Below are 144,179 nucleotides of genomic sequence, written 5' to 3'. Positions count from 1 at the left end.
ATTGTTGAATATGGACAATGGACCATGGTTGCTAAGCAAGGGTCACCCGACAACGGTTGCTAGGCAACAGACCAATGGAACACTGTCACCTAGCAACGGGCCATTGTTAGGTATTTGGACAATGGACCATTGTTGATTCACAATGGACCATTGTTGAATATGGACAATGGACCATGGTTGCTAAGCAAGGGTCACCCGAAAACGGTTGCTAGGCAATGGAAAAAGGAACACTGTCGCCTAGCAACGGGCCATTGCTAGGTATTTGGACAATGGACCATTGTTGATTCACAATGGACCATTGTTGAATATGGACAATGGACCATGGTTGCTAAGCAAGGGTCACCCGACAACGGTTGCTAGGCAACGGACCAATGGAACACTGTCGCCTAGCAACGGGCCATTGTTAGGTATTTGGACAATGGACCATTATTGATTTACAATGGACCATTGTTGAATATGGACAAAGGACCATGGTTGCTAAGCAAGGGTCACCCGACAACGGTTGCTAGGCAACGGACCAATGGAACACTGTCACCTAGCAACGGGCCGTTGTTAGGTATTTGGACAATGGACCATTGTTGATTCACAATGGACCATTGTTGAATATGGACAATGGACCATGGTTGCCAAGCAAGGGTCACCCGACAGCGGTTGCTAGGCAACGGACCAATGGAACACTGTCGCCTAGCAACGGGCCGTTGTTAGGTATTTGGACAATGGACCATTGTTGATTCGCAATGGACCATTGTTGAATATGGACAATGGACCATGGTTGCTAAGCAAGGGTCACCCGACAACGGTTGCTAGGTAACGGACCAATGGAACACTGTCACCTAGCAACAGGCCGTTGTTAGGTATTTGGACAATGGACCATTGTTGAATATGGACAAAGGACCATGGTTGCTAAGCAAGGGTCATCCGACAACGGTTGCTAGGCAACGGGCCGATGGAACACTGTCACCTAGCAACGGACCGTTGATAGGTATTTGGACAATGGACTATTGTTGATTCACAATGGACCATTGTTGAATATGGACAATGGACCATGGTTGCTAAGCAAGGGTCACCCGACAACGGTTGCTAGGCAACGGACCAATGGAACACTTTCGCCTTAGCAACGGGCCGTTGATAGGTATTTGGACAATGGACCATTGTTGAATATGGACAATGGACCATGGTTGCTAAGCAAGGGTCACCCGACAATGGTTGCTAGGCAACGGACCAATGGAACACTGTCGCCTAGCAACGGGCCATTGTTAGGTATTTGGACAGTGGACCATTGTTGATTCACAATGGACCATTGTTGAATATGGACAATGGACCATGGTTGCTAAGCAAGGGTCACCCGACAACGGTTGCTAGGCAACGGACCAATGGAACACTGTCACCTAGCAACGGGCCGTTGTTAGGTATTTGGACAATGGACCATTGTTGATTCACAATGGACCATTGTTGAATATGGACAATGGACCATGGTTGCTAAGTAAGGGTCACCCGACAACGGTTGCAAGGCAACGGACCAATGGAACACTGTCGCCTAGCAACGGGCCATTGTTAGGTATTTGGACAATGGACCATTGTTGATTCACAATGGACCATTGTTGAATATGGACAATGGACCATGGTTGCTAAGCAAGGGTCACCCGACAACGGTTGCTAGGCAACGGACCAATGGAACACTGTCGCCTAGCAACGGGCCGTTGTTAGGTATTTGGACAATGGACCATTGTTGATTCACAATGGACCATTGTTGAATATGGACAATGGACCATGGTTGCTAAGCAAGGGTCACCTGACAACGGTTGCTAGGCAACGGACCAATGGAACACTGTCACCTAGCAACGAGCCACTGTTAGGTATTTGGACAATGGACCATTGTTGAATATGGATGATGGACCATGGTTGCTAAGCAAGGGTCACCCGACAACGGTTGCTAGACAATGGACCAATGGGACACTGTCGCCTAGCAACGGGCCGTAGTTAGGTATTTGGACAATGGACCATTGTTGATTCACAATGGACCATTTTTGAATATGGACAATGGACCATGGTTGCTAAGTAAGGGTCACCCGACAACGGTTGCTAGGCAACGGACCAATGGAACACTGTGGCCTAGCAACGGGCCGTTGTTAGGTATTTGGACAATGGACTATTGTTGATTCACAATGGACCATTGTTGAATATGGACAATGGACCATGGTTGCTAAGCAAGGGTCACCCGACAACGGTTGCTAGGCAATGGGCCGATGGAGCACTGTCGCCTAGCAACGGGCCGTTGTTAGGTATTTGGACAATGGACCATTGTTGATTCACAATGGACCATTGTTGAATATGGACAATGGACCATGGTTGCTAAGCAAGGGTCACCCGACAACGGTTGCTAGGCAACTGACAATTGGAACACTGTCGCCTAGTAACGGGCCATTGTTAGGTATTTGGACAATGGACCATTGTTGATTCACAATGGACCATTGTTGAATATGGACAATGGACCATGGTTGCTAAGCAAGGGTCACCCGACAACGGTTGCTAGGCAACGTACCAATGGAACACAGTCGCCTAGCAACGGGCCATTGTTAGGTATTTGGACAATGGATCATTGTTGATTCACAATGGACCATTGTTGAATATGGACAAAGGACCATGGTTGCTAAGCAAGGGTCATCCGACAACGGTTGCTAGGCAACGTACCGATGGAACACTGTCGCCTAGCAGTGGGCCGTTGATAGGTATTTGGACAATGGACCATTGTTGATTCACAAAGGACCAATGTTGAATATGGACAATGGACCATGGTTGCTAAGCAAGGGTCACCTGACAACGGTTGCTAGGCAACGGACCAATGGAAAACTGTCGCCTAGTAACAGGCCATTGTTAGGTATTTGGACAATGGACCATTGTTGATTCACAATGGATTATTGTTGAATATGGACAATGGACCATGGTTGCTAAGCAAGGGTCACCCGACAACGGTTGCTAGGTAACGGACCAATGGAACACTGTCACCTAGCAACAGGCCGTTGTTAGGTATTTGGACAATGGACCATTGTTGAATATGGACAAAGGACCATGGTTGCTAAGCAAGGGTCATCCGACAACGGTTGCTAGGCAACGGGCCGATGGAACACTGTCACCTAGCAACGGACCGTTGATAGGTATTTGGACAATGGACTATTGTTGATTCACAATGGACCATTGTTGAATATGGACAATGGACCATGGTTGCTAAGCAAGGGTCACCCGACAACGGTTGCTAGGCAACGGACCAATGGAAAACTGTCGCCTAGTAACAGGCCATTGTTAGGTATTTGGACAATGGACCATTGTTGATTCACAATGGATTATTGTTGAATATGGACAATGGACCATGGTTGCTAAGCAAGGGTCACCCGACAACGGTTGCTAGGTAACGGACCAATGGAACACTGTCACCTAGCAACAGGCCGTTGTTAGGTATTTGGACAATGGACCATTGTTGAATATGGACAAAGGACCATGGTTGCTAAGCAAGGGTCATCCGACAACGGTTGCTAGGCAACGGGCCGATGGAACACTGTCACCTAGCAACGGACCGTTGATAGGTATTTGGACAATGGACTATTGTTGATTCACAATGGACCATTGTTGAATATGGACAATGGACCATGGTTGCTAAGCAAGGGTCACCCGACAACGGTTGCTAGGCAACGGACCAATGGAACACTTTCGCCTTAGCAACGGGCCGTTGATAGGTATTTGGACAATGGACCATTGTTGAATATGGACAATGGACCATGGTTGCTAAGCAAGGGTCACCCGACAATGGTTGCTAGGCAACGGACCAATGGAACACTGTCGCCTAGCAACGGGCCATTGTTAGGTATTTGGACAGTGGACCATTGTTGATTCACAATGGACCATTGTTGAATATGGACAATGGACCATGGTTGCTAAGCAAGGGTCACCCGACAACGGTTGCTAGGCAAAGGACCAATGGAACACTGTCACCTAGCAACGGGCCGTAGTTAGGCTTTTGGACAATGGACCATTGTTGATTCACAATGGACCATTGTTGAATATGGACAATGGACCATGGTTGCTAAGCAAGGGTCACCCGACAACGGTTGCTAGGCAACAGACCAATGGAACACTGTCACCTAGCAACGGGCCATTGTTAGGTATTTGGACAATGGACCATTGTTGATTCACAATGGACCATTGTTGAATATGGACAATGGACCATGGTTGCTAAGCAAGGGTCACCCGAAAACGGTTGCTAGGCAATGGAAAAAGGAACACTGTCGCCTAGCAACGGGCCATTGCTAGGTATTTGGACAATGGACCATTGTTGATTCACAATGGACCATTGTTGAATATGGACAATGGACCATGGTTGCTAAGCAAGGGTCACCCGACAATGGTTGCTAGGCAACGGACCAATGGAACACTGTCGCCTAGCAACGGGCCATTGTTAGGTATTTGGACAATGGACCATTATTGATTTACAATGGACCATTGTTGAATATGGACAAAGGACCATGGTTGCTAAGCAAGGGTCACCCGACAACGGTTGCTAGGCAACGGACCAATGGAACACTGTCACCTAGCAACGGGCCATTGTTAGGTATTTGGACAATGGACCATTGTTGATTCACAATGGACCATTGTTGAATATGGACAATGGACCATGGTTGCCAAGCAAGGGTCACCCGACAGCGGTTGCTAGGCAACGGACCAATGGAACACTGTCGCCTAGCAACGGGCCGTTGTTAGGTATTTGGACAATGGACCATTGTTGATTCGCAATGGACCATTGTTGAATATGGACAATGGACCATGGTTGCTAAGCAAGGGTCACCCGACAACGGTTGCTAGGTAACGGACCAATGGAACACTGTCACCTAGCAACAGGCCGTTGTTAGGTATTTGGACAATGGACCATTGTTGAATATGGACAAAGGACCATGGTTGCTAAGCAAGGGTCATCCGACAACGGTTGCTAGGCAACGGGCCGATGGAACACTGTCACCTAGCAACGGACCGTTGATAGGTATTTGGACAATGGACTATTGTTGATTCACAATGGACCATTGTTGAATATGGACAATGGACCATGGTTGCTAAGCAAGGGTCACCCGACAACGGTTGCTAGGCAACGGACCAATGGAACACTTTCGCCTTAGCAACGGGCCGTTGATAGGTATTTGGACAATGGACCATTGTTGAATATGGACAATGGACCATGGTTGCTAAGCAAGGGTCACCCGACAATGGTTGCTAGGCAACGGACCAATTGAACACTGTCGCCTAGCAACGGGCCATTGTTAGGTATTTGGACAATGGACCATTGTTGATTCACAATGGACCATTGTTGAATATGGACAATGGACCATGGTTGCTAAGCAAGGGTCACCTGACAACGGTTGCTAGGCAACGGACCAATGGAACACTGTCACCTAGCAACGAGCCACTGTTAGGTATTTGGACAATGGACCATTGTTGAATATGGATGATGGACCATGGTTGCTAAGCAAGGGTCACCCGACAACGGTTGCTAGACAATGGACCAATGGGACACTGTCGCCTAGCAACGGGCCGTAGTTAGGTATTTGGACAATGGACCATTGTTGATTCACAATGGACCATTGTTGAATATGGACAATGGACCATGGTTGCTAAGTAAGGGTCACCCGACAACGGTTGCTAGGCAACGGACCAATGGAACACTGTGGCCTAGCAACGGGCCGTTGTTAGGTATTTGGACAATGGACTATTGTTGATTCACAATGGACCATTGTTGAATATGGACAATGGACCATGGTTGCTAAGCAAGGGTCACCCGACAACGGTTGCTAGGCAACGGACCAATGGAAAACTGTCGCCTAGTAACAGGCCATTGTTAGGTATTTGGACAATGGACCATTGTTGATTCACAATGGATTATTGTTGAATATGGACAATGGACCATGGTTGCTAAGCAAGGGTCACCCGACAACGGTTGCTAGGCAACGGACAATTGGAACACTGTCGCCTAGTAACGGGCCATTGTTAGGTATTTGGACAATGGACCATTGTTGATTCACAATGGACCATTGTTGAATATGGACAATGGACCATGGTTGCTAAGCAAGGGTCACCCGACAACGGTTGCTAGGCAACGTACCAATGGAACACAGTCGCCTAGCAACGGGCCATTGTTAGGTATTTGGACAATGGATCATTGTTGATTCACAATGGACCATTGTTGAATATGGACAAAGGACCATGGTTGCTAAGCAAGGGTCATCCGACAACGGTTGCTAGGCAACGTACCGATGGAACACTGTCGCCTAGCAATGGGCCGTTGATAGGTATTTGGACAATGGACCATTGTTGATTCACAAAGGACCAATGTTGAATATGGACAATGGACCATGGTTGCTAAGCAAGGGTCACCTGACAACGGTTGCTAGGCAACGGACCAATGGAAAACTGTCGCCTAGCAACGGGCCATTGTTAGGTATTTGGACAATGGACTATTGTTGATTCACAATGGACCATTGTTGAATATGGACAATGGACCATGGTTGCTAAGCAAGGGTCACCCGACAACGGTTGCTAGGCAACGGACCAATGGAAAACTGTCGCCTAGTAACAGGCCATTGTTAGGTATTTGGACAATGGACCATTGTTGATTCACAATGGATTATTGTTGAATATGGACAATGGACCATGGTTGCTAAGCAAGGGTCACCCGACAACGGTTGCTAGGTAACGGACCAATGGAACACTGTCACCTAGCAACAGGCCGTTGTTAGGTATTTGGACAATGGACCATTGTTGAATATGGACAAAGGACCATGGTTGCTAAGCAAGGGTCATCCGACAACGGTTGCTAGGCAACGGGCCGATGGAACACTGTCACCTAGCAACGGACCGTTGATAGGTATTTGGACAATGGACTATTGTTGATTCACAATGGACCATTGTTGAATATGGACAATGGACCATGGTTGCTAAGCAAGGGTCACCCGACAACGGTTGCTAGGCAACGGACCAATGGAACACTTTCGCCTTAGCAACGGGCCGTTGATAGGTATTTGGACAATGGACCATTGTTGAATATGGACAATGGACCATGGTTGCTAAGCAAGGGTCACCCGACAATGGTTGCTAGGCAACGGACCAATGGAACACTGTCGCCTAGCAACGGGCCATTGTTAGGTATTTGGACAGTGGACCATTGTTGATTCACAATGGACCATTGTTGAATATGGACAATGGACCATGGTTGCTAAGCAAGGGTCACCCGACAACGGTTGCTAGGCAACGGACCAATGGAACACTGTCACCTAGCAACGGGCCGTTGTTAGGTATTTGGACAATGGACCATTGTTGATTCACAATGGACCATTGTTGAATATGGACAATGGACCATGGTTGCTAAGTAAGGGTCACCCGACAACGGTTGCAAGGCAACGGACCAATGGAACACTGTCGCCTAGCAACGGGCCATTGTTAGGTATTTGGACAATGGACCATTGTTGATTCACAATGGACCATTGTTGAATATGGACAATGGACCATGGTTGCTAAGCAAGGGTCACCCGACAACGGTTGCTAGGCAACGGACCAATGGAACACTGTCGCCTAGCAACGGGCCGTTGTTAGGTATTTGGACAATGGACCATTGTTGATTCACAATGGACCATTGTTGAATATGGACAATGGACCATGGTTGCTAAGCAAGGGTCACCTGACAACGGTTGCTAGGCAACGGACCAATGGAACACTGTCACCTAGCAACGAGCCACTGTTAGGTATTTGGACAATGGACCATTGTTGAATATGGATGATGGACCATGGTTGCTAAGCAAGGGTCACCCGACAACGGTTGCTAGACAATGGACCAATGGGACACTGTCGCCTAGCAACGGGCCGTAGTTAGGTATTTGGACAATGGACCATTGTTGATTCACAATGGACCATTGTTGAATATGGACAATGGACCATGGTTGCTAAGTAAGGGTCACCCGACAACGGTTGCTAGGCAACGGACCAATGGAACACTGTGGCCTAGCAACGGGCCGTTGTTAGGTATTTGGACAATGGACTATTGTTGATTCACAATGGACCATTGTTGAATATGGACAATGGACCATGGTTGCTAAGCAAGGGTCACCCGACAACGGTTGCTAGGCAACGGACCAATGGAAAACTGTCGCCTAGTAACAGGCCATTGTTAGGTATTTGGACAATGGACCATTGTTGATTCACAATGGATTATTGTTGAATATGGACAATGGACCATGGTTGCTAAGCAAGGGTCACCCGACAACGGTTGCTAGGCAACGGGCCGATGGAGCACTGTCGCCTAGCAACGGGCCGTTGTTAGGTATTTGGACAATGGACCATTGTTGATTCACAATGGACCATTGTTGAATATGGACAATGGACCATGGTTGCTAAGCAAGGGTCACCCGACAACGGTTGCTAGGCAACGGACAATTGGAACACTGTCGCCTAGTAACGGGCCATTGTTAGGTATTTGGACAATGGACCATTGTTGATTCACAATGGACCATTGTTGAATATGGACAATGGACCATGGTTGCTAAGCAAGGGTCACCCGACAACGGTTGCTAGGCAACGTACCAATGGAACACAGTCGCCTAGCAACGGGTTATTGTTAGGTATTTGGACAATGGATCATTGTTGATTCACAATGGACCATTGTTGAATATGGACAAAGGACCATGGTTGCTAAGCAAGGGTCATCCGACAACGGTTGCTAGGCAACGTACCGATGGAACACTGTCGCCTAGCAATGGGCCGTTGATAGGTATTTGGACAATGGACCATTGTTGATTCACAAAGGACCAATGTTGAATATGGACAATGGACCATGGTTGCTAAGCAAGGGTCACCTGACAACGGTTGCTAGGCAACGGACCAATGGAAAACTGTCGCCTAGCAACGGGCCATTGTTAGGTATTTGGACAATGGACTATTGTTGATTCACAATGGACCATTGTTGAATATGGACAATGGACCATGGTTGCTAAGCAAGGGTCACCCGACAACGGTTGCTAGGCAACGGACCAATGGAAAACTGTCGCCTAGTAACAGGCCATTGTTAGGTATTTGGACAATGGACCATTGTTGATTCACAATGGATTATTGTTGAACATGGACAATGGACCATGGTTGCTAAGCAAGGGTCACCCGACAACGGTTGCTAGGCAACAGACCAATTGAACACTGTCACCTAGCAACGGGCCATTGTTAGGTATTTGGACAATGGAACATTGTTGATTCACAATGGACCATTGTTGAATATGGACAATGGACCATGGTTGCTAAGCAAGGGTCACCCGACAACGGTTGCTAGACAATGGACCAATGGGACACTGTCGCCTAGCAACGGGCCATAGTTAGGCTTTTGGACAATGGACCATTGTTGATTCACAATGGACCATTGTTGAATATGGACAATGGACCATGGTTGCTAAGCAAGGGTCACCCGACAACGGTTGCTAGGCAACGGACCAATGGAACACTGTCACCTAGCAACGGGCCATTGTTAGGTATTTGGACAATGGACCATTGTTGATTCACAATGGACCATTGTTGAATATGGACAATGGACCATGGTTGCTAAGCAAGGGTCACCCGAAAACGGTTGCTAGGCAATGGAAAAAGGAACACTGTCGCCTAGCAACGGGCCATTGTTAGGTATTTGGACAATGGACCATTGTTGATTCACAATGAACCATTGTTGAATATGGACAATGGACCATGGTTGCTAAGCAAGGGTCACCCGACAACGGTTGTTAGGCAACGGACCAATGGAACACTGTCGCCTAGCAACGGGCCATTGTTAGGTATTTGGACAATGGACCATTGTTGATTCACAATGGACCATTGTTGAATATGGACAATGGACCATGGTTGCTAAGCAAGGGTCACCTGACAACGGTTGCTAGGCAACGGACCAATGGAACACTGTCACCTAGCAACGAGCCACTGTTAGGTATTTGGACAATGGACCATTGTTGAATATGGATGATGGACCATGGTTGCTAAGCAAGGGTCACCCGACAACGGTTGCTAGACAATGGACCAATGGGACACTGTCGCCTAGCAACGGGCCGTAGTTAGGTATTTGGACAATGGACCATTGTTGATTCACAATGGACCATTGTTGAATATGGACAATGGACCATGGTTGCTAAGTAAGGGTCACCCGACAACGGTTGCTAGGCAACGGACCAATGGAACACTGTGGCCTAGCAACGGGCCGTTGTTAGGTATTTGGACAATGGACTATTGTTGATTCACAATGGACCATTGTTGAATATGGACAATGGACCATGGTTGCTAAGCAAGGGTCACCCGACAACGGTTGCTAGGCAACGGACCAATGGAAAACTGTCGCCTAGTAACAGGCCATTGTTAGGTATTTGGACAATGGACCATTGTTGATTCACAATGGATTATTGTTGAATATGGACAATGGACCATGGTTGCTAAGCAAGGGTCACCCGACAACGGTTGCTAGGCAACGGACAATTGGAACACTGTCGCCTAGTAACGGGCCATTGTTAGGTATTTGGACAATGGACCATTGTTGATTCACAATGGACCATTGTTGAATATGGACAATGGACCATGGTTGCTAAGCAAGGGTCACCCGACAACGGTTGCTAGGCAACGTACCAATGGAACACAGTCGCCTAGCAACGGGCCATTGTTAGGTATTTGGACAATGGATCATTGTTGATTCACAATGGACCATTGTTGAATATGGACAAAGGACCATGGTTGCTAAGCAAGGGTCATCCGACAACGGTTGCTAGGCAACGTACCGATGGAACACTGTCGCCTAGCAATGGGCCGTTGTTAGGTATTTGGACAATGGACCATTGTTGATTCACAAAGGACCAATGTTGAATATGGACAATGGACCATGGTTGCTAAGCAAGGGTCACCTGACAACGGTTGCTAGGCAACGGACCAATGGAAAACTGTCGCCTAGCAACGGGCCATTGTTAGGTATTTGGACAATGGACTATTGTTGATTCACAATGGACCATTGTTGAATATGGACAATGGACCATGGTTGCTAAGCAAGGGTCACCCGACAACGGTTGCTAGGCAACGGACCAATGGAAAACTGTCGCCTAGTAACAGGCCATTGTTAGGTATTTGGACAATGGACCATTGTTGATTCACAATGGATTATTGTTGAATATGGACAATGGACCATGGTTGCTAAGCAAGGGTCACCCGACAACGGTTGCTAGGTAACGGACCAATGGAACACTGTCAACTAGCAACAGGCCGTTGTTAGGTATTTGGACAATGGACCATTGTTGAATATGGACAAAGGACCATGGTTGCTAAGCAAGGGTCATCCGACAACGGTTGCTAGGCAACGGGCCGATGGAACACTGTCACCTAGCAACGGACCGTTGATAGGTATTTGGACAATGGACTATTGTTGATTCACAATGGACCATTGTTGAATATGGACAATGGACCATGGTTGCTAAGCAAGGGTCACCCGACAACGGTTGCTAGGCAACGGACCAATGGAACACTTTCGCCTTAGCAACGGGCCGTTGATAGGTATTTGGACAATGGACCATTGTTGAATATGGACAATGGACCATGGTTGCTAAGCAAGGGTCACCCGACAATGGTTGCTAGGCAACGGACCAATGGAACACTGTCGCCTAGCAACGGGCCATTGTTAGGTATTTGGACAGTGGACCATTGTTGATTCACAATGGACCATTGTTGAATATGGACAATGGACCATGGTTGCTAAGCAAGGGTCACCCGACAACGGTTGCTAGGCAACGGACCAATGGAACACTGTCACCTAGCAACGGGCCGTTGTTAGGTATTTGGACAATGGACCATTGTTGATTCACAATGGACCATTGTTGAATATGGACAATGGACCATGGTTGCTAAGTAAGGGTCACCCGACAACGGTTGCAAGGCAACGGACCAATGGAACACTGTCGCCTAGCAACGGGCCATTGTTAGGTATTTGGACAATGGACCATTGTTGATTCACAATGGACCATTGTTGAATATGGACAATGGACCATGGTTGCTAAGCAAGGGTCACCCGACAACGGTTGCTAGGCAACGGACCAATGGAACACTGTCGCCTAGCAACGGGCCGTTGTTAGGTATTTGGACAATGGACCATTGTTGATTCACAATGGACCATTGTTGAATATGGACAATGGACCATGGTTGCTAAGCAAGGGTCACCTGACAACGGTTGCTAGGCAACGGACCAATGGAACACTGTCACCTAGCAACGAGCCACTGTTAGGTATTTGGACAATGGACCATTGTTGAATATGGATGATGGACCATGGTTGCTAAGCAAGGGTCACCCGACAACGGTTGCTAGACAATGGACCAATGGGACACTGTCGCCTAGCAACGGGCCGTAGTTAGGTATTTGGACAATGGACCATTGTTGATTCACAATGGACCATTGTTGAATATGGACAATGGACCATGGTTGCTAAGTAAGGGTCACCCGACAACGGTTGCTAGGCAACGGACCAATGGAACACTGTGGCCTAGCAACGGGCCGTTGTTAGGTATTTGGACAATGGACTATTGTTGATTCACAATGGACCATTGTTGAATATGGACAATGGACCATGGTTGCTAAGCAAGGGTCACCCGACAACGGTTGCTAGGCAACGGACCAATGGAAAACTGTCGCCTAGTAACAGGCCATTGTTAGGTATTTGGACAATGGACCATTGTTGATTCACAATGGATTATTGTTGAATATGGACAATGGACCATGGTTGCTAAGCAAGGGTCACCCGACAACGGTTGCTAGGCAACGGGCCGATGGAGCACTGTCGCCTAGCAACGGGCCGTTGTTAGGTATTTGGACAATGGACCATTGTTGATTCACAATGGACCATTGTTGAATATGGACAATGGACCATGGTTGCTAAGCAAGGGTCACCCGACAACGGTTGCTAGGCAACGGACAATTGGAACACTGTCGCCTAGTAACGGGCCATTGTTAGGTATTTGGACAATGGACCATTGTTGATTCACAATGGACCATTGTTGAATATGGACAATGGACCATGGTTGCTAAGCAAGGGTCACCCGACAACGGTTGCTAGGCAACGTACCAATGGAACACAGTCGCCTAGCAACGGGTTATTGTTAGGTATTTGGACAATGGATCATTGTTGATTCACAATGGACCATTGTTGAATATGGACAAAGGACCATGGTTGCTAAGCAAGGGTCATCCGACAACGGTTGCTAGGCAACGTACCGATGGAACACTGTCGCCTAGCAATGGGCCGTTGATAGGTATTTGGACAATGGACCATTGTTGATTCACAAAGGACCAATGTTGAATATGGACAATGGACCATGGTTGCTAAGCAAGGGTCACCTGACAACGGTTGCTAGGCAACGGACCAATGGAAAACTGTCGCCTAGCAACGGGCCATTGTTAGGTATTTGGACAATGGACTATTGTTGATTCACAATGGACCATTGTTGAATATGGACAATGGACCATGGTTGCTAAGCAAGGGTCACCCGACAACGGTTGCTAGGCAACGGACCAATGGAAAACTGTCGCCTAGTAACAGGCCATTGTTAGGTATTTGGACAATGGACCATTGTTGATTCACAATGGATTATTGTTGAATATGGACAATGGACCATGGTTGCTAAGCAAGGGTCACCCGACAACGGTTGCTAGGCAACAGACCAATTGAACACTGTCACCTAGCAACGGGCCATTGTTAGGTATTTGGACAATGGAACATTGTTGATTCACAATGGACCATTGTTGAATATGGACAATGGACCATGGTTGCTAAGCAAGGGTCACCCGACAACGGTTGCTAGACAATGGACCAATGGGACACTGTCGCCTAGCAACGGGCCGTAGTTAGGCTTTTGGACAATGGACCATTGTTGATTCACAATGGACCATTGTTGAATATGGACAATGGACCATGGTTGCTAAGCAAGGGTCACCCGACAACGGTTGCTAGGCAACGGACCAATGGCACACTGTCACCTAGCAACGGGCCATTGTTAGGTATTTGGACAATGGACCATTGTTGATTCACAATGGACCATTGTTGAATATGGACAATGGACCATGGTTGCTAAGCAAGGGTCACCCGAAAACGGTTGCTAGGCAATGGAAAAAGGAACACTGTCGCCTAGCAACGGGCCATTGTTAGGTATTTGGACAATGGACCATTGTTGATTCACAATGAACCATTGTTGAATATGGACAATGGACCATGGTTGCTAAGCAAGGGTCACCCGACAACGGTTGTTAGGCAACGGACCAATGGAACACTGTCGCCTAGCAACGGGCCATTGTTAGGTATTTGGACAATGGACCATTATTGATTTACAATGGACCATTGTTGAATATGGACAAAGGACCATGGTTGCTAAGCAAGGGTCACCCGACAACGGTTGCTAGGCAACGGACCAATGGAACACTGTCACCTAGCAACGGGCCATTGTTAGGTATTTGGACAATGGACCATTGTTGATTCACAATGGACCATTGTTGAATATGGACAATGGACCATGGTTGCCAAGCAAGGGTCACCCGACAGCGGTTGCTAGGCAACGGACCAATGGAACACTGTCGCCTAGCAACGGGCCGTTGTTAGGTATTTGGACAATGGACCATTGTTGATTCGCAATGGACCATTGTTGAATATGGACAATGGACCATGGTTGCTAAGCAAGGGTCACCCAACAACGGTTGCTAGGTAACGGACCAATGGAACACTGTCACCTAGCAACAGGCCGTTGTTAGGTATTTGGACAATGGACCATTGTTGATTCACAATGGACCATTGTTGAATGTGGACAATGGACCATGGTTGCTAAGCAAGGGTCACCCGACAACGGTTGCTAGGCAACGGACCAATGGAACACTGTCGCCTGGCAACGGGCCGTTGTTAGGTATTTGGACAATGGACCCTTGTTGATTCACAATGGACCATTGTTGAATATGGACAATGGACCATGGTTGCTAAGCAAGGGTCACCCGACAACGGTTGCTAGGCAATGGACCAATGGAACACTATCGCCTAGCAACGGGCCGTTGTTAGGTATTTGGACAATGGACCATTGTTGATTCAAAATGGACCATTGTTGAATATGGACAAAGGACCATGGTTGCTAAGCAAGGGTCATCCGACAACGGTTGCTAGGCAACGGGCCGATGGAACACTGTCACCTAGCAACGGACCGTTGATAGGTATTTGGACAATGGACTATTGTTGATTCACAATGGACCATTGTTGAATATGGACAATGGACCATGGTTGCTAAGCAAGGGTCACCCGACAACAGTTGCTAGACAACGGACCAATGTCACACTGTCGCCTAGCAACGGGCCATTGTTAGGTATTTGGACAATGGACCATTGTTGATTCACAATGGACCATTGTTGAATATGGACAATGGACCATGGTTGCTAAGCAAGGGTCACCCGACAACGGTTGCTAGGCAACGGACCAATGGAACACTGTCGCCTAGCAACAGGCCATTGTTAGGTATTTGGACAATGGACCATTGTTGATTCACAATGGACCATTGTTGAATATGGACAATGGACCATGGTTGCTAAGCAAGGGTCACCCGACAACGGTTGCTAGGCAACGGACCAATGGAACACTGTCGCCTTAGCAACGGGCCGTTGATAGGTATTTGGACAATGGACCATTGTTGAATATGGACAATGGACCATGGTTGCTAAGCAAGGGTCACCCGACTACGGTTGCTAGGCAACGGACAATTGGAACACTGTCGCCTAGTAACGGGCCATTGTTAGGTATTTGGACAATGGACCATTGTTGATTCACAATGGACCATTGTTGAATATGGACAATGGACCATGGTTGCTAAGCAAGGGTCACCCGACAACGGTTGCTAGGCAACGTACCAATGGAACACAGTCGCCTAGCAACGGGCCATTGTTAGGTATTTGGACAATGGATCATTGTTGATTCACAATGGACCATTGTTGAATATGGACAAAGGACCATGGTTGCTAAGCAAGGGTCATCCGACAACGGTTGCTAGGCAACGTACCGATGGAACACTGTCGCCTAGCAATGGGCCGTTGATAGGTATTTGGACAATGGACCATTGTTGATTCACAAAGGACCAATGTTGAATATGGACAATGGACCATGGTTGCTAAGCAAGGGTCACCCGACAACGGTTGCTAGGCAACGGACCAATGGAAAACTGTCGCCTAGTAACAGGCCATTGTTAGGTATTTGGACAATGGACCATTGTTGATTCACAATGGACCATTGTTGAATATGGACAATGGACCATGGTTGCTAAGCAAGGGTCACCCGCCAACGGTTGCTAGGCAACAGACCAATTGAACACTGTCACCTAGCAACGGGCCATTGTTAGGTATTTGGACAATGGAACATTGTTGATTCACAATGGACCATTGTTGAATATGGACAATGGACCATGGTTGCTAAGCAAGGGTCACCCGACAACGGTTGCTAGACAATGGACCAATGGGACACTGTCGCCTAGCAACGGGCCGTAGTTAGGCTTTTGGACAATGGACCATTGTTGATTCACAATGGACCATTGTTGAATATGGACAATGGACCATGGTTGCTAAGCAAGGGTCACCCGACAACGGTTTCTAGGCAACGGACCAATGGAACACTGTCACCTAGCAACGGGCCATTGTTAGGTATTTGGACAATGGACCATTGTTGATTCACAATGGACCATTGTTGAATATGGACAATGGACCATGGTTGCTAAGCAAGGGTCACCCGAAAACGGTTGCTAGGCAATGGAAAAAGGAACACTGTCGCCTAGCAACGGGCCATTGCTAGGTATTTGGACAATGGACCATTGTTGATTCACAATGAACCATTGTTGAATATGGACAATGGACCATGGTTGCTAAGCAAGGGTCACCCGACAACGGTTGTTAGGCAACGGACCAATGGAACACTGTCGCCTAGCAACGGGCCATTGTTAGGTATTTGGACAATGGACCATTATTGATTTACAATGGACCATTGTTGAATATGGACAAAGGACCATGGTTGCTAAGCAAGGGTCACCCGACAACGGTTGCTAGGCAACGGACCAATGGAACACTGTCACCTAGCAACGGGCCATTGTTAGGTATTTGGACAATGGACCATTGTTGATTCGCAATGGACCATTGTTGAATATGGACAATGGACCATGGTTGCCAAGCAAGGGTCACCCGACAGCGGTTGCTAGGCAACGGACCAATGGAACACTGTCGCCTAGCAACGGGCCGTTGTTAGGTATTTGGACAATGGACCATTGTTGATTCGCAATGGACCATTGTTGAATATGGACCATGGTTGCTAAGCAAGGGTCACCCGACAACGGTTGCTAGGTAACGGACCAATGGAACACTGTCACCTAGCAACAGGCCGTTGTTAGGTATTTGGACAATGGACCATTGTTGATTCACAATGGACCATTGTTGAATGTGGACAATGGACCATGGTTGCTAAGCAAGGGTCACCCGACAACGGTTGCTAGGCAACGGACCAATGGAACACTGTCGCCTGGCAACGGGCCGTTGTTAGGTATTTGGACAATGGACCCTTGTTGATTCACAATGGACCATTGTTGAATATGGACAATGGACCATGGTTGCTAAGCAAGGGTCACCCGACAACGGTTGCTAGGCAACGGACCAATGGAACACTATCGCCTAGCAACGGGCCGTTGTTAGGTATTTGGACAATGGACCATTGTTGATTCACAATGGACCATTGTTGAATATGGACAAAGGACCATGGTTGCTAAGCAAGGGTCATCCGACAACGGTTGCTAGGCAACGGGCCGATGGAACACTGTCACCTAGCAACGGACCGTTGATAGGTATTTGGACAATGGACTATTGTTGATTCACAATGGACCATTGTTGAATATGGACAATGGACCATGGTTGCTAAGCAAGGGTCACCCGACAACAGTTGCTAGACAACGGACCAATGGAACACTGTCGCCTAGCAACGGGCCATTGTTAGGTATTTGGACAATGGACCATTGTTGATTCACAATGGACCATTGTTGAATATGGACAATGGACCATGGTTGCTAAGCAAGGGTCACCCGACAACGGTTGCTAGGCAACGGACCAATGGAACACTGTCGCCTAGCAACAGGCCATTGTTAGGTATTTGGACAATGGACCATTGTTGATTCACAATGGACCATTGTTGAATATGGACAATGGACCATGGTTGCTAAGCAAGGGTCACCCGACAACGGTTGCTAGGCAACGGACCAATGGAACACTGTCGCCTTAGCAACGGGCCGTTGATAGGTATTTGGACAATGGACCATTGTTGAATATGGACAATGGACCATGGTTGCTAAGCAAGGGTCACCCGACAATGGTTGCTAGGCAACGGACCAATGGAACACTGTCGCCTAGCAACGGGCCGTTGTTAGGTATTTGGACAATGGACCATTGTTGATTCACAATGGACCATTGTTGAATATGGACAATGGACCATGGTTGCTAAGCAAGGGTCACCCGACAACGGTTGCTAGGCAACGGACCAATGGAACACTGTCGCCTTGCAACGGGCCGTTGTTAGGTATTTGGACAATGGACCATTGTTGATTCACAATGGACCATTGTTGAATATGGACAATGGACCATGGTTGCTAAGCAAGGGTCACCTGACAACGGTTGCTAGGCAACGGACCAATGGAACACTGTCACCTAGCAACGAGCCACTGTTAGGTATTTGGACAATGGACCATTGTTGAATATGGATGATGGACCATGGTTGCTAAGCAAGGGTCACCCGACAACGGTTGCTAGACAATGGACCAATGGGACACTGTCGCCTAGCAACGGGCCGTAGTTAGGTATTTGGACAATGGACCATTGTTGATTCACAATGGACCATTGTTGAATATGGACAATGGACCATGGTTGCTAAGTAAGGGTCACCCGACAACGGTTGCTAGGCAACGGACCAATGGAACACTGTGGCCTAGCAACGGGCCGTTGTTAGGTATTTGGACAATGGACCATTGTTGATTCACAATGGACCATTGTTGAATATGGACAATGGACCATGGTTGCTAAGCAAGGGTCACCCGACAACGGTTGCTAGGCAACGGACCAATGGAACACTGTCGCCTAGCAACGGGCCATTGTTAGGTATTTGGACAATGGACCATTTTTGAATATGGATGATGGACCATGGTTGCTAAGCAAGGGTCACCCGAAAACGGTTGCTAGGCAATGGAAAATGGAACACTGTCGCCTAGCAACGGGCCATTGCTAGGTATTTGGACAATGGACCATTGTTGATTCACAATGGACCATTGTTGAATATGGACAATGGACCATGGTTGCTAAGCAAGGGTCACCCGACAACGGTTGCTAGGCAACGGACCAATGGAACACTGTCGCCTAGCAACGGGCCATTGTTAGGTATTTGGACAATGGACCATTGTTGATTCACAATGGACCATTGTTGAATATGGACAATGGACCATGGTTGCTAAACAAGGGTCACCCGACAATGGTTGCTAGGCAACGGACCAATGGAACACTGTCGCCTAGCAACGGGCCATTGTTAGGTATTTGGACAATGGACCATTGTTGATTCACAATGGACCATTGTTAAATATGGGCAATGGACCATGGTTGCTAAGCAAGGGTCACCCGACAACGGTTGCTAGGCAACGGACCAATGGAATACTGTCGCCTAGCAACGGGCCGTTGTTAGGTATTTGGACAATGGACCATTATTGATTTACAATGGACCATTGTTGAATATGGACAACGGACCATGGTTGCTAAGCAAGGGTCACCCGACAACGGTTGCTAGGCAACGGAATATAGAACACTGTCGCCTTGCAACGGGCCATGGTTAGGTATTTGGACAATGGACCATTGTTGATTCACAATGGACCATTGTTGAATTCGGACAACGGACCATGGTTACAAAGCAAAGGTCACCCTTTACATTTTGAAGGAGTAGTCCCCGTTATGAATACATCCTGCTCTCTAATTCATATCACTCCCTCCTGGGATGCGTTGATCATCATATATGTAATATGTGTTTATTACAGCATTTATATAGGGTTGTCTGTAGGCTAGGTGGACACGTCATATATAATAGGATATAATTGGTTTCTATCTGGTGTTGCCACGTATATGAGATAGATATATACATTGTGGGGTCTATGAACAGGTATTAACATGCCTTTTGAGGGTACACATAGGAGGCATTTGTCAATGGCTGCTATTAAAGGATTATATACTTACCTTTTTCCTCTGGTATGTACTTGAAGTTTGCATGTAGTTTATCTCTCTATCAATTAATCATTGTGGAATAGAGACGGTATATACTTACCCTGTTTTAGATATTTATAGCACCCAACCTATATTTCAGTCTATAGGTATATGTGTAAACACTAGAGATGAGCGAACACTAAAATGTTCGAGGTTCGAAATTCGATTCGAACAGCCGCTCACTGTTCGAGTGTTCGAATGGGTTTCGAACCCCATTATAGTCTATGGGGAACATAAACTCGTTAAGGGGGAAACCCAAATTCGTGTCTGGAGGGTCACCAAGTCCACTATGACACCCCAGGAAATGATACCAACACCCTGGAATGACACTGGGACAGCAGGGGAAGCATGTCTGGGGGCATAAAAGTCACTTTATTTCATGGAAATCCCTGTCAGTTTGCGATTTTCGCAAGCTAACTTTTCCCCATAGAAATGCATTGGCCAGTGCTGATTGGCCAGAGTACGGAACTCGACCAATCAGCGCTGGCTCTGCTGGAGGAGGCGGAGTCTAAGATCGCTCCACACCAGTCTCCATTCAGGTCCGACCTTAGACTCCGCCTCCTCCGGCAGAGCCAGCGCTGATTGGCCGAAGGCTGGCCAATGCATTCCTATGCGAATGCAGAGACTTAGCAGTGCTGAGTCAGTTTTGCTCAACTACACATCTGATGCACACTCGGCACTGCTACATCAGATGGAGCAATCTGATGTAGCAGAGCCGAGGGTGCACTAGAACCCCTGTGCAAACTCAGTTCACGCTAATAGAATGCATTGGCCAGCGCTGATTGGCCAATGCATTCTATTAGCCCGATGAAGTAGAGCTGAATGTGTGTGCTAAGCACCCACATTCAGTACTGCTTCATCACGCCAATACAATGCATTAGCCAGTGCTGATTGGCCAGAGTACGGAACTCGACCAATCAGCGCTGGCTCTGCTGGAGGAGGCGGAGTCTAAGATCGCTCCACACCAGTCTCCATTCAGGTCCGACCTTAGACTCCGCCTCCTCCAGCAGAGACAGCGCTGATTGGCCGAATTCCGTACTCTGGCCAATCAGCTCTGGCTAATGCATTGTATTGGCGTGATGAAGCAGTGCTGAATGTGTGTGCTTAGCACACACATTCAGCTCTACTTCACCGGGCTAATAGAATGCATTGGCCAATCAGCGCTGGCCAATGCATTCTATTAGCTTGATGAAGCAGAGTGTGCACAAGGGTTCAAGCGCACCCTCGGCTCTGATGTAGCAGAGCCGAGGGTGCACAAGGGTTCAAGCGCACCCTCAGCTCTGATGTAGCAGAGCCGAGGCTGCACAAGGGTTCAAGCGCACCCTCGGCTCTGATGTAGCAGAGCCGAGGGTGCACAAGGGTTCAAGTGCACCCTTGGCTCTGCTACATCAGAGCCGAGGGTGCGCTTGAACCCTTGTGCAGCCTCGGCTCTGCTACATCAGAGCCGAGGGTGCGCTTGAACCCTTGTGCACCCTCGGCTCTGCTACATCAGAGCCGAGGGTGCGCTTGAACCCTTGTGCACACTCTGCTTCATCAAGCTAATAGAATGCATTGGCCAGCGCTGATTGGCCAATGCATTCTATTAGCCAGAGTACGGAATTCGGCCAATCAGCGCTGGCTCTGCTGGAGGAGGCGGAGTCTAAGGTCGGACCTGAATGGAGACTGGTGTGGAGCGATCTTAGACTCCGCCTCCTCCAGCAGAGCCAGCGCTGATTGGTCGAGTTCCGTACTCTGGCCAATCAGCGCTGGCCAATGCATTCCTATGGGAAAAAGTTTATCTCACAAAAATCACAATTACACACCCGATAGAGCCCCAAAAAGTTATTTTTAATAACATTCCCCCTTAAATAAAGGTTATCCCTAGCTATCCCTGCCTGTACAGCTATCCCTGTCTCATAGTCACAAAGTTCACATTCTCATATGACCCGGATTTGAAATCCACTATTCGTCTAAAATGGAGGTCACCTGATTTCGGCAGCCAATGACTTTTTCCAATTTTTTTCAATGCCCCCGGTGTCGTAGTTCCTGTCCCACCTCCCCTGCGCTGTTATTGGTGCAAAAAAGGCGCCAGGGAAGGTGGGAGGGGAATCGAATTTTGGCGCACTTTACCATGCGGTGTTCGATTCGATTCAAACATGGCGAACACCCTGATATCCGATCGAACATGTGTTCGATAGAACACTGTTCGCTCATCTCTAGTAAACACTCAACCTTCCATTGAGAAAGGCCCAGTCCTGATGGTGAGGTTTAAGTGCTTTCAATAACAGACAACCCTTTTTAGTCTTCTCACACTGTGTGTCGATATTCAGAGTGTATAAGCATTTGGAAGGCCATTATATAAATACCTACCTTGATCAGCGGTCAGAAAGCTGGATTTAAAGTGCACATGGGTTGGTTGACCTTGCGGTATTTTAGATGTGCGCATACAGTAAATCAGCATTCGTTGCTGCTACGGCCAATAATTGGTAAGGAATGTACAGTCTTTAATCTAATGAGGGAGGTATATTTAGGAGGCGTGAGCGTTCAGTGTTTTGTAGGGCTCCGCTTCTGTCAAATACGTATCTGAATCTTAAGGCATCTATTGGTCCATTTGCCTGTTAGTAAACATGGGTAGAGGCGTCTAAGAAGCTTATTGGACACTCATGTTCATGTAGACATGGTGGGACAGTGAATTAGCCACAGTGATTGGAGATGATGTCGGTGGTGGGCGGAACTCAATCTACGCATTTCCAGGGGAGTGACTGAGAGCGCATCATTATTGGTGCTGACGTAGGGATGTGGGAGGAGTCTCCTTCTTAAATAGTGGTTCGTGGAGCACAGACGCTACCGCCGGCATCAGAGTGGTCAGATGCCGTCACGCTGTCACTCTGCAGTGTTAAGGGATGGGTTGTTCTCCTATATTTAAGATAGATTATCGGCCCCTGATGAATCTGATTGAAGAAACGTGTTGGGCAGAATTTTTGTAGGTTCATGTTTAGCTGAGATATCTCCATGCCCTATTGTAACCTTTCAGCTTTAGCTTTTTTTTGTGGCCAATTGAAGTTTACTGGGTTCACCAGACGTCTTGGCGTGGCATTAGGCCAGTAGCCTCGGGTGAGGTGACCTGTGTATCGTTCATCCATCTTGGCTTACAAATTATTACGCTGATTGGTTGTGGCATGTCTCATATGGTGAGGGAGGCAGGTTACTAGCTTGAGGGAATAGTAGGCTACCCTTTGCCCCTCGACAGTTAAGCAGAATTTTTGCCCCCACCTGGAGACAAATCCTATAGCTGATTATAGAATGGCACAAAGGTCTCACAAAATTCTTTTAGGTGACACTCCATTGGGACCCAATTTTTATATTCACACTTTTTAAAGGAATTAATAAAAGTGAAGTTTTAGAAAAAAAATTTTCTAGTATTCTCAAGTCAGTGAAATATATAAGTGATAGGATGCCTTTAATGCTCCATATCCTTGCCTCCTACAATTGACTACTTATTTGATTTAACCCTTTCCCTGCTGAGGACGTCAGCTCTACGTCCTCACAGGGTGGCACTTCAGTAGCGGAGGACGTAGCTAATACGCCCTCTCTACTAATGCCGATATCTCTGGACTGCCTGAACATATCTTGATGCTTTAAAATTCATTTTAAAGATGAGAATCTCATCTTTAAAATGATAGCAAGGACTTCAAGATATAATTTATAGTTTTAGAGCAATTCACTGTTGAAAATGCTATTTGGCATTGAGATCCAACTGAAGATCTCAATTCCCGACTGCATTTCAACAGTGAATCGCTCCAAAAGTTTTATCATCATGTGCTTGGTATCTTTTTAAAGATGAGATTCTCCTCTTTAAAGGGATTCTACCATTAAAACCTCTTTTTTTGTGGATAAGATGTCGGAATAGCCTTTAGAAAGGCTATTCGTCTCTTACCTTTAGATGTGATCTCCACCGCGCCATTCCTTAGATATACCGGTTTTTACCGGTATGTAAATTAGTTCTCTGGCAGCGATGGGGGCGGGCCCCAGTGCTGGAAATGCGATGGGGGCATCCCCACTGCTGCTCGAGAACACGATCCTGCGACGCCTCTATCTTCGGCTGGATCCTCCCCTTCTCTGTCGTCTTTCTTCAGCGTCACCTCCGACGCCTGCGCAGTTGGCTCTGCCAGTGAGACACTAGTAGAGCCGACTGCGCATGCCGGCCGGTGGCCATTTTTGGGAGGCCGCTCTTGCAGTTCAATATAGGAGAATATAGGAGCGGCCTCCCAAAAATAGCCGCCGGCCGGCATTCGCACTCGGCTCTGCTGGTGTCTCAGCTGCTGGTGTCTTCACTGGCAGAGACAACTGCGCAGGCATCGGAGGTGACGCAGGAGGAAGACGACAGAGAAGGGGAGGATCCAGCCGAAGATAGAGGCGTCGCAGGCGAGTCCATAAGGTTTTCTAGATGATCCTTCTTTTAGGGTTTAATATATGGTTGAATTGAGTTAAATCACTACCTGTAGTATGAGAGCTAAAGCATTATGGGAGTTGTAGGTTGTTTCCAACATAGAGGTTGTAGTTCCGCCTTTGTTTTTGTCACGTGCATTGGGTTGGATAGTTGTTCTGGATCCAAACAAGTGCGGGTCTCAATTTCACATTTGGGTAAGCTAATAATATGATGTATACATCTGCTTTACATATAATACATTTATGATTGTCAGTTTTTAATTCCTGTTGATGTATTCGGTCCGTAGTTATGTTGATTTATTATATTGGAAAAATGGTGTATTGTGTATTTTTTGATCAATATGTGTTTATATATATATATATATATATATATATATATATATATATATATATATGACGGGTTAATTAAAATGGGTGGAGTGAAGGGACCGGTGTTTCCTTTATAAATTAATTGATGTTAGTATGTTGTCATGCCGTGAGGAAGGTGCGTCTGCACCGAAACGCGTAGGTGCCTTAGGACTTTATTCCACTGTTTTTTAACAGTTGCTATGCACCTCTTTTTAATGGATAGTTAATAAATGTCAAAGTTTTTATATTTAAAAACTCCAGACCTTGGATATTCTTGTCTCTTCTCTGGTTGAAGCCGAATTTTACAGTTCCTTGTTGTAAAACAGTTTGTGGTTAGGCACATTTTCCATATTGCTGATGGCCATTATTAAGGTTTTGTACTGCTTTACTTCTATTTATGTACATGCTTATGTACATATTGATATGCTACTACCATAGACCTTGGATTGAATTTTCTATCTCACGACCTCCTCTCCATTTGTCCCCTTGGGCGGATTGGAAGACACAACTTTCTCTTCTGTTACTGACCTTTTCTTAGCCTTTGAAACCCTCCTTTTCCCCCTTCTCTTCCCATCACTTTCCTCTACAGCTTTTTCTCTCTGTCCCCCTTTTTTTTCCTCTTCTTTTTACCACTTTTGTTGTTCAATATGACCCAGACCCATACGTCCATCAATGGCAGCACCAAGATTGCAGATTGAGCTCTTTGTGGAATCCCTCAACGTGAGGGGACTTTCACAGTTCTGAACAACATTCAACCATTTTTAATCTGCTTAAAGGTATACATTTGCATGGAGTCTTCTTGCAGGCAACTCACCTTTGCTCTTGAAAATCATTTAAACTCACCAATATGTGAGTTCCCTCATGCTTACCACAGTCACTCACCTGACCTGAAGCGCAGAGGGACTAGCATACTGATTTCTCATTCCCTGAGCTGTGAGCGTCTGGGGACTCACACTGATGGAGAGGGCAGATTGATCATGTTGAAGGGAAGTATCGCTTCCCAGTCATATAGTTTTGCCTCTTTCAACTCGTGACGGGTCTACTCGCTCAGCTCCTATTTAGAGGTGGTGGATGACTTTGCAGAATGTGTCTTGGTGGTGGGAGATGATTTCAACATGGCCCTAGTCCCTATGCTTGCCACCTCCTTTGGCACATCCTGCATCTCTCACACGGGCCTCAGAAGTGACCTATACTCACATTAGCTTATTGATGTCTGGCATCTCCTCCACCAATCAAATCAGGATTACCGTAATTTTTCTTGTCTGTTTACGATCTCTTCATCCGACGCCAACATCTACACTCTCCAGTATCAGCAGATAGTGATTTTATCACTTTCTTGGATTATGCTGTCATTACAGTTGTCCCTTGCATCCCCAATACCTTTCCAAAGACAATGGAAACTGAATGCTTCCCTACTGGATGACACAAGTGTCCTCACCAATGTCAAATCAACCCTTGCAGATTATTTTACCAGGGAAGGGAGCAGTAATCTTGACTCTCCTATGATATAGAAAGTACACAAATGTGTGACCTTATACAGCACAGTGCTCGCATGAAGAAAGAATGATCGCCGGACACAGATCTAAATGCTAGAACTACTCAAGAAGCGGCAGGCTGGCCTTGCCACCCACGCCTAGTTCCTTCAAGCTCAGGAAAGTGCTGCACTCCCTACTGCCGGAAGGACTTTTATGAGTTTGGTTATTAGTGTAACAGTTCGCTAGCGAGAGTTGTTCTTACGCGAAAGGCCTCTACATACGTTACCCTATTCCAGACTACCCACCAATCAAAAGTACAACTCCCCTTTTCATGTTTCTGTGAAGTTTTGAAACTAGTATGCCTCCTTATATTTGGTAGATGGGAATAACCCAGAGATGCGTAGCTTCCTTTTCCGCATCTGAATCTACTTAGTGTTATCCAGTCTCCCTTTTTAAATCCAATAATTTTTATTAATACATTTTTCTGTACATAAATTCAAACAAATCGACAAAACAACAACAACAACAACACAACAACAATTCAAAGTAAATATGGAGACACAATCCGATATATAAAGGGGGAAGTCCATTAGGACCCCCACTAAATCTCCCAAACTTCCTTTCGATTCATAGCAAATAATAGCATTCAAGGGATCGGGAAACAGATACAGTAGAAGTTAGAGATCTATCCCTAATCGGAGACGGGGAGGGAAGACCAGGTGTATCCAACCATACCCCCAAATTTTTTCAAATTTACTTTGGGCCTTTCTTTTTGTATATACACCCCTCTCCAGTCTAATGGTATTATTAACTCTATATATCAATTCCAGAAGGAGGGCTCGGGTCCAACCAATGGTAAGCAATCAATTTTCTTGCCTGGTACAGTACCCTAGACAACCCTATAAATTCCGGGCTTTCCGGGTCCACACCCTCCCCCAATGACCTAGGAGGCAAACTAACGGTGAGCACAGAAGGGCAATAGAATATACCCGGCCAAGCAAGGACAGCACCTGATTCCAGTAACTGGTTAACTCCCGACACTCCCACATCATATGCAGGAAATGTGTGGGTTCTATACTACAGCAGGGGTCTTTGGCATCAGAACGGATATGCATACAGAACAGTCTTTGTGGAGTCCTAAAGACTCTATGCAAGAGATAAATATGACACAATCTCTGCGCTTCAGTAGGAGACAGTATAGGGGTCAGGGCTAACACTTCTCCCCACTTTTCATTATCCAGTCTACCTAAACTGTCTGAAAATGATCTTCAGATACTGGAGACTCCTATGTCTGAGGAAAAACTTACTGATGGCTTTCCACTCTGAATTTACCCCCCCCACCCACCCCCACGCCATGACGTCGGGATCAACACTTTGCCGTGACTCCCTTTGTGATCAGATTACAGTGATATCTAAATCTGGTAAGGACTCATTGCTGTGTTCCAGCTATTGTCCAATTTCACTCCGTAAAGGGGTATTCCCACATCGCATACTCACCAGTCTTCGTTGCTGTAAAATCTTCTGTCTTCCTGCTTTGTTGTGTCATTGGTGGGCGGGGTTACATATGCAAAGCCAGCGGCGAGATGCCGCTGGCCCTGCGTGCACACTCATAGATGGTGAGACCAGTCTAGCCTTCACAATGCCAATACAGACCCGGCATCCGCTGGAGAGGCGGATGCCGGGGAGGGTTAGACGCTGGCACAGTTACCTGCAACATCACTATGCTCCTGCTCTGCATGAAGCCAGCAGCGGCAGGAGCAATGCTGCTATTCCGGGGGGGGGGGATTACAGCGGATGCCGGGTCTGTATTGGCGGCCCCTTCTCCCCAAAGGGTAAACTACCCCCCCTTCCAGGCTCGCTCCCGTGCACTTAGCCCCTCCTCTCTCCCCCTCAGAGCAGCAGATACATCACTTGTCAAGGGATGTGTCAAAAAAAAATGAATAAAGTAAGATGGTGGACAAATAAAGCAGTTTTGCTGAAGCAATGTATTTAGGAAAAGTCTTACATTCACATTAACAAGCAGTATAGATAGGATCCTGTGATGGGACAACCCCTTTAAGGCGAAGGCCACACTTTGTGAAAACTCAGCATTTTTTGTTGCACATTTTGCTGCAGTTTTTTCAGCCAAATCCAAGAATGGCTAAAAATGGAATGGGAAATATATAAGAAGTTCTCATACTTCTATCTTCTGCTAAATCAACTCCTGGCTTTGGCTCAAAAAATCTCACCAAAATCTGCAACAAAAAAAGCTGCATTTCCGCAACGTGAGGCCCCAGCCTAAAGGAGATTTCTGTACAAAAAACTATTTTTCAAAAAAGGTCAGTTATTGCTATTAATAGGTTAATACGTGCAACCAAATACGTTTAGTTGTGTTTTGAGTGATTTCCAGGGTTCTCTGTGATGCTACTGACATCTTCTGCATTTGTTTACACCAGCGGTTCTCAACCTGTGGGTCGCGACCCCGGCGGGGGTCGAACGACCAAAACACAGGGGTCGCCTGCAGCTGATGATGTCATGATCATGTGATCGGACTCTGTGGGCGGAGCTATTCAGTACAGTGCTGAGTTACACAGGAAGAGCAAGCTGCAGTGAGTGGAGACTGGAAGGTAGGATGGAGAGAAGAGACAGCACGTGCAAGAAAGAGGGGGGGGAGGGTGTGCAGGCTGTGTGTGAGCAATAGGTGGGGGGGTCAGCAGATTTTGTGGAAGAGAGCTTTTGTGATTAATCACTATGTTTAAAGGGGCTCTATCAGCAAAATCATGCTGATAGAGCCCCACATATGCGTGCATAGCCTTTAAAAAGGCTATTCAGGCACCGTAAATGTTATATTAAACTCCTCCCTCCGTTTTAAAATAAAACCCTAAAAAAGAATGTGATCTACTTACAGATCGTGCACGCTGGGCGGGCATTCAGGGTGCACCGTCTTCTTCCTCCGATGTTCTCCTGTACCGTCCTCCTCCGGCGCTCGTGAACTGACACTGATATAAAAAAATGTCCTGGGCGCATGCGCAGTGGCATGCGGCTTCTACTACGGCTACTGCGCAGGCGCCCAGGCCATTTTTTTTTATCAGTGTCAGTCCGCAAGCGCCGGAGGAGGACGGGACCAGAGGAAGAGGAGGGGAAGAAGAAGACGGCGCACCCTGAATGCCCGCCCAGCATGCACGATGCGTAAGTAGATCACATTCTTTTTTAGGTTATTATTTTAAAACGGGGGGGGTAGTTTAATATAACATTTACGGTGCCTGAATAGCCTTTTTAAAGGCTATTCACGCATATGTGGGGCTCTAGCAGCATGATTTTGCTGATAGAGCCCCTTTAAATTATGTTTGATTTGTAGCAATGAGAATACATAATGCATATTCACACGGGCACATAGGGGGAAGATTATGGCGCGAAATCCACGTCATAATCAGCCCCCTCTCAATGGAGGTCTATTTAGACTGCCGAGCTTGTTTTTTTGCGTGAGCGGCATGCTGCCGCTCACGGAAAAAAAAAAAGGAGGCTGCCCTTCAGGCAGATTTTGCGGCTCGGTGAGCCGTGGCTTCTGCTTGGCGGCAGCAACCTCCGGAGTCGGCCCATTAATTTGAGCCGACTCCGGGGGGGAAGCCGTGACAGTCGTGGCAAGCGTGTTTTGACCCGAGAGTGATGCGGCTCCCCGCGTCACTCTCAGTGCCTAAATCTGCTATACCACCCCCTGTGTGAACTAGCCCTTACAGTTATGAAGTAGCCACCAAAATTATTTTTTGGTTTGGGGTCACCGCAACATGAGGAACTGTATTGCGGGGTCACGGCATTAGAAAGGTTGAGAACCACTGGTTTAGAGGAAATGGTAAGTACACTGACGTAATGGGTCAGGATATGCATTGGACGGTGGACCCATTACATCAGCAGAAAGGTAAAAAATGTAATATATGTAGGGCACATGACCTCCATATATTACAAAGTATAGAATGTATTAAAAATGGATATATTGCAAAGTTGGAGGGAATGGCATGGGGGAACTTATCTACAAAATATTACATTATCCTGGGCAACCCGTTTAAGGCCCGATTCAGATCTGCATTCGATATTCCGTTCAGGGACTATCTTAAGGCTGTATTTTGTTTTGCTCATTTTGTACCTGAGGTGAAGGTTTACTTAGTTTCCTGGGTTTTTTTTTCTAAATAAACTTGTTTGCTGCATATTCTGTGTCCCTGTCTTTGACTGTTTGGGTCCGCACCATTGCTTCTACCGAGCTACCTTCCACACAGGATGTATAATTTGTTCATGTTTGTTTTTGTTTATTTATTTTTATTTTAAATATAGGGAAATGGGGATCAATTCAATTTTATTTTTTTATATTTTTTTAAACTTTTTTTTAAATTTTTTGTTATTGTATTAGCCCCCCCTAGGGGGTTTGACCCTGGAATCCTTTGATTTCAAGTTCCATGGACTGCAATTCAATTGTATTGCAAAGTCTATTGGAGATTTGTTACACAGCTATTGACGCTGGTCCTAGACTATAATAGTTATAATGCAATGACAGGTTTGGGAGACTTCACTAGGCTCCTGGCTGTCAAAGAAACAGAACAGCTCCCACTAACTTGTGCATGGGAGGTGTCCTGCACCAAAGAAGGTATGGGGCATGTGAAGACCAGCACTTTGGGGCAAAATTTAACTTTGGAGGGGCATCCTTAGCAGCAATGCCCACAATCAGAGTGAACTCTAGGTCTCCACTATATAATTCAGCTGCACCGGGTAGCTAGGGCAGCCGCCATCTTTAAAGACCCGGCATCTGCCATAATAGTCTGACGGATGTTGAGAAGGAGTTAAACATTTGAAAGAGTTATATGTCACTTGCCCTAATGTTAAAATGGAAGTAAACATTTATTTTTTTTAAAAAATCAATACAGCAGATGAAGAGAATACATTTTTAATATACTTCAGTAAAATGCCCATATCTTTAAAGTAGCTGTGTCATTAAAGGGGTATTCCCATCTATATAATTATTTTTAAATTTGTAGATAATTAAAAGTTAAACATTTTTGCAAATATAAGTAATTAAAAAAACTGCAGAGTTTTAAAGATTTTCTCTAACTTTCTTAGTGGTGGCAGTCTGTTATCTTGATCGGTTGCCATGGATACGACCACTAATGCAGAAACTTTCTATGGTCTGGGACTTGTCAGGAACACAGCTATGATTTTCTTATTGTACCTGGGTTATCAGGCAGGGACACTACATGTATCAGAAGATATCCCGGCCACAATAAGGAAATCATGGCTGATTTTCTGACCTTAGAAAGTTTCTGCATTAGTGGTCGTATCCATGGCAACCGATCAAGCTAACAGACTGTCACCACTAAGAAAGTTAGAGAAAATCTTTAAAACTCTGCAGAATTTCTAATTACTTATATTTGCAAAAATGTTTAACTTTTAATTATCTACAAATTTAAAAATAATTATGTAGATGGGAATACCCCTTTAAGGAAACAGGGGTGTCAGATCACTAGGGTGTCCGACCGCCAGGGGACCAAAAGTCCCCCTAAATTCTCTTTGTGAATGTAACACCAGTGGGTTGCATGACTGCACCCATGACAGTGAATGAAGTAAGAGGATATACAGCGAGGTCCAAGTCTATGAACAGCTGGGGAGCCACATAACTGTGTCCAAGAGCCATTGGTTGAAGAACACTGCTGTGCCGCAACTCTTGTGAAAATCTTAAGTACAACAAAGAATGCTGGGTAATTTGTGTCTATAAGAGTTTGCATTCAGCCCTAGACCTAAAACAGACTGTACTGTATGTCAGTATAAGGTATCTAAAGCAATCTACTTTCAGTTATCCAGCTTAACTCCACAAGCTGGCAGGACATGCTTCCAGTTTTTGGAACAGTTGGAGAGCTTCTGGTTGAAGATCACTGCAGGATTGATGGCAGAAAAGTCCACATCTAGTCTGCTCTTATATTATTTCCTTTTTATTTGCATCTTTGCTCAGACGTGTTTATCCCAACATGTTTGAATTTACTTACTGTTGGTTTTCCAAGAATCTACTATTTTTTTTTCAGCGTTTTGCTGGCAGGATATTCATAATAGCACAGTGTATACATCTGTCCAGTCAAGTGAAGAAAATCAAGACACAGGCTTTTGCCAAAAACAATGCCAGACACTATTTTATAAGAAAAAATATCTTTATATATATATGTATAATAAAAGTGACTTCCATAGGAAATAACACACTGGGACTTAGGGTTCGATGTTGTTACAATAGGAATACAATAGCCATACATAGTATATACATACCAATCAGAAGCTGAGAATCTGACTCCAGGCACAATTGTTATTTCTGGTGTCAAACAGAATACAACTTAAACTAAAATGGCCTGTTGTAGATATTTTAGGCTTGTGGCTGGATCTACTGAGAAGGCATCTCAATAACATCAGTGCAGAGCAATATGGTGTCTATCATTTCAGCACTGAAGGAAGTATGCTTGGCAGAAAATAAATAAGAAGAAAGAAATAGGGCAAGGAGGTAGCACAGTTATTCTACAAAATTCATTTTTTCTTTTGTAAAATGTAAAGGAGGTTTTCACTGGAAGGAAAGCAAACACGGAGTGTTATTAAACAGTGCATTTCCAACTGGAGACAAACACTCTCGTTCACAGTGTTGGAACAAACAGTAGTTACGGCAAAGCTTGGTCACATAAAGGTTTGTTAAGGTCATGCTTGTACAAAGAGTCCACATCAAAGCTGTGCCACAATAGAAAGAGAGACATTATCAAATACAGTCTCTTAGAAAGTGAAGTACCGGGCAAACCATTCCTGGCGTTGTGGATCTGGTGATGCCACTGGTGAAGTCTCAGTCTGGGGAGGGCTAAATCCCAGAGAGAAAAAGAAACACATTACAAGGGACACAGAAGAAAATAAAAGACATCACACACAGCTGCAGGAACGCAAACATAGCAGTAGTCAGAAAACACAAAGCATCTGTTTAGAAGCAAAGCCATAATCAATACCGGTTCTTGTCCTTGTCCCTGTGTGACTTATCTGCACATCCACTACATTGTAATCCCCCAGCAGCACAAGCTACCAATAGCTGGGGAAGCATGGAGACTTTATCTTATATGCCTTCGGTCTGGTTTACCCCCTCTTCTAGCCTCCTTTTTTAATTTACTACTTTAAAGAAGTATTATGACCAGGGTCATATCCCACGGAAATATGCTAAACAAGCACCATATACTTCTCATCTGCTAAGCACAAAACACAATAAATGTGCAGACCAGGGCCACTCTGTTCACTGATATTCCCCAGCAGTGTCATGCATTATTTAGAACACAACTGAAACAACAGATAGGATTGAAATACAGCTCAATAGAAGGGCTCAATTGCATGTCTAAATATTATGTCAGGTTACATTTAATGGACGAGGGAAAGGAATTTTATTGTTGGTGCTGGGCTTACAAAGTTGCAAAAAAGTGCCACACAAGGTGTCATTGTATAAAAGAAGCACACAGGGACAATCAGTTACAGGGACATATATATTTATATATATGGACATGCAAAACTGTAAACAGATATACATGCTTACCACAGTATGCCCTAAATACAATAAATACGCATGCCCTAGTCAATTCAACGTCAAGTATTTTCTTATTTAGATGCCTTAATATGTAAATATTCACATTCACCACTAGAGGGCAGAAAAAGATTTAGTAGCTGTATGTAACACTATAATTTAGCATTGGAGCCATAGAAAATACTGGAAAAGCTGTTATTTTAGGAAGAGAAGATTACACAATAGTTCTAAATAACAGTAGTTGAGTTATTTTAGCCTAATCCAACTCCACTCTGCCTATTTTAGTAAGAAAATACTTAACACTGAATGTACTGCATAACAACAGATAGATATCAACATATGTACATGCATCAGACTTAAAAGTACATAATGAAAACTGATGCCCATTGAATTTATAGCAAATAATTACATTACATGCACAAAAAGGAGCTCTAGAAAGAGGTTGCAAATGCCATAATAAATGAAAAAAAGAATTCAAGGCTATGTCAGTACTTCGGCACTATCATGACCAGCGGCAATTGGACTGGCGAGGCAGTGCTCACCTCAAAAAGGTCTTGGCCTCTTTGGGTGGTACGGGCTGTGGGAGAGGCTTGCTGCTGTTGAACTCAATATCGTGGATGGGTGAATTTGGAATGGGTTCCAGGCGGGTGGGATGTCCATTTCCTATTCCACTATTCTCCACAGCACTTAGGTTAGGGACACTCACAAACCTGTTTGTGGATTTATCGTTCTTCTTCTTTTGCTGTTTTTTTTTATTTTTTTTTAGAAATAACACAAGTGAGCACAGTATAAAATAACAATTCTCTCCCTGCAGGTGTATATGTATCCTGGCAAATAGCTAAATATCATAGGATTTGCAGGAAGAAAATGACAATATATCTAAATTAATCAATTTATCATCTATTTATTAATCAGATCTAAACACTTCACTTACAATTAGGAGAAACACTTCAGCCAGTGGCATACGTAGTTACATAGTACTGTATGTACATAGCTATAGGGGAGGCAGCAGATGGTATGCTAAATTAGTTCTAGCATCCTGTATCTGGATTGCCAGGTCAACTCTCACAGAAATCCACACTTATTCATGCACCCTGGTTTTGTGAATAGATAATTTTATGGTGCGGGGTATTCTTGTGTGGAGCAACTCTTCACTAGTTTACTTGGTTGGTCAACCAGCAATCAATAAGTAAATGTGGTCTCCATGTGGAGGTGGAGGATGAGGGAAATAGAAGAATTGAATTATAAAATGTCTATCACTCTCATTTGCCTAGAGAACTACTAGCCATGAGCAGGTCTATTACCAGCATGCAACAAGTGCAGTTATAATGCATCTAGACCTGTTTTACCTCATATCACCCACAGTGCCGGAGGCACTCACATGGCATCAATGTGCTTTCACATGTCCCCAACTGTGCCATTTATTAACTGGATGCTTAACTAATAGAGATGAGCGAACACTAAAATGTCCGAGGTTCAAAATCCGATTCGAACAGCCGCACACTGTTTGACTGTTCAAACGGGTTTCAAACCCCATTATAGTCTATGGGGGGAAATGCTCGTTTCAGGGGTACGCAAAATTCGATAAAATTATACTTACCAAGTCCACGAGTGACGGTCGGGCTGGATTCTCCTTGAAGTCTTCTCCCAGTGCAGCGTCCCCGCATCTTCTTCCGGCTGGAATTCACTCTGCTTAGGCATCGGGGCCTAGGCAGCGCCGACTGCGCATGTCCGCGCATGCGCAGTCGGCGCTGCCTAGGCCCCGATGCCTAAGCAGAGTGAATTCCAGCCGGAAGAAGATGCGGGGACGCTCTGCCCAACCCGACGCCTGAGCAGAGCTGACTGCGCATGCGAGGGCATGCCCGCGCATGCGCAGTCGGCTCTGCCTAGGCCGGATGCTTAGGCAGAGTGAATTCCAGCCGGAAGACGCCGCTGGGACGCTGCACGGAGAAGACTTCTAAAGGTAAGAGAAGAACCAGCGTTGATTGGCAGAATGTATAGCAACGCTGGTTCTGCATCGAACCTTAAATTTCGAACAGCTAGTAGTGTTCGATCGAGTACGAGTATTTCGAATACCGTAGTGTTCAATCGAACACCTACTCGATCGAACACTACTCGCTCATCTCTGTTAACTAATAGAAGTAGTGGATATAGCTTCATAGAAATGTCATATTGCAGGTTGTTTACTATGGTAGAGTCTAGTTCTGGGGTTGCAAGAGTAAAAAACTGTAGAAGCAGAACCATTCTGAAATATAGAAAGACAATACTCCCATAAACTTCAGAGCTATTCATATTTTGGGCTAAGAGACTGGATTAGTGGTTCCTTTAGAGTCTCGATTACCTTTGGCAGCAAAGTAGCACAACAACAGAGCTATTCTTGCTGTCAAAATGCAACCCTATAAAAAAAATAAGTCAACGGGGTCCATCAGTCACCATTTGGATCCATCCTACAAAACACCTATTCAATCAAATGGTCAAGTCTCCATGTCCACTTTGACCTTTTCTAGTCTCATTTAGTACCTGATAATACCCCAGGAAAAGTGAAATACAGTACAGACCAAAAGTTTGGACACACCTTCTCATTCATTCAAAGAGTTTTCTGTAATTTCATGACTATGAAAATTATAGACTCAAACTGAAGGCATCAAAACTATGAGGTAACACATGTGGAATTATATACTTAACAAAAACGTGTGAAACAACTGAAAATTTGTCTTATATTCTAGGTTCTTCAAAGTAGCCACCTTTTGCTTTGATTACTGCTTTGCACACTCTTGGCATTCTCCTGATGAGCTTCAAGAGGTAGTCACCGTAAATGGTCTTCCAACAGTCTTGAAGGAGTTCCCAGAGATGCTTAGCACTTGTTGGCCCTTTTGCCTTCACTCTGCGGTCCAGCTCACCCCTAACCATCTCGATTGGGTTCAGGTCTGGTGACTGTGGAGGCCAGGTCATCTGGCGTAGCACCCCATCACTCTCCTTCTTGGTCAAATAGCCCTTACACAGCCTGGCCAAAGCACAGATTTCCACTGGTCTAATGTACATGCCTTGTGTTCTTTAGCCCAAACAAGTCTCTTCTGCTTTTTGCCTGTTCTTAGCAGTGCTTTTCTACCGTGTTTCCCCGAAAATAAGACAGTGTCTTATATTAAATTGTCGCCCTAAATATAGGACCTGTCTTATTTTCGGGGGATGTCTTATTACAACCAGCAGTCATGCCGGCACTTCCTTAGTGGAGCGTCAGCATGACTGCCGGTTGTAGGTAGTGTAGTGTAGGGGAAGGGGGAGAAGGTATCATACTTACCTTTCCCGTCTTCCTAGATGGTGCTGCTGTTCGTCCCGGCAGTGGTGGGCGAGGCTTAGCGGAGCTTTCGTGGGCGGGGATTAGCATTCCCCACTTCACTGACACAGCAGCCGTGCTCTGTGCTCCGTGTGCACAGGAAAGCCGGCTGCTGTCTCTTCTGTATGCTGCCTCTGGGATGAGCTGGGAGAGCTCATCCTACAGCAGCACGGACAGCAAAGGCAGCAGCCGGCTTTGCTGTGCACACGGAGCACAGAGCATGGCTGCTGTGTCAGTGAAGTGGGGAACGCTAAGCCCCGCCCACGAAAGCTCTGCTAAGCCCCGCCCCTGAATCCCCACTAAGCCCCGCCCACCACTGCCGGGCATGCCTTATTTTCGGGGGGTGCCTTATATTAGGCAATTCAACAGAAACCCCCGCATGCCTTACTTTCGGGGTGTCCTACTTTCGGGGAAACACGGTAGCAGCTATTTTACCATGAAGGCCTGCTGCACAAAGTCTCCACTTAACAGTTGTTGTAGAGATGTGTCTGCTGCTAGACCTCTGTGTGGCATTGACCTGGTCTATAATCTGAGCTGCTGTTAACCTGCGATTTCTGAGGCTGGTGACTCGGATGAACTTATCCTCCGCAGCAGAGGTGACTCTTGGTCTTCCTTTCCTGGGGCGGTCCTCATGTGAGCCAGTTTCTTTGTAGCGCTTGATGGTTTTTGCAACTGCCCTTGGGGACACTTTCAAATTTTTACAATTTTTTTGGACTGATTGGCCTTCATTTCTTAAAGGGGCTCTATCACTAGGAAAAGTCATTTTTAACTAATCACACCTTTGCATAGCCTTTAGAAAGTCTATTTCACACCTACCTATAGTATGTACATTGCCTCACTGGTTTCTGAATAAGTCCGTTTATATTCATATGCTAATTAGACTAGTGCACGATAGAAGGTGCACACCTCTCCTATTGTCTTCTATGGGAGACGGCTCCTGCTGCTGCTGATGACTCGCTTCCTGTTTGCTTCACACACATAGAAGATAATGGGAGAGAGGAGGCTGCTGGGAACTTCCTGTACTGGCTGGAGGCTCATTAGCATATGAATAAAAACGGACTTATTCAGAGACCACTGAAGCAATCTACATACAAAAGGTAAGTGTGGAATAGCCTTTCTAAAGCCTATGCAAGCATGTGTTTAGATAAAAATGACTTTTCCCAGTGATAGAGCCCCTTTTTTTTCTTGCCATAATACAAATTCTAACAGTCTATTCAGTAGGACTATCAGCTGTGTATCCACCTGACTTCTGCACAACACAACTGATGGTCCCAACCCCATTTATAAGGCAAGAAATACCACTTATTAAACCGACAGGGCACACCAGTGAAGTGAAAACCATTTCTGGTGACTACCTCTTGAAGCGCATCAAGAGAATGCCAAGAGTGTGCAAAGCAGTAACAAAGCAAAAGGTGGCTACTTTGAAGAACCTAGAATATAAGACATATTTTCAGTTGTTTCACACTTTTTTGTTAAGTATATAATTCCACATGTGTTAATTCATAGTTTTGATGCCTTCAGTGTGAATCTACAATTTTCATAGTCATGAAAATACAGAAAACTCTTGGAATGAGAAGGTGTGTCCAAACTTTTGGTCTGTACTGTACATGACGACTGGTTCACTTTAAGATTCCTTATGCCATTTCCTTGTCCAATTAAAAGAAGGTGTAGTAGATCTATGTACTTTACAACAGAACTAATTCAAGTCCTATACAATATCCATTGTAATACATACCTTTACTAGAGGATTGATAACACCAACATTGGGACTTGCATTAAATACTTTGTTAAAGTTGGTCTCTCGGTTCACTAGTTCCAGTTGGTAGAACTTCTTGTCTTCCTGCAAAAATGAAAGTGTCATTCTGACTGCGCTTCTTTTAGGCAGTTTTACACGTTCAGATAATTGCTTTCAAACACATCAAGTATTAATATTTTAAGCACAAATTGTTGGTTTGTAAATGCTGCGGCGTTTAATAATGTATTAGAAGAGCTATTATTTATGAGGCTCCAGTTATTTAAAGATCACTGAATTGTTAATGACAATGGTTCTTGGTGGTAAACACTTCAAATTGAGGGAAGAAAAGCCCAGAAAAATGTCTCACAATCAGTTTCTTGATAAGCTGGTCCCGTTCTGCAACCATGTCCTTTAGTTCAGAGATCACCTGCAGGTCTTCTGGTCTTGACTCTCTGTTCTGGTATTTTTCCTCCATATCCGTTAACCTTTAATACACAATACAACCTGCTGACTCCATAGTTTAACATGACTTTGATAACAAAGAGAACAAGAACGAGGGCTGAAAAATGTATGCACACATTTTACTGTAGGAGATTCTGTAAAGAATGAATGTTTACTTCCATCTTGGTTCCCAGAATCAGCATTACAGTATTATGCCAGGCAGTACAGTTAGCACAGCTTCAAGCGTAAACTAAAGACACATCTTTTCAGACAGGCCTATCACAAGTCCTAATGTAAACCCTTCCGTACCGTAATTAGAATCCCTAAAATTAACCCTCCTCTGTTCCTGTTCCCTGATTACCCCACATGATATGATGCCATCTCATGCTAACTTTATATATCCAAGCACCATCCACATGTTAAAGGACACGACTGGTGATGGCTCATAAAGTTTTGTGTCTGCGTAATGACAGTAACCAATATTACAAAATTGTCTGACCACTGTATAAGCAATGCCGCCCCTGCTACCTCTTGTGTCACCCCCTCTACCTCATAGATTGTAAGCTCTTGCGAGCAGGGCCCTCAGTCCCATTGTGTGAAGTGACTATTTCTTTGTAATGTATCTTTTGTCTGTACTTGAACCCTACAAATTGTACAGCGCTCCGGAATATGTTGGTGCTATATAAATAAAATGTATTATTATTATTATTGTTATGACAAGCCCAGGAATAAGTATAAAGATGTAGGAGAGTTAACTCTGCAATCAGTTAAACTTCTGCATCTTAATATCTTATCACAGAAACCTACAAAAAACAACAAAAACCTATGAAAAGTAACTGGAAAAACATTTTTCAATGACTTTTAATTCGTCTTTGATGTCTTGTGTGATAAGCTCTCAAGCTACATAAGTTTAACCAATTGCTGAAGTTCAGGTTAATTCTGTCACATCTGTAATTATGCCATCTTCACCCAGTAAACTATAAGTGTCCCTATCTAGTAGTCCAAAAAGTTGGGATGTATGGTACACTTCTACTGTAGATCCTTCAATCATTGGGGAACATGTAAGTAAGGCTTTGCGGCTAGGATGGGCTCTTATAACTTTTCCTCTGGTGGGAAATAGTAGTACTACTAGTAGTGAATCCACCATTGCTAATGTCAGTTCAAAAGATGTCCACAAAAATGTCTTATATCTTGATCACTACTTTATGTCACATTCACAAACATACATAGGAATGATATCCTCCGCTCTCCTTCATAAGCTATGCCTTCTCTAAGCTGCTACTTTAAATGGCCAATGTCAATTTTCCTCTGAGAGCAATAAATATGACAGGCCTTCCATCATTTTAGAAATAACAACTAAATCAATAGTCTTCTGGAAGGCAAGAAAATCAAGAACGAAGATATGCAACAAAAAGATGCCATCTCCTCTGATGGTTGATAGCCTGCTCAGAAGCGCCAGCAGCTTTTCTAATTGCTTGAACATCAGCCAGATTTTTGTGCACAGACATAAAGATTAAGAGACACATTCTATAAAAAAGTGGAATTAATGTTCTAAATTGTGTTGCTTCAGCTATAACTTTGGCTGCTGCATATTTTCATATATATGTGTATGGACCTAACCAAGTAAAACTGGAACATTTGCCTACAGAATACATAGCTACAAATATGTCAACTGGATCACTGTCACATTCACAATTAGATGTACGAGTGACATCATCAGATCGCTTTCATAATGGAATTAAGGTCTTGAATTGTGTTGCTTAAGCTTTAACTTTGCCTGCTGCATATTTTATTACATGCGTATGGACCTAACCAAGTATGACTTTAGGTTTTAATATTGAAGCACCCTGAACATCTGCCTACTAAGTAGCTCCAATGAGAGGAGAATGGTCACAAGGTCACTCTCAAGGATATCTGTGTACAGAATAGCTAGTAAATAGTCATCTTTCACTTTTTTGGTCTTGTCTGAATGTCTGTGGTTCATTCACAACCACATTTATTATGAATTTACAGCTAGAATTGGTTAAAGAGGACCTTTCATGTCCTTGGGCACCTGTTGTTTTATATACCACTAGAAAGGTAACGACCAATATCTCTTCACTGTCAGAAGGGTGTTCCTGATGGTCTAGCTGGGCTGTGTGGAACGCCCCTCCTGACAGTACTGTCCAAAGCTCTGTACTGTCAGAGGGGACGTTCCTTACTGCCCAGTAATGACGCTGAGCGGTGAGGAATGCCCCCCCTTCCCTCCTGACAATACTCGCCCATAGACTAGTAGTGCGGGGGGGGGGGGGGGCGCTCCTCACCACTCAGCATCATCGCTGGGCGGTAAGGAATGCGCCCTCTGACAGTGCAGGGCTATGGCCAATACTATCAGGAGCGGTGTTTCTCACAGCCCAGCTAGACTGTTAGGAACACCCTTCTGTTGGTGAAGAGATATCAGTAAGAGCACCGATGTCTCTTGCACCGTAGCACATAATGGGAAAGCCAACAATGCGCTGAATTCAGCGTACTGTCGGCTTTCTAACGGTATATAAAACCGCAGGTGACAAGAGGCAGGTATGACGGTAGGTTGTGATTTGACATTTGCGGTGGTGTCTAGCTGTGTGTTCCCTCCAAACTGGCTGATACCAATGAGATACTCCTTGTGGCGAAAGATATAGCTTTCCATATGCTACTGTGAAATTTGGATTGTGAAGAAGGTGGATTGACTATGAAGTCTATCTGATGTTTGGGAATTATTCAAAAGGTTATCAGCTCCATTATCAGTTATACATGGCAGCCCCAACTTTTGGCAGGATTATTTTTGAAAAGTGAGCAACAGGGGAGAACAATTATTTTGCTTCTGGAGACTTTTCAATATAGTAAAATCCTTCAATGTTACACCACAGTTTATCACTATAAACCATCAGTATTTGGTAGCTAATGTCAGACTTCTGCATTCTTCATTGTAACTAGCAACATGGCCAAGGTATTATCTAAGCATTCATTGTAGCTGTCTGCGCAGACACAGATTAGTTGTTGAACTTCAGCACAGCAAGATTGGTTAGCATTGGTTAGTATTTAAGTGTGAAAAGGTTAGTTGTAAAAAAGAATAGCTGTGCTAATGTCAATTTCTAAAAGTTTATCTTAGTTGAGTTGAACTTACGAAACTTGCAATGCAGAATTTTTTTCCATGAGCATTGCTTGTGTCTTTGCAAATTCTGTCATTAATACTTGTTTCTCTGTGATGTGCGCAGTAGTTAAGTCATTGATGTCCTCCTCGTGTTTCTTGTTTAAGTCTTGCTCATGTATCCTTTTTTCAAAGAAAGTCAACATGTGTATGCTTAAGTATCTCTGAAAAGCATTTTACTGAACGGTTATGCATTTTTTATTAAAGCTTTAGATGAAATATAAACCACTGTTTCTGCTCCATGAGGTACGTGAACCTACATTTAATGGAGTGGTATATGCCAAATAAAGCAGTTTTGTGTATTCTTTTACATTAGTTAGAACAAATCATCCCTAAAACTGCATTCAATGAAAAAAAATATATATACATATTTATGATGGTTGAATGTAGAAAAGGGCTTTTTAAACATTTTCTACTGAGCCTCACCATTGGTTTAAGCCCACAGAAAAATGATGTGGTTCAGCCTAGCAGTGCCGTATCAACTAGGGGGTGGCTCAACATGGATGCATGTCTTATGGGTTAGAACGATCATAGCTATACCACATTTATATAGTTTTTGTTACAGTATGCTTCTAAATAACTATAAACCTTTAAAAAAAAAAAAGAAAGGAAATTTAACCTATAACCTTTTTATGTTTCTGTATATGGAGGTATGAAAGTAGTATTTTTTTCCTGGATATGTACTTTATTTTGATGTTATTTTGGAGAATATATTGTAACGCCAGTAGTCAGCACCCACTCTTTTCCAGCACACACAGCCGTGACCTTACCTCTAGTTCACACTTTCCGGTTACTGCTTCTTCATGTTGTTGCACCTGGTCCTGTCCATAGGGCATGTGCGCCCTTCCTCACTGCAACTTAAAGGTCTAACATTGACGCCTGTGTGCCTTTCTCAGCCAGTCCCAGGCATCCCAGCCTATTTATATCTGGGGTGCCCTTATCATGGTGTCATGGTCAATAGCACTACTAGTTTCTGCAAGGGCTACTTCTGGCTTGTCTAGCATTTTCAGTGTAGCTATATGTTGACTTTTGGCTTAGTCCATGACCCTGTAACTGTCTGCTCATCCTTATCTGACTGAAATCTTTTACCAACTTTGGCTTCTCTTAATCCCCGCTTCACATCTCCGCATGGGTTTCCGTTCCGTTCAGGGAGTCCACTTGGGGACCCTACGAAAGGAAACCTATTCTGCATTAAAAAAAAGCGGTTGCTTTAGGAAATCGGCAGACCCCATAGACTATAATGGGGTCCATGTGGTTTCTGCTTGGTTTACACACGAGAAATGCGGAGAGAAAAGTCCTGCTTGCAGGACTTTTCTCTCCACATTTTTCATGCTGAGAGGGAAACGGAATGGCCTGAACGCAGACGTGAACTAGGCCTTACACACAATCTAACTGTTCATCCAGATATGCCTGATAATTACTTTCAACCTTGGCTTGTTCTGACTCCATGGACTGAACTCCTTGGCCTGAACCTTTCAACGTTCTGTTTGTCCCTTCGGTGCTGTGTACCGGACTCTGTTTAGTCTCTGGTCTGCTGCCACCTATTCAGAGACCATTCTAAGGAGTAGCAGCCTAGTAGTTACCTGGGGCTTGAACAAGCAAACATCAGATTGCTTATACATATACAATGCGTGTGGGGAAGATAAACTGGTCACAGGCTATATTTGTGTTGGGACCCCCAAACATTTGCTGTAACCTGTGACTAAACCACCTGCAAGGGTTTAAGTAGTCTGCATTGTTGTTCTTTAAGAAGCCCAAACACATGAGATGTATGTCAGCCAAAAACTGATTTTGTCAGGTTCAGTCGACCACCTAATGTGTATAAATTTCCCTTGACTGCATAAGCTGCAGATGTCATGGGAGATACAGATTGGCAAATTGGATTTCAACTGCTCAGCCCTTTTGTTCATGGTGAAATAAGTCAATGCAGACCTGTCACACCCAGTATATATTGAAATTGGGTGAAATCACTTTTGGTAAAGGGTGCTTGAACACGGAGTAACGCTCCGCTCATTCAGACACGTAAACACGTGTCAGAGTGACCGCTGTACAACAGAATCTTACGCGTGCTACACTTTGAAATCAATGAGTTTAAAAGCCTCCCATTGATTTCAATGAGTAGCGTGCGTAAGACCGACACCCATTGAAATCAAGGGGATTCTGTTTTCCAGCGGTCACTCTGACACGTGCATGCACCCTAAAAGACGTGTTTGGTCAACATATATATCATGGCAGGTTTCATCTAAGATCTTAAATAGGAGAGCCCTCAATTAACTCTTAAAAAGAAAATCTGAAAATGTTTTTCTTTTGAGGACACCAGGCCATATACTGTACCTTATTTGCTGATTTGCTTCACTGCGTATTCGAAGGATCTCTTTTCCCTTAAATTCCAGTTCTTTAGTCAGGGTGTTAATGCTCTCATGTAGTATCAAGAGCTCCTTATTTAGATTAGAAACATGTTGCTCCTGATGCTTAAGCTGTTTCTCAAGTTCTGCTATTCGTCCCATATACTCAGTCTCCTATAAATAAAAGACTGTGCTGTAAGAAACCTTTTTTTTACTCTTTTCTTCTGTTCCTTTACAATTTGCAAGTGTGAGGTCTCCACATGCCAGTGGTCAGATTATTCAATGAACACAGAAAATAGCATAGCATACTGATTATATTTAATAACACTAATAGATATGATGTATTATTAGAAGCTAGTGTGAACATAGCCTTATTCTGAATATACCCCAAACTAGATTTAATATATCCTTCTGGAATATTACTTTCTGATACCTGACGCCTGCTGTATTCTTTATGTCGCTCAAGTTCTGTCGCAGCAGTTTCCATTTCCTGCTGGTGATGATTTCTCAGCTGGTCAATAGCTGCTGCATGCTGGTGATTCAGTTCAGAACGCAAGGATGCTGTAAAGCAAACAACAGATACACCCTTAGATTCGCTAAATTCTTAGATCATATCAGAATTCTCAAAGTACTAAGGAGAACAATATTCATGTACGACCTCTTTAAGCACAAATATTAAATTCTCATTATCTTTGCCCCTTTGCTTGGTTATGGGTTGGAGGATGATTCAATGCTCTCTGAGGGGGAAGGGGGGGATGAAGAGTTCTGTCGCTCCTCTATGGTCAGGACAATCAGTTCAATAATTACAGCTTGCTAATAAAGGCTCAGACAATGTCAATATCTCTCTACGTAAACACAAGGATAACATCGAATTATCAGCAAGTCCATTCTGGTTTTTTGTGTCTCTACAACCCTATACAATGTAATATACATTTACTATGCATATTATTTGATCTATATTTACATTAGATTTCTAGTAATCATAACAAAAAGTGTTGAGCAAATAGTATTCGTCGAATACCTCGCCGGCATAGGAATATGTGTAATCGGCCGAACACCAAGGGGTTAAACACATCGAATCTTGGAAGCATTTAACCCCTTGGTGTTCGGCCAATTACATGCATTCCTATGCCGGAAGAGGTATTCAATGAATACTATTCGTTCAACACTAATAGATAATATCTCATTGTAAAGGCAATGTATATTGAGGTACTTCATAGTTTCCTGTCCATCAAACAGTCAAAGCCCATCCATCAGCATGCTGAAGAATACAGGAAGTGAAAAGAAGAGAAAGGAGGCAAATCTGAGGAAAGAGTGAGATGGGAAACCCCTTTAAGTGTTAAATATACAATGTGTGATTGTAAGGTGGTGAAACCAACCCCCTAGGCTCACTTGTGCAGCTTTCTACTTGATAGGGCAACCCCTAATGGGTATGTCACAATCCAGGATAGGTACTTTATTAATCCAGATAGGTATTTCTATAGTAGCACATGTAGTTACACTATTATATAATAATGTGGTAATTAAATAGTTAAATAGAAGCTGTATGTTACATGGCACAGATGTTTGGCTAAGACTGCCGTTGTTACATTGTATAGCTAATGGTGAATACTGTTTGTTGCTTATATTTGAAAGCTGCATTGTGCTGCCACTTCTTCCCCAGGTGTTTTGGAGAGTTGGAACCTTTGTGATGCTGGGAGCAGTGGCGTAACTACCACCATAGCAGCAGAGGCAGCTGCCACAGGACCCGGGACATTAGGGGCCCGGTGACAGCTGCTACTGCTGCTATCATTATTCTCGGAGGTCTTTTCGGACCCCGAGTATAATGATCGGGGCCCCCTGTTGGTGGAATACTTTCCACCAACAGGGGGCCCTGAAGCTGCAGCAACGGCTGACACACAGGAGCTGCAGGTCTGGCTCCTCTCAGTGCTTCAGGACGCTCCCCCTCTCTCCCCCCTCCCTTTCTCTGCCTGTCCTCTGCCCACCAATGAGAGGGCTGAGGAGAGCCAAGGAGGTGGGGCTTATCCCTGCCGAGCTCCTGCTGAGCTGCACACAAGATGACAAGAAGAAGAAGCTGCTCCAGGTAAATGAAACTAAAGATACACAGGTACACAGGACATACTGGGGTTACTATACTTATTAATATCAGGTACACAGGTACATACTGGGGTTACTATACTTATTAATATCAGGCATTTGGGGTGATTACTTTTGTTTTAGTAACTCCATGTGGCTCATATTAATAGCAGTTAACCCTATCATGTCCCTCACATTAACCCCTGTGTGCCTCACCATAAGAGTTACTAATATGTGAGCCATATGGGGGTAATAATAATGAAGATACTTTATTATTACCTCCATTTCTCTTACATATCAGTAACTCTTATGTGAGGTACACAGGGGTTAATGTGAGGGACATGATGGGGTTAACTGCTATTAATATGAGGTACATGGAGTTACTAAATTGTAATGCACATGACCAGATTTTTTATCCACAATTGTCCTGGTATAGCGGTCAGTGGGTGACGTGACAGTATTTAGTCCTGTAGGGGCCACTATTGGACATAATACTTAGTGCAGTGGCCACTATGGAGCATAATACTGTGTGAAGGGGCCACTATGGGGCATAATACTGTGTGCAGGGTGCAGTATTGGTCATAATAGAGTGCGCAGGAATGCGTAGGAGGGACTCGGCCGAGATCTTTGGTGTCGGGGGGGGGGGGGGGGCATGTCAAAAGTTCGCCACGGGGCCCCGCCATTCCTAGTTACGCCACTGGCTGGGAGTTATACCCTAGGTGCACTTTGGCTAAACATGCTTCACGGCATGATTTTGCATAGTTGAGACTTTACGCTGGGTCTTTTGCAGTGGTGCAGCTGCTGTATATATAGGAGTGCTTACAGTCCATTTTGGCTTTTCGATTCTTGGCAATATGACATTTACATCTTTCCTTGCTGTCATATGAAGTGTCAAACCTGAGAAAGTCAAATATCGACCTCTGTAAATGTTGCCTCTGATACTGTTTCTACACCTGTCTATCCACCATGGACCTTCCTAAACAACCCTGCTTGTGTAGCTGGTGCAGATATTCCTATTCTTGAAATAAGGGTCATTTGATCATAAAAAGAAAGGACAGTTGTTCACAACAGTGTCACTGTTGTCTTACTGACAAGTGTTGGGTTAAAATCAGTTTTCAACAGAGAGAGAGTGTGTTTTTGAGCCTATACTGAACACAACTACATCACTGTAACCCCAGGACAAGACGGCCATCTGGGTGTATTACATGATCATAAAAAGAAGCCTCTAAACTTTGTCGCATATGAATACTGTGCTGTAGAAAAATATACATACTCACCTAGCATAGCTTTGCCCTCATCTTCCAGCTCAAAGCGAAGGGTCTGAAGCTCCTGTTCCATCTCCAATCGCAGCATATCCATGACCTGTTTGTGAGAATCTTTTACAGACTGTATCTCTTCGGAGTATTTCTGATGTAAACGATCTTCCAGATCCTGTGAAGCAGAATAAAGATATACAGTAGAAAAAAATAGCCCGTTCGCATCTTGAGCTGAAAGATAAATTGCACATAAAGAGACAAGAAAATTGGACAAATCAACTTAAAGAGAAGAACAGAGTGCTTTACTGCTAAGAAAGCAATCTTCTACTGAAACCATGTATCTTGTCAACGAACACTGAACGTGAGTTTCAAGTAAAATTGGAAATGTTTAACAAAAGTGAATCTACTTTTAAAATGACATCATTGTAGCAGACACCAAATGACATGGACATAAAAGCTGGCACTGCGACGCCATTGCTTACATGTTTATGCTTCTATGCTATGTCAGGCCTGATAAGTCAAATTGCTCATATATCCAAATGGCAAATGAAATTTTAGATCAATCATTCTAGTTTTTACCTGCACTTTATTACTCAGCTACGAGCTAAGTTTTAACATACTTGTTATCCATAATAATATAGAATTATAGTAACCACTAGACTAAAGGAAGACTCTGTGACAGAATAATACCATATGTGTACAGTAAAATACTTCCATGGTGTGTGCAGTGAAAGTGGAATTAAAGGATTAGGCTGAATAGCAAATGAATACAAATGAAGGCGGAGGAAATAGTTGGAAGTGCCACTTGCTTTCTGTTCTTGATCCTTTGCCTCCTCCATGCTTTGGAACGCTAACAAGTGGGCTTCCTGCAGGGATTTCTGCCTCTGTTGATGTTCCTCCTCCAACTCCTGGAGCTCTCGGGTTAGACGCTGTCGCTCCTGACCGAACTGCGACTGCAGCTGCTGCAAAGCATTCTGGGACTGGCACAGCTGCATCTCAAGGTTCTGTTTCAGCAAGGAGATCTAGAAAACAGCAGAAAGATATTCAGACAAAAAATATATCAGTAAGACAGAACAAGTGGAGAAAAATATGCCATATTGCAGCTGTACATTTACATGTAAATGGGCATTACTTTTTCTCTTCAGAGCCCATCTTCTGTCAGCAACCAGTGGATTAACTATATTAAAATCCAAAATAATACGTTCATTGCTGCTATTTTTACAGAAGTAAAAGAGCTATTTAAGTCATGGCTATTAAAATCAACATTTTACTGCTGAACCAGCTATTCATCTGGGTAGTGTGCTGAAGTGTTGAGCTTTGCTTAATTCATCTTTTTCATATCAGTTATGTTAATAATCCATGGTGAAGAGTTTAAAAAATATCCACTTTATTCTTTATGTCATATATGTGAAAAACAGCTCAAGGAGCTCTCACCAGACCCGCAGCTATTGTTAGAATAAAGAGGCTCATGGACTTTTTAAAGTGCACTTCTTCTTGGGCTATCTTTAAAGAGGACCTTTCACCAGCTCCACCAATTCGAGTTCTTCATCTGTTATGTTAGGTTCACACCTGCGTTCAAGTTTCTGTCCATGGGGTCTGCTTGGGGACCCCATGATTGGAAACCTAATCTGCTTAAAAAAGTGGTTACCTGGAGAAACCCATAGACTATATGATGGTCTATATGATGGCCTATATGGGATCTGCTGGGTTTCCACCCGAAAAAGGCGGAAAAATGTGGAAAAATGTCCTTTTCTCTCTGCATTTTTTAAGCGGATTCGGAGAGAGAAACCCCGAACGTACATCAGGCGCAGGTGTAAACCGGCACTTAGTCAAGCATCTGTTAATAGTTGCTGCTCCACAGATTCCAGCACAGTTGGATATTTTCAAGGAATTACTGACTAGTGTCTCTCATGAGTAATATTCTGTAGATCGGAGTGCACAGCCAGTGGCCTGCCTGAGTGCAACATGCAGCCCACAATGCCATTGTGTGCAGTCCCCAAGCATCTAGTCACAGACATGCTTGTGACTGGTAGATGCTCACATGTATTCTACATATGAAAAAGAAGTGTGGCAGTAAGTGACGGCTGGGTTGATATTTCTGCTTTTATTGTTAAGGCCTAGATATGCACCTTCATATAAATAGCAGATTGAAATTAGCAGAACTATCAATGATTAATAATGTTAATAATGATAATATCTAGTCTTGTTGATCGGTGATATCACTAGTTCAGAAGGACCAAAAGTAGAAAGCTGCTAAAATAATATTTACAAAGTTGCCGATAGCATTCAAAAATATTTCCATTAAAGGGGTTGGCCACTATCAGGCCAATAGTGAGAGACAAATGTTATAATTTGAATATTATAAAATACTGTACAATTTTCCAATATACTTTCTGTATCAATTTCTCACATTTTTCTAGATCTTTGCTTGCGGTCATTCGTTTTGGTTACTTCCAGTGGATAAAAATCAGTCTGTAATCATATAACGAACAGTCCAGGGTCATGTGATATACAGTCCATGGTCATGTGATGAACAGTCCATGGTCATGTGATGAACACACAAGTGCACAGCTCATTACCAGACAGATGTCTGATTACTGTTCTGTGACTATAAAGAGCTGTGCACCTGTGTATACATCACATGACAATGGACTGTATATCACATGATCATGGACTGTTCATCACATGATCATGGACTGTTCATCACATGACCACAAACTGATTAATATCCACTGGAAATGAATAACAGCAAACAGAGATCTAGAAAACCATTAGGAATTGTTACAGAAAGCATATTGCAACATTATAGAACTTTTTATTATACAAGGAATAACATTTTTCTTTCAATATTGATCTGAAAGTGGCCACACCCTTTAATGTTTCTGGAGACTCATGATAAAGGAGATATATGAAGTAAAGAAATACATTTTGGGGTGGACATTTTCTGTGCTTTCCATTAAACGGAGTCTACCACCACCAAAATCACTTCTGTCAAGTGCAGTCTTGCTGCAGGGAACATCAATTTTTAATATTTGTGCAAATTTGCTGTTTGATGCCACACCTACAAGAGCGTCCAGTCTGTTTATGTTTGTCACCCCCAACAAGGATTGATTGGTCCAAATATGTGGCGAAAACAGGCCAAAATGGCCACACGCACCAGCTCATTTGCTGCATATGGATATAGGGTTAACTTTTTTCAGAAGCAAAATTACAGTTTGACATAAAAAAGTATGTTCACTTTGTCACTAAATGTCTCTACAACATCATATAAGTGGGTCATAAATGATTTTAGTGGGGTAAAATCTTTTGAAAGGAATTTTCCAATCAAAGAAAGTTATCTCCTATCCATAGCTTGTGGTTTGGTTCGATTCAACTGCTCAGATCCCACTGATCAGGAAACATTGGGACATTTTTCTGTATGCTCTGCTACATTCATTTTAGTGGGTGTGCTGGAGATAGCCAAAGGCTGTACTTCATTATGTCCAGGACTCCCACTGGAATTAATGGAGGTGTGTGAGCATTGCCCAAACCACCACTCAATTCATAAAAAATCTCTTGATTAATGGAGGTCTGATTGACTGAACTCCTACTGTAAGTTACCCCCTATCCTATAAATAGGGTATCATGTACTTTAATGGGGAAACCCCCGAGTCAGTATCTTCTTATCTAGGAAGTACTTATAGAATCCAACAAAGGTGCAGATAAGATAAAGTTGGTGCTTTTTGACTGTTAAACAAAACAAGTAATAATTTGCAAGGTTGCTTCATATTTAGTAATAATCCAGACATCTAAGCTTTTCCCTCTAAAATAGCATTTAATACGATAAAACGGTGTGATAGAAAATATATTGCAATAAGAATTGCAAAGAGAATAGACTGGTACAAATGAGCATTTGAGAGATGGCTATTCGTCAATGCCAGCCCTCCACCGGCTGCCAACAGTACAGAACAAGTTTGTCACAAGAAATGAATTCCCATGAAAAAGCAAGTATTTTCCCTAGACAGCATATTTCATCTTCCATCAGCTAAAATGGTTGCAAGTCTTTACATAAGGGGATCGAGCATAACAAACATGGCAGCATATAAAAAAAAAACTCTCGCTTAATAGAATTTAATTGCTTGTCCTGCTAGTCTGAACATCTTTTAGTGATACAATTATAAAATCTCTCCTGTCAATTCTGTCTGCTTTGTTTGTTCTTTATTGGATTAGACAACATGACAGAAAATACAGTAATTGCTGACTCCATCTCCTGCTCCCACCAATGTTTCGGATGATGAGGTCAAAATGACCTTAGGCTTCTCCAGTTATTTGCTTTCTTGTGTCTCATTACATCAGATTCTCTCACTGTACCAGTCTTCTCCTGCTTTATTGTATGGGTTTGTCCCCATAATATTACCAAACACTTTTCATATATATATTGTACAGTTTTTACAAAGCACATGCATTTACTGTAGCAGACACTACTATATATCATGCTTGAAAGGTATTTGCTTTGACTCTGAAAGCCACACACTGGTCCTACAGGATCTTCACTTGTATCATTAACGCTATGAACAATTTCTAAGTTACTACGTTATAGGAGAATCCATATCATGCTTTCTGGCAAGCCCTGAACACAGCCAGCCACCAGCCTTCTACAACATCACAAAGCAATGGCTGAACTTACAACTGCCAAAGCAGAATAATGGGACTGTGACGTCGTCTACTGTATACTGCTGTACGATCAATAGGTTCCTCTGCTGCTGATCCACTTCCATTGAGATTGATTTCCAATAGTTCAATGGATACGGATTAAGGACAGTGCTGTGCATTTAGACAGTAAACCTTCAGTAAGCAACTAGATGACAGCAAGCAATCTGGACGTAAGCTGCAGTGCCAATGATAATGCAAGCATGCCTCATGTCAATGCAGTATACGGAACTGACTTACATTACTGATGGATTTATGTAAAGCTTCACCCAGAGAGTGCCGCTATGAAAAGAAGATCACAAAAATAAAGGAAAACATTCTGGAGAACGCTAAAGAAAAGAAAGGGGACACATACAGGCAACAGAGAAAACAGTATTTATGCACAGAAAACACGTATGACATATGTTTAGTACATAAAAGATGTGTAGTTGGTGATTATTATTACAATGTAGTGACGCCACTAAAATCAGCTAAACGCACAAAGTCATCTGTCATAAAAGGCTGAACAAAAACCTTTTATGGCTTTGGATCTTAGACATATAACATAACAGGGTATGTTTTCATTTGGCAGATTTGTAGTGGAAATTTCTGCAACTGAAGAGCTTTTCCATACATTTGTATATACGTAGTTTTACGGCATGTGCAAGTCTTCCTGCAAACAACTGACATAAATAGAACAGCATCAGAACTACCTGCAACTAATCTAATACCCATATTTCTATAATTGCCCCATTCATGTGGATGGGGCTTGCAGACATCTTGCTTGCTATTATAACAAACACATTCAGATGAATGGAATTGGCTTTCAGTCGCATAAATTTCTGTAACTATACCACATGTGAATATACCCATCAGAGACAATCCAGTTAAAAATTGTTCCTGCTCTTGGCAAACAGCTAATTTTACCAGGGGAAGCTGCAGTCAGTTAGGTATTACATGGATATTTAGCCGCTATGCTGTTTATATGCCTAAACAGGTCATATAGAAAAGGGTTATACACATAAAAGAACACCTTTAGACCGGTTGTAGACGACCGTGCGCTTTTCCGCGGCCACGAATTAAAGGCACTGGTGGCACATGGGGGACATGCATATGTCTCTTGTGTGCCGCCCCGTTCATCGGCCGTATTTCCACAGCCCTTTTCATTAAATGAATTTGAGTCATGGAAGCACGGGCTTCAAAAAAACTACAGGAATAGGACCTGTTCTAGATTTTGCTGCCTGGATATGTGACCATGTAATTCATGGTGATGTGTACAGGCCCATAGAAATGAATGGGTCAGTGTGCTAGCCAAGAAACACACACACTGATCACGGCCATGGTCGTCTACAAGGGGCCTAAGGGTCAGTGCACAAAGAGTGTTTTGGCGCTGCTTTTGACGCTGATTTTCCTCCGTGTGAATGCACCCTAAGGGTCCATTCACATGGAGTATTTTGGCGATGATTCTGGCGCAAAATCAGCATCAGAATCAGCGTGGAAAAAAAAAGCCTCCCATTGCCAAAATACTCCATGTGAATGGACTCTAAGGTTGAAGCTGCACACAGCAAAGAGTCTCCCAGGAAAATTCTGCAGCACACTATTCTGAAAGCTGTTAAAGCTATGGTGGTGTTTGCTGCAGTTCATCTGCAGGTTCCCCTGATATAGTGTTCAACATATGCATTGCTAATGATTGACATACTGGAGGTGTAAAACTCATAAAATCTGCAGCACAAGACACTTTACATTGCAAGTTTAAGTCACAGCATGTAGATGTGTTTTATTTCATCTGATCCACTATGGTGCTAATATATATTACAGCGAGCTCATGGCAGCTAACCAATATGGCCTCAGACTTACTGTGAGACTGGAGCCATTGAGTACAAGTGATGGTGTTTTCTAACATAGAAATAATATGGTTATTATATAGTCTAGCATAATAAATTAAGCAATAACAATAATGGGATTCAAAACATAAAATTGTTTAATAATTTTTCTATAATAGAAATAATTAAGATAAAATAAATTGTCCTGGTCAATAGTAATAAAAGTTTGCATGTGCCCCTATGTTAATTGCTATCCGCTAGCTGAGAGTGCCCGCCTAGCTGGCACATGGATCAGTGGGAATCCAACATTCAGCAGCCTCGCAATGAGTTGTCCAAAGGGGTCATGGCACTTCAGGCTCTATATTGTTTACTAGGAACAGCTTTATATTTTTAATAGTAATCGTGCCTGGTATTGCAGCCCACCGCAGCTCAGTCCTATTCTAGTGCATGGGACAGTGGTGCAATACAAAGTATAGCCACTACCATCTAAAGTACAGAGCTGTACGGTGGCTCAGTGGTTAGCACTGCAGCCTGGCAGTTCTGGAGTCCTGGTTTTGAATCCAACCAAGGACAACATCTGCAAGTAATTTGCATGTTCTCCCTGTGTTTGTGTGGGTTTCCTCCCATACTCCAAAGACATACTGATAGGTAATGTAGATTGTGAGCCCTATATGGGACAGTGTCTGATAATATCTGTAAAAAAGCTGCGGAATATGTTGACGCTATACAAGGATGCTAAATAAATACTTTATAAGCAAAGAAGAAGATGTGGCTTCAGTCAGCTGATCAGTGGGGGTGCTAGAAGGCAGACCATGATAATCTATCTACCATACTGTTGGCCTAGTCAAAGAATAGACCATCAATACTGTAGTCTTGGAAAATCTCTTAAATATTATTAATGGAATTCTAAATGTTTTCTATGAATATTCAGGCTCAATGATTATAGTGCAGATAACGGACATGGGTCAGATGACTGTATAGTCATGTACGGTAGGTGGATCCAGTCCATATGGAAGAGAGATATACCATATGTAAGCAATCAATATCTCCGTTGCAATCATCAAATTCAACACAAATTACACACCAAATTTCAAGCTCAGCACAATTCCAGTATCTTATTTTATAAAACCGAATTAAACCTTGGTTCGCTTTGAACACCCCTGTTTTCCCTGCCAATGAGCTAAATGATGGAAATCCCTCTGCTGGGACCCTGGGCTATCACGTTATTGCTAGGCTAATTTGCCATGAAGTATTCATTCTGCTACAGGGAAAATGAAGCCTTTCACGGTACCCACTGAAATCTATAGACCATAGTTGTAATGCAAAATTCATTAGGTTGTTTAGATCAAGAGCTGCTGTTTGTAACAGTTCTCTGTTGGGTGTAATATAGGGAATATTCTAAGCAGGGGTTTCCCTTTTATCATCTTCATTTACCCCTTTAAGCACATATGATGAAAAGCAGATGCCGATGCACCCCAATTCATAATACTCTTTTTTCTTCATTTATCACAATTCAATTATATGCGAAACCAGCTATTTTATCTATAAAATCTCTTGTCATTAACATAAAAGCCCTTTTCATTAATACATGATGGTGAGATACATCTCTTTAATGATTTCCTAAAGAGGTTAACTGGTAAAGATTTGTAATTCCGGAGAAGAAATGTACGAGCAGAAAGTAATAAAGGATTTCATTATCTTCCTAATAAAGCTAGTGATCACACCGTATGTTGTGCATGGAAAAAAATAAAAGGAAAAAAGAGTTGCTGTAAAAATAAAATGACATCATTTCTAGTTGATGCCATTGGGGAAAAGCATTAAATGTTGAAAAGTGTAGTTCAAAGTGAGGATATAGAGGTACAGTAAAGACCCAATGCACTTCTATGGGTATCGTATTAATATACCATACCTTCCAAGACTCTATGCTGCTGTTTGCTGTAAGTAAATCTTATATATTCATAACTGTATGACATGTCAAACTTTCTCATAAGAAATACAGATATAAAAAACAACATTTTATAAAAAAACACCCATTTATTTAGTTGAATTAGAAGTTTACTTGTCCTACAGTGGTTATGTTCCCTAAATGACCACTGCAGACACTTACTGGATTCAGTAATACTTGCAGTGATCAATCACAAGTGTATAGCAAATGACCACTGTAGGAAAGTCGACAAAACCCATCAGGGTCCACTGGAGCACTGGCATAGGAGTGACAGGCAATTTATGTTTCTTTCTTTAGTTTTCCTTAACCACCAGTTCTTTTTTTTAATTTGTATTTTTCAATGATACTAAAGTACCAAATAATACTGATAACAACTTATGTGCTGATAGTATAATAAAGTACCAAACTGTACGCACTGAAAAACATTTGAAAAAATTATTTGTGTTGTCCTGTGAGAAAAAACTGCATTTTTAGTCATTGTTCTTGTGCTTCATTCAAATTTTTAAAGTGGGGTACATCTATCATTTTGGATTTTTTTAAATTCCATTTTTGCATGGTAGCGAGGTGACAAAAACAGCATTTTTTTTAATGTCATTAATTTCAGGAATCATTTATGTGATATTTTAGTAGTTTAGACCTTTGCAGACATGGCAATACCAATTATGGTTAGTTGTTTTATTGTTCATATTGTTGTATGGTAAATGGGAAAGAGGGTTCAAATTATTAATAATTTATTAATAATCGTGTTGTTTTTTGCTTTATACTTTATGAAACTTTTTTTTTTAACTTTTTTTCACTTGATCTCTTCACTGTAATACTTATGTATTGTAGTTTATTGCATCCATGTTTGGATTAGCCCACAAGGAAGCAGGTTAAACCCCTAGTGGTACCCTGATCCAAGGGGGGGCTACTGGGCAAGAGTGTAAGAATGGTGCATGGCACAATACAGTCACTGAACTACAGCACTACAAACAGCCTGTGAGTCCATAGTCCATATAATAAACTGGGTAGAATATTTAACTACCTACCCAGTTTATAATATATAGATGTGTTAGGTGGCTGAAATGACAACTAGGACCACTATCCTAACTCCTATCTCTTTACTGTAATTCAGGGCCTGCATCACCATTCACCAGAGCTAAGGAGGCCCTGATCTAAGGTAAGGGCTAATATTGAAAAAAAATGGGAGGCAGGTAATATTTGCATTAGCTGAATAGTGGACATCCACAATAAATTGGGGCATAAATACCGTAGTGGAAGAAATGTCTTATCAAGAAAGGAGCATGTCTTGAGACTTCTTGCACAAATAAATTACAAAAGATTTTTGTATTTGTTGATATAAACTAAGCCAAAAATAGATGATCTAAACAGTCTATTGTTACACCCAATTTGTCATCCAGCATCAACCATTTTGATAGATATAACACATTTTAAAACGGAATAGTCTAGGTTTACACTCTTTATCTATTAGGCTGGAGCACCACGATGAGGAAACGCAGCTTTTTTTTGTTGAAGATTTTGCTGCATTTTTTTTTGCTAAAGCCAGGAGTGAATTGAGCAGAAGGGAGAAGTATAAGTGTTTTCTGTATATTTCCCATTCCTTTTGTAGCCATTCTTGGCTATGGCTCAACAAAAACGCAGCAAAATCTGCAACAAAAAAAAGCTGCATTTCTGTAACGTGGGGCCTCAGCCTTAAAGGGGCTCTATCATTGGGAAAAGTCATTTTTTAACTAAGCACATACATGCATAGCCTTTAGAAAGGTAATTCCACACCTACCTTTTGTATGTAAATTGCCTCAGTTGTTTTTGAATGAACCCGTTTTTATTCATATGCTAATTAGCCTCCAGCCAGCACAGGAAGTTCTCAGCAGTCTCCTCTCTGCTATTCTCTCCTATCTGTGTGTGCAAACAGGAAGCCATCAGCAGCAGCAGCAGTCTGTGCTGTACACATGCATAGGAAAGAATAGCAGAGGGTGCACGACTTCCAGGTTGCACCAAGAGGCTAATTAGCATATGAATAAAAACGGGCTTATTCAAAAACCACTGAGGTGATTTACGTACAAAAGGTAGGTATGGAAGAGCCTTTCTAAAGGCTATGCAAGGATGTGATTAGTTAAAAATTACTTTTCCCAATGATAGAGCCCCTTTAAGTTCCTTGCAGATGACCACAGGCAAGATCAAAGTGCTATATGTGTTTGTCCCAGATAGCACACTGACCCATTCATTTTTATGGGCTCATGCACACGATTGTGATTTCCATGGATCAGTGTGCAGTCCGTGAGTCTGCGCCGCAATATATAGAGCAGATCCTATTCTGTTCAGTGTTTGCGACACGGCCTCGCCCTTAGAAGCATATGGGAGACTAAAAACCACATACAGCACACAGATGTACTCCATGTGTCATCAGCGCACTGTACAATTTGCGGACAAGCTAGTCTCCTGTAGGTTTATTTTTTGCGGATTTGCAAACTAGGAACACACACTCATGACACACTATCCGTTTTTGTGGACATATGGCACTGATGCTGAAGACACACTGATCACAAGATACACAAAAAGGAACACTGATTGCCACAAATGTCTTCAATGGCAACCCCCTTTTAAGTTTTGAGTCTTTTTGAGGAAACGTGGTAATGGGTTTGAAGTTGCCTTTTACCTTATTAGAGGACTACAACAAACTTTTTCCTAATCATAAATTTTCTTTCAGCTAAAATTTCTCGGTCCAGGATAAGTGGGCACCACAGTATGTCTGAGGGCGGGTTCATACCTGCACCTGATCTCCGCTTTGCAGGTTTCTGTCTTCTGCCCGAGAAACAGGACAGGAGACGGAAACCGGCAGTCAGTTTTCAAACCCTTTCATTTGAATGGGTTTGCAAAGTATCCACTCATGAGCGCTGGTGAGTGTCTTCTGCCTCTCCACGGAAAAACCATTTGTTTTAACCGGACATAAGATCGGACATGCAGGACCAGATGCTCACGGGCAGACACTGACTGCCGGGTTTCCTTCTCCTGTCCAGTTTCTCGGGCAGAAGACAGAAACCCACAAAGCGGAGACAGGGCCCAGATGTGAACCTGCCCTGATGGTGACCACTTGATTGCTTGGCAAGGTTTTTCTCAAGGCTTTCCTTGACAGGAACCCTCCTTTATTAGAAAATCCCTAATATATTCTTGCCATCCTGGGAGCAATACCCTAAACAGAGCATTGAGTTTTCAGGTAAATGTCAGCAGAATACAGGCTGAAGTTTACATCAGTCCAGTCTAATCTATCTATCTATCTATCTATCTATCTATCTATCTATCTATCTATCTATCTACCTATCTATCTATCTATCCATCTTCACAATAGATAATAAACACACTATATTTGCTTCCAGGAAGTATTGAAGGTCAACCAAGCCTTTATTATATAAGTTTACTGATCCTTAAGAAGAAGACAAGTTGTCTGTTTAGAAGCACAGTACGTGACAGCACAAATAATGTTTCCATCACAGCTTTCTTTGAAAAGAGTTAATTTATGCTTCTAGAAAGGGGTCTTTTAGCACATTTGACAAAGTCTGATATTTTTAGCCTGTGAGCGTGATATAAAGTTGCACTTGAAATGGGTTAATCTATTCATGGGTTGCTATGACTGCAAAATACTTATTCAGTCTAATCTTCAAAACATTAAAGATTAAGCAAGCATAATGTCCTCATACTTCCAAGTTTCCTCATAATAAATATTGGCAGAGCAATCCAATTAAAATCCCATTTTCTCTGTAGTTGTGAATGACAAATTATCAGCAGCTATATTTCCCACCATCACTTTTAGGGATATATAAGAAGTTTAGCGTCACTGCTAGTGATAATTTAAAGGAACATATATTTTACTCATTATATTGTCTGAAACCATCCCTTCCATAGTAATAGTTGTCTACTCACTTTCCTGCTTTTATGTTTCTCAAAAAGCCACATGATCACAATGTGACCTTTTTTTTCTACCATGGATTGCTGCACAAACAGAAGGTCTCTCTCTGCTGCCAGCAAATACTATTGAGAACTGCCATGTGACCTCAGAGTCATCAAAGTCCCGTCCGTTATTCTTCTGCTCTACCTCTTCTGTCTCTCACATAATCTACTCCCTATAGCTCCACTCTCTCACATACTGCCATTAGATTTCCCCTCTCTCAGTCAAATCACCATACTCCCATTACTTTTCCCAGTGTTAGCAGCATTCAGGACCGTTGGTGACATCATGCTCACAGTCTCGGGTCTTGGAATTTATATTTTAATATTTTCTCTGCAGTGTTTTGGAGAACAGGAAATACACATAGATACAGGTGCAGACATGGCTGCAGGAACTAGATATGGGTTACAGCATCAGCAAGAGAAAACAAAGCCAAAAAAATACTGTCTCTTTAAGACAATCCATAGGATTTCCCTAGAATGTCAAAGTATCAGAAGCTGAGAATCCACTGAATGGCCTCAATGGTTGAATACATTGTTGGTGTTGATGCACAATGAACACCTCACCTGTCACCCATGGATAAACATTTACAGACCAAACACAGCAGCAATACTGCCCCTTTGTTAAAAGTACTTCATTTTACTACTGAAAAAATCCTTGGATACAAGCAGAATAGCGCAAACATATTGTATCGTCTCCGCCTGTTCGGGTCTCTGCACCACCCTCCACTCACACGCTGCAGCGCAGGAGGCATGTTCAGTTTGATTCTTTGATTGGTGTTTTTCATTGCACTGTGTGAACACTGCTCTATTGTCTGTCCTCTGTGATTGAGTTTCCACACCCATCTCCTGCACTTTGTTTCCTTCTGTTCATCAAATAGTTAATACTATTTTGGAGAATGTTACATTTTTATTAGAGGTGAAACAGTGAAAAACAGCGGTTCAGATCTTTTGATTTTTTTTCTCACCACACCCGTACACAAAAATTTTTTTTCTATGTTTTTAGATCAGGCATTTTCAGACACAGGGATACCTAATGTGTATGTGTTTCACTTTATGTACTTTTATATGTATTCTAGTGAAGGAAGGGGGGTGATTAGAATTTTTACATTGTTTTTGTATTTATTTTTTTTTCAATGGCACTTTTAGAACCCTTAGGGGTCTTGAACCCCTGGGGTCTGATCACTAATACAATGCATTGAAAAAAGTCTCTATGCAGCACTTCTATTACAGGCTGCATAGAGACTGGCATCGGACAAACTATCGCAGTGGGTGTCGGGACAGAATTAATGAAGTGGTAGATTGCTACTGTGTGTAGACTGTGCATTAGAGGCTGGATCAAGTTCACTCTTTCTGATGAGCTGACCACTGTTTTACTTCACTAAACTTTTACTATGTGACTAGATTATGCATAAGAGAGGACACTGGTGGATTGAGAGAGTATGTATTATAAATCAGAAAGCTAGTGACTAGTGGAGAAGGAAGGTTGACCATCCATGATCTGACAGCTATTGCACTGAACTTTAGGAACCAAGAGAAACACATTATGTGCATTGGTGACTGCCCAATTTGTTTCTAGCTAATCTGTTGTGCATGAACATGGCCTTAGAAGATATTGGTATATTTTGCCATATTTTCAAGCAATATTTGGCTAGAAAAAGGAACAACTAGTAATGGAAACAGAATAGACCATCAATTTGTCTGTATGTATAAGATGATTTATAAACACATCTCTGTACCTGCTCAAGAAGGTCCTCCACTTTCTTTTGCCAGTTATCTTTAGCTGTGTTTTTTTCTTGCTCTTTGAGCTGCAGTAGTTGGGCCAGAGCAGATTTCTTGTCTTCCTCATGCAGCACCCTCAGCTCTTCTCGTAATTTGCTACATTCTTGCCTTTAATGTGCACCAAAAAGGAATATATATTCATAAAGATTAACAAGAAAATTTCAATTTTGCAAACTTCCCTACATTTGAATAACATACCTGAGGGACTCAGTCCATTTCAGCTCCAGATCACGGGCTACTTTCTCAATTTTTAAACGTTCCTCTTCCCGCATGGTTGAAATGGTAGCTTCATGTTGTTGTCTCTCTTTTTCCAGCTCACCCTACAACAATAAACAGACATGTTCACATGATGAAGCCGGGGTATTGACAGTGCCAGGAACTATATCACAGATCTTAAATGTAAGATGTTTATTCTTGAGGAGTATAACAAAGCAATTTAAAAAACCCACTTTCATATGACCTATTTGGCAATTCCGAGGCAATATAGATGTGTTCCCTATTTAGGATCCTCATCTCTTGGCCAAAGCAGAGATCAATTACAAGGAGCATCTTTTGTTCTGGGGGACCAGTCCTCTCCTCCATTACTAAAACAACCCACAACCCAAGAAGAGAGGACAATCCCTTTAAATATAAGCTAATACCATAAACAAATTAACTTAATATACTGTATAATGTAGTAATCCAAGAAGAAAAATCATGGATGACGTGTATTTGTTACCAAGTGTTCTTGCTTCGGTGATGTCGATCCTGGAAAATATGAACCAGTAACAATAGGCTACGATGTGTTTTCTGAAGTGACTGGAATTTGGGTCCAGGATTTAGAAGTTACCACAGACCTTGTGAAGAGCTTGCTTCCACACTCCATCCAGGGTTTTCTTCTTACCTTCCCTAATTAAAGAGGGTGAACAAGTTTGTGGTGTTTGTGTCTCTGAGAGTAGGAGACTGGATGAAGAACCTTGCTCTGGATATTTGCCAGGTTGGTCTGTTACCGTATCCCATACAAACGTAACTGTACGCTGGGTAAGAGATGTGTTACCTATCGCAATCACACTGACTGCACTTGTGAGAGGTATACTTAACGTCTAGGTAACCCACGAGTCCAGAAAGTTGGCCACTGAACCAGTCATCAAAAACATTACCAGAAACGGCAATATCGTGAAAAAGAATCTTAACTGGTAAGATAATTTTCTTTCTAAATATGATGGGAAATACCTGACCACCTAGGTGCGGGAGTTTTGGGGAACGGGAAGCTTGGGACAGTTTTTTAAGAACATAACCAGCATCCTTGAAGAAAAAACATAGACCATAGACAAGGAAATAGGGGGCATTCATTGTTGGTCCATGTTGAATAGTGGTGCGTACCTTTCCCCACGCTGACTTATTCGTGAAATACACAGATAGCACATTGAATATGGCCACGGTCATCTGCAACTGGCCTTAAAGTATGAAAGGACAGGAGACAGATTTATGAAGAGGCTGTAGCCTCTTCATAAATCTCCCATTGCCTGTTCTAGTTGGGTCATTTATTAAGGCTGGTGTAATGTCATACCATTATTATTCCTGTATTTGGTAGTAAATTAACCATATGGAAGCATGGATAAATATCTTCTTGTAAGGTTCTGTCCATGTGAAGATCTCTGTACTAGCTGTAACTATTCAATATTCGAGATTCATCAGAATTCCTTGGTTGTTCTGCAAGCACATGATTAGCATAATGCTAGTTGAAGGATTCTCTGGGCTTGTTAGCAAGATGTTTTTTGTTCCTTAGGGACAAATAACAAACAAGATCTAATGATCTTTGTGCAAGTTAATACAGCTGTAATGAAGCAGTCAGCTAGACTTCTGTTTCTGCTGTTTCTTATCAACACATGCAATCCCTATTTAATGGATTCTAGACTAAGATACTGTTAGCTACACATTATATATGTGATTGAGGAACAAAATATAAAAACTACAAGTAGTGGGACAACTCAAACAAAACTGTATATCATCGCACGTGATAAAGATTTTAATCTATAACATTCAGTTTTTGCATTTGAAAATCACTTTTCCACCTCCTTCATTAAAATAGCAAGGATTCCTTTTAAAGCTAGTTTGGAATCTGAAGCCAAATTAATCTTAAAATAGTCAGACCCCACTAGTTACCTGAACAGCAAATAATGAATCACTTGTCTCCCTCAGTCGCTCTCTTGTTACATCCAACTCATCCTGAAGCCTGTCTTGGGCATCCTTAAGACTCGTGATGTGACACTCTGCTGAGCCAAGTCCCTGTTCACTTTTTTTCACCAAGTCTTGAAGGCGGCAAATCTATATCAATGTACAAAAAATTATTTCATGTGTCATTGAAGAGAACATTATACATAAATCATCCCAAAGCATACAAAGAACACATCCAACTTTATTTATGTAGCTGCCTTTTTCAGCCATGGAAGCTTTTCCAGTAAGATGCTACAATATAAAATGATATACTGTAGCCACAATTAATATGATAATGTATAGTTCATAGTGCGATACTATGTGTATATGCAGAAGATATGAATATATCATGTGCAGCATTATACTATTAGAACATGACATACTACATTATAATATTTCAGATCTTAGAATTAACAAATAATGTTGTCATCAATTACTTTGCTTCGTATTAGTTCAGTGGATGAAAAAACAAAAGAAAAATAAATAAATATGGTATATTAATATTAAATAATATAGACAAATGGTTGGGCCAATCTTACATTTTGAAATGCAAATGCACTGCTTAGTCTATTTTCTGCATATTCAGAACTGTAAGGTTTAAGCCAAGCATTGGCACATGCACCTGCCACTGCGCATAAGCAACAAAGTATAAGGTAGGCGTGGAGCGATTGTAAGTGATAAGATGTAATATGCAGGTGTATGCGGAGAGGTATAACTGGAACTGCTATTCAGTTGTCAGAATTTTGTTTGCTGATACAAGTAAAAATAAAAGCTACTAGTAGAACACCTATTCAATGGCCATTACATACCCATTCACCCCGTTATTCAGCCACCTAATATCTTACAAAATGCAGTATTAAAAGTTTTGCCTTCAAAAATGGAAACGGTGCTCAAAAAGTCCCCATGTACTATATCTAGGTGTCATATTTTCTGCCAATGTCAGAAAGATATGCACTTAACATATTTCTCCTCTTCTAGGAGTATATAAAAAATCTCATTTTAGCAACAATGGAGCCACATTATATAGTTTTGCCGCTGAGTAAATAAATATTTTTATAAATGTACAATATCTGATTTTAACTACAAGCCATCCCGGTCTCTATTTTCTCTCCAGCTCTTTCTGAATTTACTATGAATTCAATGGAGCAAAACAAATCTGCCAAAAACACTGCATTCTATAATTCATAATACATTAACAGTATAAATCTTAGGACACGGCAATGAGTTTACACATTTATACAAAGCTAATAATTTATAATATTGGGCCACCATTTAGGTCACTGTCATTTTGGAATGTAGTAAATGTATAACATATGTTCCCAAATATCATAAACTACAGTCTCGGATCCAAGTACCCATAATTGTCAGACAAACCATTTAAAGAAGACCTCCAGCAGAAACACAACTTTCTAGCACTGCATCTTCCACTGGATTGTCCATCACACTACTTATGAATATATGTCTGCTTCTAATCAGACACCATCTTCAATTTAGATTTCACCCTGATTTTAATATCTCTGTGTTTTACTATCAATCTCATGATGCTTCAGTATACCATCTTATGGGCAGCTTCAGCACGTTAAATTATACTAATTGGATTTGAGTGTCATAAAGATTATTTTTTTTGTTTTTCAGTTAAAATTCTGGCTGCTATTGTGTCTCAGGGGTATTTGGATCATTGAAATAAATCTCAATCACCCGTGATAAATAGTTTGCCAGCAGAGCCCAATTATATGAAACCTATTTAGAATGAAGCCCCACATTGCGAAAACACTGCATACCGATACAGTACCGGTAAAGTTGATGGGATTCCTGCTTATCTGATCCACATTACTGCAGGAAAAAAACATGCAGCGGAAAAACTTCATTTTCAAAAGTTACAGCATGACAATTATGCCCGTGGAAAACTCTGCAAAGATGCCAAGAAAAACGACACGGAAAAACTGCAATGTGTTTCCATTACGTTTTTTCCTCAGTGTTTTTTTTTTTTTTTTCTGAACGTCACTACATGGGCCTAAGCCTTAAGAAGAATGCTCCACATTATTAAGTAGGTTTTAAGCTATATGGGAAAGAAAAAGGATCTTTCTGCTGCCAAAAACGGTCAAATACTGCAATGGCTTGGACAAGGTATGAAAACTTTAGATATTTCACAAAAATTAAGTATAACCATAGTACTATGAAGAGATTTGTGGCTGCTTCAGAGAACAGATGGGTTTGTGCAGATAAAGGCATAATGAGATAGGTTCTTGCAGTTGTGCATAAACCTACTATTTGGCCACCCGAAAACTGAGCTCACAAACAGAAACAGTTGCAGTGGGTCCAGACAGAAGACTAATTTTGAAACAGTCTTGTTTACTGAGTGGCATGCAACCCTGGATGTATGGAATAGTGGTTGGTTGGTAGATGGCCACCATGTTCCAACAAGATCAAATTCAAAAATATCCACACACAAAAATAATAAAACAATGTGGGTTCTTCCAAACATGTTCAAGTCTAATTAGCCTCACGCAGTGTATTATTCATGTCCCACCAAGGTTGCAACCTCAACAAGAAGGTGAAGGAGCCATGTTTTGGGCCAGAATCATGGAGAGAGAGCTGGTAGGCTCCTTTAGGATCTCTCAAGTTGTGAAAATGAGCTCTGCAAAGTATATGGAACTTCTGACAGACCACTTTCTCCTAAAGTACAAAAAGAAGAACTGTGCCTTCTGTGGCAAAATAATTTTCTTCTTGCATGAAAATGCACCATCTCATGACTCTGTACCATCTCATTGGCTGCTATGAGCATAAAAGTAGAAAATCATGGTACAACCACCATCTTCTCTTGACCTCAAACCTATTGAGAACCTTTGGAGTATTCTCAAACAAAAGATCTGAGGGTGGGAGGCAGTTCACATTAAAACAGCAACTATGGGAGACTATTCTGACATCTAGCAAGGAAATTCAAGTAGAAACTATCCAAAAATTCACAAGTTCAATGGATGCAAGAATTGTGAAGGTGATATCAAAGAAGGGATCCTATGCTAACACGTAACTTTTTTAGATGTTTTTGATTGATATAACTTTTGATTTCAGTAAATGTGACCTTTTAAAGCTGTGAATTCAACAAATGACAATTTTCAGTTCTTTACAATGTATGAAATGTTTAGAAACTCTGTTGTACATAATAATTTGGAACAATGAATTTTGATGTATTAATTTGTGACAAAATTGACTCATAAAATTTGAACATTGTAGCAAATGTGATTTGCATTGACCATTTAGGAAAATCAGAGAAAAATATAACTTGCATAATATTTTGGGATGCAGTATATAGGCAGTACCATCTGTGCCTGCTGGGAGGATAGTGAGAGTATCCTCCTATTAATATTCTTCTATAGAGGTTAATAGTTCAAGTATGCATGTATCAGGGATGCTGAACTGTAATTTTCTTTATTATAACTTCAGTAACTGTAATGCAAGTTGCGGCCCCTCTATGAACAACTTGTATGGAAGTATTAGTGTCTGAATAGGTGATATATATATGTTTGTCTGATTCACACTGTTGCTATACAATCATCCCAGTGTTATGCCTGGAGCTATATGAAGAACAACAAAGATTAGGTACTGTAAAAGACTGACATAGAAATGGAGCACAGGAGAAACGTTAGTCATTTAATTAATGACTTTTTTTTTGTAACACATAGTACAAACGAACAATATGGCATCCCAAATAATAACTAATGATAATTGTAGGAAATTCAAAAAATGCTGATCAGTCAAAAAAATAATGTCACCAAAAGCAAAGTGATGCTTATTGACCCCAGTTTTGTCAAGTGGCATGCTTTAACTGCGGTATACTGCATATAACCAAATGCAATATATTAATTGATAAAATAATTACAATAAGGCCTTATTAATAATATTTCTTCATACTCATCGTGTCTGTTAATATTCTCTGTTCAGGCTAGATATAATGGAGTTTCCCTTTCAATGTCCTCTGGGATCATGACTTTATGAAGATTATGTGAGCGATCTCTGCTCATACCAAGGCTTTTAAAGGGACTATTGTTGATCAGGCTGTCTGGAAAATGTTTCTAAATGTACCATTTTCATTTCCATTGTAATTGTAGCAGCACATGGAGAGCAGTGAATCAAAGCCGAGCAGTCAAGAAGTTAACAGCCAAGCATTATGGTGGATTTATACATACTGAAGACAAGACTGTATTTTCCAAGGCAATGAATCCTAAAAAGAAAAGGTCTTCTGTCTGCTTACAAGCAAATAAAATGTAATAAAAGAAAACACTTACAATGAATATCAGTGGGATTAAATGATTTAAGTTTGTGTTTCTGAACAAATAGATGGGTCATTGTTGGTCTGTATTTCAATTGCAAATTTGTTCATTCTTACCTCTTGAAATGTACTTTTATATGGATTTATCACTTTAGTACTATCAGTTTTTAATTCATGATTTCCAGACATACACAAGTTAAAGATTTTCATTTTCAATACATGCAGGTTTCACTTTTGGAGTGTTAAGGGAAGTAGGTGGTCATTTTATAGTCAGTTTTAGAGATCCCTGAAATGATGATGTGTAACCTACAGAGACATCATATTTGGGCTTGGTAGGACTTAGTAGTTGTGCCAAGATGGTGGACCTAGGAGCCATAGAAAGATCTCCATCTCATCTGACTGTCAGTACACTGTATAATGCAGCCAATATCTATAAGTAACATTATGTCAGCTCATGAGAGCTGTTTGAGGTATCACTATATGGAAAAATTGGATTTAAACAATTAGGTACATTTTGATTTCTGGCATCAAATTTCTCCCTCCTCTTCCCATACCTTGGTATGACATATATTGTGGGGACAGGCAGACCCACTCACTTTACAATTACAATAGGTGAGTCTGTCAAGGGGCAACACAGTGGCTTAGTGGTTATTACTGCAGCCTTGCAGCGCTGGAATCCTGGGTTCGAATCCCGCCAGGAACAACATCTGTAAGGAGTTTGTATGTTCTCCCTGTGTTTGCATGGATTCCTCCCATTCTTCAGAGACATACTGATAGGAAAAAAAAGCACATTGTGATCCCTATACAGGGCTCACAATCTGCATAAAAACCCCCAAAACATAATAATAAGTGAGTCTGCCAGTCCCCACAATAAATGTCATACCAAAGCACATGGAGAGGGGGAAGGAATAAATAAGGTGCTAGACCTCGGGCTGAAACCAGTACAGATGCCTGAGGTTCTAACTTGATGAACCAGGCCAGAATCTGGGCAAGAACCCTTTTCAATATAGCCCTGGCCTTGATCATTCCAAACTATTTTAAACACATATATTTAGGTTTAATGCACAAAAACTTTCAAAGGTAAGTATTCAGAGTGATACTGTGGCTCATAAAGAATACAGCAAGTAAAAAGAACAGTAGTTACATCAGCAGGCGAGTCATACAGATATAGGAAAACATCCACTGTTTCTGTCACAGATGGAATTTTTTCTCTAGCCCCCTCCATTCCTTAGCAACCACAACTATTAATTTTGGTGTCTGATATGCTAAACTCTCGATTGTCAAGTGGGTGGTGTCATCCAGAAGTAGGGAGGGTGACTCAGACAGTGTCAGAGCATAGAATTAAGCCCCCTTGCCTAACTGATACCACCCTCTTGACATCGAAGAGCGTATTTAGCTTATGATATAGCAAAATTAACTGCACTGATTGCTCTGGAACTGTGTCACCTAGATAAATAAAAAAAATTCCAACTGTCTCAAATTCAGTGGCACAGCTCAGTAGTCCGAAAGAAGTGTATGAGAGCCGGTCATTCATGGATGACACGGTAGGACCTTTGGGATCCTGTTCCTCTTATCACTGGGGGGGGGGGGGCGTCTTAGCGGTTGGGACACTTAGGGATGTACTAACTTTTGTTTTCAGGTGTTTACACATTAATGGCTATGTCTTGAGTGATTTTGATGGCACGCCAAATTTACACTGTTATACAAGCTGTACACTGACTACTTTACATTGTGTCTGTCATTTCTTTAGCAATGTCCCATGAAAATATATAATGAAAAAATTATAAAAATGGGAGGGGTGTACTCACTTTTGTGATACTGTATGTATTGCAGTGTGTTGTCCCCAATACAGAGTAGTAAATAATTGTAACAGGAATTCTATTAGGATACTCCTCTAGCAGTACCTAATAAAAAGGCTATGATGGAAGCCATGGGGCAATTATTAGGCTGTGGTTGCCATATCAACCAATCAGTACCCTGTGATCACGCAAAGCTGATGTAGCTGTCAGTTTGACAGCCCAGCTGTTAGTCACAGCTTCTGAACCTGTACGATCACTGTCATGTACATGGAAATGTGCTAACATGTTCTCCGATGTGAAAATGCTGGAGCGGGTTAATATTTACATGATAAAAATATTGAACACACACAAGGATTATCCAAGATTCGAGCCATTAGAAGAGGTTTTAATACTAATTTACCTCCTGATTGGCAGTTGTCAGCTTGTTTGTCAGTTCTTCCTTTAGACTTTCAAGTTGTTGCCTCAATTGACTTTTATCTTCTTCCAAACAAAGTTTCTCCTTTTCAAATTGTTGTTGAAGTTCCTGTTTAAGACAAATGAAATAGTGGCATAGCTCAAAAAACTGCAACAAAATCTGCAAAAAAAGCTGCTTTTCTGCAACATGGGCCCTTAGCTTCAATGGGGTTTCATTTTAAATCCTTAGGCATTATTATTTAGGGTCTCCCTAAAATAGGTTGAACTCTTCTGGGAAGCCATTCCATAAGATTTTGGAGCATTTCTGTGGGAATTGATTGTGAAGTCAGACACTTATGTTGTACAAATAAACAAAGGAAGAAAAATGCATTAACATATAACTTTTAATAATACTGTGCTAAAATGTATGTCTTCAGCAAAGATAAAACATTGTGCGACTGTCAAATTCTCATTGGTCATGGTCCGGGTAACTAACAAGGGCCAAAAATATACTGCCAAGAATAGTGATGGCGAACCTTTTAGAGATTGAGTGCCAAAATATGCAAATCTAAATTTCTCATCGTTTTTCCAGTATAAAACTGTCCAGATAGAAAAACAATTGCAGATATCATAAATCCAGACTCAACATGTATGAAGTGGTGTACTAAGATATTATTTCCACCCAATTAAAAAAATCTTTTGTTGTCAGTTAAACTGACAAAAATGGCACTTTCCACACTTACAATTCCCTTTTCTGATTCTCTTGCTTAAAGAGGACCTTTCATATCCTCGGGCACACGCAGTTTTATATACCGCTAGAAAGCCGACAGTGAATTCAGCGTACTGTCTGCTTTCCCATTATGTGCCTTGGGCCAAGAGATATCAGTGCAATTACCAATGTCTGCCCACTGTAAGAAGAGCGTTCCTGACAGTCTAGCTGGGCTGCGAGGAACGCTCCCCTGAATGTACTTGTCCATAGCCCTGCACTGTCAGAGGGGGCATTCCTTACCACACAACCATTACACTAAGCTGTGTAGAACGCCCCCCCCCCCCCAGTACTAGTCTATGGTAGGAAGAAGTTGGAAGCTCCAATTTAGAGAGGATACCTGCACTTCTTTAGAAGAATAATCCACTTGATTGAAAGCTCATATACAACAAACATGTTTCAGAGAAACTAGGTCTCCTTCTTCAAGTGTTAAAATGTCTTTTCAGTACAAGTCTATGGATGAGTACTGACAAGGAGGGCGTTCCTCACAGCCAGGCTAGACTGTCAGGAACGCCCTTCTGACAGTGGGCAGAGATCGTTTCCATTATAATGACAAAGATATCTCCAGCCCTGGGGCACATAACAGCAATCTATACAACCGCATGTGCCCAAGGACATGAAAGATCCAGTCGCTCTCATTCCTGGGCAAACCAAGGATTGCTTTCTACAAACTGTGAGTGCTGCTACTCTGTTGCCTTTTCCTCCTTAAAGGGGTTGTCCCATCACAAGGATCCTATCTATACTGCTTGTTAATGTGGATGTAAGACTTTTCCTAAATACATTGCTTCAGCAAAACTGCTTTGTTTGTCCACTATCTTACTTTATTCAATTGATTGTTGACACAGCCCTTGACTTATCTGCTCAAAAGTCAAGTGATGTATCTGCCTGCTCTCAGGGGGGAGGGAGGAGGGGCTAAGTGCACGGGAGCGAGCCTGTGTATCTAGCTATTCCTGTGTCTACACCACGTGACCTAGTTCCCTGCTATCAGATAGAGGAGAGGAGCTGCATTCATTTCTGAACTGTCTTCTGTTCTCCCAGTTATCAGGCTAGCTAACTCATTTGTGTTCATTATGGCAGAGACAGGCAGTCTCTGTATGTAACACAGAATGGAGTTGCTGCTGCCTGTACTTCATAGTCCAATATGGGTGGGCGGGGCTACATGCAAATTTGGGGGCGGAGATAAACGGGAGGTTGCACATGAAACCCTGCCCACAAAATGATGCAAGAAACCAGGAAGAAAGAAGATTTTACAGCAGTGAAAACTGCTGAGTATGCGACATGGGAATACCCCTTTAAGGCTTAGTTCCCATGCAACAAAACGCAGCAATAAAAAGCTGCAGAAAAAACTGCCAAGGAAATGCAATTTACTAAAACGCAAGTGTTTTTTGAAATTGCAGCATTTTCATTGCAGCTTTTTTCTGGAATGTGTAGATGGGTTTAGCCAGAATTCCATCCAATTTGCAGGTAATGGAAAATACAGTGGTCAAATTACCATGTTTACTCTAAGTGAAGCCCCGGCCTTAAAGTGTAACTCCCATTTCATTGACTTTTTTTTTTTTTTTTTTTTTTTTTGCTATTGGACCAAGAAGAACTGGGAGCGGCAGCGGATCTGTGCAGGTAAGCAGACACCAGGTTTTATTTTTTAATAACTCACAGTGTGGAGTCCAAAAACTGAAACAATTTTTGGACTACATGCTGTGTAGTGAATAGGATCGTTTTTAAAATCTGATCTTCAATTATTAAAAAAAATCCCATTGACTTGCATTGGGATCGGAATTGATATCGGAATCGGATTTGAATGGAAAATGATCGGAAATCGGATTTTAAAAACGATCCTGAAATTTCAAGATCGGCTCAACCCTAGCAATTATCTATCGCTAGGTTCACAGTAGCCTTTAGGTTTCTGTCTTTTGGGTCCACTTGAATTACACCAGGAAACTATGCCAGTCCCTGACAAGCTTTCTTTTCTGGTGCATGGGTCCTGCCTGTGGTGGGCCATAATTGTGAAGAGACAGGAGGCTCTAAATAAATCTGGGTCAACATATGGTAATATACGTACAAGTGAACCAATGCTCAAAGTGCTGACCTCACTGTTTTATGTAAAGAGAAGATATAAAATGTAAATTTTAACCGAAAAATGAACATTTATTTACAAGTCTGTAAAACCAATATTGCACAGCCTGCTTAGAAATAGCAACGTTCAATTAAGTGTTGTGTCTGCATTGGTTGTGACTCACCATCTGCAGCTTCTTCTTTTCCTTATTTGTAGATGTTTGTGCTGCCTCGAGCACTGCTTGATGTTTCCATGACATCTCTTCTAACGTCTTTGCATGTGCCTCTTTTAGCTGTACAGTCTCCTCCTCAAATTTGATGCGCAGGTTAATCAGCTCCTTCTCATAACATTCACGTTGGGTCTGCTTCGCTTCATTGATCTTCTGCAAAGAATGAGACAAGACAAACACATTATGCGATTGCTCGTCCATACGTCAATCTGTAGACCTATCAATCAGCTATGGAAAACCAACACATCCAGTATTGCTTCTCATTGTTGTTTGCTCTGCTAGAACTCACAGATGTATAATTTATATTTCTCTCTATGACTTGCTATACATGATTTATTGCCAAACTGGAAAAGAAAGAAAAAAAGTGACAGTCAAGACACGTAAAATGTCAGGTGAGATTGTGAATTCTCTATTTCTCCTTCAGGAATTTTAAATGGAAATAAAGATTCTGACATCAGATGAAAGCCCTTTAACATGTTGTGTTAGACTAGCTCCAAACTTGTCTGAAATGTCTGCCTTGTTTACCACCTTGGCATGGATTTATTAAAAGCTTTGTTTCACTGTAAACTCAAGGGCCATATTCACACGTTCCATTTTTATTCTGTGAGAATGTCAGTTTTTCTTCTAAAGGTTGTCCATGTGTTTCTGCTGTTCCAACGGTATGTCATGTTTAAAAAAAAAAAAAAAAAGCAAAGGGGGTCTATTTTGGTCTATCTTACTGAAAAGGGCCACATGACTGCACAAATGTAATGTTCATATAATTTTCTAGCAATGTTCCTGAAAAATAGTTGGTACAGGGATTGACCTAAAGGGGTTGTCTGGGCAAAATTTTTATTTTCTAAATAAACAGGGGAAGGTGAAAAAATTAAAAAAAAAAATCATACTCACCTTTCTCCAGTGCCTCTCAGTGCGGCTGGATCCTGCTGGTCTGTTGTCTTCCTGCAGAAGTCCCCTCTGCATATGACTGTTGAGGCCAATCAGTGGCCTCAATGATGGATGCTTGATGTCACTTCCTGTGATGTCCTGAGTCCCTTCCTGGGGCTGCTGATTAGCCTCAAAGGTCAACGCTGAGGTCAATTAGTGGCTTCAGGAAAAGGGAACTAGGCCATCACTGCCTGAGAGGAAATTCACTTCAAGAAGACGCCGGAGCAGCAGGACCGGACTGCACTGAGAAAATACTGAAGCAGCGGGGACAGGTTAAGCCAATTAAAAAAATAATTTTTTTGCCCAGACAACCTCTTTAAATTAACCATTGACTTAAATGAGTGTGTTTTATCCTAACTACAGACAAAAGTAAAGCAAGCTTCCATTTTTGCCTGCAAAAATAATGGATGTTTGAATCCACATTTAGCAGTCAGGGGAGTAACACTGATTATTATGTTTGCTCACTTCCCAGGGCCTTTGCTTATTATACCCTAGAGGCTAAAGAGACCCCAGAGTATATTAGTAGTAGTTGGGTGAAACCCCCCAAATTTCATGTTCTTCTGAACTAAAATTTTTGGAATTTTTTTTTTTTTAAAAGAACCTGTTCAAGAACCCATATGGTCAACCCTATGTATGTATCATTATGGAAAATTACACTGTGTGGAGGGGCCACTATAAGCCACTATACTGTGTGGTGGGGCCACTGTGGAACATTATATTATGTGGGGGTGCAACTGTGGTAGATTATACTGTATGGAGTCTACTATGGGATATTATGCTGTATCAGGGGTCACTATGGGACATTATACTGCATGGAGATGCAACTCTAGTACATTATACTGTAAGGGGGCTTCTATGGGACATTATACTGTGTGGATTACCGTTATGGGACATTATTCTTTTACAGAGATCTTTGGCATGAGGGTGGGCCCAAGTTTTTTGAACAGCCCATGTCCCATGGAACCTTTTATCTGCCCATGCTGACCAAGTGCTGATGCATTTATGATAACCATGGTAATGTTAAACTGGAAAACCATGGGCTTTGGCTTTCATGTGGATCATACTTTGCAATGTACCAATGTAACTTCCTAAACATTGCTTCAAAGAAAGTATATATCTTCATGACAATGGTATTCCTGGGAGGCCATGGTCCTTTCAGCTCTACAATGGGCCCTGCCACATTGCAAAAAAGTGTTCAGGGATGGCATGAGGAATATGGTAAATATTTCAAGGTATTGATTTGGCTTCGAAATCCCTTACACAAAGTGCTCAGTGGACATCATTGACTATAAAGGGGTCCATTAGGTGTCTGTCACATGTCTGCCATTTAGAAACTCACAGCAGTGGAGAGAATGTCCTTCTTGCAGGACTTTTTTTCTCTACTGATTTCCAATAGAGACTCCGATGAAGATGTAAACCTAGCCTAATTCAGCAGGTGCAGAACCTTTTCCAGGTCTCATCAGACTGCAGAGGGATATTTATAACATTAAGGGTTGACAGTAGATGATTCATTAATGACTAATTCACTAATGAGCAATTCTGAAGTCATTTGTGGCATCTGGGCCGCCTTTATCTTTTCCTTATACCTGAATGCTTTCAAATTTAACCCTTTAACCTAGATTCACATGGCAGTGAATAACAGCTGTGTGATATCCATTTTTTATACCGACATTTTGTAATGGAACATCTAAATATGTGTCACGTTCTATTTTTCTCAATTTTCAAGAATTCCTCCATACACTCAAGTGTATGGGGATCCATAAAAATGGATGGCCCTCAGGTATAAGACTGCTGTGAAAAATGGACAATTTGCACCTCAGTTGTGTGAATGTAGCTTTAAAGCCTTTGTTACAACAGCCCAGTAACCTGTTTTCTGCATCTGTAATACATGGAACTAAGATAGCAGTGAATTCATAGAGATATCAAGAGCAACAGCCGTTAAATGACAGCTGCATTCACCCCAATGTGAAACAAACATGACTGAAGCTTTTCATTTGTTTAGATTAATGTCAATGGGAACAGGCTCAGATGGAGGGGACTCCATATGCGGCCGTTACTCTGACAGGTGACAGCAATGGCCATTAACAACAATATTGTTAACCCACCATGTGAGTATGTATGTCCTCCTTGACATCACTGTACTTTTGATCCGTATGTGTAGGTCCACAATTACAGATCAAAGTACAGACACATGTATTGTATGATCCAACATATTTCTATTTGCTCATACACACAGCCCAGTCGTAGTTATTGTAGTTATAGGCTGTTTGTCTAAGTCTTATTGAAGAGCTGCAAAAATGGAGTAGATATTAGGTTAAGTTCATATGGAGTTTTTTGGTCAGGATTTTGAGGCCACTCAGGTCTTTTTTCTGGGAGCCATTTCTTCTGGCTCCCGGAAAAAAGAAGCGAGATGCTCATTCTTCAAGCCGTTTCGCCTCGCGATTCGGCCTGAAGACACTCCCTCCTCCGGACTAGGCTCATTCATTGGGCCTTATCTGGAGCGGAGTGCTCGGCTGGGTCTCGGTGCAGTGCACGGTTTTCAGTCACGGCTACACGGCTTTCGGTCCAGACCAAGAAACCCAGTATGAACTTAGCTTTATACCTGTCTGTATTAGCGGCTTTTTCTGTTTACTCCAATGTATGAGCGCAGATAACACAATGATAACAACCTGTGTGTCATCCCTGCTTTTTTAAGTAAACCATACACTTAGTCCAGAAATAAGTGGAGCTGAAAACCAGGATTTTCAGGAAGGGATTAGAGACAGGAGAGAAGCTGAAAGCCTAAAGTGAGAAAACCCATTTGGGCCAGAGCCCCACAGGCCGGAAACGCCGCAATTTGGCTGCAGTGGAGATGTCATGGGAAAAATCGTGGCATTTTACAGGACTTGCAAAGTGGATGGGATTCATTGAATCCCATGCCCACATTGTGGAAAAAATCGCAGTGCAGGCACGCTGCAATTTCCAAAACCGTTGCAGTTTTGAAAATCACAGCATGTCAATTATATCTACGGAAACTGGGGGAAAATGGAGGGGGGACATGAAACTGGGGGCAGATGGAGGGGTGGACATGAAACTGGGGGTAGATGAAGGGGGCATTTAAACTGGGGGGACATTAAACTGGGGACAACTGGAGGGGGCATTAAACCGTAGAGGTAGCTGGAAGGGGGACCTGTCTGCCTCTAGTTGCCCCCAGTTTAATGTCCCCATCCAGCTACCTCTATGGTTTAATGTCTGCTTCCAGCTGCCCAAGTTTAATTCCCCCCTCTAGTTACCCCCAATTTAATGTCCCACTTTATCTGCCATTAATTTATTGTTCCCCTCCAACTACCCCCACTGCTAATGCCCCCCTCCAGCTGCTCCAGTTTCATGTCCCCTCTAGTCTCCACCAGTTTAAACTGGGTCACCAGGAGAGGGACTTAATACTGCGGGGCAGTTGGAAGAGAACATTATAATGTGGGGACATATAACGTACGGGTGACTGTAGGGGGGCACATGGAAAGATGATTGAGCATGGACGGAGTCAACGTAGAAGTGGGTGGAGCTAAATTCGCCATGGCGCAGCCCTCTAGAATAGTTTTAATTTCTTATGCAGCCCCATGGGAAAATTAATTGCCCACCCCTGCTTTATGCCCTGTTCACATCTGCTTTTCTATTCTGTCCGGGGAGAGTCCGCATGGAGCCCCCCCCCGAACCGAATACAAACGCAATTGCAAGTACTGTGCTGTAAAAGCACACAGACCCCATAGACTATAATGGGGTCTGTGTGCTTTTATAGCACAGTGCTTGCAATTGTGTTTGTATTCCATTCAGGGGTCTCCATGCGGACTCTCCCCAGACGGAATACAAAAGCAGATGTGAGCAGGGCATTAGCCATGCATAGAGACACCCAGCAACTCCTGACAAAAGATCAGCAGTGAATAATCCCTGTGTAATCCCAGCTATGGCAGTATGGATAGACGGACAGAAGACCTTTAAGTGCATTGATTTATATCAGTAGGCGTGATTACATTATGGAGAATTCCATTAAGATTACACATAGATTAGTGTATTTATTTCTGTAAACAGAACAATATTAATAATTCAGAGGCAGCTCTAAGAAGTGGAGTAATGGGCAATGGTGATGCATTAACATAGATCTGAACATCTCACAACACATTAACAGACAAGTAGATGGCGGTGATATGATTAAATTGCACAATGTACCAGCGCATAATTACTATCAAACAGCAAAAAGTTATGCAGTTAAGGATGAATGTGTGGGTTTTATAGGCTTACCAAACAAAGACAGTATATTACACATAATTTCTAAGGCAGTAAATAAAAATGTAATGATATCTAATCAGGAATTCAGTAAGGCTGGATTCACACGTTAGGGGGGATTTATTAAGACTGGCAATTCTTATGTCTGTCTTAATTCATTGCCAGACAGGCATCAGCCTGTTAATAATTCTAGATCATGCAAGTGCACCTGAACTGAAATATACGCTAGTCAGGAACTAATGTAGATTTCTGGTATAACTCATATATCAGTTTTGTCTCAGTAATGAGAATTAGCCTGGAATTAATCAGTTTGTCACTTACTTATTAGTGACAGTACCTGTGGCCCCAGAACTGACTGCAGGTATAACTACATCCAGGTACATAGTGTGTCACCCCCTCAGTAATGAGAAATAGCCTGGAATTAATCAGTGTGTCACTTACTTATTAGTGACAGTACCTGTGACCCCAGAACTGACTGCAGGTATAACTACATCCAGGTATATAGTGTGTCACCCCCTCAGTAATGAGAAATAGCCTGGAATTAATCAGTGTGTCACTTACTTATTAGCGACAGTACCTGTGACCCCAGAACTGACTGCATTTATAACTACATCCAGGTACATAGCGTGTCACTTCCTCAGTAATGAGAAATAGCCTGGAATTAATCAGTGTGTCACTTACTTATTAGTGACAGTACCTGTGACCCCAGAACTGACTGCAGGTATAACTACATCCAGGTATATAGTGTGTCACCCCCTCAGTAATGAGAAATAGCCTGGAATTAATCAGTGTGTCACTTACTTATTAGTGACTGTACCTGTGACCCCAGAACTGACTGCAGCTATAACTACATCCAGGTACATAGTGTGTCACCTCCTCAATAATGAGAAATAACCTAGAATTAATCAGTGTGTCACTTACTTATTAGTGACTGTACCTGTGACCCCAGAACTGACTGCAGGTATAACTACATCCAGGTACATAGTGTGTCACCCCCTCAGTAATGAGAAATAGCCTGGAATTAATCAGTGTGTCACTTAGGGGGCGTTGACACTACCGTCGGTGTCTGACATGTAGTGTCCGCTCCTAGTGTCCGCTCAAAATCTGTCACGGACACTAGGAGCGGACACTAGATGTGTCCGTGACACCTGTCATTCACTTGAATGGGCATCGGGTGCGTTCTTTTGCACTCCGTGCCCGTCCTTTCCTGTCCGCAAGAGAAGATGTCCGACTTCTCAAGTGGACAGAAACACCCTGCATGCAGGGTTCTTCTGTCCGCTTGAGAAGTCGGACATCTTCTCTTGCGGACAGGAAAGGACGGGCACGGAGTGCAAAAGAACGCACCCGATGCCCATTCAAGTGAATGACAGGTGTCACGGACACATCTAGTGTCCGCTCCTAGTGTCCGTGACAGATTTTGAGCGGACACTAGGAGCGGACACTACATGTCGGACACCGACGGTAGTGTCATCGCTCCCTTACTTATTAGTGACAGTACCTGTGGCCCCAGAACTGACTGCAGGTATAACTACATCCAGGTACATAGTGTGTCACCCCCTCAGTAATGAGAAATAGCCTGGAATTAATCAGTGTGTCACTTACTTATTATTGACAGTACCTGTGACCCCAGAACTGACTGCAGGTATAACTACATCCAGGTATATAGTGTGTCACCCCCTCAGTAATGAGAAATAGCCTGGAATTAATCAGTGTGTCACTTACTTATTAGCGACAGTACCTGTGACCCCAGAACTGACTGCATTTATAACTACATCCAGGTACATAGCGTGTCACTTCCTCAGTAATGAGAAATAGCCTGGAATTAATCAGTGTGTCACTTACTTATTAGTGACAGTACCTGTGACCCCAGAACTGACTGCAGGTATAACTACATCCAGGTATATAGTGTGTCACCCCCTCAGTAATGAGAAATAGCCTGGAATTAATCAGTGTGTCACTTACTTATTAGTGACAGTACCTGTGGCCAAAAACATTTCAAAAACATTGCGGTTTTGGAAATCGCAGTATGTCAGTGAAACTTGTCTATGAAAATGCCAGTGGTTTCTCTATAGGTATAATTGAAGCAGAAAGTCCTCAGAGGAAAACTCTGTGAACTTTCTGTCAAAAGCATTGCGGGAAGAACCGCGATGTGTTGCCACCGCGGTTTTTCCCACAACACTTTTTTGTTGCAGGATGCTATGTGGGGCCTTAGCCTTAGACAGTATTGATAAATCTGCCCCACTATATACCTGTCTCCTGATTGTAGGGGCTTTCACTTGTAGGGCTGGGTTTATACAGGACTAGAGATGAGCGAACACTAAAATGTTCGAGGTTCGAAATTCGATTCGAACAGCCGCTCACTGTTCGAGTGTTCGAATGGGTTTCGAACCCCATTATAGTCTATGGGGAACATAAACTCGTTAAGGGGGAAACCCAAATTCGTGTCTGGAGAGTCACCAAGTCCACTATGACACCCCAGGAAATGATACCAACACTCTGGAATGACACTTGGACAGCAGGGGAAGCATGTCTGGGGGCATAAAAGTCACTTTATTTCATGGAAATCCCTGTCAGTTTGCGATTTTCGCAAGCTAACTTTTCCCCATAGAAATGCATTGGCCAGTGCTGATTGGCCAGAGTACGGAACTCGACCAATCAGCGCTGGCTCTGCTGGAGGAGGCGGAGTCTAAGATCGCTCCACACCAGTCTCCATTCAGGTCCGACCTTAGACTCCGCCTCCTCCAGCAGAGCCAGCGCTGATTGGCCGAATTCCGTACTCTGGCCAATCAGCGCTGGCCAATGCATTCTATTAGCCCGATGAAGTAGAGCTGAATGTGTGTGCTAAGCACACACATTCAGCACTGCTTCATCACGCCAATACAATGCATTAGCCAGTGCTGATTGGCCAGAGTACGGAATTCGGCCAATCAGCGCTGGCCAATGCATTCTATTAGCCCGATGAAGTAGAGCTGAATGTGTGTGCATTCACACTGCTTCATCGGGCTAATAGAATGCATTGGCCAGCGCTGATTGGCCGAATTCCGTACTCTGGCCAATCAGCACTGGCCAATGCATTCTATTAGCCCGATGAAGTAGAGCTGAATGTGTGTGCTAAGCACACACATTCAGCACTGCTTCATCACGCCAATACAATGCATTAGCCAGTGCTGATTGGCCAGAGTACGGAATTCGGCCAATCAGCGCTGGCTCTGCTGGAGGAGGTGGAGTCTAAGATCGCTCCACACCAGTCTCCATTCAGGTCCGACCTTAGACTCCGCCTCCTCCGGCAGAGCCAGCGCTGATTGGCCGAAGGCTGGCCAATGCATTCCTATGCGAATGCAGAGACTTAGTAGTGCTGAGTCAGTTTTGCTCAACTACACATCTGATGCACACTCGGCACTGCTACATCAGATGTAGCAATCTGATGTAGCAGAGCCGAGGGTGCACTAGAACCCCTGTGCAAACTCAGTTCACGCTAATAGAATGCATTGGCCAGCGCTGATTGGCCAATGCATTCTATTAGCCCGATGAAGTAGAGCTGAATGTGTGTGCTAAGCACACACATTCAGCACTGCTTCATCACACCAATACAATGCATTAGCCAGTGCTAAGCACACACATTCAGCACTGCTTCATCGGGCTAATAGAATGCATTGGCCAGCGCTGATTGGCCGAATTCCGTACTCTGGCCAATCAGCACTGGCCAATGCATTCTATTAGCCCGATGAAGTAGAGCTGAATGTGTGTGCTAAGCACACACATTCAGTACTGCTTCATCACGCCAATACAATGCATTAGCCAGTGCTGATTGGCCAGAGTACGGAATTCGGCCAATCAGCGCTGGCTCTGCTGGAGGAGGCGGAGTCTAAGATCGCTCCACACCAGTCTCCATTCAGGTCTGACCTTAGACTCCGCCTCCTCCAGCAGAGCCAGCGCTGATTGGCCGAATTCCGTACTCTGGCCAATCAGCACTGGCTAATGCATTGTATTGGCGTGATGAAGCAGTGCTGAATGTGTGTGCTTAGCACACACATTCAGCTCTACTTCATCGGGCTAATAGAATGCATTGGCCAATCAGCGCTGGCCAATGCATTCTATTAGCGTGAACTGAGTTTGCACAGGGGTTCTAGTGCACCCTCGGCTCTGCTACATCAGATTGCTACATCTGATGTAGCAGTGCCGAGTGTGCATCAGATGTGTAGTTGAGCAAAACTGACTCAGCACTGCTAAGTCTCTGCATTCGCATAGGAATGCATTGGCCAGCCTTCGGCCAATCAGCGCTGGCTCTGCCGGAGGAGGCGGAGTCTAAGGTCGGACCTGAATGGAGACTGGTGTGGAGCGATCTTAGACTCCGCCTCCTCCAGCAGAGCCAGCGCTGATTGGTCGAGTTCCGTACTCTGGCCAATCAGCACTGGCTAATGCATTGTATTGGCGTGATGAAGCAGTGCTGAATGTGTGTGCTTAGCACACACATTCAGCTCTACTTCATCGGGCTAATAGAATGCATTGGCCAGCGCTGATTGGCCGAATTCCGTACTCTGGCCAATCAGCACTGGCTAATGCATTGTATTGGCGTGATGAAGCAGTGCTGAATGAGTGTGCTTAGCACACACATTCAGCTCTACTTCATCAGGCTAATAGAATACATTGGCCAATCAGCGCTGGCCAATGCATTCTATTAGCTTGATGAAGCAGAGTGTGCACAAGGGTTCAAGCGCACCCTCGGCTCTGATGTAGCAGAGCTGAGGGTGCACAAGGGTTCAAGTGCACCCTCGGCTCTCCTACATCAGAGCCGAGGGTGCGCTTGAACCCTTGTGCAGCCTCGGCTCTGCTACATCAGAGCCGAGGGTGCGCTTGAACCCTTGTGCACACTCTGCTTCATCAAGCTAATAGAATGCATTGGCCAGCGCTGATTGGCCAGAGTACGGAATTCGGCCAATCAGCGCTGGCCAATGCATCCCTATGGGAAAAAGTTTATCTCACAAAAATCACAATTACACACCCGATAGAGCCCCATAAAGTTATTTTTAATAACATTCCCCCCTAAATAAAGGTTATCCCTAGCTATCCCTGCCTGTACAGCTATCCCTGTCTCTTAGTCACAAAGTTCACATTCTCATATGACCCGGATTTGAAATCCACTATTCGTCTAAAATGGAGGTCACCTGATTTCGGCAGCCAATGACTTTTTCCAATTTTTTTCAATGCCCCCGGTGTCGTAGTTCCTGTCCCACCTCCCCTGCGCTGTTATTGGTGCAAAAAAGGCGCCAGGGAAGGTGGGAGGGGAATCGAATTTTGGCACACTTTACCACGCGGTGTTCGATTCGATTCGAACATGGCGAACACCCTGATATCCGATCGAACATGTGTTCGATAGAACACTGTTCGCTCATCTCTATACAGGACCTTTTTTCTGAAGAACTATACACTTTTATTTAAATCCAGTAACCGCCAGATCACCAGAGATTTTCCATATAAATTCCATAAGCATATAGGTGAGATACAACATAACATGTGCCAGTCATTACTGTAATTGAAAACTGTATGCAGTTCTGCAAAAAAAAAAAAAAAAGTGTTGTGTAAACCCAGCCTTACCTATATGTTAACAGACATTAAATTACTGGCATGGTATAATTGTGCTATTCATAACTGCAATTAAAAATTGCATGCAAAGAAGCACAGAGTAACACAGCCTCAAATTAAACCACAGATAATTTTCTATCTTATATCTTTCAGATCCATTTTATGGGCTGTCATAGAGAAAAGGCTGTTAAAAAGGGATAATTTTCCAGTGAGGGGTGGGGAGCAGCACATACTATTAAAAAAGCATAAAACCAGTCTGGGATTTGTGTTTGCATTAGAAACATTTTTTTTCTGTTTATGTGAAAATGAATTTATAAATTGGGTTATATCTCTAATCCAGATATGGCCGAGAACATCCTTCTACATCAAGTAGTTCCAAGTCACACAAAATAAAGTTCTGTTCATATCTATATAGTGTTTTTTACCTAACAAAAACCACAATGCCGTGCTGGATGCATCATAACATGAATACCATTTTCCACAAGTCATGGAGTTCATTGGGTTCTGGAGACTCTGAATGGATCCATATGTAAAATGTACATGACAAGTTCCAGATACATTCAATTAACAGGCACATAGCCATAGCAAATAAACAGTACATCGCAGAAATATTCTAATATACTTTTAACTATTAAGATATTGAACATGCAGTATTCTGGACAGTATAAAGCCATCTCATTATTTTCAGTGAATAAACTGGACAAGCATCCATGACATTATCCTAGCAGAGAAAGGGCTTAATAAAGATATGACATGTCCATATATTACATGTTAGACAGCTGTAACGAACAATGCCTGTAGTTTATTAATAAGGATCACAAGCAGTTCTAACCTTTTCCAGTGCAAGGATCTGTTGCCTTTGACGTTCGTCAAGATTTTGATTCTTACTTTGCAGCATAGCCCGTTCTTCTTCTAGCCTGACTATTTTTTCCTTTATCCTGGCTTTCTCAGATTCCAGGTCTTGTATGGTGGCTTCTTGAGTCATCTGTGTAGCTTGCAGCATCCCAATGTGACCTGTAAATGGCATTAATTTTATCAGTGAATTTTTACCACATCATATTTATTTTTAAAACTAGAAAAAATACTGCCTAGGTGCTGCCTGAGTATAAAGTGTCAGGAAGACCAATTGGCAGTTGGTGCCCCTCTTCATGAGTTATCATTGAAAACTTTAATAAGTACCCTAAAAGCATAAGGTGCACTAAGGGATAGTTTATCTAAACAGGTGTAAAAGAAAAATGAGGCATGAGCTCTCTCCATACATCCCCATGCGACTCAGGACATAGTATTATGTCCTGGGTCACTAACGGGTTAGGGAGCGTTCACACTACCGTCGGTGTCCGACATGTAGTGTCCGCTCCTAGTGTCCGCTCAAAATCTGTCACGGACACTAGGAGCGGACACTAGATGTGTCCGTGACACCTGTCATTCAAATGAATGGGCATCGGGTGCGTTCTTTTGCACTCCGTGCCCGTCCTTCCCTGTCCGCAAGAGAAGATGTCCGACTTCTCAAGCGGACAGAAAAGCCCTGCATGCAGGGTTCCTCTGTCCGCTTGAGAAGTCGGACATCTTCTCTTGCGGACAGGGAAGGACGGGCACGGAGTATAAAAGAACGCACCCGATGCCCATTCATTTGAATGACAGGTGTCACGGACACATCTAGTGTCCGCTCCTAGTGTCCGTGACAGATTTTGAGCGGACACTAGGAGCGGACACTACATGTCGGACACCGACGGTAGTGTGAACGCCCCCTTAATGATGAGTTCCCTACCAATGACTGTATATAAATAGAGAGACCAACATATAAACACATAAAATAAGTTAATAACCTCTGCACTGGACTAGAGGTTATGGGAAACAAAAGCATGTATTTGAGTATAATACAATTGGAACTGTTCTCTCTAACCAGTTGAAGCTGTGTCATGTGTCATATGTCAATGCAGCTTTATACTGCACTATTTCATTTTGTTATTTTAGGTAATATTGCTTTATCATTGTTTCTGTTATACTGACTTTGTATCACCTTTATTTGCATTAGCTTTGAAGGGTATATATTAAATGGAAATAGGAGACTAGAGGTATTTAAATAGTGCCTCTCATTATACACATTGTTTGCCCTATTTGCAATATTGATGTATTACCGTATATACTCGAGTATAAGCCGACCCGAATATAAGCCGAGGCCCCTAATTTTACCACAAAAAACTGGGAAAACTTATTGATGCTAAGTTCACACCTGTGTTCAGGGTCTCCGTTCTGTGGTTTCCATCTTCTGCATGCCAGAAGACGGAAACCACAGACCGGGTACGGCCGTGAGCCACCGTGAGCGGCCGTGAGCGTTTTATGCTCTCCACCGCGAAACCGTTTTTTTAAATCCAGACACAGAGTACCGCATGTCCGACTCTGTGTCCGGATTAGAAAACCCGGTTTCGCGGCGGAGAGCATAAAACGCTCACCGCTGCTCACGGCCGGACAGCTTTCTCACCCATTCAAATGAATGAGTGAGAGAGACACCTGCAGGTTTCCGTCTCCTGCTCTGCTTTATGCAGGAAACGGAAACCTGCAGTACAGAGAACACAACGCAGATGTGAACGAGCCCTGACTGGAGTATAAGCCTAGTCATAACTTGCAGCTCTTTAATTTGGCCCAGACACACGGCCGCAAAAACGACGGCATCTATGTGTACGGGCCCACTGAAATATAATAGTCCATAATTTTATCCACCCTTGCAGATAAAAAGTCTGGTCATGTGCATTACAGCTTAGTAACTCCATGTGCCTCATAGTAATAGCAGTTAACCCCATCATGTCCCTCACATTAACCCCCTGTGTGCCTCACATAAGAGTTACTGATATGTTGGACATATGGAGGTAATAATTAGATATCTTCATAATTAAGATCCTTTATTAGCACCCCCATGTTTCTCAAATATTAGTAATCCCTTATATGGGGCACACAGGGGTTAATATGAGGGACATGATGGGGTTAACTGCTATTAATGTGAGGCACATGGAGTTACTGAAACTAAATTAATAACCCCGAATGCCTGACATTACTAGGATTAACAACCCAGCAGGTACCTGAGTGTTTTACTTTCACTTTGTTACACGAGCTTCCTCTCCTCTGCAGGATGCAGGCATAGCAGCAGCGACCTCCGAGGCTTTCATCTCTCTTGCTTCAGAAGGATAAGTGTTCTACAGCATTGCTGTAGCAACCACTGAAGGAAACTCCCCCTTCGCTTAATATATCCAGGTCCTTGAAGGTCCTGTGCTCCGTGCCTCATTTTGCAAATGCAAGTGCATTGGTTAAGGAACCAATTGGGGCCCCTGACCAATGCATTTGTATTAAAAAAAAAAAAAAAAAGAGGTTTAATAGTTGGGGCTCGGGACCCTGACTTGAGTATAAGCTGAGGGGAGGCTTTTTCAGCATAAAAACTGTGCTGAAAAAGTCAGCTTATACTTGAGTATATACAGTATGTCTTTTTGGTCATTTAGCAGAATTTTTTGTAATATTTTAGTGAAGAGTAGGGATTTGTTCTGATATGTGATCCACATTAGTGAGTTTTTTATATGTGATTGTAGTAGTATGGTTTAATAAAATAAATTATGGTGGTTATATAAAAGGAGTCTTTCATGTACTTTTTGTAGGAATTATATATTGTCATGAGTGGTCTCCATTAATATATAGCTGTGTGGATAGTTTATTTAAGTAGTTTGGATTTTTTTTATTTATAACAGAGCTCAACAATAATTAGGACTAAGGCTGGATTCACACTTAAAAAATGCAGCTAAAATAATCCTGCAAGCAGGACTTTTTGCATTTTTCAGGTGGAAACCCAGTGGACCCCATTATGGTCTATGAAGTCCACAGCTTTCCACAGTGATCTGCCTTTTTAAGCAGATTAGGTTTCCGTTTGTGGCGTTCCCAAGTGGACCCCATGAATAGAAATCTGAACGCAGATGGGAACCTAACGTTAACCGTCAGCTCACATGCATGTGAGACAGACAGTCAGTTGGCAAGGCTGAGAGGGCAGAATATGGAGACAGTGTAACTGTGGCTGGAAAGAGCACCCTCCTGTTACTCAGCTTAGTGAACCCAGCTTTTATGAAAAACTTCCTGGACACCTAATTTAGCTATGTGCCAAATGTGGGGTCAAATTGTTCTGGTTTTGGATGCCTATAGAGCACAGACAGTCACTTTAATAATATAGATTATTCAAAGGGATTTTATGAGTTTGGAAAATAAATGTGTGCCATTAACAATTTAACACACAAAGGTTTAATGTATGGAAGTAATTCGGAATAGAGTACCATTTGTAAATGGCTTATACCCAAGAGTGCTCAAAAAGCAAAAAATCAGTCATTTCTCTATACACATTTATACAATTTATAGACCTAGTTATTGCATAGTGCCAGTGGGTTGATGCAAACAAATGCAGTGACCCATGTTCAAAAAGGAAAAAAACAAAATAAAAAAGAAATCATGTTTTTAACCAGGTAATCAAAAATATGTAGTCTTATGGTTCACATTATGTAGCATTAGGTTCTCTATTATGCTTATAGCATAAATAGTGTAAGATGGAAATTTTTGGTGAAAATCAGCTGGCAATTGGCTTCAATCTGCAAGGGTCATCTTTTGACAGAATTATTACTACCAATAAAATTATCAAATCATAAAACAACTAAAACAGCAGTATGACATGTTACACAGTAAACATTGGTTAAATATGGACCTACGCCATCCCATATTCCAAAAAGACATACTGATAGGGAAAATGTACATTGTGAGCTCTGTTTAGGGCTCACGATCTACATTTAAAAAATTTAAAAAAATTAAAAAAAATATGGACCTACGGTAATACGTGTAATAGTAATACATGATAAACATTTAATATAAATTCAGTTTGCCAGCTTAAACAATGAAAAGTTTGAATGAAGCTATGAATTTTATGTGTACCAAATAAAGTATTTCATAGAAGAATTAAAAAAGTAAAAACACCTACTAGCTTTTAAGACAAGTTCTGTAGCCTGCTGCTGTAAACGCTCCCGAGCAGCTGCTAGCTCACTTTCCATGTCTTTCTGTTTGCTAAGTAAAGACATCTCCTCCTGCTTCACATTTTCCAGCTGTTTTTGAAGGACCTAAGGGAAAATACAAAATTTATGAAAAATATAACAGAATACAGTCGTGACAGAGAATCTGTCCAATTCTACAGCTATAAATGGCAAACTCTATCATAAGGTGGCGGTGACTTAATCTATCAACCTAGAAACAAACATGTGCTAGCTGCAAACATTTATCAAGCTTGTCACTGAATGTACATCCATAAGCTCCTGCTATATCAGCTTGATTCTCGGCATTTTCACTAAATTCAAGCAAACATAATAAATCAATATGCCTGGAGAAACAATATTTCTTTACAGTGTTTGCATTTATTAAACCATCATAGCACTGAGATACACAATACTGCCTCTCTTATTTGCACCATTTTCTAGTACATACTTCAGCAAAGTAAAGCTGGTTGCAGACGACTGTGCTGCAACCAGCTGGCTGTGAATTAAAAGCATGGGTGGTACATGGGGGATATGGACATGCCGTGCTTTCATGGCTCCTTTTATTAAATAAATAGAAGCCACTGAATCAAGGGCTGCAAAACAGGACAGGAATAGGACTTATTCTATATTTTGTGGCATGGACTGTCGGCCCGTACACGGGATCGTTAAATTCAGAGTCGTGTGTAAGAGCCCATTGAAATGAATGGGTCAGTGTATTATCTGTGAAATACACACTGATCATGCCCACGGTCGTCTGCAACCGGCCTAATATGGTATAGCACTGTATGTAGTACATTCACTGAGAGTATGAGAAATAAATGTGATCACTGATCAATGATCTCTATCTTATGTATTAGTCAAACGTCAGAAATGGACATGTGGCGGCCATTTTTAGAATACATGGATTACAGTGTGAATATTCACATTTTATTAACGTTCTCCTATTTTTGTCTTTTTTCATTGATCCATCAATAGAGGAAATGGATCCCAAGCGGACTCAAAAAAAAACTGTGAAAAAATAACCATTTTGTCAGTTATTCACAGGCATTTTTTTCTAGCTCTATTCCTTATCTTTATTGAATTATGGATGCGTACATCTGTTTGTTTGTTTTTTTTGGGCAAAACGACAAGAACAACCTCCCCATTACTATGAAATTTTCTACTCTTTCATAAGAACCTTGAATGGATGAAGAATGGAGATCATTCATGTCTTGCCAATATTTCATTAGAGGAATATTAATGAAACAATAAGGGCTAGTTCACACGTGGGCAAAGGGGAGGTTTTTGACAGCGGAATTCGCTTCAAAAACCTCTCCTTTAACATGGTGGTCTATGTAGACCACTAGCTTTTTTTTTCCTCCTAGCGTTTTCCGCCTGAAGAAGCGACATGACCTTTCTTCAGGCGGAAAACGCCTGAAGAATTGCATAGAAGTGAATGGGAGGCGAAAACCGCGCAGTAAAAAACCGCGCGGTTTTTTGCACACAAAACCGCGCGGTTTTTTGCAAAAAACCGCGCGGTTTTCGCCTGCAGTTTCTATAGCACATATAGGAAAAAAAAACCCTAGCGAAAACCGCTAGCGAAAACCGCGTCAAAAACCTCGTCAAAAACCGCGTGGAATGCAAAAAACAGCGTCAAAAAAACTCCTCGAGGCTTTTTACCTCGCACAAATAAGCTAGGCGGTTTTCACGTGTGAACTGACCCTAATGCTACACAATATTTTATTATTATGCTGATTCTGAATTTAGTGTTGACTTGACTGTATGATTTCCATGTATAGAATATTACAGACCATATAAAATAGTTAGAATTAGAGATGAGGGAACACTATTCGAAACAGCCGTTTCGAATAGCACGCTCCCATAGAAATTAATGGACGTAGCCGGCACGCGGGGGGTTAAGGGGCCGCTTCCATTCATTTCTATGGGAGCGTGCTATTCGGAACGGCTGTTCCGAATAGTGTTCGCTCATCTCTAGTTAGAATGTATGAAACTAGTGCTACCAAACTAGTGCTTACCTGAACATTGTTCTCCGCTGTGGACAGAGAAACTTGTAGTTTTTGGCACTTTTCTCTAAGACTTCCTGCTTCCTCCTGTACCACCTGAAATTCAGTTTTGAGAATCCCAAGGTTCTTTTGTAAGATAGCTTCTTGAGTTTGAAACTCTCTCTTCAGCTCTGCTTCCTTTTGCTTACAGGCGTGCAAGCTCTCCGCAGTAAAGTGCTGAGACCTTTTCAAAGCTTCCAACTCATGTTCATAGAAAGCCTGAGCTTTACTCAGCTTCCCTTCATAATCTTCTACCAACTTTTTTCTCTCCAGACGCAGGTCTTCCAACTTTTTATTGAGTTCTTCCACTTGTAATCGATGCATTTCTTCAAGCGTTTCCTGGCCCTTGTTTAAAGTAGCATTTTGACTGTGTTGAGCTTTTAGGAGGTCTTGCATTTCTAATCTATGGGTTGCTCTCAGTTCTTCTAGGGCGGCACGTTTGTCTTTCTCAAATTGTACCTGAAGTTGCATGAAACTACGTATTCTTTCTTCAAATCTCTTCCTTATCTCCTCTACTTCGCGGGACATAGTAACAACTCTCTGTACATGTTGGGCTTCTGCACATAGTTGCATATCTTCTACTCGATGTTTGTAAACTTCAAATTCAGTAAGTGCTTGGTGCTTCATCTTCTTATGTTCCTCTAAAGATTCTTCCAGTGCTTGTATTTTCCTTTTTAGCTCAGTTTCTTCTGACACTTTATTTTTATACTGTAATATCTTTTCCCTGGTTTCAGCAAGGATTTGCTGAATTTCTTCTTCATGTGCTTCTTTAATGGCTTGTACTCCTGATTCATGCTCATCATTCCTAGTATTTAAGGCATATATGACCTGTGAATCATTAAACATATACAGTTTTTTATAAGTGCAATAAAATAAAATCTCAAATATGGAGTGAACTACATTTACCATATAATAGTCAATATATTTGTTACAAGACTTACCAACATTTATGGAAACTGCACAATTTATACACGATAACACAATACACATTAGTACCAACACATCTTAATTAGAGATGAGCGAGCAGTATTCGATTGAGTAGGTATTCAATCGAATACTACGGTATTCGAAATACTCGTACTCAATCGAGTACCACTCGCTATTCGAATGGAAAAGTTCGATGCAGAACCAGCATTGATTGGCCGAATGCTATACAGTCGGCCAATCAACGCTGGTTCTTCTCCTACCTTTAGAAGTCTTCTCAGTGCAGCTTCCCCGTGGCATCTTCCGGCTCTGAATTCACTCTGCCAGGCATCGGGCCTGGGCAGAGCCGACTGCGCATGCCCGCTTGTAGTGCGGACATGCGCAGTTGGCTCTGCCCAGGCCCGATGCCTGGCAGAGTGAATTCAGAGCCAGAAGACGCCGTGGGGACGCTGCACGGAGAAGATTTCTCGGAGGATCCAGCCCGACCCTCACTCGTGGACTTGGTAAGTATAATTTGATTGAACGTTGCCTACCCCTGAAACGAGCATTTTCCCCCCATAGACTATAATAGGATTCAATATTCGATTCGAGTAGTCGAATATTGAGGGGCTACTCGAAACGAATATCGAACCTCGAACATTTTACTGTTCGCTCATCTCTAATCTTAATGCATATCTCATTTCTTTGGTCATGCAGTAATTGGGTTAAAGTAGAACTTCCACAAAAATTGTATTCTCAGGCCTGTGTGAGGAAGGTGTGGACCAGCACCAAGAAGATAACTCACAAATACAGCCACCACTAAGATTACCTTTACTACAATTTATATCATATGTCTTTCTCACAGACTAGAGAAATGTTTGTGGGAGTTTTACTTTAAGGAAGGGTAAATTGGAACTAACAGTGGAATCATAGAGGTCCACTGACTGCTGCTGAGGTAGTCCACAGAGTCCCTATATTGTAACTAAGAGTATTACACTGTGTTGAATGTGAGAAATGTATTTTCAATGTATTAGACTATTGCATTTTGGGTGATTGGATATATTTTTGTAATTAACCTATTTTTTTTTTGTGAAACATACCACTCTAGATCTGCTGCAGCACTGCAGAAGATGTACCATGACATTTTATATTCATGTCCTAGTTGTTTACCTAGCTGTCTCTTTTCCACTCATGTTTACATAACCAGAAAATCTCTGGAAGTTTTAAGGATCCCTTTTGCAAAATCTGGCAGTGTAGGCTATGTTTAGGAATAATTTCTTGCTATACCCCTTCAGGTGAACCACCGAGCCTTAAAGATGCTGCTATATTTGACTGTGTTCACATAAAAAATGCTGAACAGCACATTGTGCTATTTTCTCTGGTAGAACTATTGACACCATGACAGATGTCCAACAGACCCCATTGTAGGGTCGTCAGGTACTATCACTGTAGTGGGCCAGATACAAAACTTGTGTCATTTTCACTGTAAGACTCCTATGACAGAGCATAGAGGTTTATTAATTTAGCAAGGCTCACAATGTCCAGCGTGCGAACCACAAGGTCACCACCTACACAACTAGTGTCCTAGTTCCTGTTGAGGATGTAAAGGAACCCATTTTATTGATCAAATTTCAATTTAGGCTTGATTCACATCTGCGCATGGGCTTCCGTTTGAGGGGTTCGCTTGTCGACCCCTCGAACAGAAACCTAATCTGCATGAAAAACCCACGGACCCCATAGACTATAGTGGAGTACGTGTGCTTTCCGCTCAGTTTCCGCACAAAAAATGTGGAGGGAAAAGTGCTGCTTGCAGCACTTTTCTCTCTGCATTTTTTATGTGAACAGGGAAATGGAATCCCCGAACACCGATGTGAACCAAGCCTCAGGAAGTTGTAAAGCGATAAGACATCCATGCTCTTCTTCAGCCTTGTACTCTTTCTATCTTCTATAAATAAGCAAATGACTCCTAGAAATTTACATGCTAAGGAACACTATTGATGGCCACTGACAGAGATCATCAACATGTACTGTGCAGGAAATGGATCTGGGGTGCAGCCTACAACTATATGGAACATGTGTACCTTCACTTGGAATTGCATCATTATCATTGCACATGCAATACGTATCATAAATGATGTAATTTATGAATTAACTCATAAGAAATATACCCTAGATTCGAAGTAATTTCTAAATGGGCTTGTCTTCTGTTTTTTTTTTTTTTTTTTTTTTTTTTTATGTACAGTAGATTATGAGCCCCACATAGAGCTCACAATGTAAATTTTTTCCCTATCAGTATGTCTTTGGAATATGGGATGGAAATCCATGCAAACACGGGGAGAACATACAAACTCCTTGCAGATGGTTTTCTGCCCTGGGCGGGATTTGAACACCAGGACTCCAGCGCTGCAAGGCTACAGTGCTAACCACTGAGCCACCGTGTGGCCCCAGCTTGTCTTCTGTTGAACCTTTGAGGCCCTGTTTTATTAGTGGCACACCGGAGGATCCTCTGTTACTTTGATGGGCCAGTCCAACCCTGTTGATGGCTGTCGTACAGTCTACATAGCATGATTGATATTGACCCATACTGGATAGGATAGGATGGGGTGTACTTTCGGTGTTTTGATTATTTGAGCATTTTTTAAATGAAGAATATAGTCTCTTCCAGTTGTTATTCCACCTAAATGTTTTAGAGAGGATAACTTATCCTGTAACACTTTGTGTGGGCATTCAAGCCCTCTTTATTAGCTTTCTCGGGTCTATCTCAGACTCATATTTGCATACACCTATATCTACAAAAAATCCCTTGAATTTTGTGAGTGCATCTGTTTCATGTATTACTGCAAATCAGATGACACCTTATACCCCAAGTATTAGTACATCAAACTGTATTGTAGAATTACAGGCAGAATACACATTTAACTGTCTGAGTACAGTAAAAATTAGCATTAAGTGTTTTAATTTAAACAAATCTATGGCTCTTAGCCAGGTTTCAAGTTTGTCGCATGTCTCCTTTTTTTCCCCATTCTTTGCTTTCCTTATCTAATTTTTGTTATGTCATCATTTCTTAGCCACTATTGAAACACTGGCTCTAGTGTCATTTTTTTCATATCATTAGATATAATTGCAGCACTTTCATCATGTAAAAATGTCCAAGATTTATTCAACAATCACATTAAAACAAAGTGTGATGCACATCCAAAAATCTGCCAGAAAATGCTGAATTTTGTTTGCAGAGTTTATTCCTATTCTTACAAAAGTACCAGCTTTTTCTATGCTTATTGGTAGTTTTTGTTAGCTAAAGATTGCCATTTTTATTGTCATGGTTATGAGCAAGGCTATGGTGTCCCATGACTGATCATTGTATAAAGGACTCAAATTATGCCTCTGTTTTGGATCATTTACTAGGAACTATATTAACTGCTGCAATATAAACTGCATACATTATTAAGCAGATCTCTTAGACTTGATGATGCTAGTGTCCCTTGAAATTCCATGTGAAAATCTAAAGTTTTCTCGCCTGATATTAAAGTGACACAACAAGTAACTCGGCATGGGCCTAGTCAGCGGGGAGCTAGCTGAATCAGCCAGGATCGAACAGGATGATTTTTTTCTCCATGTTCTGCTATGATCTCTGCCTCCCATTGTTTTCAATGGGAGGCGGATTCTGGGCAGAATCTGCCCTGGATTCGGAGGCAAAATCCGCGTTAAATTCCGCTGTTTGAATATACCCTTAGAAAGACATACCAGCTCAAAAGACAACAAAGTAGGGAAGGTTATAAAATATAAGAGAGTGAAAACATGAACAAAAACAGAAGTATTTTACTACACAATAAAATTCATATTGGAAGACAATACCAGTTAAAACATGTCTGCAATAGTACATAATACTCCATGTATGACATGAACAAAATGATAACACACTCCTCAATACAAATGTAATGTAATGACATAAACATAGACATAAAAGTGGGAAAAGAAAACACAGGTCAAGCCCTATCACAATGAATGCCCCTGATAAATAGATATAATAAACACACTAGTATCCATATACAACACACTATTATCCATATACAAAATTTTAGGAGCTCCTGATTCAAATCCAAAACATATATGGGACTACATTTCTACTAGTATGGATGATTTAATGCAAAACTTTGAGTACTATCTATGGGCTAGTACGGGGCTAGTGACCGCGTATTTTGGTCCTGATTTTGATGCGGGAAGCCGTGTCAGAATAGGACCAAAACATGACTGCCACGATTGTTGCGGCTTCCCGCTCCGGAGTAGGTCCAAATGAATGAGCCTAGTTTGGAGGGTGCTGTCACAAGGCACCTGAAGAAAGGGCAGCTCGCTTCTACGCTACTGGTCTACACAGACCTCTATTGTGAGGGGGCGGATTTTGAGGTGGATTCGGCTTCAAAATCCGCCTCCTCTTGCCCCATGTGAATGAGCCCTATCTCTCAACATCAAACATCTGATGATAAATATGAATTGAGGAATAAGGCATACTTACTTTCAGACATAATAATGTGTATGGACAGACTCCCAGTCCTGACCCCAAATATTAAAGTATTATTACTACTGATATTAAAGTGAGCAAAAGAGAGGGAAATAATTAATGAATTGCGTCTATTCAGGAGCTGCCCTCACTTGCTCCACAATTCCAGCCATGAATGTACCTACAATGTCCATTGGTTTGGTTTTCTGACATACAGTCCTATGAAAAAGTTTGGGCACCCCTATTAATCTTAATCATTTTTAGTTCTAAATATTTTGGTATTTGCAACAGCCATTTCAGTTTGATATATCTAATAACTGATGGACACAGTAATATTTCAGGATTGAAATGAGGTTTATTGTACTAACAGAAAATGCGCAATATGCATTAAACCAAAATTTGACCGGTGCAAAAGTATGGGCACCTCAACAGAAAAGTGACATTAATATTTAGTACATCCTCCTTTTGCAAAGATAACAGCCTCTAGTCGCTTCCTGTAGCTTTTAATCAGTTCCTGGATCCTGGATAAAGGTATTTTGGACAAACAATTCAAGTTCAGTTAAGTTAGATGGTCGCCGAGCATGGACAGCCCGCTTCAAATCATCCCACAGATGTTCAATGATATTCAGGTCTGGGGACTGGGATGGCCATTCCAGAACATTGTAATTGTTCCTCTGCATGAATGCCTGAGGATTTGGAGCGGTGTTTTGGATCATTGTCTTGCTGAAATATCCATCCCCGGCGTAACTTCAACTTCGTCACTGATTCTTGAACATTATTCTCAAGAATCTGCTGATACTGAGTGGAATCCATGCGACCCTCAACTTTAACAAGATTCCCGATGCCGGCATTAGCCACACAGCCCCAAAGCATGATGGAACCTCCACCAAATTTTACAGTGGGTAGCATGTGTTTTTCTTGGAATGCTGTTTCTTTTTGGACGCCATGCATAACGCCTTTTTTTTATAACCAAACAACTCAATTTTTGTTTCCAAAATGAAGCTGCCTTGTCCAAATGTGCTTTTTCATACCTCAGGCAACTCTATTTGTGGCGTACGCGCAGAAACGGCTTCTTTCTCATCACTCTCCCATACAGCTTCTATTTGTGCAAAGTGCGCTGTATAGTTGACCGATGCACAGTGACACCATCTGCAGCAAGATGATGCTGCAGCTCTTTGGAGGTGGTCTGTGGATTGTCCTTGACTGTTCTCACCATTCTTCTTCTCTGCCTTTCTGATATTTTTCTTGGCCTGCCACTTCTGGGCTTAACAAGAACTGTCCCTGTGGTCTTCCATTTCCTTACTATGTTCCTCACAGTGGAAACTGACAGGTTAAATCTCTGAGACAGCTTTTTGTATCCTTCCGCTGAACAACTATGTTGAACAATCTTTGTTTTCAGATCATTTGAGAGTTGTTTTGAGTAGCCCATGATGCCACTCTTCAGAGGAGATTCAAATAGTAGAACAACTTGCAATTGGCCACCTTAAATACCTTTTCTCATGATTGGATACACCTGGCTATGAAGTTCAAAGCTCACTGAGGTTACAAAACCAATTTTGTGCTTCAGTAAGTCAGTAAAAAGTAGTTAGGAGTATTCAAAGCAATAAAATGATAAGGGTGCCCATACTTTTGCACCAGTCAAATTTTGGTTTAATGCATATTGCGCATTTTCTGTTAGTACAATAAACCTCATTTCAATCCTGAAATATTACTGTGTCCATCAGTTATTAGATATATCAAACTGAAATGGCTGTTGCAAACACCAAAATATTTAGAACTAAAAATGATTAAGATTAATAGGGGTGCCCAAACTTTTTCATAGGACTGTATTTGCATAGAAAATGTAATGTAAAAAAACTACAATAGTTTGAAAATGATTTTTGCATTAACAATATTGGAAATATCTCAAAATTTACAATAGGTTATTAGTCAAAACTACATACAAATTCCAAATATGTAAATGAATGTGTAATGTTTTACTTTCTTTAGCTTTTCCCCCTAAAGTTTCAGACTATAGCATACAAGAGCATTCTATCTTGAAGAATCAGCAGAGCAATAGAAATGACTGATAAGTCCTGGCAGGGAGTAGGATTTCATTTGTCACATTGCTGAGTATAAAGTGAAAAACCCGCTGCTAATAAACAGACTGCCAGAATAATTTATGACCAGCTAGGTACGAGCGTACTGGTATATGGATGCATAATTATACACATGACAACATCAATACATGATTCTCATAGTTACATGTTACTAATTGTTATTATAGTATACAGCAGCAATTAATCCCAGAAAATGGGACATAAACACATGTATCAGTAACCAAACGAACGTTCATCACATTAAAGGGAGTCTACCAGCAGCAAAATATATACTAAACTAGCAGGAGGACCCGGCTTTGTACGGGTATATTTCATTTATTGTTTGTGTAGTGGCCCCATAAGAATTGTCCAGTTTTGCACTGGTGTACTTTGTATATCTTTTGTGTGTGTGTCCATAAGCGTCATGTGATCATGTGTATCTCAGTTTGGATATCAGTGAAAAACCTGTGATCAGTTGTTATGGAGACCTGGAGTAAAGCTGTGTGTATGTGACCATGTGCAACAGTGTCATCCACAGAGCCCTGTCCCTTTAAGGCTGACATAAAGTAGTGAAGAAAAATGGCTGGGTTGCTATGGAAACCTGGTGTGTGGTATTGTGTGCAGTGGCGCGTATCTAGTCCTCCATTGTGTGGTATTGTGTAAAGACGTGCGTATCTAATCCTCCGGTTTTTGGAACTGTGCGCAGATGTGCATATCTAATCCTGAGGCATGTGTAACTGTGTGTATTGGCGCATATCCAATCCTCTGGCATGTGGTATTGTGTTCAGTGGCGCGTATCTAGTCTTCCATTGTGTGGTATTGTGTAAAGACGTGCGTATCTAATCCTCTGGTGTGTAAAAGTGTGCACAGACGCGCGTATCTAATCCTGCAGCATGTGGAACTGTGTGAAGACTCACTTATCTAATCCTCTGGCGTGTGGTACTGTGTGAAGACTTGCGTATCTAATCCTCTGGCATGTGGAATTGTGTGTAGATGCGCATATCTAATCCTGTGGCATGTGTAACTGTGTGCAGTGGCGCGTATCTAATCCTGCGGTGTGTGGAACTGTGGGCAGACTTGCATATCTAATCCTCTGGTGTGTGGTATTGTGTTAAGATGTGCATATCTAATCATCTGGCATGTGGTACTGTGTGCAGACGTGCGTATCTAATCCTCTGGCATGTGGTACTGTGTGAAGATGCGCATATCTAATCCTCTGACGTATGATACTGTGTGCTGACCTGTGTATCTAATCTTCCGGCATGTGGTACTAGGTGCAGACGCGTGTATCTAATCCTCTGGCATGTGGAATTATGTGCAGATGCGTGTATCTAATCCTCTAGCGTGTGATACTGTGTGCTGACCTGTTCATCTAATCCTCCAGCGTGTGGCACTTTGTGCAGATGTGCGTTTCTAATCCTGTGGCATGTGGAACTGTGTGTAGATGCGCGTATCTAATCCTGCGGCGTGTGTTACTGTGTGCATTGGCCTGTATCCAATCCTCCGAGATGAGGTATTGTGTGCAGAGGCGCATATCTAATCCTGTGACATGTGAAACTGTGTGCAGACGTGCGTATCTAATCCTCTGATGTGTGGTATTGTGTTAAGACGTGCGTATCTAATCCTCCGGCTTGTGGTACTGTGTGCAGACATGCGTATCTAATCCTCCGGCGTGTGGTATTGTGTGAAGAATCGCGTATCTAATCCTCTGGCGTGTGATATTGTGTGCTGACCTGTCTATTTAAAACTCTGGCGTGTTGTACTTTGTGCATACATGCATATCTAATCCTCTGGCATGTGGAACTGTGTGAAGACGTGCGTATCTAATCCTTTGACATGTGGAACTGTGTGCAGACACGTGTATCTAATCCTCTGGCGTTTGATACTGTGTGCTGACCTGTGTATCTAATCTTCCAGCATGTGGTACTTTGTGCAGACACGCGTATCTAATCCTCTGGCATGTGATACTGTGTGCAGACGCATGTATCTAATCCTCTGGCGTGTGGTACTTTGTGCAGATGCGCGTATCTAATCCTGTTGCATTTGGAACTGTGTGCAGACGCGCATATCTCATCTTTAGCCATGTGGTACTTTGTGCAGACACACATATCTAATCCTCTGGCATGTGATGCTGTGTGCTGACCTGTGTATCTAATCCTTCGGCATGTGGTACTGTTTGCAGACGTGCGTTTCTAATCCTTTGGGTTGTGAAACTGTGTGCAGATGTGCATATCTAATCCTCTGGTGTGTGATACTGGGTGCTGACCTGTGTATCTAATCCTTCAGCGTGTGGTACTTTGAGCAGACACACGTATCTAATCCTCTGGCGTGTGGAACTGTGTGCAGACGCGAGTATCTAATCCTCTAGCATGTGGAACTGTTTGCAGACTCGTGTATCTAATCCTTCGGCTTGTGAAACTGTGTGCAGATGCGCATATTTAATCCTTTGGCGTGTGGTAATGTGTGCAGACGCATGTATCTAATCCTCTGGCATGTGATACTGGGTGCTTACCTGTGTATCTAATCCTCTGATGTGTGTATCTCAGTTTGAATATCAGTGTTGGATTGTGCATGTGGAGTGACCGTGTGTATTGCAGTTGGAATATGAGTGAAAGACTTGCAGGTTTGCATTGGCTAATGGGGGTCAGGGTGTTGGGAAAGCTGTATCTCTGGAACAGTACGTCCGAGTGAGTTGGGGCCTCGTCTTAAACCTTCCCGGACACCTGAAGTATCTGTGTGCCAAATTTGGTGAAGATCGGTCCAGTCGTTTGGTCATGCATAGAGAACAGACAGACAGACAGACAGACAGACAGGAATTCATTTTGTAATATAGCGAGATATGCTGGAAAAATATGTTGTACTCATATGCAAATGAGGGCTTTGCCTAAGAATCTAGAGCTAAGGAGGCCAGGCAAGCTAAGTCAAACCCCAAACAGCACTTAGTCCTAATTTGCATAAGAATAAAACAATGATTATATGACAATGAGACTACAAAGCTGAATAACAGTTGCAAATTTGGAAACTGTAGAATCATCTCTACAAGATACTGTGCTTAGGTCTATAAGCAATTTACTGCTAACAGACTCCCTTTAAGCCCTTTGTAATAGCACAGCGAATGTCCAATATTTAAGTATGGTGGCCGCTTAGGAGCATGCTGAGTATTATACAGCGGAAACCCAGTGGCAATGCGTATGATCAGTTCCCAAACTAATTGTGGGCATAAACCGCCGTGACACGTTGCAGCTGGGAAAAAAAATCAAAATAACCAAATAGTGATTTTTTTTTTCAACACTCCCTCCTAGAAGTAAATTGAATAAAAAGTGATCAAACCATAAATGTTATAAATACAATTGACATCTTGTCGTGCATAAAAAGAAACATTACATGAAAATATGAAAAAGTTACAGGTGTCAGAAGGTGGAATATTTAAAGGGGTACTCCCACGTCGCATACTCACCCGTCTTCGTTCCTCTAAAATCTTCTGTCTTCCGGCTTTGTTTCGTCATTGGTGGGCGGGGTCACATATGCAAAGCCAAGCGGCGAGATGCCGCCGGCCCTGCGTGTGCGCTCATACACCAGTCTAGCCTTCACAATGCAAATACAGACCCGACACCCTGCGGGTCTGTATTCGCATTGTGAAGGCTAGACTGGTGTATGAGCGTGCACGCAGGGCCGGCGGCATCTCGCCGCTTGGCTTTGCATATGTGACCCCGGAGCGGAACAGCATCGCTTCTGCCGCTGCTGTCTTCATGCAGGGCAGAAGCATAGCGATGTGCCTGTGCCGGCGTCTAACAGTCCCCAGCATCCGCCTATTACAGCGGATGACGGGGAGTTAGACGCCGGCACAGGTGAAGCCAGCAACATCTCTATGCTTCTGCCCTGCATGAAGCCAGCAGCGGCAGAAGCGATGCTGTTATTCCGCTCCTCCGCCCCCCCCCCCCCCCTGGAATAACAGCATCGCTTCTGCCGCTGCTGGCTTCATGCAGGGCAGAAGCATAGAGATGTTGCTGGCTTCACCTGTGCCGGCGTCTAACCCTGTATTGGCGGCCCCTTCCCCCAAAGGGTAAACTACCCCCCCCCCTCCTCCAGGCTCGCTCCCGTGCACTTAGCCCCTCCTCCCTCCCCCCTCAGAGCAGGCTGACACATCACTTGACTCAGGAGCAGCTAGGTCAGGGCTGTGGCCACAAAAAAATGAATAAAGTGAGATAGTGGCCAAACAAAGCAGTTTTGCTGAAGCATTGTATTTAGGAAAAGTCTTACATTCACATTAATAAGCATTATAGATAGGATCCTTGTGACGGGACAACCCCTTTAATGATGGAAGTTTTTCATTATATCAAAAGTATCAAAACATTACAAATACTATATAAATTTTGTATTGCCGTGATAATACTGACCTGCAGAGTACAGATAAGGTCATTTTTCCCACTTGGTGAATGCCATAAAAATTAAACCCAAAAGAAATTGGCGCAAATGCATTTTTCTTCCTATTCCACCTCACTCTGAATTTTTTTCCAGCTTCCCAGTACATTGCACAGAATATTGAATTGTGCCATTGCAAAGTACAATTTGTCCTGCAAACAGCAAGTCATCATGTGACTCTGAACAGAAAAAAAAAAAATTGTCTCTTGAAATGTGGGGAGGAAAAAACAGATGCAAAAAAACGAAAATTGTCTCGGTCTTTAAGGGGTTGAAGATGGCGCTACAAACAGCTGAACAGCAGGACTGCCAAGGGTAAGACTCCCACTGATATAATATGAATGGCCTAACCAAAGGATAGGAGAGCAACTTTAAAGGCTGAGTTCACATGTCAAAATCCTGACCAAAAAGACAGCTCCCACTGAAATCATGATTCACAGAAAGAGTACAAACTCCAATAGGGGTAACCTCAAATAAGGAATAAATATAAAACTTCACCTCATCAGTAATAGATTAAAAAAAAAAAAAAAAACGGCTCAATAGGCTACTAAATAGTCAACTTTCCTAAAAATACAGGGGTCAGACTTAAACATATAGGGTGACAACGTCAAGGCTGAATGTCTGTCCAAAAAAGCCCTGCCTCCCTTGAGTAATATACCAGTATATTGCTGCTGCTAGGTCACTCAAAATACAATATAAAGGGACAATGATGGTGCAAAAGACAGCTGCAAAACACTCCGTCCTCAGAGGCTACTGTTCTAACGCCACACTAGCAAAGGAACAGGAGGAATGCAGACTGTCAAATATAACCAATAATTACAGCGGCAAATAGACTATAGATTCCCTAGATTAGCTATTACTAATAAAGGTGAAGTTTTATATTTATTCCTTAGTTACCCCTATTGGAGTTTGTACTCTTTCTGTGAATCATGATTAACTAGGGTACTGACATATTTGGTAATCAGTGATTTGTGTCCCACTGATATCAATGGTAGCTGGTCAGTTCTTTCTAACAGGAGCTGTTTGTTCTGGGTCCCGGAAAAAAAGCGACATGCTCATTCTTCAGGCCTGGAGAATCCGTCTCAAGTCACTCCCTCCTCCCGACCAGGCCCATTCATTGGGCCTAATCTGGAGCAGAGTGCGCGACTGGATGATGGTGCACTGACCATCGTAGCTACCCGTTTTTTGGTCCGGAAACTGAGGCAGCCTCCGCCTAAGTTTCCAGACCGAACCACGTGTGAACCCGGCCTAAAAGGCTGGGCAGCCCCTTTAAGTGTTTAACAACAATTTGCTAAATGGTTAACTTTTTTTTATTAGAAATTAAAATTTTTAATATATTAGAAATATACACTCACCGGCCACTTTATTAGGTACACCTGTCCAACTGCTCGTTAACACTTAATTTCTAATCAGCCAATCACATGGCGGCAACTCAGTACATTTAGGCATGTAGACATGGTCAAGACAATCTCCTGCAGTTCAAACCGAGCATCAGTATGGGGAAGAAAGGTGATTTGAGTGCCTTTGAACGTGGCATGGTTGTTGGTGCCAGAAGAGCTGGTCTGAGTATTTCAGAAACTGCTGATCTACTGGGATTTTCACGCACAACCATCTCTAGGGTTTACAGAGAATGGTCCGAAAAAGAAAAAACATCCAGTGAGCGGCAGTTCTGTGGGCGGAAATGCGTTGTTGATGCCAGAGGTCAGAGGAGAATGGCCAGACTGGTTCGAGCTGATAGAAAGGCAACAGTGACTCAAATAGCCACCCATTACAACCAAGGTAGCCAGAAGAGCATCTCTGAACGCACAGTACGTCGAACTTTGAGGCAGATGGGCTACAGCAGCAGAAGACCACACCGGGTGCCACTCCTTTCAGCTAAGAACAGGAAACTGAGGCTACAATTTGCACAAGCTCATCGAAATTGGACAATTGAAGATTGGAAAAACGTTGCCTGGTCTGATGAGTCTCAATTTCTGCTGCGACATTCGGATGGTAGGGTCAGAATTTGGCGTCAACAACATGAAAGCATGGATCCATCCTGCCTTGTATCAACGGTTCAGGCTGGTGGTGGTGGTGTCATGGTGTGGGGAATATTTTCTTGGCACTCTTTGGGCCCCTTGGTACCAATTGAGCATCGTTGCAACGCCAAAGCCTACCTGAGTATTGTTGCTGACCATGTCCATCCCTTTATGACCACAATGTACCCAACATCTGATGGCTACTTTCAGCAGGATAATGCGCCATGTCATAAAGCTGGAATCATCTCAGACTGGTTTCTTGAACATGACAATGAGTTCACTGTACTCCAATGGCCTCCACAGTCACCAGATCTCAATCCAATAGAGCATCTTTGGGATGTGGTGGAACGGGAGATTCGCATCATGGATGTGCAGCCGATAAATCTGCGGCAACTGTGTGATGCCATCATGTCAATATGGACCAAAATCTCTGAGGAATGCTTCCAGCACCTTGTTGAATCTATGCCACGAAGAATTGAGGCAGTTCTGAAGGCAAAAGGGGGTCCAACCCGTTACTAGCATGGTGTACCTAATAAAGTGGCCGGTGAGTATATATATGTGTGTACATACTCTATATGTCACTATTTGATAGAGTCATAAGAAACTGATGTAATCAGTGACAATGTCTCAACTGACCAACTACAACAATATAACATTGTTTTAGGTTCATATGAGCCCCATAAACACAATATAAAATCCATAAATATTATTAATTTATACCCTGAGATCCAGCATTATCCAGTTTCTAGCATTAATAATATATGTTTCAATGCATGTGAAACCAATAATGTAGGCAGATATGCAGTATACACAAGAAGTCCCACACGTAATGTTCAGCATTAATTGTACAAGTCTATGCTAGCTGCAGGAGACAATGTTAGTAATGAAGTTGGTTTTTCAAACAGGAGGGGAAATCTCTGTATTTAGCAGTGAATAGCTTTACCATATACTGTATACCTTGTTTACCTCAGTGGTGGCTGCATTAGTCCTATGTGTTAGCTAATGGATTAGCAGCATAGTGAGGGACCAGACTGCTGATGTGTTGGGCAGGGAAGGTGAAAGTAAAATTAATTTTATCCTCTCCCGCTTCCTTTTCTACGGGAGCTTTCACAAAGTGTTACCTAATGTAATAAATGGATTTTTTTCAGCATTTGTTCCCCATACATTAGTGCTTTATATGTCAACATTGCATTGGAAAAAGGAGGAAAAGTCGAGGAGACTTCCTGCAATTCTAGATCTGTATGTTAAATTAGATTTTGTGGTTTGCAACTAAAGTGATATTCTAATAAAAGACATTTACAGCGGCAGGCAAAAGTTTGAACACCCTGGTCAAAATGATTTTTTTTTTATTTTATTTTAAATTTTTTAATTAAATGAATGTTATTGTGAACAGTTAAGCAAGTTGAAGATAAAATTATATTTTAAAGCTAATAACATTAAAGATTATACACACCTGTCTGTAATTATAAGCAATATTAGTGTATTATTATATGTACAATTTTAGAGTGAAAAGCAGAAAGGAGTATCTTGCAAAAGTTTGGGAACCCTTGTAGATTTGTGGGCTCAGATAACTTTGACCAAGGTCTCAGACCTTTATTAGCTAGTTAGGGTTATGGCTTGTTCACTATAACTGTAAGGAAAGACCAAGTAATGCAAATTTTACAGCTTTATAAAATACCCAGCCTCCCCTAACCCTGTGCCAAAAAACAGCAGCCATGGGTTCTGCTAAGCAGCTGCCTAGAATTCTGTAAATGAAAATGGAGGAGGCCCACAAAGCAGGAGAAGGCTATAAGTAGATAGAAAAGCGGTTCTATCTATTGGAAGTGTAATTAAGAAATGACAGTTAACAGGAACAGTGGAAGTCAAGAGAAGGTCTGGAAAATCAAGAAAAAATTTAGAGACAGCTGCTTGTAGGATTGCCAGATTGGGAATTCAGAACCCATGCTTGACTGCAAAAGACCTTCAGGAAGATTTAGCAGACTCTGGAGTTGTGGTACATTGTTCTACTGTTCAGAAACATCTGCAAAAATATGGCCTTTATGGAAGAGTCATCAGAAGAAAACCTCTCCTGTGTCCTCACCATAAAATTCAGCATCAGAAGTTTGCAAACAAACACCTAAACAAGCCTGATGCATTTTGGAAACAAGTCCTGTGGACCGATGAGGATAAAATAGAACTCTCTGGCCACAATGATCAAATGTATGTTTGAAGAAAAAAGGGCACAGAATTTTAGGAAAATAACATCTCTCCAACCATTAAGCATGGGGGGAATCAGTCATACTTTGGGATTGTGTTGCAGCTAATGGCACAGGGAACATTTCAGCGGTAGAAGGAAGAATGGATTCAATAAAATTTCCGCAAATTCTTGAAGCAAACATAACAACATCTGTAAACAGATGGAAATTGAAAACAGGATGGCTTCTACAAATGGATAATGATCCTAAACACACGTCAAAATCCAACATAGGTTACCTAAAAAGGCACAGGCTGAAGGTTTTACTATGGCCCTCACAGTCTCCTGATCTAAACATCATTGAAAATCTGTGGCTAGACCTCAATAGAGCAGTGCATGCAAGAAGACCCAGGAGCCTCACAGAAATGGAAGACTTTTCCAAGGAAGAATGGATGAATATTCCTCAAACAAGAATTGAAAAACTCTTGGCTAACTACAAAAAGATGTGATACTTGTCAGAATGGGTACTACTAGGTATTAGCCATGCAGGGTGCCCAAACTTTTCCTCCGGGCCAATTCAGCGCACTGTTGGCTTTCTAGCGGCAAAAGCGCATGTGCCTGAGGACATGAAAGGTCCTCTTTAAAAAAGATTATATTATATATATTTTTAAGAAATGTTTTGTATTGATGGATCCTTTATTTGGTTCATATATATATATATATATATATATATATATATATATATATATATTTATTTTTTTTAAAAAATAAATAAAAGATAACCACTTTAAATCCATCTTTCTGATCCTTTTCTTGCCTCCATCTGCCAATGGGAAGATTTGAGTAGCCACCATAAACATTAGATTGTTCAGACAAGCATTGTCTAATGTGTGTGGACATTTTATACAATCTATACCTTGCATTTCTCTAAATTATAATATAATTTATTTTATCAAAAAGCTTTTCCATTGCTATTCAAGTGTTGTCAAATATGAAGTGTGTTGTGTGTATGTATTGTTGACTCCCTTCACATATTGAACATTAGCTGAGTCTACTATTCTTGCATGTATGAAGTCTAGCAGAAAATAATGACTCTGTAACAGTCTATTTTTAGAATAGAACCATTTGCCATTTCAGTATATGTCAGGATCTAACATTTCTGCTGTCATGTTGAATGCCATATGTTAACATGTTTGTCATGTCCAACATATTGTTACCCTGAAATATAAGTCATTGGGCCACATTTATCAACGTGTTTGCAACTGAATTTGGCGTCAGCTGCACCCTTCTTAGGCCTTTTTCGACGTTACACTGGATTTATGAAGTGTTTGTGCCTGAATTCTATGTCAGAATTTCCTATCCGCCACTTTCTGATTTTGGTGAGAAAAGTAGATGTAACTAATCAGACGAACATGTGTTTGCCGGGTTTATTATCTGCATAAATAGGCAAAAAATCACTCCACCTTGGGAGTCATGTAAAAAACAGTGCAGACTATAGGACACAATTGCACAAGCATAAAACCCACACAAAATTATGCAAAGTTAGCAGACTTAACATTTATATCAATTTTATAAATCATATTCAATTACTTGTGTCAAATCCTAAAATGCGTTGCAAAGTCTAGTGGATAATTGAATGGCTGCAGGCTGCATCAAGAATGTAGAGCAGAGGTGTAACTCGCGGGGGGCAGAGGGTGCAGCGGACATGTCCACACTCTTCTTTTAAGAATTGCTTTTTCTTTTAGCCAGAATCACAACCACCTTGCAGGTAATGTAAAACACAACTTATTTACCACAGCATTTCCGCCACAGCCAATATGTAGGGCCCCGGCCTTAAAGGGGTTCTCTCATCTAGGAGTATCAGCCAGGCTGCCTGCAGTGTCTGCTTCTCACTTCCTGTATTTCTCTCCCTCCCGCTGAACGGGACAAACTACATTTCTGCAGGTTAGATAATACAGATTCTTGTACAGAACGGAATCGGTGTTCTCTGTGTGTTTACATACAGAGATAACAGACTCAGCTTTATCAGCAAACTGCAATTAGCTGAAGCCGGCAAGAGCAGAGTGAGTGATGTCACTTGTCCTATAGGTCTGTGGTTATAGCAACGCAGTGTAAACAATGGGAGGAATAAGGTCACATAACAGGCAAACAAAGCAGAATTTCTAACGAAATATATTTAGAAAAAGGCTTCAATTTACATAAGCTGCCAGTATAGATAGGATCCTTGAGATGGGACAACCCCTTTAACGCTGTGTTTTAAAATTCCCGAAAAGTGGATGCAAAAAAAAAAAAAAAAAGAATAAATCAACAGTGGAAAAGTTTTATGCATAGGTATAATAATTGCAGAAAGTCCTCAGAGGAAACCTCTGAAGATAGTGTAAAAAACTCTGTAGAGAAAAACGTGATTAGTTTCCGCCACTGTCTTTTCCGCAGTGTTTTTTGGCTGTAGCTCACTACGTGAGGCTTTTGCCTACAAGAGTTTTCCCTTACCATTCAACAGAATGGGCTTCTGTATCCAACCCCTTACCAGAGAAATTAAATGGAGCGTGTATAAGTTACTCAATATTTTTCATGGGATAATTCTTTTAAATCTTAAAGTACAGTAGTAAAAATGCTGCTTTTCCACAAGTCTAGGTTAAGCCGCCACATAGCGAGACGCAGCAAAATAACGCTGCAGAAAGGAATACAGTGGAAATGCATCGTGTTTTTTTTTCCACAGCATTTTCCATTGCATTTTTGCAAAATTTTCCTCTGCGGACGTTCTGCCTCTATTATACCTGTACGGAAAATACCAGAATTTTTGAAGGTATAATTAACATACATGCAATTTTCGAAAACTCAGGTGTTTTTGAAAACTTTTTCAGCTTTCGTGCTGTAGATTTTTTTCTGCAATGTGTGGATGGGATTAGTCAGAATCCCATCCACTTTGCAGGTACTGTAAGATGCAGCATTTTTTGCTGCATTGATTCTACCGTTTTTGCAACTCGGAGTCCCAACCTTAAACAGATATTTGAATCAATTTTAAAAATAATGGAATTTAATATATACACTCTTTACTCTTTCACGATCTTGACAGTGGCCTGCTTACATGTACGGAGATTTCTTCATGAACAGCTGTAGCATTCTGAGAAGGAACATATCATGTATTTTAATAGATGTTTTGTGATCTTGGTCTCAGAGACAGTACTAGATTACCTACATTCGCTACTACAGCTTTTACAAACGTGTGAGGCTCTTGGTATTGGAGAAAACTAAAGATAGGCCATCAATTGTAGAAAGTGGATAACCCCTTTAAATATAAACATTAAAATGGGGAATTCAAAATTAAGAATTGATTAAAAAAAATCTTAAATGAAATTCAGTGTTAATATTATATGTTACGGGTCAGTGAGCTGCAAATACATGTATATAATAATATTTAAAAAGGACATTTTGATATTCTTATAGTGGGAAGTATTGAGTTATAAATAGAAAAAGAAGAGGGTTTGTTTGTAGCTTTGTCAGTTTATGTTATGCAGGCTTATTGGCTGATACCTGTTTATAAAATTCTTATCTTAATGTATATACTGTTGTATTAACAGTAAAGAGGTCTCAGTATGGATAGCTAAAGGTTGTATGTATCTAAGGCTATAAACAGCATCTCTATTGAAATATAAAAGGGATGTTTCCAAATCTATTTGTAAATTCTAAATGTAACATCTTGGAGATGAAAAAGTGCAGCTGGAATACTGCAGCAAGTGTAAACTTTACATACTTTACTTTGTCAGACTAAGACACACTGGACTATAAGACGCACCTAGATTTTAGAGGAGGAAAATAGGGAAAAAAAATTTGAACCAAAAAATGGTAAAATATTTAATATATGGGAATTGTAGTTTTGCAACAGCTGCAAGGCCACATTGACAGGTGACCCTGCAGATGTATGGGGATGCATAGAGCGTTTTTTTGCAGGGCCAGATGTACTTTTTAGTTATACCATTTTGGGGAATATCTATTGCTTAGATCACCATTTATTGAAAAAAAAACAAAAAACGGCAGTTTGGCACTTTTGATTTTGACGTTCACGTTTACAGGAAAACTATTAGTAGACAGGGCATTTTCAGACACAGGGATCCTAAAGTGTATGTGTTTGGCATATGATTTTCTACTTTTATAAGTATTCTAGGGAAAGGAGGTGATTTAGAACTTTTTTTTTTTTTTTATTATTATTATATAATTTTAAAGCTTTTTTTTTAACTATGTTATTAGTCCCCCCCCCATAGGGGGCTTGAACCTGCAGTCATTTGATTGCAAGTCCCATAGACGGCACGGACATTCTGTATATTACTATTACGGCTGGTCATAGACTAGCCGCAATGGTAATATAACAATGACAGGCCTGGGAGCCTTCATTAGGCTCCCGGCTGTCACCAGAACAGGTCGACTCCTGCGATATCGCCACGCAGGAGCCGGCCTGCAACTTTACAGGTATGGGGCCGGTGGGGACCGGGTGGGGGGTAGTTTACACTTTGGGGGATAGAGACCGCCAATACAGACCCGGCATCTGCTGTAATGGAAAGGCGGATGCCGGGGAGGGTTAGACGCCGGCACAGGTGCCAGGGCCTGCGACATCGCTGCGCTCCTGGGGGGGGGGGGGGGAGAGCAGAATACCGAACACAGATGTGGCCCAGGCCTTAGGTCATTTAGAGGCAAGCCTGTGGAAAAACAATGTCCCACTGTGGAATGGCAGTGGCAATGCCATCACACTCAGTTAATACACAGGTAATAAAACTGAATTAATAGACTATATATTCCCTACAAAGACATCCAATAGAAAAATACTCGACAAAAAAATTTAAATGTTTTTGCTTTTAAGATGTGACAATGGAAAAAACAATAGGCTGCTCTCTTAACTGTTAAACAAGTCCAGGTCCTTAAGCGGTTAATAGCTAAAGAGAGAATCTGTCCAATTCATGGTTGTCATGGAAACCTTGTGTAGAATCAATGGAGTAAATACAACATTATCCACCGGTCTTGAATAATGGCTGGTATGGGTGTTTATGTGGGGACAGCCATATTCAGTATAAACAGCAGGCCCTCACAGTTTCCTGGGCACTCCATAGCAGACACATGGGAGTTGTGCCAGTATAGATAGGCAGGATGGGTTACATATGGCCCACAAGCCGGTCGTTGTACATGTAATTGTAAACTATTCAGAACTTTCCAAGCCATGAAATAGTTTAGGAAAAACAGACAGGTTTTACCACTAGATGTGTGAAGAAATAAACTATGGACATAACAGAAGGCGCTTCTGGCTCTATTTAGTAAGTGCATTTATAAAGCAAGATATTGACAGCCATTGTGAGACCTCCCTCAAGCAAGAGCTTGGGATGAAGTCGTGAGGATTTAATCACATTACAGCCAATAACTGTTTTTTATTTCCCTTTCAGATGTGTTTTCTATGCTGCGTAACTCTTATATGTCTCCTAAGCTTAATTTCTACACGCTGACATTATTCCTGGAACGTTACCAATTGCTATAATATAAAGTAATGTGTGTTTTATTCCCAACTACACAATGAAAATAAATTAGCTGTTTCTATTAAAAAAACTAGAATGATCCAACTTTCTGCTGTTAAAAGAAGTTGGTCAGTAGTTTGTTTCATATTAACTGCATGGTAATAGACTTGAAACAATAATGAGATGAATTTCAGACTACCTCAGACCTGTAGGAAATGAAACTATGCAGTAGTCACTAGAAGCATTGTAACAGTCATTGAGTAAAATAAATGGCAGCTATAGGTGCTGACTTATTTAAGCTTACAACTGGACATGGGCTTTACATTAGGTTCACACTAGCACTATCTCTCCATTGTTTGGGTGTGCCAAGTGAACCCAAACAAGGGTGATGCAGATCACTAAAACAGAGGTTACACTTTATCTCTGACCTGTCTGGTGTTCCTTGGTCTTCATGATGCTGTTTGTTCACTAGTGTTCTCTAACAAACCACTGAGGCCTTCACAGACAGGTGTATTTATACTAAGACTAAATTGCACACAGCTAGACTCTATTATCTAATTAAGTGACTTTTGAATGCAATTGATTGCACTGGATTTTATGTACGGGTAACAGAGTACAGGGGGCTGAATACTTTTGAATGTCACACTTTTCAGATTTTTATTTGATTAGAATTATGAAAACCCTGTATCATTTTCATTCCACTTCACAATTATGTGCTACTTTGTGTTGCTCTATCACTTAAAATCTCAATAAAATACATTAAAGTCTGTGGTTGTAAGGTGACAAAATGTGAAAAAGTTCAAGGGGTATGAATAATTTTGTAAGGCACTATCACTGGCAACTTGATAACCCAAATGCCAAAGCTCATTGGAATAAATGGATGTTTCCATGTTCTGTAGCTTGCTCCCCAATTTCTGCAATCCTGGAGTGGGGCAGAGAGACTCAGAAAGACATATGATTATAGCACAAGGTATATGGACTTGCACCTGATTTATTAGGAGTGTGACGTATCACGCCGTTCCGCCCCGGCCTCCGGCCCCACAAGGCGCGAGGACACGGCCCGCACCTCAGCCACCCGGCCGCAGCCGCTGGCCCACACGGCCTTCAACACGGGCGGAACCCGAGATCACCTTCTTAACTATACCGTCCTCTCCCACAAACCCAGAGAGAGGACCGGGCCTTATAGGATAATACGAGAAGAACAAGAACAAGAAGAACAAGCTCTGCCCCAGGTCAATATTGACCCTGGGCTCCACCCTGAAATGACATCATCAGGGCTTTAGGACCACCCTCTATCTTAGCAATCAAATAACTATGAATGGTCATAATTCCTCATCACATGATCATACGGTCAAACAAGTGGCATGTCTTTGCTCGGAGCAAGTTTCCCAGCACATTGACACCAAACATGATAACTCAATACCCTTTGAGTAACGAGAACTGGGCCTGGGCTCTTCCCAGGCCCGTAGGCTTAAAGTTTTTGGGTTAAAAACGTGCGTCTCACTACTACGCACCGGAAGATATAATTGTCATAATGGTAGCATCTTCCCTTGGAGAGATTATTATCAAAAACCTATAACTCTTTGAAGTTAACTGGGGAGTCAGCTTGTCTGATCACATGTGTTAGGACACTTTCAGAGCATGGACCCAGAATAGCCCCCTGCTAAGAATCAAGGAAGTTAGCCCAGATATGTTAATGACATGCCTAGGGTGAGACAATGGCTTTTGATCTTGGCAACTGGCCACAGATAATTAGTTTTGGCCATTCCTCACACTGATACAATACATGGATAATCATATATATAGCTGAGAATCATGATTGGGGTCCGATTCATCACACTGATACAATACATAGATAGTTATAAATATAGCTGAGAATCATGATTGAGGGCCGGTTCATCACAAGGAGGTTGCAACTTCCTTGCACCAGTCAGGGCCTTTATTAAGACTAGTTTTAATAAATCTGCTGCACTATAAAAATGCATTATGAAAATAGCTACAACATTACTTAAATAACCTTGTCATCTTTAAAATATCCCTAACTTTATGAAAAATACTTTCAAGATAAGCTGCCATATGTGTCGTGGGGAAGTTAGCTCGGTAGAAGCAGTGGTGCGGACCCAGACAGTAAAGACAGGGACGCAAAATATGCAGCAAACTGGTTTATTTAGAAAAAAGCAGGAAAATAAATAAATCTTGACTTCACAAAATAAGCAAAACAAAATACAGCCTTAACTTCAGGCAAAAACAAAATAAAACCCTGCTCGTCTGAGCGACTAACTAAACAGAACGGATAACCTAACCTTACTTCCAGCCACACAAACCAAACAAGCGCAATTTTATCTCATCGGATTCAGGGTTACAGGATAGAACCATACACCTCCTTTCACCTAATGGAACTGTCATGAACTGCAGGCTCTGCAGCCTTTTATTGGTCAGTAATGAGCCCAGGATCTACCCAGGCCTACTCCAGATCCACCCTGGACTACACGTATGTCAGAATCCTGGGGCTGATATATCTGGACTCCAGCACTTTGCCTGTCACCTTCTCACAGTATATAAAGTACATGACGAGTAATAATATATCTTGCCATTATATGACTTATGGTCTCACCATCTTATAATGGTTTATTCCACAATTCCCAGTACTTTTCCCACTATGTACCATGAGTCCCATCTCTTATTCTCAGTTCTCTATGTAATGCAGGTGATTTTGCTCCCTTATACTCTCCCTCACTTAGAAACCTCATAGATGACATTATAAAGAAATACTGACCAGTACTGATGTAAGTAAAGCACTTAGCTTTGAGAGAAAATTTACTGTTATCTATATCATCCTCTCTGTCCGTGTCTCTTAAATCTTTCACACTCAGCTACTCCTTCCTCACTCATTTCTATGGAGAGCTGGAATTTGATACTTCACTGAGCTATAGCCTGTCTTGGAAGACCACAAGGGATTCAGTGGATTCAGCAGAGATTTCAGAGAGAATAATGGTTTAGCAGGGAGCGGGGAGCAGGAAGAGAACCTAATATATGGAGAAAGAGACATTCTCCTCCTATAATATGGAGTATACTACAACATGATACTGATACGTGCTCCAGGAATGTTAGTCAAGTGAATGCTAATGACCAAACAAAAGTATCTTGGTTTGGTGCATATATTTCTTGCTCATTTGGGCACAAGGCTAACAGTACAGAGGTAAAAGCAACAGTGCAAAGTAAGCACAATAACTAGCAGAGCATGAACTGTTCATAATGTAATCCCATATGCAACTTTACAAAGGGCAGTGCGCACAAACCTGTGAGCTCATACCAACAGCAGCCCATATTTTCTGTAGTCCTGTCCCTAGCCATTCTGCTAGCTGCTACGTAAGCAACACACTTCATTGCACAAACTAATTTGTAATTGTTTCTTGTAAATTTGAAGAGACATTATTAGCTGTACCAACAAGGTTATGTATTCCCTGGCAGCATGATTGCCTGGGTAAGAGAGCTCAATCTGTTTCTGAATAAGAGCAATCCTGAAGTGACATCAGTATTTGTAGCCAAGCACTTCTGGGAACCAGGTGCAATTTAAATGATGTCTTTTGTAAGCCAGACGGCTGAGATGTTGAAAAGGTTTAGAAAAACGCCATGTGATGGCCATTTTCAGATGCTCACAATGTGTGATTAGGTTTTTTGCTTTGAGACTTAACAACTTGTAAAGAATACCTTCTGCAATTAACTACACCGCAATATAACACCGGACAAAGAGACTATACTTATTATATGCATGGTTACAGCTAGAGCTTTGTCTTAGGACCCGGCGCCACGTGGCGTACAGTGCCTGCAAAGTGGATGTGACTTTAGTGAATCCCATCCACACATTGCAGAAAAATACTCACAGTGGAAATACAGCGATTTCCAAAACTGTTGTATTTTTGTAAATTGCAGCAAGTCAACTATATCTACAGAAATTCTGGTGGTTTCTGTATAGATATAATTGAAGGAGAAAGTGTGCAGAGAAAAACTCTGTGGATTTTCTGTGAAAATTGCTGTTGGGAAAAAGGTGCTGCCTGTCGCGGTTTATCCTTCAGCATTTTTCAGCTGTGGCTCGCTACATTCTGGTTTTAATATAGTTATGAATATTTATTTTGTTCAAAATCTAGTACCCATAACAGTTTAAAAGGAGTCTTTCAGGTCTAAAATACCCTTATATACATCAGCATCATCACAGGCATCAGCTGTCACTAGTTTACAAAAAGACACATCATAGCAGTCATGCACCATTTGTGAATAGTCACTGCAGAGTCCTGTGATTGCAGCGGTCCCCTCACATAAATGGGAGGTCACTGGTGATTTATCTGTTGGTCCTCTATACAGATGAACGGAGCTGCTGCACTGAAAGCAGGGCCACTGCTGTTATAAATTAGCAACTCAGAGGGCTTTTGATGTTATCTGTCCCTGCCAGGAGTGCCATTGGGAGTCCCAGACCTCAGCAGGGATATGACTCATGCACTTGAACTTGGTGAGGCCACGGGAGCATGTTGCATGTTTGCAGAGAACTTGATGTCATCAGTTCTCCCCAGTCGCAGCCCGGGAGTCTGGATACTGGAGGAAGTTGATATGTCAGTCAAGCTGATTCTTAGAAGAACTCTTGGTGGCCTTCCTGCATCTCCTCGTTCAGCAGTCGCAGGATAGAGGAAAGCCTCAGGATGAAGGCCAAGATGACAATCTGTCATCATCTGTCACAGTAGTGCTAGAAAGGTGACGTAAGTGGCTGGGCACCAACATTTTTTATCATGATTGTTAACGTCCTCTTTAGAGATACTAAGACTACTAGCTCTGTCTTAGATATTATATTTGGGGGTCTGGTGGTCCATCAGCACAGGCACGTCCAGGTTCATAAGAATATTCTGTCTAACATCAAATAAAAATCAATCAATTCAAAAGAGATTTGAAAAAAAAAAAAGCCAGATGCCATCTCAAAGAACTATGAAATCATCTCTCCCATTTGAATACATGGGGACCCCCTAGACAAGAAAGCTTCCTTAAACCCAATATTGCAGCTTGTTGTACCACTAGAAACCTTATTATTTGACTGAATGAGTTGGAAAATCAGACAAGAGATTCCAGAGATCAGAATTTAGGAGCTCTCCCTACTATCTGGAAGGCAGATAAATTTCTTGTGGATACATCAATGGACAGATTTAGGCTCTCAGCCTGTTCCCTTGCCATAGCAGATTCAGCCAGAAGGCCTATTTGGTCAGGTTATGCGGCCTCTAATTCTCAGCTTTGTAATCTCAGGAATGACTGTTTGGCTTTACTCTGGATGATATCCCTTTGGGAGCTTTAGGAGAGACAAAAGAAATAAAGACAAATGTAAAAGGTAAATAGATTCCAGTAAAAAATAAAACTAAATTGGTTCCTCTTCATCAGTTTTCCCTGCAACCAAGATCAAAAACTTAGCAAACAATGATGACATCAGGTAGGTAGCTCTCAGGGGCATTCACGGGGAGGAAGTTGGTGCTGATTCTGCCCGGCAGAATCAGCACTGAAAAAAGACTCCCATTGACTTCAATGGGTTCCGTCTTCAGCGCGGAACACATTGAAATCAATGGATTAAAAAGCCTCCCATTGATTTAAATGCGTTACACACATTAAACAGAACCCATTGAAGTCAACGAGAGTCTTTTTATCAGCCATGATTCTGCTGCGAGTTATCGCGGCAGAATCAGCGCCAACTTCCTCCATGTGAATGCTCCCTCACACAACTTCCCCAACATAAATTGAGCCCTTAAACAGCTATGTTGATTGGTAAAGAAGGCAAGGCTCTTGAAAGAATAGGATGAAAAAAAATAAAATAAAATAAAAACTGCCTGCTGTGCTAATGGTTTAAAAGAATCACAAAGAATTGAGCAAACATAATTTGATAAAAAAAAAAAAAAAAAAAAACTAAAAAATAATTAAATATACGTTTTAAATATGCAAACATACACATTAGTTAGTCCAAAACTATTTTAAGTTAATGTATTATTATTATATTATATAGTGATAGAAATAGATTTCAGAAATTAACTTTCGCATTTAGCATTTTTCTTTGTCTTCTAACCTTTACCTACAAATTGATAGGTGGCCTTGTGTTCTATTTTTTATTGTATTCTCCAACCATGCTTTCCTATGGACATTTTAATCTATTTTTTTTCACCTTGTGGATGAGAATTAATAGCTCATGGAAATAAATTAATGTAGCCTTTTCTCTGTTGGAAGGCCTAGGGATGAAGCTGCCATCTGGCTCAGCCTGTATAACTGGTACATGTTCGTCCAGGTTTCAGAATTAGCTTAGAAGAATTAAAAATTGAGTCTGATTTCCACATTTTGAATTTTTTTTATTGAGGACAGCTTTAATCATTTCTCTATGTAATCTCGTGCCGCAATTTGAAATAAACTGGATAAGGAATCCTTTATGTAAGAGTAACTTCAAACGCTTTGGCTTTGCAGCTTCCAAACTCAATTTAAAGCTTGGCTTTCGCAGAACGGCTATTTCAGTTGCCAGATGGCAATCCTACCTGTAACACATTGAACTGCATTAACTGAAAGCTCTTGTGTGTTATCTGACATTGGGGCGAGACTGTGTAGCTGTGCTGATAGTGACATAATTTTTTCTTGAATGCTACAAAACAAGAATTGCTGTAAATTGTCGATAAGATATTGGTTAATAGTGATAAATATAATTGTCTCTAATAAAGTATTACTTGGGAATTATATTATCATTTAAATATATTTGTAAAGCAATAAAATATTCAACACCATTTCTGTTACTCCAAATCAGAGACACATAACCAGTTTGTATAGACCCCAGCCATCAATACACAGACATGATTATCTTTGTCCTAATACTTAAAGAAACATTCCCCGTTTTATTTTTCCAATAGAAGTCAGAACAAGGATCCTATAGGAATGCATTGAGAGACTGAATATTAGCATAAATCTCTAGCATCCTCTCTTCCCTGCACTGATAATAGATAGCAGTATAAGACTTTGTGAAGACACATATGAGCACCCTTTAGTGGCTACTAACATGAATCGTCCATGTCATATACCGTGTTTCCCCGAAAATAAGACAGTGTCTTATATTAAATTTTGGTCCTAAAGATATGCTATTATTATTATTATTATTATTATTATTATTATTAGCTCTTATTTTCAGGGGGGATGTCTTATTTTATTTTTGTGTGCTGCTGCCACCACTGCGCTACGCTGAGATGCGCTTGCTGCGCAAAGACTGTATGAAGAAAAACATTGCAGCCGGCTGAACACTGTGGTGTGTGGTGCTCTGTGTGCACAGGAAAGCCGTCTGCTGCCGCTGCTATGATACCGTACGTTGTATCCACTGTTCCTGCTGCTGTGGGATGAGGTGGGAGAGGGGACTCCCCGCCGCATACGATGCTTAGTGTATGCACAGCGGGCATCTCCCAGCTCATCCTACAGCAGCAGGAACAGTAGATACAACGTATCGCATCAGCGTCAGCAGCCGACATACCTGTGCGCACGGAACATCGCACACAGTGTTCACCCGGCTGCAGTGTTTTTCTTCATACAATCTTTGTGCATAAAAATTATTATTATTGGGGGATGTCTTACTTTCAGGGGATGTCTTATATTAGGCAATTCAACAAAACCTCTGCTATGTCTTACTTTCGGGAGATGCCTTATTTTCGGGGAAACTAGGTAGAATAGAAGGGGCATACCATGCAGAAGCTGGGATAGGAAAGTACTAATGGTGTAATGCAAGGCAGGCATTGTTATATGGGATGTTGGTATGAGATGGAGGAGGCATTAAACTAGGGGCAATTGGAGGAGGACATTAAGATGAGGACAACTGGAGGAGGACATTAAACTGAGGGCAACTAGAGGGGGGACATTAACAGTAACCGTTATCTCTGTATGCAGGAGAAGCTGTCTATCACTCATAGGACCACCCATTGAACTCAATTACTCAGTTAAAGCATAGAATGAACAGAGAAACAGATACATGACAAGTTATGTTGCATCATTTCCCACAAAGCTATGCCTCAATTTGCTCAGCTCCTCCTACTCTATAACATACTGCCTGTAGATAAGACTGCAGTTTCATGGTGAAAGGTTCCCTTTGAGAGCAGGGACTCGTGAATCTTAATGTTATTCCATTAGGCTATTCTCCCAATGTCTTCAGAACAAAAAAGGTAAAATGGCAATGATGCAATGTAGAGGAGCATGAAATGCGTTGCTGAAAGTCAGACTGGTGCTATTATACCTTTGTCTGTGCTGTAAAATCGACTGCCCAGGAGTAAAAAAAGAACTAAGAGAGCTTTTACTGTCTTGGTCAATTTGATGCAATTATTTAAACCTAATGTAGAACTGGATTTACACTAGGTTCACATTAGCGCTGCAGTCTCCATCGTTCAGGTGCTTTTGCCCTTTGACTGTAATAGGGTCTGGTGGGTGGTCATCATTTCCAAACTACAAGCAGCAGAGAGAAAGTCCTCCATACAGGACTGTTTCTCTCCATCAATACTCAGCAGCTTTTGCAACACAGACTATGGCGTAGCTGTGAGCCCAGGCTTAGGAATCATGCACATAATGTATTCAGTTTATGTGGTGCATGTGCCATCAGTGTGTCTTTAGCATCAGTGCTATAATGTCTGCAAAAACGGTCAGCATTGCATCAGTGTGTCCATATTTGCAAAAAGAAACTCGTGGGTAAGTAGGTAACTTTGGCGCAAATACGGGTGTCACACACATCTGTGTGACGTTTGTTGTACTCTATATCACATAGGCTTTTATGGGCTAGTCCGTGCCGCAAACACTGAGCAGAATAGGACATGTTCTGAGTTTTGTGGCACAATCTCACAGCCCACACATGGACCCAAAGAAAACACTTTAGTGTGCATGAGGTGCATTGAATTAAATGGGTTAGTGTGCTATCTACTCCGGACCTCCCAAATGTTTCCACAGTCCCTGGATGCATAGTGTATTAGGACTGCTTCCTTTAATTAGCAAAGCCAATTACCTAATGGGATGCCAATGCTCCTGCTGAAGACCCCTTTGGTCTTTTGGACCTTATATACACACACTGTAGTCTAGAGTCAATAAAATCTTTGTCATCCACAATTGGAAATTACATTTATAACCTCCTAAATATTTTCATCATAAACAGTGATCTGTGTATGATTATTGAGGACACAGAATGAAACAGCTGCAAGCCATAGATTACATTTCTGTGTTGTGTGTGAAAGATTAACAAGGCAGCGCTATCAACAGGAATTCATTCGCATCCACTCAGCCTTGCAGCAATGCTAAACTGAACTATTTTACTGTTTTCATCTCTTTTATTATATGGATTGCTAAATTTGCATCTTTTTTTTTAAAGCAACTTGGTGTTTTCTTAGGTTAGCTATAACAATGGTTGACCAAAACATGATTTTTATTATTAAGGCAATGATTTAGTAATTTCTAGGAAATTATATTTTTAAATATTAGTAAAGAATCTGATTTACAAACCCTTTATGACATATATGATATTGACATGCATAGAAAATTAATATTAGATATTAGGAAAACACAGACATGTTAACCAGTTAGGCTTAAGGCACCAACTAAGTATCAATGTATAAATAACACAAAAAATTCTTTTGATTTTAAATCTAAATTTATTGTTACAAAAATGTTTTTAATTGTAAAAAATATTGGTATCAGGAAAACACAAACACATAAAAACATTTAAAAACACACAACAAGAGTGGAGGTCGCACTGGACTGAGCAGCTCCAGCAGGTGTATAATCTGCTAGTGGTGTAGGGGATGAGAACAGCCACAATTAATGTGTATATAGAGAGGCCCAGTATTTTGTATATATAAATGTAAATAGGCTCCTATTGCCCACAACATCACAAGATCAGGGCACTTAATTGAAAAAATATCTGTAGCATTGCAAAGATCATACCCATATCACCACTATATAGTAAGAGCATATAAGGTAACAGAACCAATGTAAAGTTACACACACATGCCAGTATTACATAAGCCAACCTACATAGGACAAAATGTGAAGCATATACATAAACCACTGCTCACCAGCTGCGACCTCCACTCTGAGCCCCGATGGACTGTTTCGCCCCTGCTTCTTCAGTTAAGCCTCAGTTAGGCTTAAGGCCCCACATAGCGAGCCACAGTCAAAAAGGGCTGTGTAAAGGACCGCGGCGGAAACACATTGCGTTTTTTTCTGCCGCGGTCTTTTACACAGCCCTAGAATTTTGCTAGAATCCCATCCACTTTGTTTTGACTGTAAAACACCACATTTTTTCTGCATTGTTTACGCCATGTGGAGCCTTTAAAAGGATAGGAAGGAGGAGGCATAAAGAGAGAATATGGTTTAGCAGAAGAGCTATGCCTTATGCAGGTAGCCTAAGGGCTTATTCATACAACTGTTTTTAATAGACAGCCCATGGATCAATTTAATTTTACATTCAGATGTTGATTTCTTTAAAAAGGGATGTGTGAATGAACCCAAAGGACTGGGCCGGGAAAAAAAAAAAAAAAAAATCGCTGCGTTTTACAGTCACTGCAAAGTGATCCCCTCTAGCGAATCCAATCCAATCCTGTCTTAGTTGTCTATTGCAACAATTCACAGCACAGCTTTCATTTTGTATTCTGCTCCTGAAAAATGAAAGCTGTGCAGTGATTGGTTGCTATAACAGTGTTGCTTTTAGACAGTTTTAATAAATCTGTTCCATTGACTTTCGATGATAGATTTTCCTTTCCCTGTATTATGTGGAAATATCTGAATATTTGTGTAACACTTCTGAACTAGACTGTACTTCAGTGCAGTCTGGGTCTCTGGTGTTTTACACAGTGGAGACCCAGCGGTAATGCCTGCAATCACAGAATGATTAACTCTTCAAATGCCGTGGTCAAATGTGACCAAGACATCTAAAGAGTGGCATCATTTCGCAACACTTACACATTTGGATGGGCTTTATTCCCACCCCCAAGAAAAACTATTACTAAATACTGTATATTGTTCAGGTGGGAGTGTGTTTTATTTCCTTGGGTCTAACAGTGTGGCCTCTGTGGATGGATCCACATTACTGTTGTTGAACCCCTGTATGAGGCTAGCTTTACACTTATGCCGAGCCTGTCCAGTGAACCCATCCTCACTTGGCTTCTTTGTTTCACCTATGTATTTATATACTTGTTCATTCTATTTTTGCACATTGAACAAAATATATGCAATTTTCCAAATGCATTTGAGTATTTGGATGTGAACAAACTTTGATTTGTTGCATGGTGTGTTGAATATTTGGAGGCTGACCCACTTTTACAGCATCCCTGTTTAATTGGTGGTGTTTATGTTCTATTTCATATCTATAAATAGCTATATATGACACCAGCTCTAAATGTTGTAATATGCTTTTGTATAGTGCTGTACTATATGTACTACATGTTCTGTAATTCTCTTCACCAGCACCAGAATGTGCTTCTGCTTTGGACACCAGATAAGAGCGTCTACATGTTGTTTTGGGGTTCACTTTACTTTACAGAACAATTAAAAAGCTCCAATCACCATTACAGAAAGTGATTTACAGCTTCCAGCAACTCTGTATGACTTAATTTGTTATATCTATATTAATCATCTGGTGGTTTTCTTTTAATCTTTATTTTTTTGTATTTTTTGGTGACAATTTGGAGCCAATTACTAGCATTATGGTCTTAAGTTAAAAATGATCCATCTTATAATGGTTGTGACGTATCAAAATAATATTGCAACTTGCGGGACCTATGTACAGTAACATAATGTTTTACAAATGGTGGCAGATTTTAGATGCATAGTTAGTTTACAACAACATGATTTGACTTCGTAATGTTACAATACTACTGAATTGTAAAGATATCTGGATGACATCTGTTTTTACTAGTCTATTCATGAAATTTATTTTCAGTGGTTCTCAGTTACCTCCATGTAACATAAAAAGTGTTCTGTATCAACCGGATAAAAGATATGAATAGCAGTGACTCATGGCAGGTGTAGCTAGGGATAAAATGGATGCTTTTATCTAATAGCTATGGACATATGACATTTCTCTTTTCTGATAAGTCGCTTTGATGACATTCTACATGCACAGACCTTTATTTAATAAAATATGTTGCAATTTACTTACTTTATTTACTTATTGACCATCTACAGCACAATCCCAATGCTTAGTAAAAAGACATCAAATATCAGTAATAAACAGAATAGAGCACTTCAGATTTCAAAGTATTTGCAGATGGCTCGAATATCTAGCAAAAGACATGACAACCCAGGGCAGATGAAGAAACTATATTCATCACCCTAGCTGAGTATAAGGGAATGGACTCTTTAGCACTGGTAATTTTTAATGACCTATTCCTAGAACAAAGATACGATAGATAACTTCAAACACAGCTATATTTTTTAGTTTAAATGTGTTACATTGTAATGTTGTATAAAGAGGGGTGTTGTGGTGAAGTATTTGACAGTAAAATTCCTACTCAGATCAGGGGACTGCATTGTCCCCTTATTTAGAAATGCAATTTGTCATCTATTTCATGGTTGGAATGATCAAACTTTGTTAATCTATATAGAAGTAAATAATGTATAGTTAAATGTATACATTTGAGTTTTCTATATGGAGGAAACCTCGGATGGGGACAGTCTAAGCCTACAATCACGACGTGAAAATCGTCAGTGTTAATGCCATTGTTTTTAACAGTCATCTCAGGCTGTATTAAATTCACTGTATGTGAATAGAGGCTTTCGCATGAACATTTTTTAAAAAGTCCATTAAAAAACATGTCAAATCCTAACTTTGTCACTGGATTGTATAACGATCAATGCGGAATAGACACTGTAGCAGGGTAGAGTCACCGTAAGGAGTGGCTAAAATATAACTTTTATTATAAATCAAACAATAAAAGGTCTCTCTGGTGAGTAGATGGATCATTATATAATCACAATATTAATGATAGATCCTGGGGCAGTGAATTTAACTTGTCTGCGTGGGCTAGTCAATTAGAGACAATCACACATTCAGTCACTCAACTTTCTCAGAAATTCAGATATTTAGTCTAAACCTTAGTTTCATCTAATGTAACTATTAACTTAATGTGGATAATAGTCAAATCTATATGCAGAGGATCTACATACTGTGTAATCCTCCAGTGTATTGACAATAAATGAGATGGATATACATATATGATCCCTTAAATCAGATATCCAGTTTAAGGCCGGGGCACCACAGTCCGGAAACGGCGTGATTTGCCCGCAGCGGAAATGCTGTGCGAAAAATCACAGCATTATATAGTAACTGCAAAGTGGATGGGTTTCTTGCGAATCGCATGCCCACTTTGCGGTAAAAACCGCAGCATAGCGCTTGCAGATTTCCCGTAGATATAATTGTAACAAAAAGTCTGCAGAGGAAACCTCTGTGAACTTTCTGTTTAAAGCGCTGCAGGAAGAACCGCGATGCGTTTCTGCCACGGTTTTTCTCGCAGTGCTTTATAGCTGCGGGTCATCCCGTGGGGCCTTAGCCTAACATACGTAAATGCTATAGCGATCCCTAGTGGATATAACAGGAACCCATCTGGTGTGCTGTTAGAGACGCTAATGGCATACCCCTAGCATTTGTTAGCAACCTGGCAATAGAATAGCTAGTCTCTCACCCATCTGTGTCGGTAATCCGTTTGGGGGAGTCCGCATGGGGACCCCCCCCCCCGAACAGACTACTGAACACATTTGCAAGCGGTGTGCAGTGAAAGCACACGGATCCCAATAGACTATAATGGGGTCCGTGTGCTTGCCGCGAGATCTCCACAGGGAACCTGCGGACAGGAAAGTACTTCACTATCTACTTTTCTGACCGCATGACTCATGTGGAGATCTCGCGGCAAGCACACATACCTCATTATAGTCTATGCGGTCCGGGTGGTTTAATTGCACACCGCTTGCAACTGCGTTTGGTAGTCTGTTCGGGGAGGGGGGGGTCCCCACCATGCGGACTCCCCGAACAGATTACCATATGCAGATGTGAACCAAGGGTTACACTACTGGGATCATCAGGAGAGTCAGTACATGATATAGACGTCGAACAAAAAAATAACAAAATGCAGTTAAAAACCGCAATGGATAGTATAAGGGATCCGTGAAAATGGGTGCCTCTCAGTTACAAAACATATATGACTGAGGGGCCACACGGTGGCTCAATGGTTAGCACTGCAGCCTTGCATTGCTGGAGTCCTGGTGTTCAAATCCCTCCAAGAGCAAAAAACCATCTGCAAGGAGTTTGTATGTTCTCCCCGTATTTTCATGGATTTCCATCCCATATTCCAAAAAGACATACTGGTAGGGAAAAAAAAGTACATTTTGAGCTCCATGTGGGGCTCACAATCTACATAAAAAAGAAAAAAAAAAAAAAAAAAAAACATATATGACTATAGGTATGTCTAAATGCAGGCTAAGCATGAGGCCCCACAGCACAACGCAGTTAAAAAACACAGCAAAAGTTTGTTAAAATGTTAAAGTGTTTTTTTCCTTATTCAGTATATAGGAAAAAACGCTTGCAACTCTGCAGCTAAAATTAACATTCATGTTTTTCAGTAATACATGTGTTTCTGAACATGCAGCTTTTCTGCATTTTTTTTCCTGCAATGTGTAGATGAGAATAATTGAAACACCTTTCACTTTGCTGGTAATATAAAACTCAGCTTTTTTCCCAATGTGTTTCTGCAGCAGCCAAAAATACTGCTTTTCAACAAAATGTGACCTTTGTCAAAAAGCTATTTTTGTTGGAGATTTTCCTCCATTTTTTTTTTTAGCAGAACATGTATAGCAGAAGGGAGAAGTATAACTGGTTCGTTTTTAGGCCATGCTTGACTTTGGCTCAAAGACTAACAAAATCTGCGAGAAAAAGCAGCTTCCCACAATGTGTGACCTGAGCCTGCAAGCAATTTTTCATATACTGGTGAAAAAAAGAGTAGTTGAAAGGTAGATATCACCGTATATAAGTATTACATGATAGTATATTACTGTAAGGACTACACTCTGCAATATTTAATATAACATAATTACGGTATGTTACCTATGTGTTGGGACAATGTATTTGTCGACTAAGTTGAAAATGAAAATGCATACTTAAATATCTCAAAAGACTAGCGAGAAATGACTTTATGCTAATTCTATAATGCTGTTGTCAAATTGCTGACATTTCACAAACATGAATGTATATGAGTATCGGACTGAGAAGCAAATGTAGAGAAACAGAGACAGATAATAGGGCAGAAAAGTAGGTTATCTGTCATATTAAAGGGACAAGAGTAGAAATCTAAATGAAGGTAGACACGAAATTGAATCTTGCAGATGAACATCTAGATCAGCAGTGAGCACTCTGGAGAGAGGGGAGAAGCTTGTTCATAAGATTAATATGAGCTGAAACACACTGCCCTATGAGGTCAAGCTTCCTGTCATCCATGGCACTTTCATAGCTTTAGCACTAATAAAATGTATTTCAGGTTTATAACATTCTATTTATCTGATGCTGACAGATGCTAGATCAAATCTAACCTGCTTAACCAAAAGAACAGACTTCTTAAAGGTTATTCATTTAAAATACACCTCATTTTGATCCTTTTGTCTAGAGAAACCATTTTGAAAATGACATCAGGAAATACATGAACACATACATATGAATGATACAGTCCTATGAAAACGTTTGGGCACCCCTATTAATCTTAATCATTTTTAGTTCTAAATATTTTGGTGTTTGCAGCAGCCATTTCAGTTTGATATATCTAATAACTGATGGACACAGTAATATTTCAGGATTGAAATGAGGTTTATTGTACTAACAGAAAATGTGCAATATGCATTAAACCAAAATTTGACCGGTGCAAAAGTATAGGCACCTCAACAGAAAAGTGACATTAATATTTAGTAGATCCTCCTTTTGCAAAGATAACAGCCTCTAGTCGCTTCCTGTAGCTTTTAATCAGTTCCTGGACCCAGGATGAAGGTATTTTGGACCATTCCTCTTTACAAAACAATTCAAGTTCAGTTAAGTTTGATGGTCGCCGAGCATGGACAGCCCGCTCTCAAACGATCTGAAAACAAAGATTGTTGAACATAGTTGTTCAGGGGAAGGATACAAAAAGTTGTCTCAGAGATTTAACCTGTCAGTTTCCACTCACAAAAAACCTCATTTCAATCCTGAAATATTACTGTGTCCATCAGTTATTAGATATATCAAACTGAAATGGCTGTTGCAAACACCAAAATATTTAGAACTAAAAATGATTAAGATTACTAGGGGTGCCCAAACTTTTTCATAGGACTGTATTTGCAACTATGTCTCTATTTTGGAGCCTCAGAATCTGTACTTACGCTTGATTCACCCTAGTGCTTTGCATTCTGTTCTTCAGGTCCTCTTGGAGACCCAAAGAATGGAAACCTAACCTTCTTTAAAATTAGTTACCCACTATAAGGGTCCATGCACACGGAGTAAAGTGGCGCTGATTCTGCCACGATAACGTGCAGCAGAATCAGCTCTGATAAAAAGACTCCCATTGGCTTCAATGGGTTCCGTCTTCCGCGCGGTACACATTTAAATCAATGGGAGGCTTTTTTACCCTTTGATTTCAAGCGCTAATGTGAACCTAGCCCAAGTTGTATGGTGCTGAATTACAACACCCATAAAATCCAGGCATCTTGTGCCTCTCCACGACAAAAGTAGAGAGAAACAGACACAAGAGTAGAGTAGAAACAGACACAAAGTCCTGCATGTCAGACTTTATGTCTGGTTAAAAAAAAAAACGAATTCGCCCCGGAGAGGCAGAAGACACTCACGGGCGGACACTTTGCAAACCCATTCAAGTGAACGGGTTTGAAAACTGACTGCCGGGTTTCCGTCTCCTGTCCAGTTTCTTGAGCAGAAACCCGCAAAGCCGAGACCAGGTGCTGGTGTGAACCCGCTCTTAGACACTTTTTTATACCTATTTATAGAGAAGGGTGAGTGTTGACATAATATTCAGATGTGCAGGCTGCAGTCATAATTCCTGACCTGGAAGAAGGTTCCAAAAACTGGTCAGAGAAATTACAAAATGACTCCTGTGGATTCTGCACCCAGTACTTGAGTTTTGTACTTATGTTAACTTTTACATTTTTCAAGTGTATTACGCTGCATACGTAAGTTGCTTTTGTCTGTAGATGACTACCACCGCTTAGAGTCCTACATAGCACAGAATAAAATTTCCGGAATAAGATAGAATGACTACAAGTACAAATACATTAATTGATTTAAGAGTTCTGCTTATACAACAATTTATATTCCATATAAATTTATTACAAATACAAATACAGCGTAGAATATAACATAATCAAAAGAAAACTGGGAATTTGGCCAATGTATCCAAGGTGCATGTCTAGGTCAAACCATCGCCTAATATATATGTCATGGAGCGTTTTGTTCTGCCCAGAATTATCATTTTCCCAGGTGGCTCATAAATCCTTTCAATTAAATTTCTTAGTCTGTCTGTCATTATATTTTACTAAGCTTCTGTGTTTGACTTTGCTTTCCTCTTCCAATTCTGTGATAAATATTTAATATTTAGCTGAAAAAGAGTTAAATACTTTATAAAAACCTAGTTCTGTGTGGGAAGGAAATCCTTTTCTACAGTATGTCATTGTAAATCCCACATGAAAATTCAGCATGTTATTGAAATATCCAAGTAGCTTTGAATTAAGACTTTCCTGGCACACACAAGCATGCAGTACTTATGTGAGCTCTTAGCCAAACACTAAAATCAAGGGCACTTATATAACCACTACACTAAATTACAGCATATATTATCTTAGGGGAAGCAAACTATGTAATAGCATAGCAGTCACTGAGTGTGCAAGTTATTGGAAAAATATACAATACGAGTCAAGGAAGGGTTTAAATGGGAAAGAACTCCCCCTCTGTTCTCGGGATTGGTGGGGGTCTCAGTGGTCAGTCCCCCACTAATCAGGTATTTATTATCTATCCTATGATTAGAGGATAAATACTTTTTGTGGCATAAACCCTTAAAAAAATTGAAATATTTAATAGATTTCTTTAGCTGGTGATTATAAAGGGAAATTGTAGTGAAAGATACTAATATTGGGTGTTTCTAACAAGAAAATTTCCTATTAACACTAGGTGGTTCTACAGATTCCCTAATGTATAATCTTTGTAAGTGCAAATTGTTTCAGATCTACCCATGGCATTACATCTGTCTACCACAGGTAATAGCCGCACATCTACACAAACTATTGCCATTGTTGTGGCGCCTCCTTTGCTTTATGGAGTATTAGGTCAATATTTTTTTCTTCTATATAGACCAATCTAGGAGCTGCCAAGTATTTTTTTTTTTTGAGTTGTACATACCAATAGATTGGCAACATTGTGTTGAATTTGCTACTACGGATGGGCAGTGGAGGATCACCCACTTGACAGTACACATCTATTGGCAGCCCATAGTAGTAGCACTGATATATTTGAATGCAGGCATGTTACACTAAAAATAATAACTGGTACATAAAATTCAAAAAAGTCAAAGAAATGTTCCTTTTGGAGTATATTTATAAGGAAGATTAGTTGTAGAAATTTCTTGACCTTAAAATCTGCTCTATACTTTGATTGTGGTTGGTTCTGAAGCATGCATATAAATTTATGTAAGCCTAGTTCAGATGAATGTGGCAGTCACTAAAATTCAGTATGCCACTATGTGACTCTGAAGTTCCTTCAGGGTATGATGTTGAAACTTTATAGGTTTAACATCTACTCAATTATTTAAAATGTAATCTTGGTCCTAGAAAACATAAAAGTGATAACATAAAAGAAATTGGAACAGTCTCACCAATTTCGGTGGAGCGTTGAAAACACAGAATATGGGGCCATACATAAACTTCACAGAAGAAAGGGAAAAAGAATCCAAATAGTTGGTTGCAGGAGGGTATACCCTAAATCAGCCCTAACACCCCAATATGAATTGACAAAGGGCAGTCCCATTGCTGACTCTAGACAGCCCTAAATATGTCCTCCACCGACGCGTTTCACAACCCTATTGAAGGTGCTCCTCAGGGGATATTTAGGAAATGAACCTGATAGTTCCAATTCTAAGAAGGCTCCAACCTCATGTGTGGGGGAAGCTATGTTCAGTCTCATATTGTTTATGTTATCACTTTTATGTTTTCTAGGACTAAGATAACATTTTAAAATTGATTAAATGTTAAGTTTTATTTATTTTTGTATGACACAGATCCACGCTTCTAGTTTTTTTGATTTAGTGATCTAGGAAGAACAGTTATCTGTTCTCCATTATTTCAGCTGAAAATTGTTCATAGCATTTCTTAGCTTTGTTTCGCCATATGGGGCCTTAGTCTTAAAGGGGTTCACCCACTAATGAAATTTGACACCTATCCATCAAAAAGGGAGATACATGTATAATTGTGAGAGGGTCCACTGCTGGGATCCGTATAACCACTACAACAGAGGTCCACGGTGAAAGACCATTTGAACAGCAAGACGATCGAACATATGTCCTACTGCTCCATTTAAATTATTGGGTGAGGGGGAAACAGTCAAGAGATCAGCAGGAAGCCCATATGCTATCATATGTGCCTGAGAAAGTCAGTACTAATGTTTAGGTTTCTTTTAATTTATTATAAGCTGACAGTATATTTCTAAAGCATTAGGTTCCCAAGAGACATCTGTGTCCGTGTCAATAGGAGTTACAAAGGTACTCCAACAGGATTATTGAATACAGGCCTGCCTTCCAGGAACCCGGTTTCCCTATCAGGAGTCTTAGCCCCGCTTCTTCCCCTAACTAACTTAGGGAGTGGTACGAGAGGAGGAGAGGAGAAAAGTACATCAAGTACTACAGTGTGTATATTGCCTTGGCATATTGAACTGTATGCTGAAAACATCTTGCAAAGCTGCTGGTGCACCTGTTGGCATTGTTCAATAAAAGTTATTTGGTTTACTCTGCAACCCTGGACTCCCAAGTCGTTGCCTGCAACACCATCAGAGCATCTCCTGAACAAGATCCACACCGGCTCAGTATTGAGAGGTCCCCTCTCCAACAAGGAGTGCCCTGGGGGAAAACAAGGACTCTACAGCATCCAACAGGTAGTTCTGCAGGACCCCCTTGTCTGTACAGCCTGGAGGAGGAATCGGAGTGCGTTCCAGGCCTAGTAGGTGGCACAGCCCATGTTGTCTTATTCCACACTCTCTGTTCTCCTCTGCTGGGTTGCTGCATGTAAAGGTTGTAAATGATGGTAAATCTGGCAGCAACAATGCCCCCCCCCCCCTATACACATACGCTACATCCCCTTTTTGGGAAAGTGGTAAAAGCAAAGCAGATTTTAAAGTCATGACTGTTTATGCATTGTATGCCAGAAAGCTTCCGTGCTAGGAATCTCAGCCAGTGACTTTCAAACCATACCGAAAACCCTGTATGATTCAGAGGGACAGAAAGCTGATGTATCAGGAATAAAGCTATTTGTGTAAAAAACGTAAGTGCATTGGAGGGTGAGTACTAATGGATTAAAAATATTTTTCCTGTAGTAGTTGTTTAATACAATCCAAAGTACAAATAAATTATGCTAACAAAATCTGCCAGGATCATTGGCTGCTAAAAGGAAAATGTTTTTAGATGCTATCATACTAGAGTATGAAAACATATTTTTATGAAAGAAATTAAGCTTCTATGGAAAGATTCCAATTACATTCTGTTAGTTTTTTCAATAAATAATTTCCTATAGCTCTGTTTCTGGAACAAAAATTTCAATAATTGATTAACAAGATAAATGGCATAGGCTGTTGAAAGATATTAGGGTATCGCTACAAATTTATGGACAAGTTTAGTTCCAGCTGATCATTTATTCAGCAAAGAACCCTAAAGACAAAACAATCTGTTATCTGTCAGTGAAGGATGTAGAAGTTTATAAAGAGTTTCTTACATATTTCTTTGGCTGTTATACCCATACTTGTGCAATGGAGATAACCGAAATCCAAAACAACACAAAACCTTTTCTTACATGTTCATTGCTTTCATTTGCATCAAACTTTTATATAGAGTTGACCAAACCATATGCTTAATATAACTAACACTAGTTTCAACGCTCTGTTTCTGTCCTTTGAGTCCGTATGGGGACTCGAAGGATGGAAACCCTGGCCGCTTAAAAAAGTGGTTATCTGTGGAAACCTGTGACTAGAATGGATCCGCTGGGTTTCTACCTGGTTTCAGGGCTTGCAGGACTTTTCTTTCCACTGATTTAAGCTGAGGCCTCACATTGCGGAAACGCAGTTGTTTTTTTTCTCTTGCACATTTGGTTGCATTTTTTTTAGCCAAAGTCAGGAGTGGATTAAGCAGAAGAGAGAAGTATAAGAACTTTTTATAGAGTTCCCATCCTTTTGTAGCCATTCTTGGCTTTAGCTCAAAAGACTTCAACAAATTTGCAAAAAAAAATTGTGCTTCCGTAACATGGGGCCTTAGCCTCAAATGGACTCTTGGGCATATTAGGCTGAATGCTAGTGTGAGCCTAGCGTAATTTGTATTTTCTATGAGCCTACATTAGCATTACTGTCATAATGGTAACAGAAATACAAGTACATACAGGTTGTACCTTGGTGAATTGGGAGCTTCTGTCGTGCCACTGACAAAGAAAGCCTGTGCCTTTAGAACTAAAGGGGTTGTCTCTCGGGATCATTTTTCAAATTAAAGCCTCAAAGAAAATGCCTGTAAATACCAAATACTGGTGGAGGTGGATCATTGCTGCAGACAGTGTTGTGTTTGAGGACACATTTCCAGGCACTGTCTCAAAATGGATGTAATCAGAGATCTTAAAAAAACGTGAGTATATTGGAAAACTGTACAACTTTTCATTACACAAACAATGAAATTTGCCTCTAAATGTTGCTCTGAAACTGGACAACTCCTTTAATCAATTCTCCAGCCTCTAAATAAATCAGGCACACAGGAACTGGTGCATCTTTGGCACATAGAGTTACAAGTGTTCCAAAACATGTCACTAATGTTCCTATCTACCTCAGTTTTCTGATGTAAAGGGAATATAGTAAATTCTCTCCAATGTTTTTATGCACAGCTTTCATCATATTTATTCTGAATATGTCTGAAAAGGTTGAATAGTGCCAAAATGTGAAGGCTGCCAGTTCTTGAAACTTCCCCTGGCATGATGTCCAGTGTTATTCAGAAAAAACTTGATTTGATTTGAAAATAAATCAGTCTATTAAAGGATTTTAAAATGGGCACAATTTTGTTTGCAGCAATTTTGATTATTTAATAAATATATGTTCTCTGCAATCAAAATATGGAAAAATACATTAATCAAGAGGCGAGCAGAAAAATGTGGGATCTACAGCTGCTAATCACACAAGGGTACTCCATTTTAGACACAAAAATAATAAAACCTAACTTTTATTGGCTATAGTTAAAAATCTACACCCAGTGATCATTCCAAAATAAATAAAGTGAATAAAGTGACTAAAAACAAATGACTGATACAATTTTATGGTTGGTACAATCACCATGTATTGCTAGGTGGTATCGTCCGTATCTTTCTGTGTCACTCCCTTCCAATATATTGTTTGTTAGGGGAGTTTTAATGAACGGCATAACAACAGATGGCTTCCCAGCAAAACTCTTATCTAGCAACTAAATAATGATTCTTATTGTAAATAGGCAGGTATATATGTATATACAATTGTGTATAGTGAGTAGTGGGAACTAGGGTTAGATAATAAGTCAGGTCAACCTATAGCTAATCTTATGACTCCCCCAAGTAACCACACTATGTACTCAGCTGTATAGTAATTTCTATACTCTGGTGCCCTGCCTATTACTGCAGCGATAACTTAACATGATAGTTGACTTCCTCTACGCGTTTCGCCGCTATGGCTCATCAGGAGGATGATTATTGCTAGAGAAACGATGTATTGCGGTGAAAACCGCACTTCCTGGGGCCTCAGTGGTAGACCCCAGTACTTGTGTAGGTATGAGCTGCAACTGAAAACAAGGAAAAAAAATTGTTCTTTGCTGACTTTGTAGTATATATTTACGATATGTCCCATAGTGACCTCTTCATACAGTATAATATTCTATAGTGGCCCCCTACAGTGTTCATTGCAAATACTGCAATAAATTTTGGTTTTGGTAGAACTCAAAGTTTATGGGATTCACCATCCATGAAATATTATTATACTCTGGGGCCTCTTCATATCCCAATCCCTATTTCTTGATATAGATAGATGATAGATAGATAGATAGATAGATAGATAGATAGATAGATAGATAGATAGATAGAGATAGATATGAGCAGAGGCCCAGTGCAGATAATTAAACATAAAAAGCAGTGTTATGCACCTCTCCTGGGCTCCAGGCTTCTTCATGAAGTCACAGACTATTGAGGCTTGTAATTGGGCCTCAGTGGTTAGGTGGGTTACTCCAGCGTCATTATGCATCATGATGAGTTCAGTATGAATGAAAATGTTGTGAGGTTTGCCCAACAAATACTCTTGCCATGTACCTACTTATAGATTGCCACTCAACCTTCAGCCCTCCATGGGGTCCTGTGCTTCCCATTTCATATTGTTGTCAGCACCATGATATGGGATGCACTTGGCCCCCTGGAGGACTGAAGGGGAAGTGGAGGTAGCCATGGGCAGGAGGGGGGTTTGGTAAATAAAAAGGGGTTATTAGCTGCTGGAATAACTCCTATTTAAAATAAATAAATAAAAATTATCAGGGGCCAGCCAGGCCCACTAAGGTCATTGAGGTAGTTCTGCCACTGATTGGGCTAGTCGCAGAAGAACAATTGATAGGACACCATACTGTATATGAAGCCTTATACAGCCAGAGAACAGATTGCACTCAAGACCCTGCAGATATTTCAGCTTTTGATGAAAGGTACCCTTTAAAGAAAGTGATAATCCTGATTTGCTATACATTTACTGAGTGCTGCTATATGAAGATACATATAATGGGATCACACACACAGAATTACTAAATCATTATCTTCTCAGCTACACCATGTTGGTCTGAATCAGGCACTTAATTGAAACATTGGCCAATCATATGCTTATCAACAGCAAGGAAACAATATCCTTGTAATTATAGAAGAGCAAACAGTGTCAAACTCAATCAGATCATCTGCTCCCTGTGATCTGCCTCAGTGCTCAGTGCAACAATCTACATTCAATTAACCATATGACTGCTAGGATTTGTCACAGACGTACTGGAAATTCAGTCTCAAATGGAAATGCACATAAAAAATGATTATATTATATGTACTGCACACCTAAACAAGTAAAGGGAGGACAATGAAGAAACTTACAAATCTTAGTATTTATATATAGATGATCCATATTCTTTTGTTCAAGCTAGAGTTACTGTATATTGTATTTGGAACATTGGCAGGGCAGGTTGTTTTTTTATGTAACATTTTGAGGTCCAGAGAAATGTGCATTGTATATATATCACAGGAAAAACTATTCACATCTGGACTGGACAAAAAAAAAAAGCACAACATTCTGTTTTATTTTATCCGGTAAGTGACAGACACCAAAATAGAAACGTAATAGACCCCATTATAGTCAGTATGAACCATTGGGTGCTGCTGGTATTCTCCTATGACTCAGCAGAACAATGGAAATTACAACGTGAATGTGACAAGCCTTACGTTTGGGCCTTGTACGGCATCCAACACAGGCATTTGCTTAATTTATTTGCCTGACTATATACATCAAACAGATGCCATAAATTTCATGTAAATAGAACCTTAGGAAAATGGAAGAGAAATTTGAGGTAGACTTCCGTTGGCCTCCCATGTTTTTCGCCCACTGATTGGGTTCAGATGAATGAGCCTATTAAGTGGCTCATGCCGCAGACTCTGCAACTGAATCAGTCATGGAATACGCAGCAAGATTGAGATTACGGACACTTAATTTTTTCAGCATCCTGCTTTGATGTCTGCCTCCAAGGAATACAATTAGATGCAGAAGCAGGGAGGAATTTGGTGCTGATTTTAGCTTCTGGAAGGGTTTCCTATGAATAACAGTACTTTAGCTCTACATTAATTAACTCTCTAAATGTTGAATGGTTTATCCTACTATAAACACTTATCCTCCATATACAGGATGGGGATAAGAGTCTGATCTCTATGTCTCTGACCGCTGAGACCGCATTGATCAAAGAAACAGGTATTTGCAATCGCTGCTTGTGTGGCTATTGCTCTGTTCACTTCTATAGGTTTGCTGGGAAAGCAATCTCAGGTAGCCCCATAGAACTGATGGCACATATGTGACCATTGCTCCATTCATTTGGAGCACTTAGGGAATTGTTCTCCCTCAGCCAATCAGGGGGAGAGTTCAGTGATTAAAGGCGTTGGGCAGGAAGTTTTTATTTACAACCTATCCTTAGGATAAGCCACATATATCGGGTAGACCCCAAGCAGATCAGCTATTCAGTCATTTCCAATGTCCGTACTATACACTGCATGGAGCTGGAAGGAGATACCACCATGCTTTATATAGTGACTGAGCTGCAGTTACTATACAAGGCATGGAGACATCTGTTTCCGTTTCCACACAGTCTATACTACAGGTGTCAAAAGCCCCAAAAAGCTTATCTGTGCAAATGCAACCAGTAGGGATAGGCCCAAAAAAAAAAAAAAATCCTGGACAAACCCTCTAAGCTGTAATGGACTGCAGACTACAGATGCTTCGGTGAATAGGATGCTTTAGGATCTCTAAAGTGATAGAAGTTATAGGAGATACCATCAGGGTACTTGGTCATTTACTGCCACAGATCCAGTCTACAGAACTCTACTAGTGGTATATAGGCCTAAATATATGTTCGTCTGCCACCACTCCTGCTCATTCACAGAACTAGGAGTTAATAAGTGTTAATGCTTAGTACCCTTGATAGATCTAGGTCATAGTGTCTGACAGGATGATGTCAGAATGTTAAACACACAGAAACAGTGTAGCCTTCCAAAATACTGTAAGACTGAACCAGACAGTTCTTTATTTAACAATATAATATTAATCAAATGGCATCCAAACATATTAAAGCAATACAAATGAACTCAGCCTTTTATTTTATCATATATTAACATTTATAGAATCCGTGTTTCTTTTCCTCTGCCAGCATAATGTGTGCATTTGAGTTAGAAACCCTTGAGCTGAGCTTGACGTACCACTGAGCCTGGATGGCAAGACAGCTAAGATTTCCCTTCTGGCTAATGTACATTTATACATACATGCACCCTTATTGCAGGCTTCCAGCTGCTTGTCTCCCCAAGTTTCCTGTATATATTTGGTATCTAGTTCTGTTTTGCATAAGTCCGACTTGCTGAAACTATACTGCATAACCACATGAAAAGAGATTTGAGAATAAATCTTTATGTTCTTATTTATCAGCACACAAAGGGGCCATCTAAGTGTCTCCATTTTGCCGATAAAAGACAGGCAGTAACTGGTCTCCTGAGTATTTAGCATTCCAGACAGGAAGCCAGGTGTAAAAGATAGAATCCACACAAGTCAGGTTTAACTGGAGAAACCTATGGCTTTCAACTGATATAGAAAACATCATATATTCTCTGATTTGGATTATTTTAGCATTACTTTTCATTGTCAAGAAAATATATTCAATGAACATAGTATGTATTGATTTTCAAAAGCCTGTAACAGCCTAACCCAGGAGATGAGATCTCCAAAATAGACATTATCTGCATGTCCTTTAACAGGTGTATTTAGAAGTCAATGTATGCGTGCATACGTAACTGTCTTTATGAAATCTGTCCTATATACAGTACAATGCCTTGGGGTCTCTGTAAATAAGAGGGAAATACCATGTATAGATAGATATTTACAGTGGAGACAATTCCTTTCAAATTGTGGCCCCTGGCAAACAGCTGATTTTCCTGGAGAAAGATGCGACCATCCAGGCATTTCCACTGCAGTGGTAGCCATTGAGACAAATAGTCATCCATTTAATATAATCATAACTTAAGATTGTGAGAACTGGAGTTAACTGTACAAAGTGCTCTACATTCTGTCTCACTGAGAGTGGCGCCAACCAAGAGACCCTTTCTATGACATCCATATGCCCGATTAGAAAAATGGGCCACGCACATTCAGAATTCATATTTAAAATATAACCAGGGAAAGCCATCTTCTTATTAGTTTGGCCTCACCCGATGAGATATACAAACAATATATTACAAGGAGTCTACCATTACTAAAAGTGCTTTTGTTTTGTTACACGGAAAAAAAATACTTTAAGGCTGAGGCCTCATGTTGCGGAAACGCAGCTTTTTTTGTTGTAGATTTTGCTGCGGTTTTTTGACCCGAAACCAAGAATGACTACAGAGGGAATTGAAATATATACAGGAAGTTTTTATACTTCTCCCTTCTGCTCAATCCAATCCTGGCTTTGGCTCAAAAAAAAGGAACAAAATCTGCAAGAAAAGAAGCTGTGTTTCTGCAATGTGGGGCTTAGCCTTAATCCATAAACAGATTAGCTCTTTGGTGCACTTGGGGCATGCATGCACCTGCAAGAGCACCCATTTTGGTCTGTGGTTACCACCCAAGGTTGAACCCTAAAATAAAGATTAGTTCAGATGTGTGGCTCCAGAGGTGAAAAAAGGTGCTCCAGTGGATGTACTCACTAAATAGCTCATCTGAAACAGCTTAGAAATGAATTTTCTCAAAGAAAAAAAACCACTATCTTCACTATGCCACTAACCATCCCTACAACAGCATGACAGTGGTTTAGACGTTGGTGATGCTAGACTTGCTTTCATGAACATTGTTTATTTAGGCTAAGGTCCCACGTTGCGAAACGTAACAAAACAATAAAAATGCAGAAAAAAATGGAGGAAAAAAATCGTGTTTTTTTTCTGAAGACTTTCTGCCCTTATTATACCTACATGAATAATGCCAGCATTTCCGCAGGCATAATTGACGTTCTGCAATTTTCAAAAAAGCAAGTGATTTCAAAAACGCAGGTTTTCCACTGCAGATTATTTTCGGCAATTTTTGGATGCGATTAGCCAGAATCCAATTCACTTTGCGGGTACTGTAAAAAGCTGTGTTTTCACGATATGGGGCTTCAGCCTTAATGTTATTTCTAGTATTGCTCCAGAGCAACAATAAAATAGGGCATGACACATGACAAATTTCATGGTTTCTCTACTAATCTGTCATCAAACCAGATATGACAATCTACAATCTGTGAACAGAGGTCATATTATGGTCATTTGTAAGTGCCTGTAATCTGAAAAGGCGCAGGAGGGGATTTCACAGGGAAATGTAAATTCTCACATATTTTCTGCTCCCTTTAAACAATTCTCTCCAGCTATTCCATTTAGGCTCAATTCATACTACAAGTAGATTGGTAAAAATCTACATTTATTGCTGCCGGTTGCCATACTTTTGGCTGTTTAACTTTAATCACATGTTTAATATAACTTTTGTTATATTGTGGATGGGCCAACTTGAAGCAATGGGTAGATTGTCTCCTCATTGAGCAAGCATCAGTCACTGTCAATGCTGATGCTGGACTTTCAAGGTGCAAGACAAATATAACCCCAGAAAGAAGTTATTTTCATGAAATGGACAGTCAAATAGAAGGACACAATATAGTATGAAAAAAATATCCATAAAGAGATTTATTGATTGTTAAATCTTTTGTGAGTGATACTGAATGCTATCTGTAAGGAAGGTGACATTTATGCCAGCCCTGAAATGTTACTCTATATTACGTTGCTATGAAATTAATGTAATCAATTATTTGTCAAAATTAGGACAGCGATTATGATGAGCTCATACTTACAGATATTCTCGCAGGACAAGGTATTAACGCAAGTTAGGACTTGACCAATTTTAGTTCTCCAAAGTAAACATGTACATCATACAACTATTAGATTTGCATCAAACTCAAAATATATATCTACAAATATATATATATATATATATATATATATATATATATATATAATGCATATCTATCTATCTATCTATCTATCTATCTATCATATATCTATCTATTTGTATAACTTCATCAGTAAAAGCTCAGTATCATAGCAGCACACAATTCATGAATGGTATTAAATGCCAGTGCTTTAAGGCCGAACCTACTATGCATTCCAACATCATTAACTATTTGTATAACTGCTTGTTACCTTGGTTAGTTGTGCTATCTTCTTGCTCATCTTAAGGTGCAGTTCTGCAGTATACTCCATACTCAGTCCAGCTTGATGTGCCATCACACCAGGAGATGAGGGCACAAACTTGGCGGTACTGGTAGAAGCCCCTCCACCGTAGTAATGTTGTTGCTGATGCCAGCTCATCCCTGTCGCCATCTTCACGTCTTCAAATCCCTTTACCTCCCCCCTATAAAACCGTTAGGGAGGGTAAGAAAATGATAATACTCCAGAGACAACAAAGCCACAATGGTATATGAATTAGGAAAGAGCAATGTGCTGATGTGCAGCCTGAGGGTTATGACTGTGCACAGTGACTGAGGCAAGCACTGCTTACTCCCCCTCCCACCTCTGTGTGTGAGGATAACACAGGCTCAGTCAGGATGAACATCCAATGAATGGGTAGTAAAATAAGGGGGACGTACATGAACAGAGATGTTGCTCTATCTGTACTCTCACACAGTTTAGCATTGTACATACATTTATAATCTAAGCAAATAGTAGACTAGGTGCAGAGGTGCACTTGGGGGGGGGGGGTGAAAACAAAAGGGGTACTGACGATTACACTGAAATATATATAGAAATATATCTGCATACAGTATATACAAAGAAGCGTGTGCATTGACATAGATATACATAAAAATATAATACTTTATTGCTGTATACATTATGGAACACATCAACAAGATAAATAACAAGTAAAAACAAGTTACAGAACAATGTGATGTGATCCTTCTGCAGCAATGATCTATGATATGACAAGATACATTAGAATAATACAAGAAAATCTCCATGAACTAGAATAAGACCATAGTAAACTGACCATAGAAAGGAAGGTCAGTTACAGTGCTGAGTGCCAGGATATGATTTATGACCAGTTCATCCCTTGTAATATATACATAGTATAATATATGCTAATATAGGATATCATATAATAGTAATGATGATAACTGGTGATAACTGGTCTGGTGATTCCTTCCAATATAGGATATAATGTAATGGTAATAATGATAACTATTCTACTATACAATACATCTTAATATAGAATATAATAATAATAATAATAAT

General features: G+C 41.5%; 1 protein-coding gene across 4 annotated transcripts; it reads right to left on the bottom strand.

The window, feature by feature from the left end:
• Positions 1-32,769: 32,769 nt before the first annotated feature.
• FAM184A (family with sequence similarity 184 member A) lies at positions 32,770-143,427 on the bottom strand. Of its 4 annotated transcripts, XM_075268046.1 has the most exons (20): positions 143,091-143,427; positions 92,221-93,075; positions 90,157-90,292; positions 85,990-86,171; positions 74,346-74,543; positions 71,350-71,472; positions 64,830-64,991; positions 62,883-63,004; positions 62,642-62,792; positions 55,050-55,088; positions 53,454-53,495; positions 49,334-49,546; positions 48,546-48,699; positions 45,626-45,753; positions 45,182-45,366; positions 42,824-42,970; positions 39,605-39,722; positions 39,238-39,342; positions 34,711-34,910; positions 32,770-33,466 (listed from the first exon to the last, which is right to left on the bottom strand). In XM_075268046.1, exons 1-20 carry the CDS (start codon positions 143,268-143,270, stop codon positions 33,385-33,387), a joined length of 3,522 nt encoding a protein of 1,173 aa, XP_075124147.1. In that variant the 5' UTR covers positions 143,271-143,427; the 3' UTR covers positions 32,770-33,384. The 4 variants fall into 4 exon arrangements, with proteins under 4 accessions (XP_075124147.1, XP_075124148.1, XP_075124149.1 ...); XM_075268047.1 differs by lacking the exon at positions 55,050-55,088; XM_075268048.1 differs by lacking the exons at positions 53,454-53,495; positions 55,050-55,088.
• Positions 143,428-144,179: the final 752 nt, after the last annotated feature.

Source organism: Leptodactylus fuscus, chromosome 3 (assembly GCF_031893055.1).
Source record: "Leptodactylus fuscus isolate aLepFus1 chromosome 3, aLepFus1.hap2, whole genome shotgun sequence".
NCBI lineage: Eukaryota > Metazoa > Chordata > Amphibia > Anura > Leptodactylidae > Leptodactylus > Leptodactylus fuscus.
This window is presented reverse-complemented; position numbering and strand designations above follow the sequence as displayed.

Coding starts and splice junctions, on each gene's coding strand:
- FAM184A (XM_075268046.1), bottom strand. CDS start 143,270: ATGGCGACAGGGATGAGCTGGCATCAGCAACAACATTACTACGGTGGA. Junction 74,544..85,989: donor AGATCCTTGCACTGGAAAAG/GTTAGAACTGCT, acceptor CATTCTTTGCAG/AAGATCAATGAAGCGAAGCA. Junction 45,367..45,625: donor AAGAATACAGCAGGCGTCAG/GTATCAGAAAGT, acceptor TTTTATTTATAG/GAGACTGAGTATATGGGACG.